Source organism: Thamnophis elegans, chromosome 6, assembly GCF_009769535.1.
Source record: "Thamnophis elegans isolate rThaEle1 chromosome 6, rThaEle1.pri, whole genome shotgun sequence".
NCBI lineage: Eukaryota > Metazoa > Chordata > Lepidosauria > Squamata > Colubridae > Thamnophis > Thamnophis elegans.
This window is the reverse complement of record NC_045546.1, coordinates 5,836,424-5,979,893: the sequence shown is the minus strand read 5'-3', so window position 1 is coordinate 5,979,893 and position 143,470 is coordinate 5,836,424. Positions and strand designations below refer to the sequence as shown.

General features: G+C 43.3%; 3 protein-coding genes and 2 long non-coding RNA genes across 7 annotated transcripts; 2 read left to right on the top strand and 3 right to left on the bottom strand.

Moving 5' to 3' along the window:
• Window positions 1-549: 549 nt before the first annotated feature.
• PCF11 (PCF11 cleavage and polyadenylation factor subunit) lies at window positions 550-25,518 on the bottom strand. Of its 2 annotated transcripts, XM_032219844.1 has the most exons (16): window positions 24,857-25,516; window positions 19,698-19,823; window positions 18,189-18,377; window positions 17,745-17,954; window positions 15,259-16,325; window positions 14,909-15,098; window positions 14,374-14,818; window positions 12,496-14,219; window positions 11,293-11,395; window positions 9,550-9,669; window positions 8,767-8,875; window positions 7,208-7,391; window positions 4,061-4,216; window positions 2,561-2,653; window positions 2,179-2,214; window positions 550-1,605 (listed from the first exon to the last, which is right to left on the bottom strand). In XM_032219844.1, exons 1-16 carry the CDS (start codon window positions 25,106-25,108, stop codon window positions 1,390-1,392), a joined length of 5,220 nt encoding a protein of 1,739 aa, XP_032075735.1. In that variant the 5' UTR covers window positions 25,109-25,516; the 3' UTR covers window positions 550-1,389. The 2 variants fall into 2 exon arrangements, with proteins under 2 accessions (XP_032075735.1, XP_032075736.1); XM_032219845.1 differs by lacking the exons at window positions 550-1,605; window positions 2,179-2,214; window positions 2,561-2,653; window positions 4,061-4,216; window positions 8,767-8,875 and having other exon boundaries at window positions 7,271-7,391; window positions 24,857-25,518.
• Window positions 25,519-25,648: 130 nt separating this feature from the next.
• Window positions 25,649-34,069, top strand: LOC116510335. The gene is made up of 4 exons (XR_004255630.1): window positions 25,649-25,827; window positions 29,533-29,636; window positions 31,178-31,260; window positions 33,666-34,069. It is a non-coding gene; the product is annotated as an uncharacterized LOC116510335 (long non-coding RNA).
• Window positions 34,070-35,823: 1,754 nt separating this feature from the next.
• Window positions 35,824-44,752, bottom strand: LOC116509960. The gene is made up of 4 exons (XR_004255582.1): window positions 44,356-44,752; window positions 44,049-44,215; window positions 37,996-38,125; window positions 35,824-37,307 (listed from the first exon to the last, which is right to left on the bottom strand). It is a non-coding gene; the product is annotated as an uncharacterized LOC116509960 (long non-coding RNA).
• Window positions 44,753-57,502: 12,750 nt separating this feature from the next.
• On the top strand, window positions 57,503-109,456 carry LOC116510241 (ras-related protein Rab-30). 2 transcript variants are annotated; one of them, XM_032219711.1, is made up of 5 exons: window positions 57,503-57,679; window positions 95,096-95,196; window positions 99,698-99,781; window positions 105,806-105,989; window positions 107,191-109,456. In XM_032219711.1, the coding sequence occupies exons 2-5, from the start codon at window positions 95,104-95,106 to the stop codon at window positions 107,439-107,441; spliced, it is 612 nt and encodes a 203-aa protein (XP_032075602.1). In that variant the 5' UTR covers window positions 57,503-57,679; window positions 95,096-95,103; the 3' UTR covers window positions 107,442-109,456. The 2 variants fall into 2 exon arrangements, with proteins under 2 accessions (XP_032075602.1, XP_032075601.1); XM_032219710.1 differs by lacking the exon at window positions 57,503-57,679 and having other exon boundaries at window positions 94,934-95,196.
• Window positions 109,457-112,133: 2,677 nt separating this feature from the next.
• Window positions 112,134-123,572, bottom strand: LOC116509946 (DNA damage-induced apoptosis suppressor protein-like). Its single transcript, XM_032219257.1, has 6 exons — window positions 123,529-123,572; window positions 120,788-120,909; window positions 120,535-120,660; window positions 118,920-119,081; window positions 116,157-116,274; window positions 112,134-114,608 (listed from the first exon to the last, which is right to left on the bottom strand). Exons 3-6 carry the CDS (start codon window positions 120,642-120,644, stop codon window positions 112,671-112,673), a joined length of 2,328 nt encoding a protein of 775 aa, XP_032075148.1. The 5' UTR covers window positions 120,645-120,660; window positions 120,788-120,909; window positions 123,529-123,572; the 3' UTR covers window positions 112,134-112,670.
• Between the last annotated feature and the right edge of the window lie 19,898 nt (window positions 123,573-143,470).

Here is a 143,470-nt window from a genome sequence, read left to right as displayed (position 1 = left end):
GCCCTGTTTCTAGCATGCCACGCCCCAGTGCCAGTCCATGGGCGAAGAGGGGTTGGGTGCCTTTGCATTGGAAAACTAGATATACTTGGCCTAAAGGATTGGAGGCAACACGTTAGCTGAATTCCACTACTTGAGGGGCTGTGCCAGGGAAGAGGGGGGTCAACGTATTCTCCATATCACCAGAGGGCAGGTCAAGAAGCAATAAGAGGCAGATCCAACGTGGAAATAAGGAGGAATTTCCTGACAGTGAGAACAATTCATCTATGGAATAAGGTGAATTAAACCTTAAGCTCCTAAATTGGCTCCATCAGTTAAGAAAGGTATAGTTTTATTTAGGGGCTTAAATTGTGGCAGGGATCGGACGAGACTTCGGAGGTCCCTTCGAGCCCTGATTCTATGAATAACATTCAACCAACAAACATACAAGTGCACCCCCCCCCCATCCGATTCATTTAACTTCCAAGGTCCCCAAATTTGTAATGCGTACGTGAGTTTTAGCAAGTTGGATGTCCCCAAACCCACCCAAGAAATAAAGACTCCAAACAGGTATATGCTTCATTCTAATTTATTACACGAAATAAATATTAACATTTCTTGGCAATCTCTTCTACTATTTAGAGCCAATAAATTCAACAAAAAAAAAAAGTTTAAACCATGTTGCAAACGAGCAATCTTACATTTGTTCCTCTAAAATGAAAAAAAAAAGGAAGGAAGGACTAAGCTTTTTGTGTACTGAGAAGTTGAAATTATGAGAATCTAGCTTGGATGTAAGGTGTGGGTAAGTAGCCAAAGGGAACTATGTTATATTTGTTATGTAAACCTACTTTTCTTTTTAAATGCCTAATGTGAATGCTTAAGAAAAGCCATTCAATGTTTGCAAAAGAACTTTCTTCAGACAGTAATTTTCTCCTTATAAATTTTACAGCAAAAGAAATCTTCCTTGTTTATGTCTGCAAGAATCCTAGTTAAGCACAAGCCTTGGGTAGGAGCGAGAGTTTGGCTGCCGTTAAAACACCCCCAAGGTTAAGTGTGGTGTTGTTGTTTAATTGGATGGTGTGCATAAACATTACACTCCGTAGATAGCAAAAATATCTTTTATTTATAATTTACAATTTTCCACAAATGAACAAAAAATGTACATTTTTTTCCCCTTACATATACAGTCTTATTCCTGTTAAATTTGTACGCCATCTACAGAACTTCCACACGATAGACACCTGACACGGTGCAGGCAATAAGAAATTCAAATACAAAAATGTATTTATTAACCAAGTCAGTAGCTGGGGCCCTGCCCCAGGCCAACATTTTATTCATATAAAAATTATTTGCATTCGAGAGTCAGTAGGACACAGTAAGCATTTCTCTGTAATTTAAAAAAAAACCCACAGTTTAAACCGATTCAACCTTTAGAGGCTCTGTTTTAATTTCAGCAGATTCAGGTATATTCCCCTCCGTGCAATCCGTAGCTTTTTCTTCTGGTTCTTCTTTGACTTTGGGGCTGTTACAGGAGTCCTGTCCCTCTTGTTTGACAATATTCAACATAATATTTAGTGGGTTCTCCACAGGAGTCTTGCTTGGAGATGGGGTGGAATCAAATGATGAAGTCTGCAAGTCAAAATTAACGTCATATTTGGGATGAAGCTTGGAGGTTTTTGTTTTTTTTAAGGTGATAAAACAAAACAAAGCAAAACAGTGCTTTCACTACCTGGGCAGAATCTACCTGTTCATGAGCAGAGTAAAAGTTCTGTTAGAATACTAGGGATTTCATGCTTTCATGCAGAAAAGGAGACCTAGTCAACCATGGTTCACCAGATGGCAAGGGTTTAAAATTCATTCTTAAATCTTTGTGATTTTTAAGAATCATTTCTAAAAACCATCTTCAAAAGGTGGATTAGAGTCTCTGTATTTAGGATTTTCATAATGGGGAGTGCCTACTGTCAACCAGCTGTCTTTATGGTTAATTCAGCACACTTAACATCCAGATATTATTCATATATTCTTCAATGTCAATCACCCCTAGATATAATCCTCAACAGCAAGAAATATTTAGTCTGACCTGGAAAATATTGCTGCCTCTTACTGCTGTAGTGAAATACGCTCAGTAAGGATTAGTGATTCAAATAACAGCTTTTGCAGTCTCAACATATAAGCCTGCAGAAAATGAAAGCGAATGTTTACCTTTTGATAATCTTCGTAACACGATGGATGGTAGATCTACAAAAGGAAAGGAAGCAGATCTTAGTTTACAAATATACAAAATGGCACACAAAGTATATTGCAAAACTATTTCTCTTTCTGCAAGGGCATCTCTCTCTCTTTCCTATTTCTATAATAATAGGAAGTTATCGCTGTTATTCTTCCTTTGCTGATATTTCATTCCATTTGATTCAATTTTCTTTGGACCTGTGGCAAATCTCACTGAAATAGACTGATGGAAGGCAGCCAGAAGGGAATATTTTCAGGGATACCAATTCTTCAAATTTATAGAAATGACGATAGCATATCAAGCCAAAACAGACATTTTTAAGCAGACTGCGTACACGAAGAGATGCAACGTTACCTTTTCTTCTACACGAATTGCATTTTTTAAGTGCCATTCCTCCTCTTCCTCATCCCAATATTGTTCGAACTGCTCCTGGCAGATTTCACAGCTCTGAAAGCAATTAAATATAGTTATGCTTACAAAGCGTCATTTATATTTTCAGATGAGTAGCAGAACAATTTCATTTTCCACCTAAGACTAGTTGGCCCGTGGCAAATGCAGAAATTTGTAGGCGGGCATTACTATCGCAACTAGACAACCTCTAACCTGTTGAGTCATTGTTTCAGATATATTTCCTTATGTAACTCATGTAGCCCACACCCCCTTTTTGACTTTTACACCTTCCACACTTGTGCACACCCTCCTAGGGCAATCTGCCACAGCCAGCTTGCCACAAGACTTACTACTCAAGCAAGCAACCTTCCCTGCTAGTTTCCTGCTTGTAACCTTCTCTGACAGTTTTTCCATTGCCCATGCTCCCTGCTAGCTTCCCACAAGCAAAGACTTTGCTTGTGGGAAGCTGGTAGCAAACAATGGAAAGGATTGCAACTGACTTCTGTCAGGGAGTGCTGGAAATGACAATAAACACTACAGCTGACAGTGGCAGCGCTAAAGCGGCAGCAGAAGCACAGTGGTGCTGAAGCAGCCACAACTTTCCCAAATTTTGTCCCCAGGATGCCAGGAGTAATGCATCCTGGCATTCTGTAAATTAACCCATTTGAAGTATGTTGGTTCAGAAATGGATGCTGTATAATGCATCATGGCACTCAAGTGAAGGTTACAAACAGACACCAGAGTTTAAATTTATAGATAGATACATCATTTGGGAAATCCATTGTCATCTCCTAATGCTGATCATAAAATACTGCTACCACAAAGTTCTAAAATATGAAGTCCAAAGGTAAACAGTGAACAAAAAACATTTATTTTTAAAAAAACATTTCTTATTGTAAATATTGTAAACATCTATGAATGTGGTTTTTCATAGTAGGCCTTTTTAAAAATTGTACAAATGTAAAACCCACATGGATCTATTTTTATATATTCCAAGTGCTAGTAAAATGTTAAGTCCCAAACTAGGGATTGCAGTATAATTAAAGGTAAAGGTTCCCCTCACACATATGTGCTAGTCGTTCCGGAATCTAGGCGGTGGTGCTCATCTCCATTTCAAAGCCGAAGAGCCAGCGCTGTTCAAAGATTTCTCTGTGGTCATGTGACCGGCATGACTAAACTCTTGGTGGGAAGGAAACACTGTTACACTGTTACTTCCCACCTATTTTTCTACTTGCATTTTTTACATGCTTTCAAACTGCTGGGTTGGCAGAAGTTGGGACAAGTAAGGGGAACTCGCTCCATTACACGGTGCTAGGGATTCGAACCGCTGAACTGCTGACCTTTCTGATTGACAAGCTCAGCGTCTTAGCCACTGAGCCAACGCGTCCCTTAATTATATAGTATAATTATGCCGGTTTAAAAACTTCAGTGACATGAAGCCAGTTTTAACATAGCAATGCCTACCTCATCCACTCCAGCTGGGCCTGCAGGGACACTCTGAAACTCCTTCTCCTTAGCAGCTTCTTGAGTTTTTAATACAACTTCTTCATGTACTTTTTCAAAGAACTGGCTCTTTGCACGCTCCTCTAAATCGGCTATTTCTTCAAACTCGATCCAATCCTAGAGAAGAACATTGAAAAATGTTTAACTCATTTTCCAATGGTTTTAAATGGCAGCATGAGTTTATTTCTCTGTTGAATACATCTTTGTCTCTTGTTCCCGGTGACCAACAAGCACTTCATGATCCTATTTCGGCAACAGGATCAAGTTTGTGGAGTCTTTTTATCCTGGAAAAAACAGACCTCTTGACATGCTGCTCTTCAATCCATCCGAATTCTTCAGCAGTATAGGAAACGTGTGTTTGATTCAATGAGCCAAGTGGAACACGTTACACCCAGTGATGTATAGGTACTCCTTGTTTACCAACTGCTCTTCAGTGACCATTCAAAGTTATGGCGACACCGAAAAATACGTTTTGACTGATCCTCAAAGTTGTGTTCTTGTGTTTTGGTCACTTAGCAATCAGAATACATTTATAACAACCACAACATGTTCACCAGCTACCAACAAGCTAAGTCATTTAAGGAAGCGGATAGAAACATGCCAGTTGTGGTCATGAATCATCAAGCTTAATGACCACGGGTGATTTGCTTTACGACACAACCAGAACTGATGTTGTAAGCTGGCACGGCCATATGATGTTTCATTTAATGATCATGTTGCTTATCAACAGAGGTAACAGCCCTAATTTTATGTATTATTATTAAATTTATTCGCTGCCCATCTGACCAAATGCTGTTGGCAAGTGAGTCCTCGACTTACAATAGTTCATTTAGTGACTGTTCAAAGTTAGAACATCACCGAAAAAAATGACACAACCGTTGCAACATCCCCACAGTCACGTGATTAAAATTCAGACTGCTGACAACTTTCTCACATTTATAACAGTTGCAGTGTCCTGGAGTTATGTGATCCCCTTTTGCGACCTTCTGACAAGCAAAGTCACTGGGGAAGCCAAATTCATTTAACAACTGTGTTGCTAACAACTTAACAACTGCAACGACTCACTTAACAATTGTGACGAGAGGTAGTAAAATGGGGCAAAACTCACTTTACAAATGTCTTGCTTAGCAACATAAATTTTGGGCTCAATTGTGATTGTAAGTTGAGGACTACCTGTAAAGTTTTAATCTTGTGTTTGATTGTCTACGGAGATTCGCAGTCATCTACATCATGGTTATCCCAAAGGTGGTTTTTCAAAAGGAGACCAGACTTTGTTTTTCCTTGAAAACATTTTGCTTCTCATCCAAGAAGCTTCTTCAGTTCTGACTTGAATGGTGGAGAATGGAAGATTTATACTCCAGTCAACTGGCGATTGTGTAAGAGTGCTAATGACCAGATGACTGCAAGGAAAATAAATCTTCCATTCCCCACCATTCAATTCAGAACTGAAGAAGCTTCTTGGATGAGAAGCAAAATGTTTTCAAGGAGAAACAAGAACCAGTCTCCTTTTGAAAAACTATCTTTGGGACTTGTTTTTGAGCCTTCCCTGAATCTTCTGAAAAGGGGCAAGAGGCTAGTGACTTCAAGCCACTCAGCTCTCACCCAACAAGCGCTACACACAAGAAAACTCTACCACCAAATATCTGTAAGCAAACATAAGACCAAGGTCCATGTGGGGCACAGCACCTAGGAAAAACGCTTAGATCAGGCATGCGGGGGGGTGAGATGCTTTGACTACCTAATGCCACTAAAACCTCAGCTTTCAACTTCTCAGTTTAGAATTTAACTGCTGCAGCTGCATATTCTTTTCTTCTAAACACAGTGGCAAGGCTAAACGGCATTATGTTTAGAGGCAGAGGCTGTGACCACATGTCACCAGCCTTGAATGGTAGTGGTTACAAAGAGAACACACCCTGGTTTATGTGAATCAATCAAAGGGCAAAGTATGTTAAGCCTATAAACTGGATTACTATCCAAAGACCTATTAAAACAATAGCAGCAAATGATCTTAAGTGATTCAAGCAAGCATTAAACTGTCACAGAGGTTACACTATTGAAAGGCTAGCGCTAAATATTCGCTCTCCTGAGAAAGCTTAGCAGTCAAAATACTGAATTTAAGACAAATTTGAAGGATTACACAATTTACCGTAATGTTTCCCGTTGGTTTCCAAAGTTATAGCCATGCAATCCATTGGAGAAAACCCAACAAAGTCTTGCATCATTTTAAAAATGATTGCAATATTAGAAATATACCTCTTCAAACAAAGGAATTACAAAATGTTGCTTTGTAAAGTGAGATGGGCATCATGTAAATGAAAGAAATAAACTAACATCACATCTCCCTGAAAAACAGCAAACTAAAGTTTTTCAGGTTTAAGGACAATTAAACGACAATTATCAGCATTTATCAAATTAACAATGGAGGAAAATCTATCTCATATTATTTTTTGTTGCTGCCTAGAAGTAATTCTCAAGTAATTTTAACTTTTAGGCATGTAGTCCTCAACTTATAGCAGTTCGCTGACCATTCGAAGTCACAACGGCACTGAAAAATTGAGCCATAACGTTTTTTTATACTTACAATCATTGCACAGCATGCCCAGGCTCACATGTTCAAAATTCAAACATTTGATAACTGACTCGTATTAATAATGGTGGCAGTGTCCTGGGGTCATGTGATCATCTTATGTGACCTTGTAAAGCAAAGTCAATGGGGAAGCAACTTAACAAAACTGTATTACTAACTTAACAAGTGCGGTGATTCCCTTAACAACTGTGGCAAGAAAGGTCATAAAACAGGGCAAAAGTCACTTAGCAAAAGTCTCACTTAGCAACTGAACTTTTGGGCTCAATTCTGGTCATGTTGAGAACTAGGTGTATTATTATTCCCTTTTCTCTCTCTCTCTCCTCCCTCCCTCTCCCGAGTTGTTTTAACTGAAGAAATGATCTATGATCCCCAATTATTGTCTTAATCTGTAAGAGGCTAGAAGATTCCTTTGTGTTATACTGATTTTGATGAAACCATTATGACCTCAGTCCTTTGGAAAAGATGAACCAAGAACACGGAATAAATATTCTCTGTGCCAAACAATGAAAACAGGTGCTTACAGTTAAGCTGTAGTACCATCTTCTGTGAGTGATTTTCCTGCTAACATCCTTTTCTGTACGGTTCTGGCGATAGTGCCAATCCAGATGGTCTGCATACACATCTGTCTGGGAAGTTGTAAACCTCATTCCGCAAGAGTAACACTGAATGCCGGTGTAGAGCCTGTTTATAATGCTATCGTAACGTCTGAAAACAAGAGAGAAACGTCAAGTTAGAAAACTTAGTGTAGAAGATTTTCTATCATAGAAATATATTAGGTGTAATTTATGGAATTTATAACATGAAACACATATGGGTTATGTGTCAAATTAAGATCTGATATTATGACATTACATACTGTTGCTGTTATTATTTGATTGTTTGGCAAGTACATCTTTATATCTTAAGTTTTATTATCTTCATTCTATTGTTAAACTAAAAGAGCGTATTTTATCATGTAATTGTATCAATCCTGAAAAGAGTTGGAAGCAACCTTATTTATTTTGCTGTTTTACTTTTTAAGCTTTAAACTTTCCCTGTTGTTAGGCTCCCCCACCTTTGCTCTTTTGTTATGCTTTTAAAAAAATTAGCCTTTTATTTTTGGAAATTTAATTATATTCTTTTTTAAAGAAATAGTTAGAAAACCTATTATCTGATTTGTGGCCACTACCTGAAATGGAAACTTGTGAAATCCAAACACATATTATATAGCATGGAAATATAGGCCAATTTTATTTTCAAGGTGGAAGATAGTTAAACTACAGAGGGATTTGTTTGTTAAGTGTGGCTGCATAAGTGATTGGCACAATTCTAATTGAAAACATACCAGAGATGCCAATGAATTGTGCAAATCAGACTCTAAATCTTCTGCAGATCAATCAAAAATATATGAAAAGTAATTTTATTGCATGTTTATTGGAAATTCAAAAGCTTTTAATTATGGTGTGTATTGCCCAAATATGCAGTGATGAACACACTAAGAATGACATATGCTGGAAATAAACCATATATCACAATAAATAGAAGATTAATGTTACTAAACAGAGGTTAAAAAACTGATGTATGATATCTGCTTTGAAGATAAATGTATAAGAAATGCTTAAGAGTTGGGTTATTTGGGAATTTCAGTTTAGGTATATTTTTGCATGTGTATATTTATGTGTAATTTTCTAAAAACAGAACAGCTAGATAAACGTATGTATCTTAATTCATGTATGAAAGATGTTAAAAGGAATTTGTTCAGTGGCAAGAACATAAACTTTCTCTTTTATCAGGTTTTTGAGTTCACTTTATCATTTTTCTCATCACTTTTTTGAATTCAAACTGATTATATAAAGACACCGTGTTAAAGAAATCCACTGCAAACCTTTGGACCTTTAATCTAGAATAATTAATGCATAATTGAATAGGTGTTTTCAGTATTTAAAGTAAATCTTGAATTTATATACAGCTACCACAATTTGTTTACCCCCAGGACTCAGGTGCCTGATTTTGTTTTAAAATTTTACAATTCATTTGGAATAACTTATTTAAACTACACAATTGAATATAATCCCCTCTTCATCCCATTAAATGCACATACTGTTTTAGTTCTTCTATCCCAAAATTAGTTAGGTCTGGAATATCCTCATTCTGATCTTGATCATCCTCTTCTTCCTCTGGAGGTGGTTGAGTTGAAACTTCACTGACTTCTAAATAAATGAGATGTATTTTCAAATACTGGGATATAACCTTTGCTTCCTCAATTGTAACAGTGTTAAAAAAAATTAAAGTAACTTTATCTGTAAGATCAACATTGATCTCAGGTACAGTGTTCAGGGGTAGTGATTATGATCTATTTCTTTCAATATCTAACTTTTATCTCCTGGTTTAATTTTCTTTATACATATGTACAAAAAGTATTAGTTGGAAGCACAGTACACATATTTGTGCATTCGGACATATACACACTATTTTCAACTGATAGGCTTAAAAACTAAGTTCTTATACATGATAGATCCATTTTCAACTGGTTAATTTCTGCCCAGAGAAAAGAAAACCAAATTATTTCTAATGCTTCATATTGAATGGTGGCCATAAACATTCATTACTTGGTACAATAGGTTCAGAATGCCAAGAGTGAAATGGATAGTACCTACATTAAATGATAGATAGATAGATAGATAGATAGATAGATAGATAGATAGATAGATAGATAGATAGATAGATAGATAGACAGACAGACAGACAGACAGACAGACAGACAGACAGACAGACAGACAGACAGATAGATTAGATAAGATAAATTAGACAAGATGGTCAGACAAGACAGGATATTTATTAGGATACAAAGAATATTCTATACTAATGACAAAAGGATACTTACGTGATGAAGATGAATCAGGCTGTAAAGATTTAAGGATTCCTGTAGAGAGTAGTTTTGAAAATAACTCATTCACATCAAGTTGTCCAAGGTGATTATCAGGGTAGGAAAGTGGGATGTTTCCTAGAAATGAGTGCAAATGTGAACATTTGTAAGATATTACTCTCAAAATTCAATTTAGAATTAAAATATCTTAAGTAGTTATTGTCAAAGGTTAAGCAAACAAATCATTATTAATTATCCCTTTCTCCATTTTAAATTTTGGTTCCTCATAAAAGAGCTTGAGGATCATTTTAACCACCTTCCCATTTCAATTTCTACAATGACCTTGGGTGTATTAATGCAGAAGTAGCATTTGAGAATCTATCTAACAAACCATATAGAAAACTATGATTAAAAAAATGCTGAACTAGTTTCATGTGCTCAAAAATGCTCAGAACTTATTCTTCAAAAAAGGAGGTCATCAGTAGATATGGCTTCCTTCTTTTAAAGGGGAACTTGAAAGGCTAGAATTGTATTACGTAACAATTCTAAAAATTAAACATAAAAAAATCAATATGGATGCAAAAAGCTTTATAGTCAGGGATAACAATTATATCTATTATTATCAAAGAAGACATATTAAGCTATCAAAATAGACAAAAGCTTGATTATATCCCTGGTCGATGAAGTTTTTAATGTGTGTACTGTGATTTTTTATATATATATATCCTACTATATTTATATTTTTCAATATATAGTTTAAAATGTAGTTTCCTGAATACCATTTTTATGCAAATTAAATTCCTCTTCTAATGTTCTGGAAACCTTAGTTTTTAAATAAATCTCCACCACAATATATTTAATCAATTCAGGCCTAATAATTAATCCATGGTAACACAAATGTATATTTTTGTTTATTAGCATTGTAAACAAATGTGATTCTGGTCAGACAATAAAAATCTCTTTAAAAAACTATTTTAAAATGTAAATTTTGTGTACTAAAATCAAATGTATTAGTTATATTCTCAAGAGCGTGGGAGAAATAAGTTATAATTTTACAAATCATTTTATGGCAGACATTATTTTATTTTTAAAAGGCTTGATTCTGCTTGGTAAACATTTGAAAATTCAAATCAGATTCTATGCAGCTATTTTTAATGCTTCTTGTTTCTTTCTGCCAGTTCTTAAATTCAAATTTTGCAGTCCAATGAAACTTTGAACAGCTAATATCCAGCACTCAAAGGATTCATTACTTCATTTCATGTGCCACTACTTACAAGCATTGCCTATTTATTCCTGCTTTCTTCAAGCTTCAGAATTAAGTTAAAATTCCTTTTGCTATCACAGGTCACAATACAACAAACTAGCGCAAGTTACAACTGTTCTCAGTCACTGCTGAATGTATGGGAGAGGGAGATATTATTTTATGTTGAACAATGAAAATTTCAGACTCCAAATGGGTACAGATCATATGCAGTTAGCAACTATAATTTGAACTCTGGATTTCATATTCCTTCTATCTTACGGAAGAAAATATCTGTAGATAAATATCTCATCTATAAGCAGATCATACATACCAATGTTACCTTAATGACCTTATGATACCAAACTGAATTAAATTAAAATTTCAGGCAGTTGTACCAAGCCTTACTCCTGAACACTTCTTTCAAGTTTAATATAGACAAAGTATTCCCACATTAAGTTTAGAATAAAGCAGTATTTCAGTAAAACAACTGCCCTCCCCCAAAATAAATAAATGCTAACCTGGCTGATTTTGAACAAAACCTCCAGGGTTTTGTCCATGGACTGGCAATAGTGGCTGCCCTTGATTGAAAGGCTGGCCAGAAGATACTGGCATAACAGGAACCTGTGAAAATACATAACACTGATCAAAGGGCTTTTTTCCCCCTCTCAAGGACAAAAATAAATTTCAGTCGTGTACAGAACATAAAACCATTTAAAGAAATGAAATCAGCAATATTAACAATAGCAACCTCCAAGTTTCCCGGCTTTGCGGATCGGGGGAGGGGGAGGGGAGAGGATGGTTCCATGTCAGTGGTGAGTGCATGTGCACATGCGCAGCTCCATTTGCGCATGCCCACCACGTCTGCAGCCAGGTTGTAAACAGGCCACGGCCCGGTAGAGGACTATGGGCCAGGGGTTGGGGACCGCTGCTTTACAGCACTCTCTGAACAGTTTACAATGTCAGCATATTGCCCCCAACCATGTTATAAATATCAAATCAAATGTTAAACATCAGTCTTAAATTCCTTTTGTGCCATCCATATAAGCTAACCACCAACAAATTTTGCTTCGGTTTTCCCAAAAGAAGACTGATGACCATTATTTTCTTCAACTGATAAAGTCATTATTTATAATCTTTGCTTAGCCAATAATTATCTACAGTATGAAACCAGGGGATTACATTAGTTTTACTGATGTAATTTTGCAGACATGGAAAGTGCAAAAAACAGCTTAGGAATACAAATAAATATATCTTTTTCTGCTGATGAAATCATTTCAGACATTCTATGTCAGAAATTAATATTGAAGATTCAGACCTTTTCATGGCATCAATCAACTTCAATGACAATTTAGGATTCACTTCATTATACTATTTTAAGGCTTTATTGGTGTGAAGTATTTCTTAATCCCTTGCCAGTTTGGTTACTGATTAAGGCATAAGGCTAGAAACCAGGAAATTGTGAGTTATAGTCCCAGCTTGGGCGCAAAGCTGGCTGGGTGACTTTGGGCCGGTCACTCCCTCTCAGCCCTAGGACGGAAACAATGGCAAGACACTTCCAAAATTTTGCCAAGAAAACTGCAAGGATTTGTCCAGCCAGTTACTAGTCAAAGCACCCCACCCGCCCCACAAAAATCAAATAAAAATCAATAATTTGCTGCAACTGAAGATACAGACGAGGTTTCTGAAAAAATGTACAACAGAAACACTGTTAAGATTCTTACCTGCTGTGGTGGCTGAACGTTTCCAACTGCCAAATTATTAAAATTTCTGAACTGAGGGCCCTGAAGATTCTTGTCATCATAAAAAGGTCCTGGGGCCCTGTTAATTGCATTAGGAAAGTGCTGTGCTGCAGAAACAGGTGGGCCACTGAAGTTTGGTCCTTGGGGGTTATCAAATATTTGGTCAGGTCTCTGGAACTGCAGTCCTTGTGATGCCCCATTATAAGGTGGCTGGTTGGGAGCTTCATTATAAGGGCCGGTTTGTCCATAGGGTGCTGCCTCTAATCTTGAGCCAGGATGGTTAGCTACGTTTTCAATTCTTGGGCCTTGGTGTCCGAGGAGGAGGTCATATCGTGTGGCTGGGTGTTGAGGCTCGTCAAACCGCTGAAGCATTGTGTCAAACCGAGGTTGGACCTGCTGGCCAGGTGGGCCATCGAATCGAGGTGGCGTCTGAGCAGGGCCAATTTCAAACCTTGAACCAGGTTGTACGTGCAATCCGTCCAGTCTTTGTAAAATTGATGGCTGGCCAGGCTGACCATCAAATCTTGACGGACAGCCATCAAACCTTGTCTGGTTAATAGGCCCTTCAAATCTAAGTCCACCTCCAGTCTGAACGGACGGTGTCTCGAACCTGGGAGAAATTCCCAGCTGTCCATGTGGCCCCAGAGGCTGATTGTGAGGCCCCTCAAACCTAGAGCCAAGGGGTTGACCGTGTGGCCCTACAGGTTGCCCATGAGGGCCCTCAAATCTCAGACCACTCGCAGGCTGCCCATGTGGACCAATGGGCTGCCCATGTGGCCCGTCAAATGGCATATTACTTCCTGGTTGTCCCAGGGACCCCACCGGTTGCATATGTGGGGCTTCTAATCTTAGGCCGGATCCTTGTTGGCCATGAGGCCCTACAGGCTGTCCATGTGGCCCCTCAAATCTCATTCCACTACCTGGTGGACCATGAGGTCCTACTGACCGGTCATGGGGTCCTTCAAATCTTATGGCATTTGAAGGTTGGCCGTGAGGCCCTTCGAACCTCAATCCACCCGAAGGCTGGCCATCAAATCTGATATTATTTGATGGCTGATCATGCATGCCTTCAAACCTCATTCCAGCAGAAGACTGGCTGTGAGGCCCCTCGAACCGAATACCAGCCGTTGCATGACTGTGAGGTCCCTCGAACCTCATTCCACTCGAGGGCTGGCCATGGGTCCCTTCAAATCTCATTCCACCCACAGGTTGGCCTGAAGGCCCCTCAAATCGTAAACCTCCCCCTGGTTGTCCTATCGGACCCTCAAACCGTATAGCACTTCCTGTACTAACTTGCCCCGAGGGTCCATCAAACCTTAAGGGACCACTCCCAAGCTGTGCTGGTGGCCCATCAAACAGGTGAGAATTTTTTCCTCCAGACTGTCCTTGGGGCCCTTCAAACAGAGAAGCCGGCTGACCTAGAGATCCTTCAAACCTTAAATTGGTCTGTGCTGGTGGCCCTTCAATTCGAGGAGCTGCATTAGCTGGCCCTTCAAAATGACCCGGTTGTCCATCTCCACTGGCCCTGATGCCAGGATGTCTAGGAGAACCTTCAAAATGAGCTCTCTCCTCAATCAATGAACTGAATCTCTGCTTCCCATCAGAGACCCCAAATCGTGATCCTGAAAGGTCGGTGAACGGCTTCTCTGTATCTTCGTATCTCGCTCGCTTGAAAATGTCATTCATCCTCTGCTCTTCCCGAAGACCTTTAAGGAAAATAAGACAACAATTACAAAGTTTATTCACCAAAACCATTACGTAAAGTTCACGCACACTTCTATGGGGAAAAAAATGCAAACATTCGGTTATGTAGCTCAAACACGTATTGATTTTGCTTCGCTAATATAAATGCTTTTGTACCTTTCGAGGCACTTGGCTCATCGTGTCTTCTCCTGACATCATGTGGAGAGTTATCAGAGTAGGGTCTGCTCCCACCAACAGGAGAATGTCGTCTTGATCTTTCGCCAAACTGAGTGCCGCATTTGTTTTTTGTTTGGTCACATTCTATTCCAGAAAGAAATCCGTCAGGTAAGTGATAGTCTAATATTTCTTCAGCATCTATCATATTGAGTCTTGGAAACGAATGTTGAACTTGCGTTCGTTTTAGCTTAGCTTTGTGTTCATGGTATATCAAATCCGATTCAGATAACAAAGGCTTCTTTTTGGAAATCCCCTTTTCGCCTGATGTATTATCCCACTCGCATCTATGCTTCCCTTCCTGATACTGGAAAAGTTGGCGAATCTTATGGCACAGGACGAGGAATTCGTCCTGTGTTATTTCCCCAGATGTGAGACGTTCACTTGCCTGCAAGTCGAAAGAAAGAAAAAATAAAGAGTTAATCCACAATGCTTATAGAAAAAAAAGTAAATCAGCAAGAACAAATTCACATATTACCTTTTTAAGTATCTCTCTCTTGTTTGCCAAGGTCAGTTCTTTGGGTATTTGCAAATTAGCATCTACGCTTAATCGATGTTGCTGTTTCGGGGTGCGGGGTGAAGGAACTCCTTTATTACTTGCCCAAGTATCCCTGTGCCTTTGATGAGGAGATTTACCAAGTCCTTGGTGCTCTTCGGTAAGTTGAGGGCTGAAAGCAATAGAAACGACATGTTATTTCGCATAACATCTCCATCCACAGCAACTAAAAATTATCTTATATCTTTTGTTTTGCAAGGACAATTTATTTCAGCAGTAATTTTAGATTTCACTTAGTGATAATCCATTGTGGCTCATACACATCAACTTACTTTTTATTTTCCTCCCAGCCAGATTTCCACCTTTTGCTCGATTTGGAACCTTGCCAATTCTCCAGATTTTCTTTGGGTTCTGAATTTGACTTGGAAGAATGTTGGTTCATTCCTTCTTGCGGTCGGTCTTCGTGGATTTTCTTCGGCCTCCGGGAATCTCTCACTTCCTGCTTGATATTCCTCTTGTTCGAGCTTCTGTCATCCCGTGCCCCTGACCCAAAGTCCTCTAGATGGGACTGTTTGGGCCCAGATTGTCGTGGTTTCCCGGTCTTAGATCCAGTTGGAGAGAGGCTCCTGAGCCTTCTTTTAGGGGACCTTCTTTCTCTTCGTTTTGGAGAATGTGCAGACGGTGATCGAGATCTGGGAGAACGTGACCTTTTCCTAGTGCTTGACCTTCCTGGTTTTCCACTCTGTTTCTCTGACTCTTCTGTATTGGGATCTTGCTTTTGTACAATGCCATTAATTACTTTATTTCTACCCCCAACGGATCTATGCTCCTCTTTGTCTTTCCTCTCCAGGCATCTTCTTTTCTCTTTGATGTCATCATCTTTGCCATCTGGTTTCTCCAGGAGATGCTTTTTTAACCTGGGGTCTCTCTTGTTGATTTCAGACACTCTGGGATTCTCACATTCTTGGTTCCTGGTTTCTTTAGGGTGAAGCAGCTTGTTTTGCAACGGAGAGGGTGATTTCAACTTTGCATCCATTTGATCAAACTCTTTCTTCTGCAGTTTCTCGTTCTGTTTTAATTTTTCCGGCTTTGTGGCATTTTGCTTTTCACTTTGTGGAGTTTTGCTAGTCTTCGGGTCAGGCTGACTGACTGCATTCATCAGGAAGTCCTTCCTATGAGTCTGATCTTTCAAATGAGACGAGTGCTGACTCGTTCTGTTAAGACGAGGATCTCTATTGGGTATTTTGGCATCCTGGAGTGGGGGCAAATGGTTTTTCTCCGGTGGCAGACAAGCTGGATGGGGAGCTTTAACCGGCATGTGAGGTGGCTGCGGCACATGTTGTTTTAAAGGTCCTTGGCCCAGATTAGATCCACTTTGCTGAACACTGAGGGAAACAGCCTGAAATAAGGAGGAAGAGGGGAGGGGAAATATTTCAGACACCATTTCATTTCTCATAGCTGTTCAACAATGTGCATGTTTTTGCTTAATGAGCTACCATGTTTAACAACTCTTCAAAATTATGATAGTGCTGAAAAAGAAATTTTATGAACTGGTTCTTGCATTTATGACTGCTCCAGTATCCCCATAGTCACATGATCAAAATTTAAGATGTTTCGCAACTGGAAGATGTCTACACCCATCAGAGTGATCTGTGGTCACACAATCTCTATTTGCACATTTCACTGCTGGCTTCTGATAAAAGCAGAGTCAATGGAGAAGCTAGCAGTAAAATTGCAAGTTGTAGTCACATGTCTCACTTAATGACCACATTGATTAGCAATGGAATTGCCTGTCTGGTCATTAAGTGAGGAGTTTCTGTAACACAATTTGAGCTGCATAAAGAAATTACTTTCATGTATCAACCAATTCCTGTAAAATATATATTGTAGATACCAAAATAAACAGGTTTTGGATCAATTTTCTTTTCATACCTGTCAATATGTTAAAACCTATTAAAATGTTTTCAATATCTAGTGGTGGTAAATGATGTAAGTACAGTTGAAACCAAAACAATGGTACCTTGGTAGTCAATTGCTTTTGAAACTCATCAAATTTGAAACTCAATGCATTTTGATACAAAAAGTTATCCTGTATTCATTTGTTTGGCATTCAACACACAAGCTAAAACTTGTCATTGTCGGCTACCTTGTGACACACTAGATTATTCCTTATGGGTAGAAATCTTGCTTGGTACTCATCACACCTCCCAGAACCAAATTATAAACTCTGCAATCCAGTCATTTATGTAGCTTATGATACAATATGAACATTATTCAAAATCTCAAACCTAAGACCCATCAGCAGCACAGTATAAACCATGTTATACATTTTTTTAATTTAGCAAGAAAAATATACCAAGATTCTGCCTTGTGTGTTTCTTTTCTAATACAATTTACATTCCTCATAGTCAGTCTCTATCATGTTAAACCTGCAGTTCAAAACTACTATTTTCATCGACAAAGTGAACATTGATGATCACATCTAAAGCACTGGGCTTCAATAATTGTGGAAGATGCTAAAATACTTAAGTGCAATTTACATATCAAGTGTGATATGTACAAGAACACTTTCGCAGTAAGCAGACATTTTATCTGTTATAAATTCTGATCGTTGTCCACCTTGTTAGCATGTTGGAATAACAGTTATGATCTGTAGTATAGTAATGATTGATCAATAGGAAAGAAATACATTTTACTTGAAGTTCTAGTAGTTTAAAGAAAAAGATTTTGCAAGGACCATGAGGCTAAACTGACTTTCTTAGGAACCCCCCAAAAAATCCATTCCTGAAACATCAGCGTTACCAGTCATCTTACTCACCAGCTGTGCTTTTGTCTGTTCTAATTCAAGTTCTAATTTCTTCTGTTGAAGTTCTAACAACTGTTTTTGCTTTGCCAGCAGCTGTTGTCTTATCAGCTGCTCTTGCGTTAAATTCTTTTGTATTTCAGGAACAATTGGAGTGGAGGACACCGCAGAACAGGACACAGGAAGAGAACAGACAGTAGAGCTAGGTGCGGCAGGTTCCTCAGGCTACCGAGAAAATGGTAATAAAATACATGATTCTTACTTATGAAGAAAGAAAATAACCGACCATTATTCAGTTTTGTAATTTCGTTTATTTTTACGAATAAATCAGAATGTGTTTTGGGCATATCATACAATATAAAAAGGGATAGTGATAGTTTTTTGCCTTAACTATTAAATATTAATTCATGGTGTGCAAAAGTCAAACCATAGTTAAAAACATTAGTTTCAGCAACTTACCGATTTACTTAAAAACTTAGGATTCACGTGGATGCTAGATGTATTCACATTAGGGGGTAACGGCTTAACAGGCCAAGCAGGGTCAACTGAATTCACTCGAACATCAAGAGCATAGAGAATCTTCAGAGGGAAAATTTCATCCCACGTGGAACGCAATTTAAATAAACTTTTCCTAGTATTTTCATCCACCTAAGAACAATAGAACAATTCTATGGCTTGTTAAGTCCATATAACATGTTATCCATCTTTCTAAAATTCAAGATCACGCAAGTGTTCTAATTTATACCCTATTCGTTTGTGTTTGCAAGTTCCAGTGAAAAGTGGAGAATTCAAGTGGGCACAACTGAAACAAGTACTGCACTCTGCTGATGTGCTAATTTGCAGACAGTACAATAAAGATTTCAGCAGTCAAGTGTCTCTTTCATCTTCCACGTAAGACTTATAGTGGTATAGCAGTTACATCTTATTTTTAGAATGTTTCCACTACCAACTGGAACTAGACAGCTCAGGAGCGAGTTCTCAGCATTATTGGATAAAATCTTATTTGTATTATTAAAGTATATTCCAGCAATATAACAAAAAACAGGCACATTCATCAATTCCTTAGGTTTTTTTCAGGATGTTGAGTCCCCATTATCCAGAGGCAGCATGTCCACTGCTGAGTTTGCATGAAGGAAATTGTTGTTTGAAGAGCGCCAGGTTGAAGAGGCTGCAGTTCCACTTAAGGCAAAACTTTTTTGTATGTCAATATGCAAAAAAAAACAAAAAAAAACCCAGCTCTGAAAAGCTCAGTAAAAAAGTGAAATATTTTCCATTGCCTAAATCTTTATACGGTCACACAGAAATATGACTGCTGTTATTCTGAAAGTCAGCAGAGCAAAATTAAACTGATTTAAGATTAAACTCATTTAATGTTTGAGCAACTCAAAAATTTTAGCCTCTTTCAACCAAACCATACTGAAATGGAAAATGTTGTTTCAATTTCCTTTAACATTCACAGCAATGTACATTTGTAAAGGAAAATTCTGCCTTTGGTAGTTATCTTTAAAATTTATCAAGCAAACTAATCAAAAAATACTGTCCATGATCAATTGTTATAAATTAGGTCAGGTATGAAAAATTAAAATGGCTTGAGATTGGAGAGAAAAGTTGATCAAAGTAAGATTTTATATATAGATCCTGCTAAGCAGGCTCAAAATAAATAAAACTCTAAATTATTGTATAATTAACACAAACAAGAGGATGCATATAGTTGGTTACTCATTCTTCTGTGAAACTAAAAACACATAAAAAATCTAATGAGCTGCATTTTACTGTCCCTTCTACTGATTCACAAAAAGCCTAACACATGATATGATGGCATTTAGTTGTTCTCTCATGCAAATTTTCTTACAGAGGATACATCCCTTATGTTCCACCCTTAAAACTGCAAAAAAACAAGACAATGTGCCATGTCTTTATTTATGCAACAGCAATTTTAAAGCTTTAGAGAAACACATTTATGTATACCTTTTCAAACACATTAACAAATGTTGAAACTAGGTTTTTAGTAAATGCAGCAAGATATTCTCGTCCAACATTCTTGACAATGGAGTCCATTAGGTACATAACAGGAAGTTTCTCATTAGAAGGAGCCTGGAGTAATAAGAAGAAAACTGAGACGTTTAGTTGTAACAAAATAAAATTAAAATATTTCTAAATGAAGGAATTACCAATCCCAAATCACCATACCTCTGGTAGGTAACAAATCCGAACCAAAGTAAAATACAATTTACCAATTTTAGAACTAGCTATTAGAAGAATCAGTAGATACCAGTGCAACTATTATTTGGTAGGTCGGGATTTTTTTAAGGGGATTGTGAGTGGCAGAAAGTACTGGCCCATGATGCAAAATTAACTACTGGGGGTCTTTATATAAGCCACTTCGCATTCTATTAGACTAAACTTTGAGGGAACACACAGTAGTTTCTGTTGGGATCTCTATAAAATGGGACATGGATCAATTAACTAGATTTCATAAAATGAAGGGGAGAATTCTCAGTGGACAGAAAGTTGAATACCAGTGTTGTTAGGTGAGCCACGCTTCACTTGCTGTCATCCAAAGGCAAGCAATACCAATTCTAGACAGTTGAAGGAACGGCAGTCAGACACTCTCAAAATTATATGCAAGCCATATAGCTGGAACCGAAAAAATATAAATCCACAATGGAGTTATGTTGTTGAACTTATAAATAACTGGAACCAAAGACTGGCACAGAAGACAATCTTCAATGTCTGGTCACTCCTCAATGGCCAAGGAGTCAAGATGGATTTTTTCCCCCTCTGTACATAAGGCACGCCCGGAGTTCATGTAGTACGAACTGTTGTTGAAAATGAATTTCCAAAGAAAGTGGAAGCCTTCGTTTCAAAATGAGTGTTAATGTCTCATCCACATTAAGGGCCACAAACTTCCAAAAAGTATCAGCATGTATAAACTTGTTGAGGGTAATTGCTTCTCACACACATTGACTTTTTACACAGGAATAGTTTAATTCCCATTTAACACCCATCAATTCTCAAAATTTGCAGGCAGTGTAACATTCCACTGCTCAAATATGTTTGGCTGTCCTTGAAGCAAGAGTCTTTTTCTTGTAACTAGTGTCTTTCCCTTTAATATAGTTCAAATTGTGAAGATATTTATAGAAAATGCAAACGCATAGGCAGTTTTCAAATTTTGAAAAATCTAAACCACATCTTATCTTCTTCACTTTCAAATGTGTAGGGTTTTTTTCCCTCAAAACAAGTTATTCAAACCCTTACATAAAACATTTGTTTGAAATCTGCTCAAGAGGGAAGGAGATCAGCAACTCTTTAACCACAAACACACAGGGCTTTTATAGACAGCATTTAAGGAAAAGATAAATGTAGAGAAAGGAATGCCCAAACAGGTAAGGCATGAATATCAGTACTGGTCAATTATCAATTCCCTAATAGTTGGACTTGAAAATAATTTATTAGGTGCAATCTGCAAACTGCTAAGATTGAATTTGGATTGTTACAACAGAGCTTGCAAAGTATTAAGCCTCTTGAACACTTCAGTACTCTGCTCTTAAACCCCATCTGCAGACTGTGAAGGATAGCTGTCAAAAATATAGCTAGCCTTTAAAATCTTATTCCCAAAAAAGTGTGTGCACTTCCCTTTTAAGCAATAAAAATATTTCAAGGGTTAGAAAAGGTCCTATTGTATTCACAAAGCTGTGAAAACTATGTGTGAAATTATGAAACAAAGAGGCAAATATTTCCTAGAATCAGTTTTAAATATTGGAAAGCAATCCTAACTTTAAATGAGTGGAATGCCACGTTCTGAGAACCAGGATTTACAATTGCAATAGTTAATTCATGAACAGAAACGCATTGTGAAATACTGGAAACCCCAAGTCAGATTTTCAAGAAGTCGTGGAAGATGAGAAAGTCATCTCAAAATCACCAAGAAAGTGGAGATAAAATTTAAAAAGCTTATTTTTAGAAAAACCATGTCCAGAGTTCTCAACAGAATGCTTGGTGCACTCCTTCAAACCAGATGAATTGGGTGTTGCATATATGTGGATCTGTGTTTTTCTTAATATTTTCCTAAAAATTTAATTTTCCTCAAGACTTTTTTTCCTGTAAACCACACCACAGAAAAGTTAACACTTTTATAACAGATTCTGCACTACACCCGGTAAATAAAAAGACAAATACATATTTTATATATTTTATTTACATTTTTAATACCACACACATTTCAAAATCATTTATTAAAAAGGTAGGCAAACCACTCTGCATTACACTAAATAGAAATTGTCTCCAGACAATATTTTCTTTCAAAAGTGGTTTTCAGAGAACTCAAATCTCGTTTCATCCTGGTGGCTAAAGACAGCTATGCAAATCCAATTAGAAATACAGGTTTTAGGTATTTTTAAATACACTCAAGGGGATATCTATGAAACCACCCCCCATTAACCCCAAAAGCCAAATAACAGAACTGGAATTTATGTGTTATGAACTTCTGGAGAGATCAAAAACGTTAAAAATAAGTAGGGAATATTTCTAGAGAGCTGAAACTAACCAATATGCACTGTAAACAATCGCCCTTTATCCTGTGTTTCCATTTTATTATAACTTAATATCCCAGATTAAAAAAACCCAACATACTGGCAGAAGCTGAGGAAAATGGGCAAGGAAGAAGAAACAGCAAGAGAACAGAAATGTTTAATTATAATGGTGATGTGCTACCCTTCTGCTACTTAAATGACTAATATACTCCAGGAAAAAAGATACTGCACCATAAGGGTGGCATTAATCAGAAAACTTCTGAGCCTACATGAACCCTAGACTTTCTTTTTGCATCATATGCTTCTCGGGCGCCATGTTGGGATTAAACAGGCTGCTGTGGCTCCCGCAGGCACAGCTGAACATTTCTTTCCATGCCTTAATGAACGTGCTGCTCTAACAAGGAATGGATCATGCATACACAGACCCTTAGCCTGTCATGCATCTGTTACTAAAAACATTCTGGGAGCATAAAGATCCTCCTTCGCCTATAATTTATTCTACAGAAAATAATGAAATCCAACTTCTCTTAACCAAACTCCCTTTTTGGGTCTTATGTATTAAGGCTAGTTGTCCCTGAAATGATTTTATCCTTTTAAAAACATGTAGCTAAGCTAATTAGATATACGTAGGCTAGAAGACTTAAAACGGCATGTTTCAAGCACAGTAACTGCTGCATAGACTCAGCTAGGCGGCCATGTTGTATATGGAATTTATGCAAGCTTAAAAATCCCTCACAAAATTCGGGGGGGGGGGGGGGGAATCAGTCCCTTTCCTGAATTGGGCAGATTTACTCACCATGCTCACCCCTTAATCTAATTGTTAGGGAGGGGGGGGAAAGGGTTCCTGCCAACTATGGCCTAGTCTCATTTTCCACCTTAACCTTTCCTCATGCTGCCATTCTCCATTTCTTTTCCTCTTCCACAACATTGTTCTGTCAAACATGGTTCCTACCTTTGTTTTTAACAAAATAACTTTTTAAAAAAAAAAATCCGTTGCCTTTACCTCACTTTTATCTAAATTGTATTTCATAGTTATCTGAAAGGAAGCAGTTAGGATGGGTTTATCTGTCCCTGACACTGCTGCACTGCCATGTGTGAGGGTGTATGGCAGCTCTAGATTCTTCCCCCCAGCTGTTCTCAGATCATCAGCATGCCCCCCCCTTATTCTTGACCATCTACAGTGATTACACTCCAGACACCACCACCATCCATGTCTGTCTGAAAAATATAAATATACTATCTATATGACATGGGGGCCCACTCTTTCTCAATAACTTGACCTACTTTTCTTTTCCAGATATGGCTGGGAAAATGTTTTGCTTGCATTGAGGGCAATTCTGAGCTTTCTGAGGAAAGAAACCCAAGGAAGGAGGTTCAGAGGCTGCCTGCCTGGGTTGTGTGTGCCTCCCCATGTGACATTCCTAACAAAACTATTCATTTCCCCTTTCAACTGTTTAGGGCTTCCTCTTTTCTACCCCTCCTCTGCTTAACAGCAACAGGCCTTAGACTTATATATCGCTTCACAGCCCTCTCTGAGGGTTTCTACCATGTCAGCATCTCATCCTCAACAATCTGGGTCCTCATTTTACCCACCTCGGGAAGATGGAAGGCCGAGTCAATCCTAACTAGGTCCCCTCCTTCCAAAATATAGGTAGTCCTCCGACTTACAACCAACGTTCCTGTTGCTAAGCAAGACATTCATTAAGTGACTTTTTGCCCCATTTCACGACCTTTCTTGCCACAGTTGTCAAGTGAATCGCTGAGGTTGATAAATTAGTTAACCCGGTTAAGTCAAACTGGCTTCCCCCCAAATGACCCAGGACGCTGTGATAAACCAGTTGCTGAGCGTGTCCCAAATGGTGGCTGTGTGACCACATGGGGATGCTGCAACAGCCGTTTTTTTCTCCCTGCCCCCCTCGTCCGCACTGTTGTCACCTTGAAGAATCACTAAATGAAGTGCTGTAAGTCGAGGACTACCTGTACAACTCTCTTTTGGGGGTACCTAGTGGGCTCTATCCTTACACAGTAGTTCCCAATATGGGAACCACAGGGGGCCAATTTGAACCTTGTTTAAATTTAATGGCCTTTTAGGCTTCCTCTGCATAAGTAGACTTCACTTTTTGAGTAAAGAAAGAACTATATTTCATTTGGGGTGGGTGGGATCAGGATACTTAGGTGTGGCATGGGCAAAGAAAGGACTAAACGAGGTGTTGCAAGTCGAGGACTACCTGTACCACTCTCTTTTGGGGCTACCTCAATCCTAAAGCCTCAATCCTGACCTCTGCCTGGCCCTTCCCCCACATACCCTCCCCCCCCCAGCCACCTATTTCTTCTCCCTTTTTGAAGTGTGACCTTTTCTCTGAATCCCCCACTCACACCTAGGCGGGGGCCCGTCTGTCCGTCCCCCCCACTAATCCTATGGCTCAAAAAAACTACACGTGGTTGGGGGAGGATAGAGAAAAGGGGGGTTGGGAGAGAGGAGAAAGACCTGCTGCCCTAGAGATAGGAAGGGGGGAGAGGCTGGGGGTTGGGTATTTGGGGGAGGGGGGAGTTTAAATAGAGAGAGCGTATTCGGCGTAGAGTATTTATAAAAACCTTGGCGATTTGCGCCTCGATCAGCGAGACGATGTCCTTGGCGAAGGGCACGTTCTCCTCGGCCAGGATGGTCAGCATGTTGATGTGCGGCTTGCTGTTGAACGTCAGGTCTTCCAGCGACGACTGGTAGTCGCGGCAGGCGTCGTCGCTGTTGCCGCCACCACCGGTGGTGGTGGTGGAGCTGCTGCCGCCGCCGCCACCGGCCCCTTCGGACGACGACGCCGTCGTGGCGGCGGCGCCGCCGCCCGACATTCTTCCCACACACACACTCACACACACTCAGAGAGAAAGGCCTGACAGGCCGCGGGGTACGGCCGACCGATTCCCCTCCTCTGCCGAGGAGGGCAGGTCAAAGCAAGCCTTTTTTTCCTTTAAATTTCCCTTCGCCGATGAGGAGGAGGAGGTGGTGGAGGTGGTGATAATGACCGACGCCGCCGCCGCTGCTGATCCCACCCGGCTTCTTCTAGCTCATCCTCCGCTGTTCGTTTTTCTCCTCAGGTCGTCGTCGTCGTAACCGCCTCCTCCTTCTATTTCTCCTCAGCCGCCGCCGCCGTTGGCCTCGATCAACCGCCTTTTTTTTTTTCCTCCCTCAGAAACGGACGCACAAAATGGCGGCGGCGACGACAACTGCGGCTCGCGAACGCCTTCTGTCCTCCGGCTTCAACCGCTGCGTCATCCGAAATGGTTCCGAAAAGGGGAGGGGCAGGGGCGGGGCGCTTGGGAAGAGCGCCTTTTGTTCGCTGGCCGCCAAGCCATTGGCTGCGCGCGGGAGGTGAGGGCAACCTCCGCCGCGCTCTGATAGGGCTACCCCGCCGTTCGTCTACTCCCACCCACCCCCACCCCAACCTGCGCGCGATCTCCTCGGAGCTTTTTATTGAACGGCGCCGCTCCTCGAGGCGATTGGCCGGCTCGCCTCGGTAGAACCCGCCTTTCTTTATTTCTTCAGCCGTTGGGGTTGGCTCTTCTCGAAGGTAACCCGGACTCCTTGTCGCGTGACGTTGGCGGGGAGGGGGGAAAGGGAGGAGTTGCGGTTGCCTTTCTCTTCTCCCTCCCCCCCTTCCTTCGTAACGTCTTTTAAAGCGTTCAAAGACTGTCCGCGAGACCTCGCTTCCTATTGGCCCCGTTCGTTGGGCTCAACTGTTGCTATGGGAATTTACTGGTCTTTTTGGGGCCTACCTAAAAGTCACACGGCCAGTCAGGCGGCGGCCTTGCGTTACATTCTTTTTCACGCTCTCGATAGCCGCCGGATAGTAAAAATTGCCAATAAATATTGTTAATAATCCCTCAAGCCCTGCTGTACAGCAAAAGGCTGGCATGTGTTGAGACTTTGCTGGTGCAGCTTGTAAAAATATGTTATATATATATATATATATATATATATATATATATATATATATATATATATATATATATATATATATATATATATATATATATAATCAATTTATCTATAGATAGATTATAGATACACAAACACATATATATACATACGCACACATTTAAAAAAAGAAATCCCTCAGATTTGGGCTCTTCTCCACTAGAAAGCAACCGGGGAGTGGCTTCCTTATGTTGCAGGGATTTCAATTTTTATACTGCAAACAGGCCTAAAATAGGTTTTCCAGAACTCCTGATTAGCCTTTCAGATCCTTGATGGCAGTTTAATTGGGGGAAAAAATAATCCCACTGATTTATTACATGGATGCTCTGCTCTAAGCGCGTTCATACTACCACTCTGAGAAATCCCTTGAAAATTCAGAAAAGAAACATTTTCCTCAGGGATAGCTTTTCTCCCCTATCTTCGAGCCATCTATGTAATAAAACCTCTAGGATTATCTGCTGCTAGATACCTATTTAAAATTAAGTCAAAACAAGCTCTTAATAACCTTCCAGAAGTCCACAAGGAATTATATTGGAAATGATCCATGTGACTATTATTTAATGAGGTCTAAACGAGGAGATGAATTTCTTCTATTATTATTATTATTATTATTATTATTATTATTATTATTATTATTATTATACAATTGTATCACAGCGGCCAGTTGTTTCGCCGGATTTGGCATTGGTTACTAGTCGGGCCCCACCCAGGGGCCTAGGACGTCGTAACATATTTTCATAATATGCATGCAGTTCGTAATATGCGTGCAGTTATTATTATTATTATTATTATTATTATTATTATTATTTCAATTTTGTTTGTTATACATAAAATTTCCATATCTACAATGGCAGTGTACTGTCTGGGTACAATCTCATTTTAAGTACAAGTAACAGGCATCATACTTAATAATAACTATAACTATTATTCTTAAAGTCTATTCACCGTAATCTTCACTTCTCCTTACTAAACATTTTCCATTATTTAATCAAACACTCTGTTCAGTTTTATCTATAATTGGTTAATGATATCAAACATTATAAACATATGAACATCACCTTTGTAACCATTATCCTCTAATTCTGTTAATCAATGTTTACTTAACCTGGTTATTCAATATTCATTATTTAATTACACATTTATTTTATCTTTATTTACATATCCTCTTTTATTCTAAGTTTTTAACTTCTGTTTCTGCTTTCTATCCTCCTATAGAGGAGATGAATTTCTTAAAGCCTAGGGTTTAAATTAGTAATTTATTTATTCATTTCATTTCATTTATTTGGGATTTATAGGCCGCCCTTTTCCCTGAGGGGACTCAGGGCGGCTTACATTCATAGGACAAGGGGGGTGCAATACAGAGACATAAACAATATGTGAATAAAATTCAATTTCTATGCCACCCATCTCACTATTGGGTTTCAAAAACCCCAAAAGTTAAAATTAAGAATTAAATAGTGCAAACCAAAGGAGTGGATGGTATGATTCTTTTGCTATCGTTTTGATTTTCTAACTTGCAAAGTTTTTCAAAAGGAAACTGGATTTTTGTTTTTTCTTGAAGGCATTTTGCTTCTCATTCAAGAAGCTTCTTTGGTTCTTCAGTCAGAACTGAAAAAAAGGGAAATGTTCTCAAGTGAAAACAAAGTCCAGCTGCCTTTTGAAAAAGCACCTTTGGGGTGACTCAATTTGGCTCCTGATGATGGGGAACTCCCTTGAACCTCTCTGCATTGCACTCAAAACTATAGAGCAAACTGTTTTTGCACCCAAACTTCCCTTTCCTGGAAGGAAAATTTTCATTTCTAAGCCACAATGCTATATGAATTTGAAAAGAATGAGATCCCTTCAAATGAAGCTCCTGGTGGCTTTGTGGATAGTTCCATGTTATTTTTTGGGGTATTGCTGGGAAAGTCATTTGCAACAGCCTCCTTCAAATTTGCTGTTTCAACACCTCAGCTGCTGCATTCTAAACTTCATTATTAGCATTTCAATAAAGATGGTATTAGCATTTTAGCAAGACACCCAGGCCTCCTCCTGAACTTTAGGAAACCACATTTTTGCTTTGAGCCCAAACCATTTCCTTTGATATGCAAAAACTAGCCCTTTTGGTGACCATCAATCAAATAACGGCTGCATTCTAAAGTCTTTGTGGGTTGCAAGTGTTAAAAGAAATAAATCTGGACAAGAAAAGTGGAGATGGTATTTGTGAGGGTATTTTTTTCTCACATCATTTATTGTTTGATTGTTGTTTTCTCACACCTTACCAAATGTATCTTTTGTTTCTATATCCTATACCATCTTGCCTTAATAAAATGTTCTTCGCTTTGTCTGAAGTACTTGTGGTTCATTTTGTTGGAGTATCTTAGAACGGTCATTAAACAAATGATTGTAAGTTGTGGACTGTCCTGTAGCTGGACTCAAACAACTTGCAACCTGGTGAGTAAACTTGGTTCTCTTTGAGATGATGCAGCACTTCATGTCCATGCCTTAGCAAATTTCCTAAAATTCAACAGATAGGACCGCAGGGGGGAAAAAACAAACAATTGCACCAGCCTGTAGAAAATATGTATGAACCCCTTACATCCTGGACATAAACTGTTTCAACTCCTCCTCTTAAGATCGCCACTATATGGCATTGCATGCCAACACAACTAGACACAAGGAGAATTTTTTTCCCTCATGCTATCATCTCTCTGCTAAACACTTAATTCCCACAGCATTGTCTTAAGGATATTTACCCATGTAGTTATTATTATCCTTCTCATCTTTCCTATTACTGTCTCTTGTTGATGTCTTTATCTCTTTGTTTTTTGTACATACACTTCTTATATTTTTGTTGTTTTTACACATACTGACAGTTTATGCACCGAAGACAAATTCCTTGTGTCACTTGGCCAATATATAATCTCTTCTGTTACAAACTTCCTTAATAATAACTCCAGTTTTCCTGGCATCACCCAGATTTCAGAATTGTCCCAGCTATAAATCATCAACTCCTCAAGTTAGCCATTTCTGGGTTTTAGGATAAAAGCAGAAAAGATTGTCTATCAATTTAATGATAAACTCACACTCTACATACACAGTGAACAGAAACATGACACCCCATGTTGTCCAGTCCAGGTTTAACAGCTGGACAGTTTTCTCTTTTTCCTTTTGGCAGATACTTTGAGAAATTGCAGCGCTTTTTAGGATGTTTACTTATAGGTTTTTAATAAGTCTTTATTATATGTTTATATGCTTATTATACATTTCCTTTTTTATATGTTTACTTATTTGTTTTTGTCTTGATCTGATCTTCCAGGCAGCTGGTATGTTCAAAACAATTCACCCATCAGTTGAAACAGAGAATAAAAAATTGGCTTTTACAACCGGCAAGGATGCTCAAGGCAGAAATTTGTGGGCGTGGTGAGATGGAATTGAAATGTATACCTAATTTCAGATTTTCCCCTCGGTGGCGATTCTTGCTTGAACAATAAAAAGAGTGGAGAAAATTGCTGAGTTTTGCTTTTTTTTTTTTTTTTTGGTCACAATGTTCTTTCTTAAATGAGTTCAGAAAGGGCTGCTTTTCAGCTCTCCAGACACAGAGCTATAATGATAGCTTTTGTTTGTTTGTGTGTGCACAATGCGCCGTATATACGGTTAAATGCTCCACTAAAGACTGTTTTTCAAGAGGCAGATCCATTTGAAGCTCTACCTAAATGCCAGTATAAGCTGTTTGTCCAGTTCTACACACACACACACACACACACACACACACACACACACGTTAATTGTCATGCATTCTGAGATGTTTGCATTTTGCAGTATCATTTCAAACCGGTGACAACTTATTTTATGTATTTATTTTCTTTATAAAATGTAGAGAATGCTTTAGCATGAGAATATGCCAAACACCATGCAAGTAACAATGTTATAAATTATGTTTATCCTTTTTATTACTTTTTAAGTAACTCAAACTAGTGTAGATGTTCCTATTTTGCTCCTATTTTGTCACAACAACCAGTGAGGTGGGTTTGACTGTGAGAGCGATTGGCCCACAGTTTCATGCCTAAGGCAGGACTAGAACTCTGAGTCTTCTGGTGATTGGCTCAAAGTCATCCAGCCATAGTTCAAGCCTAGATGGTTTTAATGGTGGACAGGACCACATGCTTTGAAGATCTTGAAGAAAAAGGGCAGAGATGCTGAGAGAGCCTGAGCTTTATACCCCTCTCTTGGGACCTGCCTTGGAGCTTCCTGTTCCTGTGTAAGAATTTTTTTCTGATTGGTGGTCCAGACTGCCAGTGTAAGGGCCTCTTCGTTTAATAATTAAGAAAGAAACCACTAACTCCATGTTTCAGAATTAAGTGTACTTTTACTAATTACAAACGATGAGAAGGAAAGCAAAGCTGAGTCTGAGTAAAAAGGCGCGAAAGCAATAGATATCATATATGATTCAATCCCCTCCCCTTGGCACCCGTTTATAGTCCAATCATAATTCACCCAACTGTCAGGTAGGAGATGTCTTCAAAAATCATCATCAGGTTGGAATGCTGGACAGTTGGCCTTGGCGGGAAACTCCTTCTATATGCGCAGAGAGACGGTCAGAATAACTCCTAATAACAATCCTCCAGTACATAATGATTCCCCACCCAAATACCATGCCCCCCCCTCCCCGTTTCAATGGCAGCCGAAAAGCAGCAGGGGACAGGGATCTTAGCTAACTTTGTAGGCTGTTTGTCTTTTGAGCCCCAAGCTTGGTTAACTCTTCTGGGTGATGATATAATGAAAGGGCTTTGGACAATTCCTACCATGGCTCTGCCTGAAGGAGGTAAATCTTTGTTATGTAGAATAGACTAGCTCAGGCCTTAATGACCCATTGACAAAGGTGGGGGAGATGACTTACTCCTCCCTTTTGGGGGAAAATATTCTGCTCTTTTAATATTTCCTAAAATATTTCATTTGTCTAGGACATTCCTACAGAATCAAGAGTCAACAGCCTTTTCCTCTTGAGGGCTGCAGTCAACATATCAATGGCTAATTGAAGACTCGGGTATTTCTTGCCTTATCTGTCAATCACTAACACTTCCATAAGCAACCACTTTCCTCCTACTTCAGGAACTGGGGCAGACGGACACCACAACTCAGTTCCAAGCCCTTCTGGCCCTCAGTTTTGGAACACAGAACAAAACCACACCCTGAAAGAATACACGTAGTCCTTCACTTTCAACCATTTGAAGCTGAAATGCGACGGAAAACAAACGGCTTTTTATCTCTGGAGGTTTTCTGTCATCCAGGTCATGGTTGTCCCAAAGGTGCTTTTTCAAGACGCAAATGGACTTTGTTTTTTTTATTTGAAGACATTTTGATTCTCACCCAATAAGCTTCCTCAACTCTGATTTCCATTCCCCACCATCTCATCAGAGCTGAAGAAGCTTCTTGGATGAGAAGCAAAACATCTTCAAAGAAAAAAACAGAAAGTCCAGTTGCCTCTTGAAAAAAGCACCTTTGGGAAAAATGGCTTTTTAAATTTGCATCCTGCCTTTATTATAACCGGCTGGGTAATTAGGAGTCTGTGAATTCTAGTTCCACTTTAGGCAGGAAAGCTGGGTGGGTGACTTTGGACCAATTAGTGAGTTTTAGTCCCGTCTTAGCCATGAAAACTGGTTGGTGACTTTGGGCCAATCCCTCGCTCTCAGTTCAACCTATCTCACAGGGTTCTTCTTGTCGGGAAAACGAGGAGGAAGGAATATTAGCTACGTTTGCCCGCTTGAATTAGTATAAAGATAATAAAAGTGGAATATAAATAAACAAAAATGGATTCTGGTTCTGCTTTGCAAAATCTATAGATGGCTCATTCTGAGAATACTGTCGATTGAGCCTTGTGAACAAAAATAAGCAAATAGGGAAACCGGGCTAAGAAACTGAAAGCATCTGAGATGGTATAGATAGGTTCTCCTGTTTGAGCAAGGGGCTGGACTAGAAGACCTCCAAGATCCCTTCCAGATTCTACTCGATTCTATTCGACTTGATTCTGCATGCTATTCTATTATACATGCTACTCTATTCTATTCCATCCCATCCTAATCTATTGATTTCTTATTCTATTCTTTCCTATTCTATTCTATATGCTATTCTATTCTATTCTTTCTTATTCTGTTCTACATGTTATTCTACATGCTATACTATTCTATATGCTATTCTAGTCTATTCTTTCCTATTCTATTTTACATGCTATTCTATTCTATATGCTATTCTTCCACCTCATTCTGATTTCTTATTCTATTCAATTCTTTCCTATTCTATTCTATTCTATATGCTATTCTATTCTATATGCTATTCTATTCTATTCTTTCTTATTCTGTTCTACATGTTATTCTACATGCTATACTATTCTATATGCTATTCTAGTCTATCCTTTCCTATTCTATTTTACATGCTATTCTATTCTACATGCTATTCTATTCCATCCCACCTCATTCTGATTTCTTTTTTTTTCTTTTTCTTTTTTTAAAATATATTTTATTCATTTTCACATTCCATTTTACAATCACTTATATACAGGGTATTTGCTATAAGAAAAAAAAATAAAAAAATAAAAAAATTAAAAAAAATAAAAAAAGAAAACACAACTCATCATTCACAACCCCACCTGACACTTCCATCCTCCATACACCCCATCTACCCCCTCCAACTTTCCTTTCCACCCTCTAACGCTCCCCTCCTACTTCCCTTTCCCCTCAAACCTTCCTTCTCCCCTTACTCCCAACACGCCCTCCTTACATTCCCCTTACTCCTTCCTTACTCCTCCCTCCTCTTTCCCTCTACCTCCCTCCTTGGTGTATTCCTTTATTCAAGTGTTGTTTATTATAATCTGATAAAAAGTAAAATAAACCAAGGGAAAAAAAAATATAAAGAAAGAAAAGAGAAAAAAAAGGAAAAAAAAAAACAAGAACAACCGTATATAAGTGCATTCTTGTTCTTATTGAGACTATGTTAACACCCACCCACCCACCCCCCATAAATCCCCATCCCTACTCCTCCCGACTTCCCAGGGCCCACACCTGGCACTGACTTCTATCTAAAGTATCTTATGTTCATACGGATTAAAAATAAAAGTAATATATTAAGGAAAAAAAAATCATTCTGATTTCTTATTCTATTCAATTCTTTCCTATTCTATTCTATTCTATTCTACATGCTATTCTATTCCATCCCACCTCATTCTGATTTCTTATTCTATTCTATTCTTTCCTATTTTATTCTATTCTACATGCTATTCTAGTCTATATGCTATGCTATGCTATTCCATTCCATTACTATTCTTCTCCAAGGTGAAAACCTGGATCTATATATGACCCATCCCTCCAACCACCTGCCTTCTAATGGCTCGTATCTTCCTGCTGACTGAGCAAGCAGATCGTCTCCCTTGTCTCACCCTGTAATTTTTCTCAACAGGTTTTGCCTGTCAGCCAGCATTCAGAGACTCTTTGCAAAACCTCTCTTGCACTTGACTCATGGCTGAGAAGTCATCTCTTCTGCTGACATACTTCCTCGCTTTTCATTTAACGCCTGGTCAAAAGAGCTGAAGTTTCCGAGCTTCTGGAGACTGTTTTTCCCCTACAGCCCCCCTCCCCTGCCCAGCTGTTCCGATGTGAAATCGAGGGCATCACCACAGCAAGAAGGCAGAAGTAAGAACCTTTCCCTTTAAAATGGTTCACATTTCTGTTTTTGTCATTAACAGCCTCCGATCTTCAGGGCAGAATAAAGCCCAGCGGTGGTTTCCTGTTTTAAACTTCCTTCCTCTCTCATTTGATGCTATAAATATAAATATATATATAACTAGCTGATAACCTGGTGCTGCCCAGATATTATTTATCCCAACCCTCCTTCCATGAACGTCGCCGCAATTTCTAATGTTGGGTTTTCCCCCTTACCAGAGGGAGGCCCTTTGTGTACTGTGAAGCCATTACCATGGCAACTCCACAGCACTGTACAGTAGAAGCCATTTTAAGACAGTATGGTAGAAGTCCTTTTAAGGCACAAAAGGCTGTTAACAGAGTACACACCCCAAGGGGTGTTAAGGGTGTCTTACCCCCACAGTATTTGTTTCCAGGGGTAAGTTACCTGTGTACCAAGTTTGGTTGAAATTGCTTGAGGTGCTCCAGAGTTATGCCGGAACATATATACATACATACAGCCTTTTTAAAAAGAAGATAGATAGATGATAGATAGGTAGGTGGGTGGGTGGGTGGGTGGATAGATAGATAGATAGATAGATAGATAGATAGATAGATAGATAGATAGATAGATAGATAGATAGATAGATGATAGATAGATATGATAAATAAGTTAGATAGATAGATATGATAAATAAGATAGATAGATAGATGATAGATAGATATGATAAATAAGTTAGATAGATAGATATGATAAATAAGATAGATAGATAGATAGATAGATAGATAGATAGATAGATAGATAGATAGATGATAGATAGATAGATAGATAATTGAGGATGGGTAACCTTCTGAGGCCCCTGAGGCTGGTTGTTTCCTTGCAGACATTTCATAACCCAACTAGATAACATCATCAGTACACCTAGTTCCTTCTTAACTACCTTAGGGATCTTTTAGCCAAAATTCTTGCCTTTTTTCTACCCTGCACCGATGATGTCACCTAGTTGGGTAATGAAAAGTCTGCAAAAACTTCACCAAGCTCAGAGAGCACCAAAGTCCCCTCTTTTCAACCTCGAGTTACAAATATTCATTTCCATCAAATCTTTAGAGAGTTGGAGGCTCTGTTGACTTGGGGCCAAGCTAAATACGGAAGCTATGATAGGGTACAGGTGGTCCTCGACTTAGAACAGTTAATTTAGTGACCATTCACTAAATGGGGGGGGGGAGGACTTACGACCTTTTTTCCACACTTACGACTGTTGCAGCATCCCCCAGGATCACGTGATCAAAATTCAGACACTTGGCAACTGATTCCTATTTATAACGGATCACACGATCCCCTTTTACGACCTTCTGACCAGCAAAGTCAATGGGGAAGTCAGATTCACTTAACAACTGCGTTACCAGTTTAACAACTGCAGGGATTCACTTAACAGCTGTGGCAAGAAAGGTTGTTAACGTGGGGCAAGTCACTTCGCAGCTGTCTCGCTTAGCATCAAAAATGTTGGGCTCAATTGAGGTCGCAAGTTGAGGACTACCCGTATTAATACCCATTTTCTATTGTGTTATCAGGAAGGGGAGAGGAAGTGGGGGGGAGGAGAGGAAAAGTTGATTTTTTTAAAGAATGCTTTTATTTCTTTAAATTGCTCGGAAGTGATTTTAGGAGTTCCTCTGTCTAGCAGTTCAAAAGCATGTAGAAAATGCAAGTAGAAAAATAGGAACCAGGTGAGGGGAACCTTTACCTTTTGGTCATTGAACAAATCTGCCTCCCCCCACCCCCCAATTGACCTTGCGCACTGAACTGGCAGTAATGCTGACAGCAACCTACCCCTGAATAGAAGTTGGAAGGGACTTTGGAGGTCTTCTAGTCCAACCCCCTGCTTAAGCAGGAAACCCTATAGCATTTCAGACAAATGGTTATCCAACATCTTCTTAAAAACTTCCAGTGGTGGAGCATTCACAACTTCTGGAGGCAAGTTGTTCCACTGATTAACTGTTCTGTCAGGAAGTGTTCTTATCATTGTATTTTGGGTTTTTTTTTGTTCTGTTGTAATGCTGCCCAAAAGTTGTTTGAAAGCAAAATAAATGGTATATAAATTTTATACTGTAAATAAATAAAATTTAAGAGTGACTGTGGGTCTGTGTGGTGGATGCTCTCCTAATGCCTCTTTTCCAAATGCTCCTGAATTGGTAGTGGTGGGGGGCTTTGGGAAAGTAAGCTGCTCTGCTACTTCTAGTACCTGGAAGAAAAAACAAACTTTTAATAAAAGTACTGTGGGAAGTACACCCCAAAAGGACAGTGCCAGGAACCACCAAAGCAGTGCCAAAAGATTTAAGCCAGCCCTTCCCCTTTAAGAAAACCAAGAAGCATCAGCTGAAAGGAAAACTCAGAGAAGCAGTGCTAAGCTTAGGCTGTTAAAAAAGTAACAAAGCTGAACACAGAAACACTTAAGTAGAGCCATTAAGATAAGGGGAATCAGGCTAAAAATAAACTTTCCAAGGTAAACCGAAACTCCTTTTTTTCCTGTGCCTGACAGGATTAAACCCCAAGGACAGGAAAAACAAAAGACCTGGGACCAAAATTAACCCAATAAAACAGTGGGGGGGGGGAACCCAGGGCAATCAGAAACACATTAAAACCCACCAAACCTGCAGAAGCTTCAAAGGGGAATTAAGCATAAAAGGCTCAGATTCCCAAGGTGCTTGCAAGCCAGGAATTCTAGAGTGTGTCACTTTTTGCTTCTTGCCTCCCTACATTAAAAGAATTCCACTTTCTGGCAGCTGGCTTCTGCATCCATTTCTTCTCAGCATCGTCTGTCGTGTGTCCCAACTGGGAACGAACCAGGAAAATTCCTTCCAACAGTACCAAAGGCAATATTTGCAGGAGAAAAAAAAAACAGAATGGCATGAGAAAATCTAAGCACTCCACATCTGTTTAATCCTGCCTCCACGATCTTTTCCCATCTCCCTGTTGGATTTTCGGGAGTCCCACTGTCCTTGTTGCTAATGGGAAATCTGTTAATAAAAGAACACCCAGCCAATTACAATTGTTTATATTAGAAGGCCTCCAAACCTGGCAACTTTAAGACTAGTGGACTTCAACTCCCAGAATGCCTCAACCAGCCACTCATTTCTCAGGATGCTCAAGGATGAGAAGAGCAGGTTAGCCAGCTGCCTCGATATAATCTTGCATTTAGAAACACCGCAAAGCCGTTTGTTTCACATCTCCAATATTCTCTAACCGAAGACACCAGCTAAATATTAATATTTGTGCTTTATTTCTATGCCACCATCAACCGTTGGGAATCCTGTTTTTTTTTTCCAATTCCCTGGTGATCTCATTAAATCATCCACAGGGGGACGCGAGTGCTCTCACCTCAAACTTTAGGATTATTTTCGTTCAGAAAGACTTGGAGAAACCCTGGAAAAAATAATGCTATTAGTTATACGTAATACTTGACTTATGACCACAATGAAGCTCAAAATGATGGCCACTAAGCGAGACAGGTGTTAAGTGAGTTTTGCCCCATTTTACCACCTTTCTTGCCACAAAAATTCACCTACAGTAATGGCCAAAATTGTGGAAACCTTTTGGGAAAAGTGTACTTTTGAGGTTCGATGGCTAATAACACCACTTTTTTTGGAGTAGTTTTTGGAGCAGGCCTGTATGTGCTGTAGTGTGTCAACATTTACTCACACTTGCAATTATGCATTCTGTGTCAAACGGGGGGCAAAATTTTATAAAATAAAATGGTAATAGTAGAGTAATAAACCTGTAAGTATTTAAAAAATAAAAATAAAATTGTTAGTCTTGTCCTTCTCACGATGCCATAGAATCTACCTTTTGTGGGAAATTGTCCAGCTTTTCAGCATAACACCCTCCAGAAACTTAAAAGTACACATTCTTGTTTGCAGCAAGCACATCTGTACTATTAGCACATCTCTACTATTACCATAAGTATTCTTTACGCATTTATCTTTAAATATATTCAACCACCAAGGGAACAGCACCCCATCTCATCTTACCACGGGCTTAATATTAAACCATCTATTAAACATTCAATTTATTCTTTCAAATGTTTGACTTGAAATCACGCTAAATAACTTACCTTCAACCCTATATATATCCATGCAAAATGCCCCATAATTTAAGCCTCTTCCCTTTAGTTTGATGCTTTCTTTAAGTCAAGAAGCATCTAATAAAAGTTTGCTTCTCATAGTCATGCATTTTTCAGTGACCTGCGGAGGAATAAAATGAATACGTTCCTCAAAACAAACAAACTAGTCGTCTGCATTCACGTTTACCATTTTTTCTTTTGCATATAACAATAACAGCATCATTCCTATCCTAGACACAGATGCAGGTTTCAAACATGCATCAAACACATCTGCAAATTAGTGGCCATATATCGAGCCAAAATAAAATGAATTATTTATGGTTTTAGGGCAACGTGTGAAAAGCCAACCAACCAGGCATGCTTCATATCTTATAATTTGTTAAAATATTCATGGCTGGGAGAGACCTGGGAACAAGGTCAGCCAATGAATAGGCATAGCAACCAAGTCAGCCAATAGCAGCTTAAGCAGATCTGAGTCTGTGCAGAGAATGGAAATAGAAACTTAAGTAAGAAGTCTGGGTGTCGCTTAGCTATATTAAGCAATCTGCTGCTCTGAGAAGTAACTCAGCAGTCTGTCTGGGCTTGTCTGCTGAAATGAAGCTAGTTGCTTGCTTGCCTGTAACTCTCCTGCCTTGTGTTCACTTGGAAGAACCACCTGTTTGTATTGTACATTTATTCATCTATTCTTATGTATATAAAAAAGTTAATGAATCCAGCTGAACCAGTTACTTGCGTGTGCTTTCTGGATTTGAATTTGTGCAACAAACTCTGACATAATTTACTTAAGCATGTTGTTGAATTAACCACGGCTGGCTGTTTGCCATTAAGCCATAAACTATGACCTACAAATCAGAGCAGGTGGGCTTGGCTTAGTTTACTACAACTAACCAAGTCTGGTTATGGATTAACCCAGTACTGGAAAACCACCACTGACAGATTTGGGATTACTCTCTGTGCAACGCACGACATAGACCAACATTAGTAGATGTAACATTGCAGCTTGCACACAATCCTATCTGTACCATGGATTGAGCTAGGAATGGGAGGTGGTACTTACCTGTACCGTTTAATGATATAAAATACCACAGCCTACTCCACAAGGGTGTGGTGAAGATATGTGCAGGACGTGGGAGAACCTTGCATGCCACCATAAGCTCTTGGAAGACAGTTGTTAAGAGAGTTGCGTGTCATTTTGCCAATCTTTTTGCAACCGTTGTTAAGTGAATTACTGCAGCTCTTAAGTGAATCAAGTGCTCCTGAAGACAAAGCTTTGCCAGAAGCTGGCTAGGAGGTTGCGAAGGGTGATCACATGATCCTTGGGGAGGAGGTGGCATTGCAACCCTCTTAAATTAATGCCAGTTTTCAAGTGCCCAAATTTTGATCAGGCGATTGCAGGAATGCTGCGAGGGTTGTTACGTGTGAGGCTCCATTCAGATTGTAAATTGAGGACTAGCTAATATACTTGTTAGGAATATAATTCTAACAGTTGAGTTGGCAATATATAAATCATGTAACAATGCTATACCTGTTTCTTTAAATCATGCTGTAACATGTGATTGATTGCTGTTTTTCCTCAATCGGCCATAAGAAGGAGCCAGAATGACTGTTAGTTCTCTGTTCATTAGATGCTGGGCTGATCTGAGTGCCGTGAGCTATTGTAAGTTTTGCAACTGCTAGCAAACTTTGAGTTCTGAACTGATTATATGATACTGGACTATGTTATTTGGATTATCTCTTAACTGAAAGACATTGATGACTGACTGAATTATCTGTGTATGACTTGGACTGTTTGATGGACTCTGAAAAGAGCCGAGGTGGCGCAGTGGGTAGAGTGCAGTACTGCAGGCCACTTCAGCTGACTGCTAGTTCAGCAGTTCAGCGGTTCAAATCTCACCGGCTCAGGGTTGACTCAGCCTTCCATCCTTCCGAGGTGGGTAAAATGAGGACCCAGACTGTGGGGGCGATATGCTGACTCTGTAAACCGCTTAGAGAGGGCTGAAAGCCCTATGAAGCGGTATATAAGTCTAACTGCTATTGCTATTGCTAAACCTCTATTTCCACAAAAGTAAAAGCCTATTTAAACTGCAGGGTCTCTGTATGCTGGTTTGTGTGTTCTCCAACTCTCACAAGGCTTCTCTGAACGTACTTGCTCTCCCAACGGGGAGCTTACCCAACAATACTGTTGCAACCCCAGATAGATGCAGCCAAGATGTGGATGGATTTTAAGCCACGAACTAGCCACTCACATTTCAGCTCAGGCAGTCTTCGGTTATGACAATTGAGCCCAACATTTTTGTTGCTAAGCGAGACAGTTAAGTGGATTTTGTCCCATTTTACAATCTTCCCTGCCTCTGTTGTTACATGAACCACTGCAGGTAAGTTAGTCCCATGATTGTTAAGTTGAACCTGGCCTCCATGTTGACTTCGGTTGTTTAGTAGGTCACAAAAGGAGATGATGACATGACATTGCAACCATCATAAATATGAGTTACTTGCGGAGGGGGTTAATTTTCATCACGTGACCCTAGAGAATGCTGCAACGTTCGTGTGAAAAGCAATCCTGAGCCACTTTTTTCCCCAGAGCCTCATCACATCAAATGGTCACTAAATGGTCACTGTTGTAAGATGAGGACAACTTCGAGTTACCTCCTTCATTGGGTCACAAAAAATCCAGAAATTGAAATCCACAAACTATGCCAGTGATGGCAAACCTTTTTTAGAAGGTTTGCTTGAAGCCTGGGGAGGGTGAAAACGTCCTACCCCGGCTCTCTGGAAGGCCGAAAACCAGCTGGCTGGTACGCACATGTGTGCTGGAGCTGAAAGCTCACATGCCAGCAAATATGGCTCAGCATGCCATCTGTGGCACGCGTGCCATAGGTTCACCATCACGGCCATAGATAGTCAGTGTGATTCACAAGGGAAGGAAAGCTGCATGGTTCTGAATTGATCCTAAATAGCCAAGCCAGCCACGACCCTGCGAGGTTGGAAGTGCTTGCAGTCATCTTCCGACGAACAAATAAAAAACTTCGTGAGACAGCCAGTACTTACAGCATCTCCCCTCGGGGCTGCATGCTTTGGAGGTATGAAAATGCAACCCCAATGAAAATTGAGGTCGTTTCCAGCTCACAGTCCGAAAAAAAGCATCTTCTAAAATAAGATGGCACAACAGGTTTTTCCAGTAATCAGTGTTCCTTCTGTGCAGGCACGACAGTGCAGGCGGCAGTTATTAAAATACGATGAAAATGTTTTAGCAAATATCTATCTATCTATCTATCTATCTATCTATCTATCTATCTATCTATCTATCTATCTATCTATCTATCTATCTATCTATCTTTGCATCACAAAAGCTCACAAGAGATTTTGGTCCTTCTGATCCAAAAAAGATGGGGGGGGGGCGCGTCGTGGCTGATCAATTCCTTACATTTCATGGCCTTCTGCTCCTATGCTAAAACCCAACAATTTACAGTGGGCGAGGACCCGTTTCGAGAAACAAAACCCGTGTGGTGGCATAGAATCAAAATCACGTGAAGTCTCAGTACCCGCTTTATAAAGCCTTAGTGAGGCCACACCTGGAATACCGCATCCAGTTTTGGTCACCGCATTCCAAGAAAAGGTTGAGACTTTGGAAAAAGTGCAAAGAAGAGCAACGAAGATGATTAAAGGCCTAAAGACTAAAACATATGAAGAACGCTTGGAGGATTTGGGTATGGCTTGTCTAGAGAAAAGGACTAGCGGGGGAGATGATAGCAGAATTCTAGTATTTGAGGGGCTGCCACAAAATAGAGGGGGTCAAGTTATTTTCCAAAGCACCAGAAGGCAGGACGAGAAACAATGGATGGAAATCCATCAAGGAGAGAAATAGCCAGGAATTAAGGAGAAACTTCCTAACAGTGAGAACAATTAACTTCAGAATTCGTGGGTGCTTCATCACTGGAGGCTTTTAAGAAGAGTGGACAGCCATTTGTCTGAAATGATGTAGGGTCTCCTCCTTGGGCCGGGGGTTGGACTAGATGACCTACAAGGTCCCTTCTAGTGGTGGGTTTCAAAATTTTTTAGAACCTCTTCTGTAGGTATGCCCTGCTTTGTGGGAGTGGCTTGCCAGCCATGTGACCAAGTGGGAGTGGCTCATCAGTCATGTGAGTGGGTGGGCGTGGCCAACTTGTAAAATGTGGTGAAACTCGCTTAACAACGCTCTTTCTTAGCAACCAAAATGTTGGCTCAGAAACTCTGACACTTGAAGCACGCAAGTCTTAAAGCTGTCAAGTTAGAAGACCCTTGCACCCCTAACCCTTTAGAAAAAAAGCCCCAGGGGTGTTCAAACTTGACAGCTTTAAGACTTTAAGGTTTAGGTAGGACTCTTAGAGGTGGGTGGGGCGATTGGTGAGCCAGCCAATCAGTGAGTGGCGGGCAGGCAAGCGTGGTGCGGACGTGCGGGGGGAGGGAGCTGGAACCGGTTCTAAATGGAACGGCAGGGACGTGCAGTCACTGGAGGCGGGGCCTCACCAGTCTCATGAGGAAAAGGAAAGAATTCTTAAAATAATTAAAAAGACCAAGGTAGTTGCTGCCAGACTCCAATTCACAGTGACTCTGAGTCTGCTAAGAGCCAAGGTGGCGCAGTGGTTAAATGCAGCACTGCAGGCTACTGCTAGATCAGCAGGTCAGCGGTTCAAATCTCACCGGCTCAGGGTTGACTCAGCCTTCCATCCTTCCGAGGTGGGTAAAATGAGGACCCAGATTGTTGGGGGCAATATGCTGACTCTCTGTAAACCGCTTAGAGAGGCCTGAAAGGCCTATGAAGCGGTATATAAGTCTACTGCTATTGCTGCTATTGCTTAGTGCTAACTGTAGGGGGAGGAGAGAGAACTATGGGCCTCCTTTGCATAAGGAATTTCTTGCCTTTTAAGAGTTAAGCAAGGGTTAAAAAGCGAAAAATTCCTTATGCAAATTAGGCACGTGATTCTCTCGCCTCCTCCTGAAGAGGGCACTCCGTTTAGAGGCTTTTTTTAGAGGTTAGAACTGGCAGGAACCCACCCCTGGTCCCTTCCAACTCAATCTGTTAAAGGCCTGCCTAAACAATATCTTGGTGGTGGTGGAGAGAATTGCAACCAAGTTTTGAATGCGAAAGCCCAGGTTCTCCTCTATTTAAAAAAAAAAAAAAAAATCACCCTGTCCTTACCGCCACCTCCTCCATGTAATTTTGAGACTATATGACGAATTCAAATTTTGCAATCTCCCTAGTCTGCATTAATCCAATTTCCAGAGGTGGTAGAGCGAGTTTGTGGCAAACAGGGGAGAACTGGGTGACACCACAAAGGTGAACCAGTTTATCGGCTTCTGCCACTGTTGTAGCATACCGGTAAGCTTTTTATCAGATCTCATATGCACATCACCACAGCTTGTATAAAGAGACCGCAGTAGCTTTGTTTTTCATTCTGCAGCGGTCTGGTTTTAAGAATTACTTTAGCCTTTGTCAACATGGAAGCTTTGCCAAGCAGCTTCACTGCAAGGAGGGAGGGAATCCATTTCTCAGAGATCTGGAGTCTCTCGAGATCTGCCCGTCTGGATTATTTTAAACTGATTGTTTACCGGATGAAACGTGAGTCACCTTGGCTAATGACTCTCATGTGTTTACTTTAAATTTATGAGTCAAGCCACCGGGCGATTTGAGTCAGACAGGAATTCAATCCCAGCAGTGATCAGCTCCGATCTGTAATCTGGCCTTTCGGACAGACCTAATGAGAAAGACACGGGGGATGTTTCAAAAAGAAAACACAAGGCTTACGCAGATCTTATGGATCATAATGTCGGTGTATGAAGGGGGGAGAAAGAGTCCGTTAAAGGCGAAGGATCCATGTAGCCCGTATGACTAAACACCAAAGGCGCACGGAACGCTGTTACGGTCCCACCAAAGGTGGTCCTTATTTTTTCTACCTGCATTTTTTTACGTGCTTTCGAACTGCTAGCTTGGCAGAAGCTGGGGCAAATAAGAGGAGCTCGCTCCATTAGGCGGCGCTAGGGATTCAAACTGCGAAACTGCTGACCTTTCTGATCGACAAGCGCAGCCTCTTTAGCCACTGAGCCACCGTGTCCCCTGAGAAGAGTCCGTTAAGGTTGTTGAAAAGCACAGGGAGAAAGAAGGTAAGAGTGCTTTGGAATATTTGGCAAAACAAGTGGCGGCTTTCCATTTGGAAAATACAATTTGGAGCAGCTGCAAAAAAAAGAGAGGAAAAAAGCTGTATCGTTAACACAAAATGCAACACACACACACACACACACACACAAGAAGTGGACAGCACTTTTAAAAGGGCTCAAACCCTGCAAATGAAGCAACCACATTAGTATACTTACACACATCAGCTTTCCTGATCCCGTTCCCAAGGCGAGTCCAGAAATTTTGTGCACTAAAAAACAGAGCTCTATTGCAAACGTCTTTGTTTTTTTTGGAGTTACATAACCCACTTGCACAAAATGAGAGTGGTTGAATTCACACATAATCACAAACCACTCCATGTTTCAGCCTGGCCATTACCCAACAGTATAGTACCAATTGTGCTTGTGACCTGGACTGTGAATAGCAAGCTATAAAACCCGGCTTAAGTAAATGTCACCTAAGCAACAGCTGATTTTTTTGTGAAAAACTATTAAAAAGTAAACTGTACTTCAGGCTGAATTCCGTTCTTGGGGACCCAGATGGACTTATCTGTAAATCCCCCGGATTCCTGCCCTTTTTAACAGTGAAATTCAAAGTTACAAACACCACCGCTCCCACCAACACCGATAGGCAAATCAGTAGCACACAAAGAGAGCAAACCCAACCTTCTAGTGCTGATGATGTTACCAAGCTGGGTAGTGAAATGTCTGCAAGAAAATGACCAAGCTCAGAGAAAACCAAACTACATAGATCACTTTTTAAGCAAGCCTGTTCTTTCTTATAGCTGAAAGGATCAGGTTTGTAGGGAGCAAAAAAAATAAAAAAAATAAATTAACATTTGGACATATGCATGCAATCCATGTTGGTTGCATAAAAAAAAAAAGCATTGAAGGAAGTTGCTGGGAAATTTGCCAGGACTTTACCCAGGTAGGTGCAAGCTTCCAGCTATGTTCCAGTTTACCTGCCCTGTCAAAGCCCACCCCTCCCGAGTGGCCCTAATTGAACTGAGTCACAGCAGTAATTCCAGAGGTTGTGGGTCCTCCAAGACTGGAAGTTTTAAAGAAGCGACTGGGCAAACATTTGTCTGAAAATGTGTAGTTTCTTGCCTGAGCTGGACGGTTGCAGTAGAACAGGAGTCCCCAACCCACAATCCGTGTGTCAGGACCAGTCGGAAACCAGGCCACAAAAAATAAGCGAAGCCCCATTTGTGGGATGCAGGCAGCACACAAAACCACTCTTCCCGTCCGTGGGAAAATTTTCTGTCCATGAAACCAGTGGTGGGATTCACTTAGGTTTACCACAGTTTTGCAACTGTGAGCGTGTGTATGCGCCTTCCACGCATGTGTTTTGCTCGCGTGTGTAGCATTGCACAAATGTGCATGGCATCAAAAATGAGGCTACATAGGATGTTTTGGAGCCAGAGCGGGCCCACCCAGTTTACCGCTAACGGTTCAGATGAATTGGTCCAAACCGGCTGAATACCACCTCTGCACAGGACCAGTCCCTGGTGAACCAAAAGGTTGGGGGCCGCCGCTGGACTAGAAGACCTTCAAGGTCCCTTCCAACTCTTGTTATTCAGATTCAGCTAATGCCATGTTCCTCTTCGTAATGCCTGGGCTCTATTAACACCTACAAACTCAACCCCACGCAAAAAAAACCTCCTGGTAGCTAATCTCACATGGTTGTAGATTTCAGAACAGAATAGCAGAGTTGGAAGGGGGTCTTGGAGGTCTTCTAGTCCAACCCCCGGCTTAGGCAGAAATCCCTACACCATTTTAGATAAATGGATATCCAATATCTTCTTAAAAACGTCCAGTGTTGGAATTCACAACTTCTGGAGGCAAGTTGTTCCACTGCTTGTTCTGTCAGGAAATTTCTTAGTTCTAGGTTGCTTCTCTCCTTGATTAGTTTCCATCCATTGCTTCTTGTTCTGCCCTCAGGGGCTTTGGAGAATAGTTTAACTCCCTCTTCTTTGTGGCAGCCCCTGAGATAGTGGAAGACTGCTATCATGTCACCTCAGTCCATCTTTCCATTAAAGTAGACATACCCAGTTCCTGCAACCATTCTTCATGTTTTAGCCTCCAGTCCCCCAATCATCCTTTTTGCTCTTCTCTGCTCTCTTTCTAATCTCCACATCTTGTTTACAACAGCCAAAAAGGGATGCAGTATTCCAAGGCATTATTAAATGGTATTAACCCTTCACGTGATCTTGATTCTATCCCTCTGTTTATGCCAGTGTTTCTCAACCTTGGCAACTTGAAGATGTCCGGACTTCAACTTCCAGAATTCCCCAGCCAGCATTCGGACATCTTCAAGTTGCCAAGGTTGAGAAACACTGGTTTATGCAGCCTAGAACTGTGTTGGCTTTTTTTGGCAGCTGTTGCACATGGCTGGCTCCTATTTAAATGGTTGTTTAAAAGATTCACCAGGGAACTGCCCACGTGAGCCTGTTGCAAGGATAACACCGCCCTCTAGATTTAATTCTTCCCCCAATTCTTGCATTCCTGGAAAATCAGGTCGAGATACTGTATTGTGCGTTGCTGACCCGGAAACCTGCAAAAAAGATTCACCGTTAAGCTGGCCTCTGAACACATTTGGGTGGAGGCCTCTCCTTGGTGTTTGTTCTTTCTCCACATTTTAAAGGAGGGGGGAAGAATTATTACACCATTCAAAACTCTTCAGGCTTGCAATTTTTACAGCCACATCTCCTCTGCTCACCTCACTCAGGTGCAGCAACTCCCAAGATGGAAACCTAGAAATCTAGGGCCGTTTCCTACACGAACCCTGTCAGCAATGAAACATTTTACATTTGGCCTGCTCAGAAACTGATTGTATAGCTCATGTTCTCTGTGTTGTTTGTTGTTGAGGTCTGCTTCCCGTCATCAGCTCAATGGGCATTGTGATTTCACAACCGCCCTGCTGCGCCTTGGCTTGCCGTGATGTGTTTCTTGGTATTTGAGCCTTTCTAGGACATTTCTACACCTACACCCCAAACTAGACAGTGTGTTGACTCGTCCTGTTCCGAAATCAATTCTCACACGCTCCATGGCCCACATTTTGCACCAGGGAAAGCTTTTGAAAGACATTTGCTAACTTTTGCTGCTTGTCTTGTGCGACTATGGGCTCCGTAAGGAAAAGTTGTTATTTGGGTGGGAGTATTTTACTGGCGTGATTCTGTTTTTCTCTTTTGACCAAAAAGCTCAGGATTTGCACTACTGCTACCACCGAACCTGTAGGGAGAAATGAAAAATGAAAGCATTTTTGTTTCCTTTCAAGTAACTTCCTGCACAAAAAAATGAAGTGAAAATATAGTATTTTGAATCAACGCAGAAGTGGCTGAACTGAAAGTTACTTCTTCCCTCTCCCTCCCATTTCCTGCATAGGCCCCCTTTTCCACCCTCCAAAATAATCTTCCACGAGCACAAAATGACTTACCTCCACTTACATTTGCAAGAGAAAATGCCCTAGGTAAACTGAGAGACAAACCAGTAACGCAATTCCCGATGGTACAGATATATTCCAAGGTTCAAGATAAACTTTCTGGCTTTCTTCAAACACCGGGCAGCAGAGAAATGATCCATTGCTGGGGTTTCTGGAGAAATGGCAAGCAAGGAACACCAGCTAGCAGAGAAACCTGCACTGTGCTTAATTGGCATGCAAATGCCAACAATTGTTGGGCTTCTTTTAACACTGGTCTCAGCTCTTCACATCTACAAACACACCCATAATGCTGTTTACCATTCTTATCTCCCAAGCTGACACTTGCCGATTCAGCAGCATTATTAACCCTAAAGAAACTTATAGAATAAGAGTTAGAAGGGACCTTGGAGGTCTTCTAATCCAACCACCTGCTCAGGCAGGAAACCCTATACCCATGAGGGTGAGCCTATGGCACACACGCTAGAAGTGGCACACAGAGCCATCTCTCTGGGTAATGCCAGTCATCGCCCATTGCTCTTATGGGTTCCAGAGTGCACGCACCTGAAAATGCTGGAAACTGGAAGAGCAAATGGCTGGTGAACATGCACATGCTGGAAACCAGCTCAGATTCCTGGCATGCACATGCTTTTTCAGTGCTCCCATGCAAGCACACCAGGAAGCTGCTCTTCTGATTTTTGGCACTGCCTTGTGTGCACACGCTCCTGTTTCTGCACTCGGTGCTGAAAATGTTCGCCAGCACTGTCCCATACCATTTCAGACAAACTTGCAGTTTTTGAGCATTCACAACTTCAAGAGGCAAGTCATTCCACTGCCACTGATGGAATAATCAACTTGTGTTAAGCCTTCAAATCTAACACCAGGTGGCTCCACTGATACTTCCAGAGTGTTTTCTTAGCTACATCCTTCCCAAGCCAGCTCGATTTCTGGATGGCCTCACATCCAAAGGTTAGCCTTGTTTTCTTGACATTAGCCGTATTTGCCAGTTATCATAGTTGTGGTCAAAGGTACTTTCATTAAATGGACTTCCAGTGAAGGATGTTTAATTATTTGCAGCATGAATATCAGACCGAGCAGCAAGGGTGCGCAGATGGAAAATGATTTGGCAAACTGGGGCAGCTGACTTCAATTGCAAGCCTCTTCATTGGAGGGACACATGAAGTTTCTGTTCTTTGAACCTGGCTCACACTAGTCTAGTTAAAACAGGTTCTACAAAATGTGGGGAGGTCATGCTAGTTTAACAACTGGTCCACTGATCGCATGTTGGTTTTAACAAAACTTACCTTCCACGTTACTTCTGGGGAGTAACACAGCTGAGACACAGCAATCCACTCTGCTTGCTGCACAAATCAGCTGAGAGGATATAGGTAAGTAAATCATTCCCAGCTGATCGTTGGAGTTACCAGTTCAGCTGAACCATCCAAATGGGCTGAATTCCACCCCTATACAAACCTGATATATTATGGTGTAGCAGAAATGCACTTTTGTATGAATTTTCACAAAATAAACACAGGTGGTGTAATGGTTAATATTGCAGGCGGATTCTGCTCACTGCCAGTTCAATCCTGACGAACTCAAGTTTGGCTTGTGTATTCCATCCTTCCGAGGTTGGTAAAAGGAGGACCAAAATTTCTGGGGGCAATATGCTGAACCGCTTAAGAGGGTTTAACCCGTAAAGCACTGTGAAGTGGTATAGAAGTCTAAGTGCTATCACTATCACTACTTATAAAGAATATTAGTCCTTTTGACTTTTTTTAGCTACCATTTCATGTGCTGGAAAAAAAAATCCTTTACAGCTGGTTCTTGCATTTATGGCATCATCCCCACAGCCACATGAACGCAACTTGCATGGTTCAAGTAGCGAGCATCCCTGGGGCCAGCACTTGTGAATTTCTCAGCAGACTTCTGATAAACAAAATCCATTGTTCTTCGGGCAGTCCCTCTCTCAGCCCAACTTACCTCACAGGATTGTTATTGTTGTAGAGAAAATAGCATTCCTCGCAGACTTATTTGTAAAAAAAACTAATGCAGGACACAAGTTAGTTAAATGTTTCCAGTGATAAAACAGATAAAACTGCACGGATTAAAATGTGCAGCAATTAAGGGAAGCTCGTTAGAAATCCAGCCTTGGCAGTTTGGTGACACCGAACACGTCCAGTTCTTGGTCAATTCCAAATTTTGAAGACAGGTCAGATGATTTTGGAAAGAGCTCACATTGCAGATGTGCAACCAATCATATGCTGGTTTACCTCAAGTAGCATTTGGCTCTTAAGGCATTTACACACACACAAACACAACTCATGTACTCAAAATGGACTGATTCATGTGTATGTATATATGTATATGTATGCACAGAAGGATGGACAGACAGCATATGTATATATGTATATGCATGTACATGTAGGGCCATATATTTATTTTCTTTTGGGAATGGGCACCAGAATTTCATTTTTAATGTGCACCGGTGTGTTCACAGACTAAAGTGACAATAAAGGTTCTCTTATCTCAGTGGGTGTTTGGTGTCCAAATAAAAACTGGTTTTGACATCACTGCACATCAGGGAACGTTATGTATGCGTTGTTTGGAGACGGCTGTATACCTGTTGCATTTATGTCAGCAAATGTGTAACATCGTTCGCTAGGGGGCGCTCAAACAGCAACGCATGGAACAGGAAGTTGGGAGCATCTCCGCACAACATCCAGTTGGGATTCGGGAGTAATTGGCCACTCTGAAATCTAAACTTACTCGTCCATCAATCCCTTTTGCAGTGCAGGTATGCAAATGACGGCTATGCAGTTGCAGGAAACTCTGAATAAAGCTTAACGTGGAATGCACACAATACCCCGTGATGGCCCAGTGGTTAGAATGCGGTATTGCAGGCTAACTCACTGTCAGGAGTTCGATCCTGACAGGCTCAAGATTGAGTCAGCCTTCCCTCCTTCCCAGGTTGGTAAAATGAGGATGCAGATTGTCGGGGGGCAATACCGCTTAGAGAAGGCTGTGAAGCGGTACATAAGTCTTACGTGCTGTTGCTACTGGGGTAATCCCAGCTTTATCTATCACTGCAGACAACAAATTGATTGCCCTCCATCTTCACTGAAGCAAATCCAACCGTTGCTTTTTCAAATACTTACCATTCTCACCTAGGAAGGGAATGGGAGAGGCTCAAAGCGAGATTTAATTAGCAGAGGAACATAATGTTCTTTTCACCCAGAGAGGAACACGATAACCCAGTCAGACACCTAAGACCTACATTAAAAAAAAATATTTTTTTTTGGTCAAGAGCCAAGCCCGACACTATCTAGAAAAGCACGTGGAATAAACATACTCCACGTGCCATCTGTAGAAAGGAGAGGTTCAAAAATATGATTTGCTCCCTCTCATCATGCTTATTTACACTGTGATCTCATCTCAACCTACTGGATCCAAGGCTGAGAAGCCTAAATTTCACCCCTTCTGGATTCATCGTTCAGGAACAGTGGATTAATCCCAGCTGGAACAAACTACGGATTGTGACTGTCCCAGAGAGAAGGTGCTACAGAAGCCGCGTTTCACATCCGTTGCTCTCATAGCTCCTGAAAAGAGATTGTAAATCTGCACATTTAGTAGGGTACACTCACATCTTATTCCTGAAGAAATGTACGGACGTTTCCCCCTCTAAAATGTTCCAAATCCCATTCTCCTCTTTCCTGCCCCAATATTTCAAACCATCCAAGTGCTACAAACATAGTTTGTGACTAGCAATTCTGGTTACTTTTGCGAGCTTGCTTTTGGGGCAAAAGGACGAATGGAAGTAATTGTGGTGGCACAGTGGTTAGAACACAATCATCATCGTCTTCATTTAACCTCATAATCCCCTGCGGGGCGGAGTCAGGGCAACTGAATGGAGCTAGCAGGGTGTTTCAATGGCCAGATGCCCTCCCCGTCGCCAATGAGGAGTTTTGTTCAGCAGATATATTCTCAGTGTGCCCAGAGAGAGAAACATCTGCCTCTACCTGGGATCGAACTGAAAACCTCCTGATTGTGAGATGAGAGCTCTATCTCTAGGCCACCACACCACTCCAATGATTAGAATGCAGTATTGCAGGCTAACCCTTCCCACAGCCTGGAATTTAATCCTGATGGGACTCAAGGTTGACTCAACCTTCCATCTTTCTGGGGTCGGTAAAACGAGGACCCAGATTGTAGGGGGCAAGATGCTGATTCTCTAAATTGCTTAGAGAGGGCTGCAAAGCACTATGAAGCGGAATGTAAGTCTAAGTGTTATTGCTAATTTAAAAAAATGTGCATGGGATAACCTGTTTCTCCACCTGAGCAACTTTTAAGACACAGGGACTTCAACTCCCAGAATTCATGGCTGGCTGGGGAATCCTGGGAATTGATATCCACACATCTCAAAATTTGCTGAGGTGGAGAAACACTGGTATATAAAAAAACGGAGCATATTATCCCATCTTGTTTCTCTCGGTATGAATCTTACCTGCCACCTTCCCAAACTGATCTGGAAGAAACGAAAAGTTTTCAAGGGCCTTTGGAGGAATTTCCCGAGAAGGTGGTTAGGTTAAGGATCACGTTGCTTCACACGCCAAGCCAGAGGAAATCCTCCCATCATTGCCTCACTTGAAGCCAAAAAAATCCCCACAAAAAACATTGTTTAAATACTTGTAGAAGGCGTGAAGGGGCTTTTCCTAATCTGGCATCCCTCCAGACTGATTAGAATTGCCACCCCAGAATTTGGAGCCAGTGTAGAATTGGATTACATTGTGGAAAAAATGGATTAAGGTCTTGGAAAAGTGCCAATATTTAGCCAATTTTCAGGAGGGGGAAAAAAAAAGAGGCTACAGGTAGTCCTCAATTTACAACCACAGTTGAGCCCAAAATTTCTGTCGTTGAGCGAGACATATGTTAAGAATGTTTTGACCCACTTTACGAACTTTCTTGCCACAGTTGTTAAGCGAATCGCTATGGGGTTTAAGTTAGCAACCCGGTTGTTAAGTGAATCACGCTCCCCACTGAATTTTGATCCTAGGGATGCTGCAAAGGTCGTAACTGTGAAAAACTGTCGCTTAAGTCACATTTTTCGATGCCATCATAGCTTTGGTCACTAAATGAACAGTTGTAAGTCAAAGACTATCTGTATTTTATCCAGAAGCAGTTTTCTACATTCAGGGTCGCAAAAGACATAGTGGATGCATTCAGAGAGCTTGACTACAACAGAGAAATGACTATGTGGTCTACAGCTGCACTAATTTTGCCTGTGATTCAAGAGGTGCCTTCAAAATATTAGGAAAAGCCACATTGGATAGAATCGATCTAGCGCAGTGATGGTGAACCTGTGGCGGCAGGGACTTCTCTACGGGCACGCGAGCCATCGCCCTCGGTCAGCCGCGCATTTGCCTTCCACCGGTCAGCTGGGTTTTGGGTCTCTGCCGTGCATACGTGGGGGTGGGGCGCGTGCGGGAGATGTGCATGCTTGTGTGGGGGCAGAGCGCACAGGGGGGGGGCGCACGAATGCATGTGTGGGGGGGGGCACAGGGTGTGTGTGTCACGCACACATTGCATTATAGGTGTGTGTCAGTGGTGGGTTGCAGGTGCTACGCCCCAGTAAGGGCATACCAGAGCCTGCCCGGAGCACCAGATACTGTTCCGGTACTCCCGAGGGCCCACCCGCCTACCCGAGCTCCTTACCGGTCTTTTAAGTTTTCGGGGCTTCTGTGTACGGTGCATATAGCACCTGTGTGATATTCCACTGAGCAGCTGGAGTGTTGCGGAGGCGGTAAGACGCATGCGGACGCTGCGCGCGTCCATGTGGACGCTGCTCAGCCCATTCCAACCAGGATCCAGAACCCACCACTGGTGTGTGTGCACGCACTTGGCACCAAAAAGATTAGCCATCAGTGATCTAGGGTTTAACTCATTCTAGCTTAGGAAAACTCCAAAATAAAATTGAAGCTTATACTTTACAATTTTAGGTATCTACAACTTTTTTCCCCCTTTTACACATCAAGCAGAAGAACAATCTTTATCTTTCCCATATAACCTGGAAAGTTACTATCTTGTTTAGTATAAGGATTTCAGGTAAGTTTAAATACTCCAAAGAGAAAATGTAAAAAAAAAAAAAATGATAATCTCCAAAACGATGAACACCCTGCAAGGGGAAGTGTAAAAAAAATGCAGATTAAAATTAAGCCATTTTAAAGTCTTTTTTAAAATAGATTATGTTAAAAATATTCTAGGTAATCAAAATGGATTTGCAGTCTGAATAAAAACGGAACCTACAGTATTTTGAGTTTCCACTTACTTTTCTGCAATGTAAGTCCTTGCGATTTGAGACTTCCAGATAATATTTGTTAAGGAAGTATTAAACAAGTTTGTCAATATTTAGTAAACTTTCTTTGGAATACGCGCCATGCTAGGTTTTACGAAGGCAGTTGTGCAGGGCTAGGAAAAAGATTGTTAACAGCCTTTCTCATAGATTTTTTTTTCAAATTCCCAGCCAGGGAAGGTTGCAGGATATTTCTCCTGCTTGATCTCCTGATCAAGTAACCTAACAATCACCAAAAGCTACAGACCCTCACCTCTCTCCAGGCCTTCCGTTAAAACCTGGCTGTGTCGGCAGGCCTGGGGTTGATGAGTTCCCTTCCCCTCTCGATTTGTGTGTCTGTTGGTTATTTTTAAATGCTTGTATTTAAAATGCTTGTATTTGTAGTTTTTGTGTTTCCCTTCCCCCCTTTGGGTTTGTGCGCCGCCCTGAGTCCCGCTGGGAATAGGGCGGAATATAAATAAAACGAAACCTAAACCTAAACCTACAGTCAGTCAACTTATGACCATAATGGATCTTGCCCTATCACATTCATATATGCTCATGAAAGGGGTCACCCTCCTACCAATCCCATTTCACCTCTTCTTCTTTTTTTTGCGGCAGCTGTAAAACACACACCGTGGCCAGTAAGTGAAGCAAGTCTGCTATGGGCTGGTTTTGTTGAAAGCTGGGAAATAAATGCTGGTTTTTGGCAAAACTTTTGATAGTGTGAAACACGGGAGCAGGTAATAAAAAAAAAAAAAACCCAAACCCTTTCAATGGTCATAAATGCAGGCTGATTGCCAATACCCACCGTCTGTTCATATGTCACTAAGCAACAGGTCCTAAATCAAAGACTATCAGTATATCTCAGCTAGTGCCATAAATAGATTATAATCCTGTATGCAGGTAAAACTCTTATGGAGTTTTATAAGAATTTAATCCAGCAAACACACATGAGTTCTTGATTTTTCCCACTCACTGTTGTTCTTCGACAATTAAAAATCCGTTTTGATTTATTTTAATCCCTGCCAAATCCAAAGCATTTCACTAGTCTTGCTGCTTTTCTTATTTATTCCAAGCTTGGCCTTGAATAAATGCAATACTTTTTTTGGGACATTCTCATTATAATTAACTGCAGTACTGCAGGCCACTTTAGCTGACTGTGATCTGCAGTTCAGCGGTTCAAATCTCACCGGCTCAAGGTCGACTCAGCCTTCCATCCTTCCGAGGTGGGTGAAATGAGGACCCAGACTGTGGGGGCAAGTTGCTGACTCAATTTGCTAAAAAATCTGTAAACCGCTTAGAGAGGGCTGAAAGCCCTATAAAGCGGTATATGTCTAATAAATAAATAAAATAAATAAACTAGCCGTTAACCCGGCGTTGCCCAGGTATTTATTTATAGGGGGAAGATGTCCAGACCAAATGTAATTTCTAATGTTGGGTTTTCCCCCTTACCAGAAGGAGCCTCCTTGTGGAGTACTGTGAAGCCGTTACCATGGCAACTCCACTGCGCTTCACAGAAGACATTTTACAGTACAGTAGAAGCCGTTTTAAGGCACAACAGGCTGTACCTTAATAGAACACCCCCCCAAGGGGTGTTAGGGGTGTCTTACCCCCACAGTATTTGTTTCCAGAGAGTAAGTCATCTGTATATCATGTTTGGTTGAAATTGCTCGAGGCGTTCCAGAGTTATGCTGGAACATACACAAATACATTAAAAAAGTTATTGAGGACAATTTTGGTCTTGGCTTTGCGGGCATTTCCAAAGTCTGGTTGAGATAGGGTGGGCGTATAAATTGATCAATTCATTTATAAATTGATTATAAATAAAATAAATACAAAATAAAGCCATGAAAACCTGGATGTTCTCCCAGGAGCCCATAAATGAATTTTTTCTATATCACGGCTACGATAAGACTGGGTTAGATTACCCCGGTTGCTATTATTATTATTTTTGAGTTTTACTGGAAGTCTTTGACTTACGACCACAAATGAGCCCAACATTTCTGTGGCTAAGTGAGACAGGGAGCTTTGTCCCATTTTACGTGACTTTTCTTGCCATATTAAGTGAATTCCTGCAAATTTTAACACCGAGACAGTTGTTAAAATGGAGTCTTGTCCCATTTTACGACCTTTTTCCCCACAGGAGTTAAGTGAATCACTGCCGTCGTTAAGTTAGCACAGGGTTGTTAAGCGAATCTGGCTTCTCCATTGACTTTGCTTGCCAGGTCACAAAAAGGGACATGGCGGAACGTCGTAAATATGAACCAGTTGCCAAGTTGTCCTCATCTTAATATGACAGAATGCTGCAACCGTCGTTAAGTGTGAAAAATGGTCACCAGTCCCTTTTTTCTGTGCCACTGTAACGTCGGCCACTAAACCGAGGACTACCTGCATGCAATGCTTACCATCCAGAATTGGGGCCATAAATGTCCGTCATAATTTTTTTAAAAAAAATCTTTTTTAAAGATGCCCTCCTCAGCACAACCTCTTTATCACAACCACTCAGCGAGGTAGGCTCAGAAATATCCCCCCTCCCTTTTTTTTAGGCATGGCAGCTGCTAGAGAAGCAATAACTCCAGATCCCATCATCCACAGCTCCCCCTTTTTTTTTCGCCTCAGAGAAGCCTTGCGATGAAGGGCGCGGGCGCCGGGACTCGAACGCGCAACCTTTAGAACTGCAAAAGAGCGCGAGGGAATCGCTAGGCTACGGCTAACGTTCGACCAATAGATGCGCGTGGAACTCCTAAAAAAACAGAACGAGGCGGAGGGAAAGACCCGCATCCGGGTCTTTCCGCAAGGTTGCCATAGCAACGCGCCGGCCCTTTCCCAACCCCGCGCGCGCCTCTTTTTGCAGGGGGGAGGAGGCCGAGAGAGAGCGAGCACTTATTACGAAACGCGACTGAAATACTTTTGGCCCTCGGACCCGCCGCCGGGAGGACAAGAGCGCCTTCCCCCCCACCCCCTCCTTGGGGAGAAGAAGCCCGTTATTACAACCCACCCCTTTTCCTCCTTCCACCGACCTACGAAGCGCGGCTCCCCGACGGCCTCTTCTCCGCTTTTTCAATGGACTTCCCAGCCGCGAAGCTCTTACTACGTTACCGTCGCCCTCCGCCACGACTCGGGCTAATATGGCCGCTCGCCTTCTCGGAGCAAGAAGCCTCTCCCTCCCGCCGGTCGGGCGTCTCGGTGGTTCCCTTCTCTCTCTTGGAGGCTGCGCGCCGCGGGGCTTGACGGGCGCTGTAGTTCTCGCCGCGCTCGAGGAACAGTAATAGCAGGCTTTGGAAACTCCCTTTCCCATGATGCCACGCGGCGAAGACGCGCCCGCCCAAAAGGCAGCCAATGAAAAGCCTCCCCGAGCCAGTTCCCCCCCTCCCCGCTCGGAACCTTCAGAAGGATGATGTAATGGCAAAGCGGGCGAAAGGGCGGAGCGCTCCTCCTCCTGCGCTGCAATTCATTGTGCCGTATAAACCCAGCCAGGGCAGGGAGGGCACAGCCGCTAACTCTCCCCAGCGAAAGGGGGCGGGAGTGGGTGGGTTGGCGGGGAGGGGTAAAAGAAAGGGGGGTGGGGGCAGAGACCAATTTAAAAAAAAGGAGAAAAAAAAAGCCCCAATCCCGAATCCAGAGTTTGGCAGCCTTAAAGGAAGCTGCTGCTGCTTGCAAGCTTGGCCCCCTCCCCCCCCCCCAAATGTCCCAGTGACTTTGCTTTCAAAGCTGGATTTTCCTCCGTTTTCTATTCTTTGGCAAAGGGGGCAGAGGGAGCGACAGTCCCCAACCAGGTGAGTCCCGTCGCTTGCTTTCTATAGATATATAGATATATAAATGCATGGGTGGGTTATATCTATCTAATCTCTATCTCTTTTACTCTTTCTTTTTCTCTTCCTTTCTCTTTCTATCTTTTTCTCTTTCTATCCTTTCTCTTTCTATTTTTTCTTTCTTTCTATATCTATTTATTTGTCTGTCTATCTGCCTGCATGTCTGTTTTATCTGTCTCTATAGCTACATCATCTATATCCTCTATATCTATATATCTTTCTTTCTATTTCCATCTTTCTATATCTTTCTCTTTCTTTTTCAATCTTTCTCCTATCTTTTTCTCCTATCTATCTATCTATCTATCCATCCATCCATCCATCCATCCATCCATCCATCCATCCATCCATCCATCCATCCATCCATCTATCTATCTATCTATCTATCTATCTATCTATCATCTTTATTGGGGCTGCTGTGTCTTTCCCGGCTCTCCTTTCTGGGGTGTTTTAAAATTTAAAAATCAGCTTGGGCTGTCTTGAGCTTGTGAAACCTAACCTTCTGTGCAACAGTGGATGCTTTGTCTCCTGTGGTTTTTTTTTTAGGGGGGGGAAGAGAGGAGATGCAGCATCACCCCGAAGTTTGAAAATTGGTAGGGATATTCGGGATTGGTCTCCCCTTTCTTGGATGTGAGAGCAATGCCCCTTTCTGAGCTACTTAGCTTGGGAGTTTATCCAAGGATAGATTGCCCTTCCTTCCTTCCTTCCTTCCTTCCTCCCTCCTTCCCTCCCTCCCTCCCTCCCTCCCTCCCTTCTTCTCCCTTCCTTTCTTTCCATCCGTCCTTCCTTCCTCCCTGTCTTCCTTCCTTGCTACTACTCTCCCTCCCTTCCTCTCCTTCCTTCCTCTTTCCTTCCTCCCTCTCTCTCTGTCTTCCTTGCTACTATCCTCTCATCCTCCTTTCCTCTCCCTTTCCTTTCCTCTCCTTCCTTTCCTCCTCCCTCCTCCATTTCTCTCCTTCCTTCCTTCTTCTCTGTCTTCCTTGCTACTATCCTCTCTCCCTCCCTCCCTCCCTTCTCCCTTCCTTCCAAATGCATACCCTGCAGAAAAGGGACGGCTGCAGAAAACGCATTTCTTCTCAGCTCCCCTCCCTCTTTCTTTTCCCCTTCCAGATGTTGGGGTGGGAGTCTCAGGGCCTGCTGGAAGAACGGGTGGCGGTATCAATTGGTGTTGCCAGGTGGGAATATGGGAGGGGGGGAAGGGAGGAGAGAGAAAATGACACGTTGGATGATTTGGGGGGGGGCAATGGGTGTGAATTGATGACACCTTATAAAACCGGCTCCTGGTCCTTTCCCCATCCTTTCATTGCTGGTTGCTTTGATGTCGAAATGCAGAAGATTGCCGTGTTTTCTCCCTTCTGTCCTTTTTCAAAGGTGACAGACGTGACATTTTTAAAAAAAAATAAAAATAAGCCAGCTTCATCACATGAGTTTATCTACTCTGGAGTAAATCCCAGTAAGTTCTGGGGATCCTTAAAAAAAAAAGCCAGCCTTTTTAAACTGTCTTGCAATGGAGTCCGCCTTTGCTCTCTGCCCATAAATGCCCAACACAACCTCACAGCTGGGTGTCAAGGGGGGACTACTACAGTTGTAAAGGAAGAGTAGTTAGCCCATAAAGAGGCCCCCTTGCAAAAAAATGGTGGGATTTGGCTTTGCTCTGGAGATAAAATCCGACTTGGAACTTGGCGCTTTTTCTACTTTCAGCGGTTTTAAAAAGGTTGTAATCTTAACAGGAGAAATTACAGAGGATTAAAAGATTCCTGCTTCAGAGGCTTTGTAGAGGTTTGAAGAAATAATAATAATAATAATAATAATAATAATAATAATAATAATAATAATACTTTATTTGTCAGTGCACAGCATGTGTACAATGAGATTGGTTGAGCTCCCTCAGTGCACAAATGGTCAGAAAGCTCTTCCTTCCTCCCTCTGTTTTTGCAAATTTTCTTCTTCAACCCTCTGACTTTGATTAGTTTCAAATGGATCCCAGTCAAGTCATAAACGAAGGAGGTTTGCTGTGATAACAGTGGGTGGGTCCTTTATTTTTTGGGGGGGGTAAAAGGACATGCAATGCAGTTGGCCACCAGCTGAAATGATGACTTTGAAGAGAGACAGTCTGAGGAGGGAGAAGAGCAAACACGAAGAGAGTGAAGAATGGGTTGATCTTGGCTTCTTCAAAAACGGCCTGCAGAAATTCTCAGTCAGATCTTTTCAGTCTGTTCGAAAGAGGTTTCGTCCCCCCCGCCCCTCCCCAAAGTTGGCAGCTGTGACCCACTCTTTGTTTAGTTGCAAGGAACTGCTTTGAATTCGCCACAACTTCTAAACATTGCAGTGTTTCCCACAGTGTGAGGTCATGAGGCGTCTGTGGTGCTCAGCAATCCTGGCCTGACAATAGCATCAACCTTGTCCTTTAGAATAGAATAGAATAACAGAGTTGGAAGGGACCTTGGAGGCCTTCTAGTCCAACCCCCTGCCTAGGCAGGAAACCCTACACCACTTCAGATAAATGGCTATCCAACGTCTTCTTAAAAGCTTCCAGTGTTGGAGCATTCACAACTTCTGGAGGCAAGTTGTTCCACTGATTAATTGTTCTAACTGTCAGGAAATTCCTCCTCAGTTCTAAGTTGCTTCTCTCCCTGATTAGTTTCCACCCATTGCTTCTTGTCCTGCCCTCAAGTCCCTTGGAGAATAGCTTGACTCCCTCTTCTTTGTGGCAACCCCTGAGATATTGGAAGACTGCTATCATGTCTCCCCTGGTCCTTCTTTTCATCAAACTAGACATACCCAGTTCCAGCAACTGTTATTCATATGTTTTAGCCTCCAGTCCCCTAATCATCTTTGTTGCTCTTCTCTGCACTCTTTCTAGAGTCTCCACATCTTTTCTACATCGTGGAGACCAAAACTGGATGCCGTATTCCAAGTGTGGCCTTACCAAGGCCTTATAAAGTGGTATTAACCCTTCACGTGATCTTGATTCTATCCCTCTGTTGATGCAGCCTAGAACTGTGTTGACTTTTTTGGCAGCCCTATAGGATAGGACTGGATGGCGTTTTTTGTTGTTGTTGTTGTTGATTACAAAGTCGTGTCCGACCCATGGACAACATTTCTCCAGGTCAGGGATGGCTAACCTTTTTGTCTTCACGTGCCAGAAGCTCATGTGTGCATGCGACAGTGAGCGTGTGTGTGCTCACACCCGTCATGTGATGCACGTGCGACCTCCCTGTGTGCCCCGCCCCACTGCAATAGCAATAGCAGTTAGACTTATATACCGCTTCATAGGGCTTTCAGCCCTCTCTAAGCGGTTTACAGAGTCAGCATATTGCCCCCAACAACAATCCGGGTCCTCATTTCACCCACCTCGGAAGGATGGAAGGCTGAGTCAACCTTGAGCCGGTGAGATTAGAACCGCTGAACTGCAGATAACAGTCAGTTGAAGTGACCTGCAGTACTGCACCCTGACCACTGCGCCACCTCGGTTCTATATATTGCACATGAACGTGCAATCCCCTCCTGCTCCCCCCCCGCACGTGCGTCCATGATCCCTCCCCCATGCGCCATTTTTGGTTCCACCACAAATCCGCGGTAGACTAAAGCGCGCTCGACGAAAGCGCATACGTGACGTCATCACAGCGCGACGAAAACGGCACGCTGTGAGCGGTAAATTTAAAATTAACGTGAAAACCTTACCCTAACCCCCCCAAACCTAACCCTAAACCTAACCCTAAGCCTAACCCTTAACGTAACCCTAAACCTAACCCTAAACCTAACCCTTAACCTAACCCTAACCCTTAACCTAACCCTAACCCTAACCCTAACGCTTAACGTAACCCTAAACCTAACCCTTAACCTAACCCTAAACCTAACCCTTACCTTTATGTGAATCGGCTTGCTTTAATTTTATTTTAATTTTAATTTAATTTATTTTTAATTTTATTTGTCGCGCTGCTCATGACGTCACATACATGCTTTGATCGGGCGCGCTTTAGTGGACCGCGGTTTTGACGGGTCCCGCCATTTTTGGCCTAGCAGGCCTCCCTGAATTCTCCTGGGACCAAAAAATGGACCACAGGGACCCCTGTGCTCACCCCTTCCCCCCCTGCATGCGCACACAACACCCACCCCACGAATGTGCGCATGTCTCCCACATGTGTGGCAGAGACCCAAAAATCAGCTGGCTGGTGGGAGGTATCCCACAAGGGTCTGCCATCACAGCTCCAGGCCTTCCTGTCCTCTATCATCCTCCAGAGTCCATTTAAGCTCATGCCTTCTGCTTCTGTGACTCCATCCAGCCACGTCCTTCTCTGCCTTCCCCTTTTTCTCTTGCCCTCAATCGTTCCCAGCATGAGGCTCTTCTCCAGGGAGTCCTTCCTTCTCATTAGGTGGCCAAAGTCTTTGAGATTCCTCTTCAGGATCTGGCCTTCTAAAGAGCAGTCAGGGTTGATCTCCTCTAGGACTGACCGGTTGGATGGCCTTGCAGTCCAAGGGACTCAATGCAGGAGTCTTCTTCTCCAGCACCAGAGTTCAAAGGCCTCCATTCTTTGGCCCTCAGCCTTCATTATGGTCCGTGTGGGGATAACCCCCCCTCCCCCTCCATGCCCGGACACTGCAACCATCATAAATACGAGCCTGTGGCCTACTCTCTGAATTTTGATTGTGTTGACCATGGGGATGCTGCAACGGTCGTAAGTGTGAAAAATGGTCGTGAGACACTTTTTCAGAGCCATTGTAACTTTGGTCACTAAATGAACTGTTGTAAGTCGAGGACTAGCTGTATTCACTTTCGGCTCGGCCTGATTTGGTGTTCAGCATTGAGCGGCGGTGACGCAGTGGTTAGAGTGCGGTACTGCAGGCTACCTCTGCTGACTGTCGGCTGCCTGCAATTTGGCAGTTCGAATCTCACCCGGCTCAAGGTTGGCTCAGTCTTCCATCCTTCCGAGGTTGGTAAAATGAGGACCCAGATTGTTGGGGGCAATACGCTAACTCTGTAAACTGCTTAGAGAGGGCTGTAAAGCACTGTAAAGCGGTATATGTGCTATTTTTGCCTCTGTCTGTCTCTCATCCATCCATCCATCATCAAGAGCTGTGGCAGCGCAGTGGTTGGAATGCAGTATTGCAAGCTAACTCTGCCCACTGCCAGGAGTTCGATCGTGACCAGTTCAAGGTTAACTCAGCCTTCCAAGGTGGGTAAAAGAAGCGCTGGCAGAGACCATACCAAGGGAGATGGGCCTGTGTTCTAATCCAGCTTTCAGGATTCTTCTTCTAATATGTCTGATTCACAGGGAAGAAACTTTTGCCAAACCTTTGCCTCTTAAAACAAAACCCCAAGTTGTTTTTTTTACTTTAATTAGCTTGATACCCGTGCTTTGCAGTGAAACTCTGTGATCGGGCTATGTAGGAGAAATTCAGTTCACAATCCGTTGGCTCAGTGGTGGTCGGTGATTGAAACACTTAAGGGAATATCGCTCCTGCCACCTTGAGTCTGGAAGCAGTTCCATAGGTGGAAGACATAGATATTTTGGTGAGGTACCGATGTTTAGTACTGTAAGGAGCCTCAGACCGCTCCTGAGTGAAGGAGTGGAACGTCTGCCAGTTTGAACTGAGGTAACGGAATGTGAGGCAACTGGCAGTTGGAACAGAGTTCTTTTCTGGTGGGGAGAAGGAGTAGAATGTTCAACTCCTTAGCATCAGAGCGTGTTAAGATAAGACACCTGGCAGTTGGAACAGAGTTCTTTTCAGGTGGGGAGGGGGAGTAGAATGTTCAACTCCTTAGCATCAGAGCGTGTTAATATAAGACACCTGGCAGTTGGAACAGAGTTCTTTTCAGGTGGGGAGGGGGAGTAGAACTCCTTAACATCACAGTGTGTTAATTACTGTATAAGAAATACTAATGATTTGATGGTCATTTTGGGAAACCCTTTCTTAGCAAGCACCAAGAAGCCAAGAGGAACATACCTGCCAAATTTGAAGTTTGTAGGCTTTACGGTTCTGGAGATTTTGTGATGAGTGAGTGGTATTTGCCTTTTATATATACTGATAAAGAGAGACAGGGGGGAAAAAAATTAGAAAGTTGGTTGGGCCGGCGAAGTTCCTTTCATTCTTTGGGCTAACACTGCGGCTTTTCATCCTTCCAGTGAAGCCCCTTCTGGTGAGAAGCCAAAGTTGGAATTTGTTTCACTGGAAACCAATGAAGCTTTTCCCACTTTGTCTTTAGGATCAACGCCCAGGAAGCTGGGAGGTCTTCTCCCCATAACTACTTTGAAAAGAAGGGTGGGGGAATGATTCAGCAAGAATGGGGAGGCGAGCAGACGGTTTTATTAACCTGCCTTCTGCCCCATATCTTGCTATGCAATTCAAGGCTGAAGCGAAAACTCTGGAAAAACAGAATAACAGAGGTATTAATAACAGAGTTGGAAGGGACCTTGGAGGTCTTCTAGTCCAACTGTTAGGAGACCTTATATCAGTGATGGCGAACCTTTTTTGGCTCGTGTGCCAAAAGCAGGGGGAGCTCGGGGGGGGAGGGATCGTACACTGGTGTGCCACACCCATAATACTCTGTGCGCGACCATATGAATGTGTGTGAGACACCTCCCCCCTGCACAAGCATGTGTGCGCGACATCTGCTCCCCTCCCACTTTTGGCGACCCAGAGGCTTTCTATGAGCCTGGGGAGGGCAAAAAGGGTCTCTCCTCCTCCCCGGAGGCGCTCCGGAGGGCGACTAATGGCCCTACGAGCAGACCGGAAGTTCCAGTTTTCGCATTGGGTTGTTTTTCAGCCCGCTTCAGTGGTTAGAATGCAGTATTGCAGGCTAATTCAGTCCCCTGCCAGGAGTTCGATCCTGACCGGCTCCAGGTTGACTCGGCCTTCCATCCTTCTGAGGTCGGTAAAATGAGGACTCAGGTTGTTGGGGGGGGCAAATAGGCTGACTCTGTAAACCGCTTAGAGAGGGCCGTAAAGCACTGCGCAGCGGCATATAAGTCTAAAGTGCTATGGCTATTCTTTAGAGTCGTTTACATTGAGCAGGCTTTACTCGGGTGCGCCGAAATGCATCGGACAGCAGGGTGTTGCGTAATCTGCAGTCTGAGGGATTTTTGGCATCGGTGCCTTCGCTGTGTGTGGATATCTGGAATTGAATCCATGGGCCCCAAACGCCAGATCCATTCCAGCTGCTGTTTCTTGTTAGGACCGCAAAGATTTATTTGAATTCATCTCTTGTGTAACCGACATTGTTTTGTCCCTTGGCAAACTTCTCGTTCGTGTGTGTGTGTGTGTGTGTGTGTGAGATTGCACGACACGAGAGCTGGCTGAACAATGACATCCCCTTTTCTTTGAGTTGTCCAAATTTGTAAACACGGCCAGAGTGGCTAATCTGCTGTTAACATGCGGCTTGATATTTTTTGATCTTGTATGTGCCGTTCAGAGATGGGTTTCACGTAAATTTTACCACCGGTTTCGCCGCGCACTGAAAATGTGAGCACATGCGGTTTGCACGCATGTACAGGTGGGCCCTACTGGTTTGTGAGAACCGGTTCGAACCGGCTGAATACCATCACTGGTGCCGTTTTTGTGTGCCAAAAAGCGCCTTTCGTTGTAATGAGATCGGATCTCTTTATTCCCCCCTTATTTTCTTTTTAAAAAGAACAATAAAGCCTCAGTCCCGAGTCTTCCCTAGAATTATTATTTTTTTTCCTTCTGAAGCTTGGATTTTTATTTTTATTCTTATTTTTTGATTTCTCCCTCTTGGCTTAAAAAGGAGAAAAATTGGGGAACGTGGCTTCCAGACGGCATTGGGGGACGTCCCTTGACAAATTGACAAAATGTGAATATGAGAAAAGTATGCAAAGACTTTAGGAAAAAGGGTGTGTTTTGAGTGTCGGATCCAAACATAATGGAACAGATGTTGGTGGTGGACTTGTTTAATGTTGTTTCTGTTTTTGCAGTCTTCTGGGCGGGTTTCCTGTTGTAACTTCACCCTCTTTCTTAGACCTTAAGGATAGCATTGTGCTATGTTGTTGACAAAGAAAGTTGTGTACTTTCATGAACTTATTTTGGTTATATGCCACTAAATTCTGCTTTCATCTTCTTCTTCTTCTTCTTCTTCTTCTTCTTCTTCTTCTTCTTCTTCTTCTTCTTCTTCTTCTCCTCCTCCTCCTCCTCCTCCTCCTCCTCCTCCTCCTCCTTCTCCTCCTCCTCCTCCTGCTCCTCCTGCTCCTGCTCCTCCTCCTTCTCCTCCTCCTCCTTCTCCTTCTTCGTCCTTCTTCTTCTTTTTTTTCTTCTTCTTCTTTTTCTTCTTCTTCTTCTTCTTCTCCTTCTCCTCCTTCTCTTCTTCTTCTTCTTCTCCTCCTCCTTCTCCTCCTCCTCCTCTTCTCCTTCTTCTCCTCCTTCTTCTCCTCCTTCTCCTTCTCCTCCTCCTCCTCCTCCTCTTCTCCTTCTTCTCCTCTTCTTCTCCTCCTCCCCTCCTCCTCCTTCTCCTCCTCCTCCCTCTCCTCCTCCTCCTTCTCCTCCTTCTCTTCTTCTTCTTCTTCTTCTTCTCCTCCTCCTCCTCCTCCTCCTCCTCCTCCTTCTTCTTTATAAATATATAAATATGTTTATGTATATGAATAAATATACGTATGTATGTATGTATGTATGTGTTGCATTTGTGCTGATAAATAAATAAAGGGAGAGTAGTATAGATCTATTTCAAGCTATTTAGCTCTCATCAGCTAGCCATTCCCTTACTGGGATTCGATTGATGAGAGCTAAATAGCTTGAAATAGATCTATACTACTCTCCCTTTATTTATTTATCAGCACAAATGCAACACAAATGTAATAAAGGCAACATAAAACAAAATGGCTTTCTGCCTGGTTGGCTCCTAGGGTGAGGCGAAAGACAGAAAAAGGGAAGCAGTATGCTCCCTCCCATATTTGGGCATACAAGGGGTTGTGACACAATACATATATATGTATGTATGTATATATGTTCCAGCATAATTCTGGAGCGCCTCCAGCAATTTCAACCAAACTTATTACACAGAAGATTTAACCTCTGGAAACAAATACTGGGGGAGTGTGTGTGTGTGTGTGTCTGTGTGTGTGTTTTCCAGCATAACTCTGGAATGCTTGGCCCATTAAGGAGACCGAGTGCAGCATCCTAGAGCGGCAATTGTTTGTGATGTCATAGGAGGGAGAAGGGAGAGCCTTGGCCGTTAAGGAGACCGAGTGCAGTGTCCTAGAGCGGCAATTGTTTGTGAAGTCAGTTCCTTCCCAGCTTCCTCTAGAAAGCCAGCCGTGACGTTCACCTTCCAGTGGATCAATAAGGAAGTGCCTGATGGATTTGGGGCAAAGTGCCAGGATCGTAGGCAAGACGGGAAAGAGGAGCGCATGAGAGGGGGTAGTGAGAGGGCAGGGATGATGGGCATGGGAGTAGCCGAAGAAAGGCAACTCTCAGTAGCTACCTGTCAAACGCTTCGACATCTATATATAACTGGACAATGCTGGGTTATCAACTAGTTTCACAAAGATAAGATGAGATTGAGCTATCAGATAACTGCTTTATAGGTCGTCCTCAACATACGACCGCAATTGAGCCCAAAATATATATTTCAAAGTTATGAAATTGGTTAAGCGAGTTTTGTCCCATTTTACAACTTTTCTTGCCGCAGTTGCTCAGTGGATGGACGTTAAATGAGTTGTTAAATTAGTAAGACAGTTGTTAAGCGAATCTAATTTCCCCACAGACGTTGCCTGTCAGAAGGTCGCCGGGACACACTGCCATCGTCATAAATGCGAGTCAAGCATCCAAATGTAAATCCCGCGACCCTGGGGATGCTGCAACGGTCGTAAGGGTGAAAAATGGTCATAGGTCTCTTGGTTTACAATAGTTCATTTAATGGCCGTTCAAAGTCAGAACACCGTTGAAAAAAGTGAGCTATGACCGTTTTTCACACTTACGACCATTGCACGTCCCCACGATCACGTGATCAAAATTCAGATGCTTGGCAACTGGTTCATACCTATGATGGTTGCTGTGTCCCGGGGTCACGCAATCCCTTTTTGCCACCTTTCGACAAGCAAAATCAACGGGGAAGCCAGATTCACTTTACAACCGGGTGTCTAACTTATCAATTGCAGTGATTCTCTTAACAACGGTGGCTGAGAAGGGTCGTAAAACGGGGCAAAAGTCACTTCACAACTGCCTTGCTTGTCAGCAGAAATTTTGGCCTCAATTGTGATCAGTTGGGGATCTACCTGTATAAGATCTCCTGCTTGAACAGGGGGTTGGACTAGAGGACCTCCGAGGCCTCTTCCAACTCTTGTTATTCTGCAGAATGTACAGCTGGGTTTCAAGCTTGTTTATTTCAGGGGCATAGTGGAAAAGTCGAGCTTTAGGTAACGTCTATTCCAGCACAAATCAGCATGAGTTCCTACAATTAGGGGGTTGGCATCGCTTCAGGAACCGGTCTGTGGTTTAAGAAACTGTCTGTAGAGCATTTCATGATGAGGATGATGATAATTAGCCTGAACAATGGGCAGCTGCAAGACAATGGTTATTCAGGCATGTGAATCTGGCTCTACCCCCTTGTGAGAACCTGGCTGGGAAAGTAGCAACAGCAACACCACTTATATACCGCTTATAGTGCTTTATAGCCCCCTCTAAGTGGGGGACCCCCAACAATCTGGGTCCTTGTTTTACCGACCCCAGAAAGATGGAAGGCTGCGTCAATCTTGAGCTGGTTAGAATTGAACCCCTGGCAGTTGGCAGAGTTAGCCTGAAATGCTGCACCCTAACCACTGCACTACCATGGTTCCTTCCTTCCCTAATCCCTCCCTCCCTCCCTCCCTTTGCAATAGCATTTAGGCTTATATACCACTTCATGATGCTTTACAGACCTCTCTAAGCAGTTTCCAGAGCCAGCCTCTTGCCCCCAACAATCTGGCTCCTCCTTTTACCGACCTCGGAAGGATGGAAGGCTGAGTCAACCTTGAGCCGGTCAGGATTGAACCCTTGGCAGTGGGCTGAGTTGGCCTGCAATACTGCATTTTAACCACTGCACCATCACGGCTCCTTCCTTCCTTCCCTCTATCCTTCCTTCTTCCTTCCTTCCTTCCTTTCATTCTTCGTTCCATCCATCCTTCCTTCCATGGTTCCTTTGTTCCTTCCTTCCTTCCTTCCTTCCTTCCTTCCTTCCTTCCTTCCTTCCTTCCTTCCTTCCTTCCTTCCTTCTTCCTTCCTTCCTTCCTTCCTTCTTTCCAACAATTTGAGTCCTCATTTGACCAACCTCAAAAGGATGGAATACGTGAGTCAACCTTGAGCCAGTCAGGATCGAACTGCTGGCAGTGAGCAGAATTAGCTTGCAATGCTGCATTGTAACCAGGGCGCTGCCACAGTAGCAAACGGCCATTGCCCAATTCTAGGAGGCTGCAAACGTTGTAAATGCAAGTAGTACTAGACTTACAACCGTCCATTTAACGATCATTCAAAGTTACGACAGCACTGAAAAAAAATGACAATGGGTTTTTCAAAGCTACGGCCTTTCTAGCATCCCCATGATCACGTGATCAAAATTCAGATGCTTGGCAACCGGTTCGTACTTAGGACTGTGGCTGTTTCCCAGGGTCATGTGATCATCTTTTGACAAGCAAAGTCAACGAGGAAGCCTGACTCACTTAAAAACCAGGTTTCTAACTTTCTTTTTTTATTTAGAATCTTTTTTTATTATTTTCAAAACAAACACAACACATAAAATCTTCCTTCTTTTACATACTGTAGAAAGTGTATCAGTTGGTTACAAAAGGTTTTCGTGCATCTCTTCCACAGTCATCAAGCATAATTCATATTAACTTAAGTATTTTAACTCAGATATTTATACATGTTACCCTTATACCTCCATTTTTAATTGACTATAATTATTTAAACGTCCTTCATCATAAAATATACCGAAATTTAATACATAACCACATACTGGCATTTCATTTACTATTTCTAAAATCCTCCAATAACACTGAATCCTTATGTCCTATTCTAGCTAAACATCCATAATATTTAATAACAGACTTTTCTAATCCTCCTTTCCAAATCGCTGTTGGCAATTTTCATCTAGTTTCCGTGTGTGGGTGTGTATATGTGTATATGTGTATATGTATATATGTATATATGTATATATGTATATATGTATATATGTATATATGTATATATGTATATATGTATATATATGCGTATATGTGTATATGTGTATATGTATATATGTATATATGTATATATGTATATATGTATATATGTATATATATATATATATAAATATATAAATATACATACACACACACACACACACACACATACATACATACATACATACATAATAGGTTGTCATCATTATCCTTCCTTTATTTGACTATATCCTGAATCATAGCAGCAGCAGCAGCAGCAGCAGCAATAGCAGTAGTAGACTTATATACCTTATATACCTTTCAGGCCTCTCTAAGCGGTTTACAGAGAGTCAGCATATTGCCCCCAACAATCTGGGTCCTCATTTTACCCACCTCGGAAGGATGGAAGGCTGAGTCAACCCTGAGCCGGTGAGATTTGAACCGCTGAACTGCTGATCTAGCAGTAGCCTGCAGTGCTGCATTTAACCACTGCGCCACCTGGCTCTCTAACATTTTACCCCTAATAATCAAAACTTAACTGTATCTAACTCAATTCTTTTTTATTAACTTTTGTATATAATCCAAAAGGATTTCTAATCTTCCTTTCATGGGTACCATTCAATATTCATATCCAATTATTACTTATCATAACACTACACATTGTATACATTATTATCATTATCAATTATTTATTTCACTACATCTATTGTTACTACATTTCACTAAGCTTAACTAGTTTTAAGTTAGATTCTTCCATCTATCAACCTGTATCTTTCCAATAACAAAACGATCTTATATCTCCTGCCATAGTATTTTAACTCCGATATTTATACATGTTACCCTTATACCTCCATTTTTATTTGACTGTAATTGTTTAAACGTCCATCATGAAATTCTAACTTTCTGACTTGCAAACTTTCTAACCTTATCTCTGTGACCTTCAGTGGGTTTCAACAGAGTAAATCAACAGGACCAATCTCTGCCCTTCGTATAGGTTTTCTTTCCCTGGGCTTTTTCTCCAGGTGCCTTTTAGAAACAAAACACACACACACAACACCCCCACCCCCACCCCCAAAAGCAAAACAGGGGTCCTTATCATACTTGGAGTTCTCTCATCAAACTTTGCCCTGTTTTCTGTTAGAGCTATTGGAAGAAATGTCCATCTGGGTTCAGATCCAAGCGGGGAGAAAGCAGGGATGGGTTTCAGGCGGTTTGCGGCGGTCCCCGCGAACCGGTTGGTCGGCGAACTCGGAAGTAAGTAACTACCGGGAACGGCGAAGGGCCCACCCACCCGCCCGCACTCCTTACCTGGTTTTGACGAGTTCTACGCTTCCACGCATGCGCAGGACGCATACAGCGCCTGCGTGATCCTCCAGGAGCAGCTGGAGCATCGCACAGACGCTAGTACGCATGCGTGCACTGCGCGCGTGCACGAGGACGCCGCCGGCCCCGTTCCAACCGAACCGGTTGGAACGGGGTGAGAAACCCACCCCTGGGAGAAAGACACTTGGAAACATGGTGGCTGTTGGGAAAGATGGTTTTAATGGTGGGTAGGACCACCTGGCTTGAAGATGTAATTAAAAAAAAAGATGAAATAAAAAAAGGGGGCAGAGATGCTGAGAGTGCCTGGGTTTCATACCCTCTCTGGGCTTTTGAATCTGAGCTTGCATTCTGATTGGTTGTCAGGCTCCCCTGGGGCCGTGCAGGGGCAACTCTGTAGTCTGCCCTGAGTCCCAGGCTTGGTTGACTCTTGCCGGGTGATGTAATCTTCCCAGGTTCCATGTGGTGAGATGGATAGAGGGCGGATCCTACTTTTGTTGGGTCTTGAGTGAGGGCATTTGCCTATGAATAGACCCTAAGACCGATAAGATCGCACAGGATGGGCCTTCTCCAGGTGCCATCAGCTGGACAATGCCGACTAGCAACACCTAGGAGTAGGGCCTTCTCTGTTGCCGCTCCAGCCCTATGGAATGAGCTACCCCCAGAGATCCGGACCCTACCCACTCTCATGGCCTTCTGAAAAGCTTTCAAAACCTGGCTATTCCGGCAGGCCTGGGGCTGTTGACCTCTGGATTGAGGTCCAGCCCCGCTTAGATTGGGTGCATATTGTGTCTCTTTTAAAATTTTTTTTTTTTTTTAAAGATTTTATTGGTAAAAAGAAAATACAACATCCATAACTTGTAACAAACAATACAACTACATTTCGAGATATTCCCATACTATCAAATCATTATAAACATCAAAGGTTAGGTATCTTTCCCTCCCTCTTTTCTTCCCTCCCCCCCTTACTTCCTTCTCCCCTGCCTTCCCTCCTTTCTTTTCTCCTTTCCTCCTTTCCTTCCCCGTCCTTTCTCTCCCTCGGTCCCCCCCTCCTTCTCACATACCTTTCCTCCTTCCCTGCCTCTTTCCCTCCTCCTTCCTTTTAATCTCCCTCCTTTCCTCCCTCCTTCCCTCCTTCCTTTCAACTCTCCTTCTCTCTTTCTTTCCCTCCCTCTTTCCCTCTTTACTACCCTCTTCTCTTCCCTCCCTCCTTCCTTCCTTCCTAGGAAAGGCAGAAGAAGGGGGGAAGGATAAAGAGGAGGAAGAGAAAGAAGAGAAGGGAAAGAAGGTGGGAAGAAAGAAGGAGAGGAGAAAGAGGGAAAACTGGGGAAGGAAGGAGGGAGGGAAGAGAAGAGGGTAGTAAAGAGGGAAAGAGGGAGGGAAAGAAAGAGAGAAGGAGAGTTGAAAGGAAGGAGGGAAGGAGGGAGGAAAGGAGGGAGATTAAAAGGAAGGAGGAGTGTCTCTTTTAAATTTGTTGTGTTTTATTTGTTTTTAATCTTTCTTAATTTTTGTTTCTGTAAGCCGCCCGGAGTCCTCCGGGATTGGGCAGCCTATAAATTTAATAAACAGTAAAGAGTAAACAGTAGCTATCTCTTTATCTCTTGATTGCGGATATCTGCTGTGGACTATTGAGGAAGGGCTATTAAGAGTGAGTCTGTTTCCTGCCTAAAAACATGTTTCTCCATTTCTCATCCAGGGAAAATATAATATTCTGCCTTTTTAATATTTCCTAGAATATTCCATTTTTCTAGGAGAGGGGTGGGGGGCTACCTTCCTACAGAGGACAACCACAAAGTTTTCCTAGCTGGCTGAGTTTTTGTTTTTTATTTTTTACTCTCACTCAGAAAAGCCATCAGTGGGGCCTGGGAAATCTTTATTATTATTATTATTTAAATCAGGAAATGACGATCGATTCCACGTCACGCCTGCTGGTTATGTAGGAGCCAGGAAATCAAAAGAGCTGCCTTGCTTGCATTCAGGAGGCTCAATCTACTTCTACAAACTGGGCAAATTAAAAACCTGTAGACTTCCGGTGGAAGAAATGTCCATTTTGGGTTCAGTTCCAAGTGGGGGAAAAAAAGACACTGGAAACATGGAGGCTGCTTGGAAAGATGGTTTAATGGTGGTGGGCAGGACCCACATGGTTTGAGGTCCTGGGCCATGCAGGGGCAACCCTCTAGGCTGTCCTGAGTCCCAAGCTTGGTTGACTCTTGCTGGGTGATGATGTAATGAAAGCTTCTTTGGGCAATTCCTCCTATGGCTTTGCCTGAAGGAGGTAGATCTTTGTTATGTAGAGTAGACTGGCCCAGGCCTTAATGGCCCATTGACAAAGGTGTGTGTGAGTTTCTGCCCCCCTTTTAGTGGGAAATATTCTGCCCTTTTAATAACTCCTAAAATATCTAATTTTCCTAGGAGAGGGGCGGGTGCTAACTTCCTACACTTCCACTTCCAGAATGGCTGGCCTGAGGAATTCTGGGAGTTGAAGTCCCTAAAGGCGGCGGGGGGGGGGGGCCTAGTTTTTCAGCCCTGCTTTTGCAGTCTCTGCCTTCGGGTTTGATTGCAGTTGGAAGCAGCTAGGAAAGAAAAGTCTCTCTCTCTTTCCGCTTTTCCGTTTTGGTGGAGATGTGGCTTCCGCGTTCTTATCCCCAAGTCCCAAAGATTTCGCTCTAATTTATGCAGCCTTGCAGATTGAAAAGCAGCGCATGGAAATTTCCAGTTGTAAATCGCTGCACCGTTTAGTTCTTTAGAATAGCTCATTAAGAATTGGGAGCCATTTGAAGGAAAGGGGGGAGGGGGCAAATTGTCCAGATAAAACACAGACAGACGACAGACAGACAGACAGACAGACAGACACACACACACACAGAGCACACACTTCTCCCTCTCCCCCTTTCATGACACAGTCTGTTCCATTTCGACCCTGGGAAAATGCCCAGTTGGCTCAGGACAGGCAGTGCTGTTCTCGAGACAAATCTTTTAAAAGTTTGGTGTTTTTTTTTTTTTTTTTAAAAGGCTTTGGCGTCGCAGTTTAGCTGCTGCAGAAAGCTTCATGTAGCACAACTTTGTGGAATGTCATTTGGGGGTGGGGTGGGGGAACCGGCCGGCTGCCCCCCCTCGAGTTGGATACAGCGTTAAAGAGAGCAGAACAACCAAGTTTGCGACACACACACACACACACACACACACACACACAAAAGCACACACAAAACTGAGTTATTGAGCAGAGAAAGGGTAGGAGAAAAGCTTATGTAACAGGGAGCCACTGAATGAGAACAGATGCCTCAAGATACCAAGGCCCAATAGCACCATTGGAGTAGCAACAGTGCTTATATATTGCTTCACGGTGCTTTAAGGCCCTCTCTAAGCAGTTTACAAAGTCATCCTCTTGCACACAACAGTTTGGGTCCTCATTGTACCCACCTCGGAAGGATGGAAGGCTGAGTCAACCCTCAGCCAGTCAGGATCGAACTCTTGGCAGTAGGTGGAGTTTGTCTGCAATATTCCATTCTAACGAGCGTGCCACCGTAGCTTCCTTCCTTCTAGCACCTAGACTTATATACAGCTTCACAGTGCTTTACAGCCCTCTCTAAGCGGCTTACAGAGTCAGTGTGTTACTCCCCGACAATCTGGGTCCTCATTTTCCCGACCTCGGAAGGTCGGAAGGCTGAGTCAACCTTGATAAGGTTAGGATCGAACTCCTGGCATTTGGCAGAGTTTGTCAGCAATTCTGTATTCTAACTAGTGCACCACCATGGTTTCCTTCCTTCCTTCCTTCCTTCCTTCCTTCCTTCCTTCCCTCCCTCCCTCCCTCCCCCCCCCTCCTTCCTTCCTTCCTTCCTTCCTTCCTTCTTGCACCTAGACATATACCTTTTTACAATGCTTTACAGCCTTCTCTAAGCGGTTTACAGAGTCAGTATTTTGCCCCCAACAATCTGGGTCTTCATTTTACCGACCTCGGAAGGATGGAAGGCTGAGTCAACCTTGAGCCAGTCAGGATCGAATATCTCCCTTCCCCTCCCTTCCTCCTTCCCTCCCTCCCTCCCTCCCTCCCTTCCACACCTAGACTTATAATCTGCGCTAGAGTGGCATCTCTAAGCAGTTTACAAAGTCAGCATTTCCCCCCCATCAATCTGGGTCCTCATTTTACCCTCCCTCCCTCCCTTCCTCCTTCCCTCCCTCCCTCCCTCCCTTCCTTCCACACCTAGACTTATAATCTGCGCTACAGTGGCCTCTCTAAGCAGTTTACAGAGCCAGCCTCTTGCCCCCAACAATCTGGGTCCTCATTTTACCGACCTCGGAAGGACGGAAAGCTGAGTCAACCTTGAGACAGTCGGGATCGAACTGCTGACTGGCGGTGGGCAGAATTAGCCTCATATACTGCATTTCCACCACGGTAGCCGATGTTGAGCTCGCACGACGGTGGCCAATAAGATGGTAAAAAAAGGGGGAGAAGAACTTAACCAAGGTTTTGCTTAACGATGGAAATTTTGTGCTCAATTTTGATCGTAAGCCGAGGACTTCCTGTATTGTGTGCTAAAACTACGGTGTGTTTAATAGAATTCTGTGGAGAGCGAGAAATGGAGGAGGGGGGAATTACCCCAAAGACTTTTTGTCCTTAAGGAGGGATGTTTGCCTGTTGCCGAGTTTGCAGAGACAAGGAAATCATGCTCTGCATTTTGATGAAAGGGCCGGAGTCTCCTTTCTCTCTCTCTTTTTATTTTATTTTGAAGCCAAAGGCATAGCAGGACCGGAGGCATTGAGCACAGGGAGCTCCCAGCCTCAAATTCGTGGCGGTCCTGTTTCTGCTTCCGAGCCTATCCCAACTTTTCAGGGCTCTTAATGAGTAGCATAGCATAGCATAGCATTTAAATAGGAGCCAGCTGTGTGCAGCAGCTGCCAAAAAAGCCAACACAGTTCTAGGCTGCATCAACAGAGGGATAAAATCAAGATCATGTGAAATGTTAATACTACTTTATAAGGCCTTGGTAAGGCCACACTTGGAATACGGCATTCAGTTTTGGTTGCCGCATTCCAAGAAAACGATGTAGAAAAGATCGATGAGACTTAGAAAGAGTGCAGAGAAGAGCAACAAAGAGGATTAGGGGACTGGAGACTAAAACCTATGAAGAACGGTTGCAGGAACTGGCTATGTCTACTTTAATGAAAAGAAGGACTAGGGGAGACATGATAGCAGTCTTCCAATATCTCAGGGGTTGCCACAAAGAAGAGGGAGTCAAGTTATTCTCCAAAGCACCTGAGGGAAGAACAAGAAGCAATGGGTGGAAACTAATCAAGAAGAGAAGCAACTTAGAACTGAGGAGAAATTTCCTGACAGTGAGAACAATTAATCAGTGGAACAGCTTCCCTCCAGAAGTTGTGAATGCCTCAACACTGCAAGTCTTTAAGAAGATGTTGGATAGCCATTTGTCTGAAACAGTATGGGGTTTCCTGCCTAGGCAGGGGGCTGGACTAGAAGATCTCCAAGGTCCCTTCCAACTCTGCTATTGTATTATTGAATAGCACAGCACAGCATAAAATAACAGAGTCGGAAAGGGACCTTGGAGGTCTTCTAGTCCAGCCCCCTGCCTAGGCAGGAGACCCTATGACATTCCAGTCTCTTTTTTAAAACCTCCAGTGTAACAACTTCTGGAGGCGAGTTGTTCCACTGGTTAATTGTTCTCACTCTCAGGAAATTTCTCCTTAGTTCTAAGTTGCTTCTCTCCTCTTTCTTGTCTCCTACATATATTTTTTTATTTCAAAGCAGGACCAAAGCAGGGAATGAAAACAGATTTTTTTTTTTTGTTAAAAAAAATCCAGCTTGGTTTGCAACCTTATTTGACTTCCTGGACACACAGTTATTTCTTTGCATGCGTGTGCAAACTGCCATTGGAGTAGCAATAATCATTTATTAAAAGGTTTATCATGCTATCAGCTGTTGGAAAGTAAACAACCTTTATCTCTACTCGTCCTTGGGCAACCTTGAGCGGTGAGCAAAAATATGCTTTGATTTCCCCTGCTTTGCCAACATTGGAACTGCGAGGAGAGAGCACATCATAAAATAGAGATATTGGGTGGCATTTGTTGACAGTACAGATACTTGTGTTTCCCCGAAAATAAGACAGGGATTTATTTTCTTTTGACCCCTGAAATAAGCGCTTGGCCTTATTTTTGGGGAGGTCTTATTATGTTTGAGGTGCAGGAGGCGGCGAGCGTGGTCACCTCATGGCTGCTGCTGTGTTGCAATATTTTCATGGAGGGCTTATTTTGAGGGGAGGGCTTATTTTAGTGCATGCTCTCAAAAGCCCGATGGGGGGGGGGGAAGGGAGGTGGGGTGTTAGGGGGAAGGGGGGATATATAGTATGTGTTAGATTTTATAGTAACACGATTGCACTTGTATACTGTTGCTCTTTAATTTCACTGTAAAAATAGGAGAAACTGAATATATTAATAGATAGTAGAAATACACTGAAGGGAGGAGTAGAGGGATAGAAGAAAGAGGGGTAGAGAGGGTGGGAGAGAGGATGGGAGGGAGGGGGAGAAGGAAGGGAGGGAGTGTATCGGGAGAGAGGAGTGGTAGAGGGGGAGGGGAAGTAGGGTAGAGGGGAAGGAGGGAAGATGGAAAGTTGGAGGGGGGCGAAAGAAAGGGTGTATGGAGGGTCGAAGAGGTACATTGGGTTTCTATTTTTGGTGGTATTGTTGACAAGAGGAATGGCTGTGTTTATTGTTTAATGTTATATGGCCCCGGTTATGCACAGTATATATGTGACTGTACGAAATGAAAATGGAAAAAAATAAAAACACATTTACTGTAAAAAAAAAAAAGCCTGATGGGGCTTATTATCCAGGGAGGTCTTATTTTCAGGGAGACGGTATATCAGTGATGGCGAACCTTTTTCTTACAGTGTGCCAAAATTGTGCATGCCTATTGCGCATGCCAACACCAATTAAATCCTCCCCACCCACCTGTGCATGCATGAGTAACCCCCCCCTCCCCGCGCATGTGTGCATGACCCCTCCCTATGCTCCGGAGGCTTTTCTTAAGCCCGGGGAGGGCGAAAACAGCCTCCTCCGGCCCTCCAGAAGGGCGAAAAATCAGCTGGCTGGTGCGTGCATGCGCGCTGGAGCTGATGGGTGGCGTGCCAGCAAATATGGCTCCACATTCCACCTGTGGCATGCGTGCCACAGGTTTGCCATCATGAGGGGGGGGGGATATCTTTTAATTTTGCTGACAGAGGGCACTGGGGTTTTGCTGTTATCCTTTTCCAGAGGTTTCGCCTATAAGGTTTCCTGGTGGTCTCCTTTCCACTCCAAGATGGTTCAGATTCACCTAGGTGCGGCCTTTTCAATCTGCAGCAATTTATAAACGATAGACAGACAGACAGACACACACACACACACAGAGCTTTTTAATGCAGGCAGGCCTCAGCTGAATGGCCACAGCTGAGCCCAAAATCTCTGTTGCTAAGCAGGATGCTTGTTGAGTGAATTTTGCCCCATTTTGATGACCTTTCTTTCCACCCTCGTTAAGTGAATCACTGCAGTTATTAACGTCAGTTGCATGGTTGTGTTAAGTGAACCTGGCTTCCCGGTTGACTTTGCTCGTGACCTTGGGACACCGTGACCGTCGTAAATATGAGTCAGTTGCCATTTTGATCACGTGACTATGGGGATGCTGCGAGGATCGTAAGTGTGAAAAACAACTCACTTTTTCAGTGCCATTGTAATTATGGTCATTAATTTTTTTGGGGGGGGGTGTTGTTTAATCATCCCCTAATTCATTGTGCGGTGGAATCGGGGCAACTGAATGGAGCTGAGTCTTTACTGGCCAGATGCCCTTCCCATCACCAATGCAGAGTTCGCAGCAGATATATTCCCATTGTGCCCAATTGTGAGAGAGAAATATCTGCCTCTACCTAGGATCGAACTCACAGCTTCCTGATTGTGAAGCCAGAGCTCCACCGCTAAGGCCACTGCATTACTTCTAACTATGGTCATTAAATGGATGGTTGTAAGTCAAGGACTACCTATCAGTGAATTGCTCAGGTTGTGAAATGCCAATGTCTTCCACCAGGGGGTGATGTTCCCTAGGAAAGATGATAAGGAGAGTATTACATAACCCAAAAGTTTCAGATTGGCCCAGGGTTTGTAATAAAACAGTGGTAGTCAACCTGGTCCCTACCGCCCACTAGTGGACGTTCCAGCTTTCATGATGGGCGGTACGGGTTTTGTCTGATATTGAAGCACTGGATTTTTAAAAATTTAATTGACTTCCCTACTTTATAAATCACCATTACTGTGGAACTGGTGGGCGGTTAGAAAATTTTACTACTAACGGAGATACAAAAGTGGGCGGTAGGTATAAAAACGTTGACTATCCTTGGTATAAAAGAACAAGGAGGTTTCTCCATGCAACATAATCGTCATTAAATCCAAGTTTGCAACTTGGTTTATGCCTAGGCAAACTACACTGAGTTGGTGCCAGTGGTAGTTTCGCCCACACTTAATTATGGTTTGTTGTATCCATAACCTATTGAATGTGTTTGCATTCATCTATTACAACATTGATATTTCAGGAGATAATAATAATCGAAAAAGTAATTGATAGGAGGACAAAAATGCAAAATCCTCCCTCTCCCTGCATTTCTTTTCCTCCCTCCCTCCCTTCCTTCCTGCCTACCCTCCCTCCCTCTTTCCTTCCTTCCTGCCTGCCTGCCTTCCCTCTCCTCCTTCCTTTCCTTCTCTCCCTCTCCCTCCTTTCCTCTCCTTCCTTCCTTCCCTCTCCTTCCTTCCTTCCCTCTCCTTCCTTCCCTCCCTCTTTCCCTCTCTTCCTTCCTTCCTTCCCTCCTTCCCTCTCCTCCTTCCTTCCCTCCTTCCCTCTCCTCCTTCCTTCCTTTCTTCCCTCTCCTTCCTTCCCTCCCTCTTTCCCTCTCTTCCTTCCTTCCTTCCCTCCTTCCCTCTCCTCCTTCCTTTCTTCCCTCCTTCTCCCTCCTTCGCTCTCCTCCGTCCTTCCTTTCTTCCCTCTCCTTCCTTCCTTCCCTCTTTCCCTCTCTTCCTTCCTTCTCCCTCCTTCCCTCTCCTCCTTCCTTTCTTCCCTCCTTCTCCCTCCTTCCCTCTCCTCCTTCCTTCCTTTCTTCCCTCTCCTTCCTTCCCTCCCTCTTTCCCTCTCTTCCTTCCTTCCTTCCCTCCTTCCCTCTCCTCCTTCCTTTCTTCCCTCCTTCTCCCTCCTTCCCTCTCCTCCTTCCTTCCTTTCTCCCTCTCCTTCCTTCCCTCCCTCTTTCCCTCTCTTCCTTCCTTCCTTCCCTCCTTCCTCTCCTCCTTCCTTTCTTCCCTCCTTCTCCCTCCTTCCCTCTCCTCCTTCCTTCCTTTCTTCCCTCTCCTTCCTTCCCTCCCTCTTTCCCTCTCTTCCTTCCTTCCTTCCCTCCTTCCCTCTCTTCCTTCCTTCCTTCCCTCCTTCCCTCTCCTCCTTCCGTCCCTCTCCTCCTTCCTTCCTTCCTTCCTTCCTTCCTTCCTTCCTCTTTCTTTCTCTTCCTTCCTTCCTTCCCTCCTTCCCTCTCCTTCCTTCCTTTCTTCCCTCCTTCTCCCTCCTTCGCTCTCCTCCGTCCTTCCTTTCTTCCCTCTCCTTCCTTCCCTCCCTCTTTCCCTCTCTTCCTTCCTTCCCTCCTTCCCTCTCCTCCTTCCTTTCTTCCCTCCTTCTCCCTCCTTCCCTCCTCCCTCTCCCTGCATTTCTTTTCCTCCCTCCCTCCCTTCCTTCCTGCCTACCCTCCCTCCCTCTCCTCCTTCCTTTCTTCCCTCCTTCTCCCTCCTTCCCTCTCCTCCTTCCTTCCTTTCTTCCCTCTCCTTCCTTCCCTCCCTCTTTCCCTCTCTTCCTTCCTTCCTTCCCTCTTTCCCTCTCTTCCTTCCTTCTCCCTCCTTCCCTCTCCTCCTTCCTTTCTTCCCTCCTTCTCCCTCCTTCGCTCTCCTCCGTCCTTCCTTTCTTCCCTCCTCCTTCCTTCCCTCCCTCTTTCCCTCTCTTCCTTCCTTCCCTCCTTCCCTCTCCTCCTTCCTTTCTTCCCTCCTTCTCCCTCCTTCCCTCTCCTCCTTCCTTCCTTTCTTCCCTCTCCTTCCTTCCCTCCCTCTTTCCCTCTCTTCCTTCCTTCCTTCCCTCCTTCCCTCTCCTCCTTCCTTTCTTCCCTCCTTCTCCCTCCTTCCCTCTCCTCCTTCCTTCCTTTCTTCCCTCTCCTTCCTTCCCTCCCTCTTTCCCTCTCTTCCTTCCTTCCTTCCCTCCTTCCCTCTCCTCCTTCCTTTCTTCCCTCCTTCTCCCTCCTTCGCTCTCCTCCGTCCTTCCTTTCTTCCCTCTCCTTCCTTCCCTCCCTCTTTCCCTCTCTTCCTTCCTTCCTTCCCTCCTTCCCTCTCCTCCTTCCTTTCTTCCCTCCTTCTCCCTCCTTCCCTCTCCTCCTTCCTTCCTTTCTTCCCTCTCCTTCCTTCCCTCCCTCTTTCCCTCTCTTCCTTCCTTCCTTCCCTCCTTCGCTCTCCTCCTTCCTTCCTTTCTTCCCTCTCCTTCCTTCCCTCCCTCTTTCCCTCTCTTCCTTCCTTCCTTCCCTCCTTCCCTCTCCTCCTTCCTTTCTTCCCTCCTTCTCCCTCCTTCCCTCTCCTCCTTCCTTCCTTTCTTCCCTCTCCTTCCTTCCCTCCCTCTTTCCCTCTCTTCCTTCCTTCCTTCCCTCCTTCCCTCTCCTCCTTCCTTTCTTCCCTCCCTCTCCCTCCTTCCCTCTCTCCCTCTCCTCCTTCCTGCCTGCCTGCTTTCCCTCCCTCCATCTCACCCCTCCTTCTCTCCTTCCTTCCCTCTCTCCTTCTCCTCCTTCCTTCTTCCCTGCCTTCCCTCCATCCCACCCTGTTTCCTCCCTCCCTTCCCTTTTCTCTTCCTCCCTCCCTCCCTTGCTTCCTTCCTTTCCAGAACTTAAAAGTTGCTGATATTGAGAAACCCCTAAAACCAGGGAAAGGGTTTTGATCGCAGAGCTGCAATCGTCAGCCATCATAACCACCATTACCAATCTGTGAATCTCACAGCACCCCATCACACTCCTGCTCAGCCTTTCCACCTGCGTTAAGAAAAAAGATCTTTCCTATAAACCTCCGTTTTGCCTTTAAAAAACCCAAAGAAAATCTCAGTGGCCAAACCTTAATTTTTTTCTCATTAAGCCTCCATTTCAAAATCAATTCCTAAAAGTGCCCTCTAATTAACTGGTCTCCGGAAATGGATTTTGGATTTTAGGCCAGTTTAAAACTCAAAAGGCAGAAAAGACGACGGGGGATATTTCTCCTTGTGTGAGAATAAAATGAAACCCAATGTGTTTTTCTACCTTGGAGCTCCGCCCTTCTGCTTTCTTTGCAAACATAAACAGATTTTATTAAAGCAACAAATCAAAAGCAGCGTTTAATCAGGTAAGGTATCTTTAAGCAGGCAACAGCTCCAGAAATTACCCCAATAAATATTGCAAACATTTTGGAGCAGGGGTGAAATGCTATCGGTTCGGGCTAGTGTGCTCGAACCAGTAGTAAAAAAAATTGCTAAAAAAACAAAAAGAAAAAGTTCTGATGATCAGCTGTGCAACAATCAGCTGTGCCATGTGATCATAGGAACTTTAAAGAATTTTTTTTTGCATTTTTTACTACCCGTTCGAGTGAATAGATAGTAAAAAATGCTTAAAAAAGTAAAAAGGTTCCCATGATCCGGGCGGAACAGCTGATTGTCAGAACTTTTAAAAACTTTTTAAAAACATTTAGCGTTTTTTTTTTTGCTACCAGTTCGGGGGAATAGATAGTAAAAAAATGCTTACATTTTTTAAAAAAGTTCCAACAATCAGCTGTGCGATGCGATTGTGGGAAGTTTTTTTAAAAAAACTTTTTTTTTTTGCATTTTTTATTACCGGTTCGGGCGAATAGATAGTAAAAAATGCTTAAAAAGAAAAAAAAAGTTCCGACGATCACGCGGACAGCTGATTGTCAGAACTGTTAAAAACTTTAAAAAAAACATTTTTTAGCATTTTTTTTTACTACCAGTTCGGGGGAATAGGTAGTAAAAAAATGCTAAAAAAAAGTTTAACAGTTCCGATGATCCGCTGTGCGACAATCGGCTGCGCTGTGTGATTTATATTTGCTAGAAAGCAGGAAATCCTGCTTCCTAGCGAATGTAAATCGCACGTCTCAACTGTCCTCCCCCCCCGTTTTACTTTTCCTTTGCAGACTCAGAAAAGGCTTATTAGCGCCTGCAGTGCGCATGCGTGCAAATGCGCATGCGTGCAAATGCGCATGCATGCACGAAGCGAACCGGTAGCAGACTTCAGAGCATTTCACCCTTGTTTTTCATTCCCCTACAGAAGGTTTCAGAGGAAGAAAGGAAATATCTAGAGATAAAATGAGTGGATATAATCAAACAGTATTTTTTAAATTTTTATTTCATTTCTCTTTGCAGGATTTCAATCATATGACTCTGTGCTCTGTGCACATGAGCAAACAACTTTTTTTCCTAAGCCCAGTTAGACACAGCAGAGCAAACCAATGTTACCGTAGATCAGAGTTTCTCAACCTTGGGCAATTTAAGCTGTGTGGACTTCAACTCCCAGAATTCCCCAGCCCAGCATGGCTGCTGTAAATAATATGTAGATCTCTCCCCACCTCAATCTTTATCTGTGTGATTGCAGAAGGACAATGTCAGGGGCCACCTCATGCTTGCTTGTGCTTCGCTGAGATGCAATGATGGTCTGCCATGAACTAGGGAGAAAGGGGGATGAAGGGGGAGCATACTTGGGAAAGCGAAAGTAGTGGCTGTGTCTTCTCCAAATGCTGCTTCAAGGTTGCCCAACTGGAAGAAATTGGGAGAAGCAGATCAGAGCACATTGAACTGACTGTTAGGAAAACAGCTTTGCAGGGTTTTAACTGGTCACCGTATGGTGGGGAATGAAAGATAGGAAAGGAACATAGGAATTTTGGCGGCTGAATCTCAGCTCTGATTATGCATTAATGCGATCTATCATCTATCTATCTATCTATCTATCTATCTATCTATCTATCTATCTATCATCTGTCTGTCTGTCTGTCTGTCTATCTATCTTATCTATCTATGGTCTATCTATCATCTATCATCTTATCTATCTGTCTATCTGTCTATCTGTCTATCTGTCTATCTATCATTATCTATCTGTCTGTCTGTCTATCTGTCTATCATCTATCTATCTAATCTATCGTCTATCATCTATCTATCTATCTATCTCTATCTATCTATCTATCTATCTATCTATCTATCTATCTATCTTATCTATCTATGGTCTATCATCTATCTATATCTCATCTTACCTATCTGTCTGTCTATCTGTCTATCATCTATCTGTCTATCTGTCTATCTGTCTGTCTATCATCTATCTAATCTATCGTCTGTCATCTATCTATCTATATAGCTACCTAGCTACCAGGGGTGGGTTTCAAAAATTGTTCGAACCACCTCTGTGGGCGTGGCCTCCTTTGTGGGAGTGGCTTGCTGCCCATGTGACCGGATGGGAGTGGCTTGCCGCCCATGTGACCGGATGGGAGTGGCTTGCCGCCCATGTGACCGGATGGGAGTGGCTTGCCGCCCATGTGACCGGATGGGAGTGGCTTGCCGCCCATGTGACCGGATGGGAGTGGCTTGCCACCCATGTGACCGGATGGGAGTGGCTTGCCGCCCATGTGACCGGATGGGAGTGTCCAAGACGATGTTATTACTAGATATTACTAATTACTAGATATTATTAATATTACTAGATCATTATTAATGCATAGATAACTGTGGGACATTACACACCCACCCACACCCACAAACTATGACAGTGCTAGGAAAACACCAAAAAAATAAAAATCCCCCCCCCCCAAAAAAAAAAAGACTGCCAATGAAACCAGTTTTTTTTCCCTAAGCCTAAGAACAGGAAAGACAAAGTCACTGGAATAAAAACCATCAAGGCAATGTGGAAAATTATAAAGGACAGGCACTCACAGAACCATCAACCACCTCAGAATTACCTAAACAAGTAAGGTGACCAGATTTTCAGATTGGTAAAGAGGGACACCATTGACCGGGGGGGGGGGGGAGCTAGGCCGCAGCAGTTACTGCCAGCCCGCGACCTCGCTAGGGACGTCTGGTCACCTTAATTATATACATCCTCTCTCTCTCTATCCATCCATCCATCTGTCTGTCTATCTGCCTATCTAGTTATGGTATCCCTCTCCCTCTTTCCCCCTCTCTTTCTCCATCCATCTATCTGCTTGCCTACCTATCTCTCTCTCTTTCTCTCTATCCATCCGTCTATCTGCCTGCCTATCTGTCTATCTAGTTATGGTCTCTCTCTCTCTCTCCCTCTCCCTCCCTCATTATCATCTATCTCAGTGTTTCTCCACCTTTTTATAAAAATATATTTTTTAATTTTTTTTGTTACATAGACGACACATACCCACAACAATAAAAACAAAACAAAACAAAAAGAAAAAAACCCATCATCACATATAGCATGTCATTTGGTTACAAGTGTTTTAACATTTATCATTCTTATACATTTATTATTTCATTTAATAGGTTATAATATACAGTTTGGGTTGCTTTGTTTACCATCCCTTCCTCCTGTTATAACACCACCTTATTTTCCCTTTCTTTTCTCCCTCCCTTCTCTACTTTCCTCCTTCTTCCTCTCCTTCCCCTTCCTTCTTCCCTTACCTTTCTCCTACTCCTGCTCTTCCTCTTCCCCTTTCTACCCTCTCTCCCCCTCTTTCTCTCCTTTCCATCCTCCTCTCCTTACCTCTTTCTTCTTTCCCCCATCTTCCTTTCATTCTCTCCTCCTTTCTCCCTTTCTCCCAACTCCCTTTCTGGGAGTTGAAGTCCACACACTTTCAAGTCTCCAAGGTGGAGAAAGACTGATCTATCTAATTAATATAATTATTTCTCCCTCTCTTTTTCACTCTCTTTCCAGCGCATACACGCAAATGCATAGGGCAGCCCACCTCACACACAGGTAACTCCGGGCGGCTTACGGGAAGAGGACAGCTCACCCACGTGGGGGGGGGGGCAGGATTTCGCCAAGAAAAGTTAACTTTCCTACGAAAGGGGCTGGCAGCCTCTCAGCTCTTCCCGGCCGGGAAGACCTCCCCCCACTTCCACTCCTGCGACCCTCCTCCCGCCTCCTCGGAGCTTCAAGCAAGCTAACTGGGAAGGCCGGGAAAGAAGAAGAAACGGCAGCGCGAGGTCAGCGGTCCTTGGGGGTGCGGCGGAAGCCCTGCAAAAGTGCTCCTTTCCCGGCTCGGCTGCCATTGCTGCTGCTGCAGGCGGAAGGGGAGGAGGAGGAGGAAGAAAATTAAGCAGCGGGGCGGTCCCTGCAGCCGCCGACGCGGGAAAGGTGCGCTTTGACAGGGCTTCCACAGCCCTGCCAAAGCGCTCCTTTCCCGGCTCGGCTGCCATTGCTGCTGCTGCGGGCGGAAGGGGAGGAGGAGGAGGAAGAAAATTAAGCGGCGGGGCGGTCCCTGCAGCCGCCGACGCGGGAAAGGTGCGCTTTGACAGGGCTTCCACAGCCCTGCCAAAGCGCTCCTTTCCCGGCTCGGCTGCCATTGCTGCTGCTGCGGGCGGAAGGGGAGGAGGAGGAGGAAGAAAATTAAGCGGCGGGGCGGTCCCTGCAGCCGCCGACGCGGGAAAGGTGCGCTTTGACAGGGCTTCCACAGCCCTGCCAAAGCGCTCCTTTCCCGGCTCGGCTGCCATTGCTGCTGCTGCGGGCGGAAGGGGAGGAGGAGGAGGAAGAAAATTAAGCGGCGGGGCGGTCCCTGCAGCCGCCGACGCGGGAAAGGTGCACTTTGACAGGGCTTCCACAGCCCTGCCAAAGCGCTCCTTTCCCGGCTCGGCTGCCGTTGCTGCTGCTGCGGGCGGAAGGGGAGGAGGAGAAGGAAGAAAATTAAGCGGCGGGGCGGTCCCTGCAGCCGCCGACGCGGGAAAGGTGCGCTTTGACAGGGCTTCCACAGCCCTGCAAAAGCGCTCCTTTCCCGGCTCGGCTGCCGTTGCTGCTGCTGCGGGCGGAAGGGGAGGAGGAGGAGGAAGAAAATTAAGCGGCGGGGCGGTCCCTGCAGCCGCCGACGCGGGAAAGGTGCGCTTTGACAGGGCTTCCACAGCCCTGCAAAAGCGCTCCTTTCCCGGCTCGGCTGCCATTGCTGCTGCTGCGGGCGGAAGGGGAGGAGGAGGAGGAAGAAAATTAAGCGGCGGGGCGGTCCCTGCAGCCGCCGACGCGGGAAAGGTGCACTTTGACAGGGCTTCCACAGCCCTGCAAAAGTGCTCCTTTCCCGGCTCGGCTGCCATTGCTGCTGCTGCAGGCGGAAGGGGAGGAGGAGGAGGAAGAAAATTAAGCGGCGGGGCGGTCCCTTAAGCCGTCAACGCGGGAAAGGTGCGCTTTGACAGGGCTTCCACAGCCCTGCCAAAGTGCTCCTTTCCCGGCTCGGCTGCCATTGCTGCTGCTGCGGGCGGAAGGGGAGGAGGAGGAGGAAGAAAATTAAGCGGGGGGGTGGTCCCTGCAGCCGCCGAGGCGGGAAAGCTGCGCTTTGACAGGGCTTCCTCTCCGGAGAGGCGTTTTTTAAAAAGAAAAACCCTGCAGGCACCCAGCAACAGGGGCTAGGAGCTAGGAACCCGGAAGTTAATTACTTCCGGGTTCACTGACGAACCGGATCGCAAGAACCGGTGCGAACCGGTAGGAACCCACCCCTGCTAGCTACCTAGAACTCTCTACCCCATCTATCTATCTATCTATCTATCTATCTATCTATCTACCTATCTATCTATCTATCTATCTATCTATCTATCTATGATCTATCTATCTATCTATCATCTATCATCTATCTGTCTGTCTGTCTGTCTGTCTGTCTGTCTATCATCTATCTATCATCTATCTATCTTATCTATCTATCTATCTATCTATCTATCTATCTATCGTCTATCTATCTATCATCTGTCTGTCTGTCTGTCTATATCTTATCTAATCTATCTATCTATCTATCTATCTATCTATGGTCTATATCATCTGTCTATCTATCTATCTATCTATCTATCTATCTATCTATCTATCTATCTATCTATCTATCTATCTTCTACGCAATGCAACCCAACGCACAGTGTTGGAACAGAAGTGAAGGAAAAAGAGAAAATTCCTTGCAAGAAAAGGTGCCCTTTTGCTTGAAAAGACTGGCATAGTAGAGGGAAGACAAGAAGGATAATGCAATGAGGGAAGGAAGAAAGGAAGGAAGGATAATGAGATAAGGGAAGGGAAAGGAAAACGTATGGAGGAGGAGGAAGGATAATACGATAAAGGATGAGCAAGGGCAGGGAAAGAAAATGTATGGGTTGGAGCAAGAGAGGGAAGGTAGGAAGGAAGGAAATGTTGGATGGTCAGAACCCACAAACTGATTCTCCCTGTGCCAAATGTCTTAACTGTGGTTTACCCTAAGCCTGGCACCATGCCCCATTGCAAACCAGCCTTCTGTTTCATCTACTCCACACAATTCTTGTGATGGGAAGATGCAAGCACCCTGCTACGCCAACCTCTCCCTCTCCTCTCCTCCCTCCCTCCTCCCCTCTCTCAAAAAAAGCTAGGATAATGTACACTAACTCAAAATCAAAACGAGCTGCTCAATTTGCAAACCGGAAAGCTGTAGTCCACAGGGGTCATTCTGGGCGTTGAAGCCCCCGTGTTTTCAAGCTGCCATAGTTGAGCCAAGCACCAGCCTAGGCAATGCCTGCAGAATCTTCCTTAACTAGAATAGAATAGAATTTTATTATTTGTATGCCGCCCTTCTCCGGGAGAACTCAGGGCGGCGAACAATTCAAGGGGGAAAAAGGGGAACATAAAAAAACAAAATACAAATAATAAAAGTAAACAACAGTCGCACAACCATACATGTCGAGAGGGGAGGGAACTCATCACCCCCTGGCCTGCCGGCAAAGCCAGGTTTTGACGGCTTTTCGGAAGGCCTGGAGAGAGGTGAGGGTCCGAATCCCTGCGGGGAGTTCATTCCAGAGGGTCGGAGCTGCCACAGAGAAGGCCCTCCCCCGGGTAATAGCCAGGTGGCATTGGCTGGTAGACGGAACCCTGAGGAGGCCAACCCTGTGAGATCTAATGGGTCTGTGGGAGGTAATTGGCAGCAGGCAGTCTCTCAAGTACCCAGGTCCAATACCATGAAGGGCTTTATAAGTTACGACTAGCACCTTGAAGCATATCCAGAGACTGATCGGTAACCAGTGCAGTTCGCGGAGGATAGGTGTAACGTGGGTGTACCGAGGTGCACCCACAATCGCTCGCGCGGCTGCATTCTGGACGAGTTGAAGTCTCCGAATACTCTTCAAGGGCTGCCCCATGTAGAGCGCATTGCAGTAGTCCAGTCTTGAGGTCACGAGGGCGTGAGTGACTGTTGCGAGCGCCTCCCGGTCCAGGTAGGGACGCAACTGGTGCACCAGGCGAACCTGGGCAACTAGTAAAGAAACGGTTTTGAGAAGGGCTGTATACGAATCCTGCTGAGGCGGAGGGATTCTCTGTCTGGATGATGCCGAAGGAGCTTGTAGGGTGAGATCATTATTTATGTCCCTCTATCATCTGATGAGGCTAAGTAGCTTTTCTTCCGACAAGCAGTTGGAGATAAACACTAAAAGGAATGCATTACTGATAGCAAAGTATTCTGCTGCACAATAGCATGCCTTCGATGCAGAATTTGGAATGGGATAGGATAGGAGGATTATAGGAGTAGAATAGAAGTAGAATAGAGTAGGATGGAATGGAATTGGAATGGGATGGGATAGGATCAGGGGTGAAATTCAGCAGGTTCGGGAGAACCGGTAGCGGAAATTTTGAGTAGTTTGGAGAACTAGCAAATACCACCTCTGGCTGGCCCCAGAGTGGGGTGGGAATTAAGAATTTGCAACGGCCTTCCCCAGGAGTGGGGAGGGAATGGGGATTTTGCAGGATCCTTCCCCTCCACACCCACCGAGCCACGCCTATAGAACCGGTGGTAAAAAAAAAAATTGAATTTCACCACTGGATAGGATAAGATAGGATGGAATGGGATAGGGTAGGGTAGAGAATAGAATAGAGAATAATTTAGAATTAGAATTAGGAGAATTAGAATAGGGTAGGATGGAACTGGATAGGGTAGGGTAGAGAATAGAATAGAAATAGAATAGAATAATTTAGAATTAGGAGAATTAGAATAGGGTAGGATGGAATGGGATAGGGTAGAGAATAGAATAGGTTTAGGTTTATTCGATTTATATGCCGCCCTTCTCCCAAGGACTCAGGGCGGCGTACAACATTAAAAGAAACACATAATACAAAAGTTAAAAAAAATTAAATAGAATATCCCAAACCCAATTAAAATTGACAATGACATTTTTTAAAAAAGAATTCAAATTAAAATTAACAATAATCAATAATTTGTTTTGTTTTGTTCAGGCCAGGCTGGCTTGCTGGAAAAGCCAACTTTTTAGAATAGAATAGAAATAGAATAGAATAATTTAGAATTAGAATTAGGAGAATTAGAATAGGGTAGGATGGAATGGGATAGGGTAGGGTAGAGAATAGAAATAGAATAGAATAATTTAGAATTAGAATTAGGAGAATTAGAATAGGGTAGGATGGAATGGGATAGGGTAGGGTAGAGTAGAAAATAGAATATATTAGAATTAGCAGTAGAATTAGAATAGGAGTGGGATGGGATGGGGTGGATTGGAATAGAATAGAATAGAATAGAATAACAGAGTTGGAAGGGACCTTGGAGGTCTTCTAATCCAAACCCCTGCTCAGGCAGGAAACCCTATACCATTTCAGACAAATTTAAATAGTAAGCCAAATGAATGTGTGTGGATGTGCTTCTATAAGTCCTTGACTTACAACTGTTTGTTTAGTGACTATCCAAGGTTACTGAAAAAAGTGACTTATTGACCATTTTTCACAACTGAAAACATTCCCCATGGTCACGCGATCAGAAATTCAGACGTTTGGCAACAGACTCATCGTTATGACGGTTGCAGTGTCCAGGGGTCATGGGACCCCACTTTTTGCGGCCGTCTAACGAGCAAAGGCAATGGGGAAGCCGGATTCACTTAACAACGGTGTTACTAACTTACCAACTGCAGTGATCCACTTAACAACGGCTTCCAGAAAGGTCATAAGATGGGGCAAAATTCACTCAACGGTCTCGCTTAGCAATGTAAATTGTGGTCCTAAACCCAGGACTACCTCCTGTACACACATTTGCTCCTATTCCAAAAGGAAAGAACAAGTTTCTGGTCCTTATGACCTCTGGAAGACTTATTGTGGGGGCGGGGGGAGGGGGCGCTTCAGTTCTCCTAGCCGAGTTTTGTACATTTCAACTACCTTGTTCTGGCATTCCAGATATATCTGCAGCAACCAGATAATCCGAGTAAATATTTACTATGTAGAGAGAACATTTCATGCCCTTGTCCCTTCCAGTACGTGTCTGGCTTTCTCTCCGTCTTCAGTTTCCCATAGATTAGCAAACAGCCATCTGAATTTTTTTCCTTCCTAATTTTTTTGCACGGACACATATACACGCAACCCCCCCCCCCAAAAAACATGGATTTTTCCCCTCTGTGGCACGCTGGTCACATGGAAGTCCTATCGGCCGAGAGAAAAAGGCTAGAAGGTCAGGTTCTCAAACATCTTGGGAATTTCAGCTCTTGCGAGATTTCAGTGCTTCCAGGATTTCTAAGCCAGAGGTGGTATTGGGCCAGTTCGGACCGGTTCATCCTAATCGGTTGTGGAAATCGTGGGTGGGCCGTCTCTATGCCGTCCCTTTTAGGCACGTTTTTCATGACAAATCACATGTGCGGAAAGCTGAGCGTGCGCGCTCACATTTCCAAACGGGTAGGGAAGGGTGGCTCAGTGGCTAAGACGCTGAGCTTGTCGATCAGAAAGGTCGGCAGCTTGGCGGCTCGAATCCCTAGCGCCGCATAATGGAGTGAGCTCCCGTTACTTGTCCCAGCTTCTGCCAACCTAGCAGTTCGAAAGCACGTAAAAAATGCAAGTAGTAAAATAGGAACCACTTTTGGTGGGAAGGTAACAGCATTCCATGTGCCTTCGGCATTTAGTCATGCCGGCCACATGGCCACGGAGACGTCTTAGGACAGCGCTGGCTCTTCGGCTTTGAAACGGAGATGAGCACTGCCCTCTAGAGTCGGGAACGACTAGCACATATGTTCGGGGGAACTTTTATCTTTTAGGGAAGGTAAGTTAATACCACCTTTGTTCTAAGCTATTATTTTTCTCCACTACTGGATGTGTAGAATAGCTGGCAGAACTGATTAGGATTTTGTGAGTGTTGAAAATCTTTGGTGGGTCTCCAACCCATTGGAGAGAGCAGTCGATGCTCTCGATGTTTGTTATAAAGAAAGCCATAAAAAACATGGAGAGTGGGATCTTCTATAACTCAAAAGTCCAGTTAATTTCTTGGAGTGATTTGTAATGGCCTTTTCCCAGTATATTTTTCTTGTCCTGCTGGTTTAACCCACAGCTATGTTTCCTGCTAAACTCTTATTTATTTTTTATTTAGTTATTTAGTTTGTCAAATATGTACAAGATAAGAGATATACAAATAAACATGCATATGAACTAAGGAAATGAGTACAAATATATGGGGAGAGTGGGACAGAGACGGTAGGCACGCTGGTGCGCTTATGCACGCCCCCTTTACGGACCTCTTAGGAATGGGGTGAGGTCCACGGTAGACAGTTTGAGGTTGAAACTAGGTGGGGAGGGGGTTGAGGATGTAACAACAGAGTCGGGTAGAGCATTCCAGGCGTTGACCACTCTGTTGCTGAAGTCGTATTTTCTGCAATTGTTTAGAGCAATTTACCTTGAGTTTGTATCGATTGTTGCCCATGTATTATTGAGGTTGAAGCTGAAGTAGTCGTTGACAGATAGGATGTTGTAGCAGACAATTTAGTGTACTATGCTTAGGTCAGATCAGATGGCATAGTTCCAGGTTGTCCAAGCCCAAAATTTCGAGCCTGGTGGCATAAGGGGTGGCGCAGTGGTTAGAGTACAGCACTGCAGGCTACTTCAGCTGACTGCGGTCCTGCAGTTCGGCTGTTCAAATCTCACCGGCTCAAGGTTGACTCAGCCGTCCATCCTTCCGAGGTGGGTAAAATGAGGACCCGGATTGTTGGGGGCGATATGTTGACTCTGTAAACCGCTTAGAGAGGGCTGAAAGCCCTATGAAGCGGTATATAAGTCTAACTGCTATTGCTATTGCTATTGTTGTGAGCAGAGGAGTGGAGGACTCTTCTCGTGAAACACCTCTGGAGCCGCTCAATCATATTAATGTCCGATATACAGTGTAGATTCCAGGCAGACGAGCTGTATTCGAGAATGGGTCTGGCAAAGGTTTTTCACACCAACCACACCTGTTCTTGGGTTTTTCAGACTGCCAAGGGGTGGACTTCGCTTTCCATCATCCCCAGCCAATACTTTAACTACAGTTGTTCAGGCAGCAGCTTTTCTCGTGACTCAAGGCCTCACTGTCTTGGGTGGAAAGTTGGGGCAGATGGAAATCCAATTCCTGTTTCGAGAGGGAACCTGAATGAAGGTTACTTTCAGGAAAGTTGAGATTTCTGAGACAGCTAGCATTGTTTCAACTTCTACCCTCAAAATGGCGCTATAGGGCACTGCACACCAGAACAACTAGACACAAGGATGCCATCATTCTGCTAAAAAAACTACTGTCAGACTGTTTACTAAGATTATTAATATTATTCTTCTCATCTTTCCTATTACCTATTTCCTTTTCTACTTATGATTATAACTTTGTTGCTTGCATCTTTATGGTTTATATTGTTTAATTTAGCTTCCTAGTACGATTAATGTTGATTCTATCACTAAGTGTTGTCTCTTATGATTTATGATGTATTTTTATGATGACTATGATCATAGTTTATAGCTTTTATGTACATTGTTTGCCCGTGTATTATTGCGGTTGAAGAAATCGTTGACAGGTAGGACGTTGTAGCTGACAATTTTGTGTACTACGCTTAGGTCAGACCATAAGCGGTGCAGTTCCAGGTTGTCCAAGCCCAAAATTTCGAGCCTGGTAGTGTAAGAGGAGGAGTTATGAGTAGAGGAGTGGAGGACTCTTCTCGTGAAATACCTCTGGATCCGCTCGATCTTATTAATGTCCGATAAACAGTGTCGATTCCAGGCGGATGAGAATTCCTATGGCCCCTCCCATAGGAAACCAAAGAGGAGCGAAAGGGGAGGTTTTTTTTGCAGGAAACAATTTGTTCGTTCATTCATTTGTTTCAGGAGTGTGAAGATCTGTCCGTGAATCTCAGAGACTCTCTGCCCAGTCTTTCCTTGCACTGCTTGGAAAATATTTACATGGCAGCTCTCCAAGCCAGAGAAGGTCTGTGACCGTAAATCCTCCCTCGAAAGACTTTGCTGGATGTGAAATTAATAAAAGGGTTTTTTTTCTCGGGACAAGGAGTTTGCTTCATGCTCTTGGGAATCCTCGGTCAGAACAGGATGCGAGGATGTAGCAACTGTGCCTCCCCCCCCCCCCAAAAAAAACTGCCGTAAAATCAGGTGCAACTCACTCAATGGCCTCCTTTGCTTAACAAAGGAAATTCTGGTTCCAATTGCCGTCGTACGTTGAGGATTGGCAGTTCTAGCATACATTTCAATAAATATTGTGGTGTTGGAAGAAAGAGCCAATACGCAGGGACCTTTGTCCTGCACAGTTGAAGGAGCAAAGTCTGTTTTGTCATCAGAAAAGTCACTGGATCTGCCACCTAATCGTTTTGCTTCTAATCCTCTGCTAACATTTTCTAGATTCTCCGATATATACTGTATCTCCTCCTGGATCGATTCATTTATCTCTCCTTTTTTTTTTTCCTTTTTCCTTGCAGTTTGGTAAATGAGTATGGAAGATTATGACTTTCTCTTCAAGATAGTTTTAATCGGGAACGCTGGTGTGGGGAAGACCTGCTTAGTACGACGGTTTACACAGGTAAGAAGGGGTTAAATGGATATGGGAGCCTCGTCGGTATTTTTGCATAGCGGGGGAGAAAAGGGCTGGATATGATAGGATCTCTCCCCCCCCTCCCCAATTCGCTCTAGAGCTCCGTATCCGATTTGAGCCATTTGCTTTTGATGGGAGATGATACATTTCATTTCATTGTTTTACCTGATTTTGTTTTTATTTCATTTATTATTTTTGTTTTATTTCCTGTCTCTCCTTGCATGCTCAAATGCAAAAAGGGGAAAAGAAATACACAGGTACAGTATAGGTGGTACCTGGCTCAACAGTAGTAACGGTGAGAGGGATCTTGGGGTCCTAGTGGACAACCATTTAAATATGAGCCAGCCGTGTGCAGCAGCTGCCAAAAAAGCCAACACAGTTCTAGGCTGCATCAACAGAGGGATAGAATCAAGATCACGTGAAGTGTTAATACCACTTTATAAGGCCTTGGTAAGGCCAGACTTGGAATACGGCATTCAGTTTTGATCACCACGATGTAAAAAAGATGTGGAAACTCTAGAAAGAGTGCAGAGAAAAGCCACAAAGATGATTAGGGGACTGGAGACTAAAACATATTAAGAACAGTTGCAGGAACTGAGTATGTCTAGTTTAATGAAAAGAAGGACCAGGGGAGACATGATAGCGGTCTTCCAATATTCCAGGGGTTGCCACAAAGAAGAGGGAGTCAAACTATTCTCCAAGGCACCTGAGAGTAGAACAAGAAGCAATGGGTGGAAACTAATCAAGGAGAGAAGCAACTTAGAACTGAGGAGAAATTTCCTGACAGTTAGAACAATTAATCAGTGGAACAGCTTCCCTCCAGAAGTTGTGAATGCCCCAACACTGCAAGTCTTTAAGAAGATGTTGGATAGTCATTTGTCTGGAACGGTATAGGGTTTCCTGCCTAGGAAGGGGTTATTATTATTATTATTATTAAGTTTATTTATATGCCGCCCTTTTCCCTGGGGGGATTCAGCGCGGCTTACAACTCAAAAAAAGGGGGGGGGGAAACAAACATTTAACACATAGGACAGTACGTCATTAAAAACACAACATTCATACCATTCGGGTGGGTTACAGTCTTTAGCCCCAGGCCTGACGGGATAGCCAGATTTTGAGGGCTGTGCGGAAGGTCTGGAGGGTGGTGAGGGTGCGAATCTCCACGGGGAGATCGTTCCATAGGGTCGGAGCTGCCACCGAGAAGGCTCTCCTCCGCGTGGTTGCCAGTCGACATTGACCGGCAGATGGGACTCGGAGGAGGCCTAATCTATGGGATCTAATAGGTCGAGTGGAGGTGATTGGCAGTAGGCAGTCTCTCAAGTACCCAGATCCACTACCATGAAGGGCTTTATGGGTGACAAGTAGCACCTTGAAGCGTACCCGGAGATCGACAGGTAGCCAGTGCAGCTCGCGGAGGATAGGTGTTATGTGGGTGAAGCGAGGTGCACCCACAATCACTCGCGCGGCCGCATTCTGGACTAGCTGAAGTCGCCGAATACTCTTCAAGGGCAGCCCCATGTAGAGCACATTGCAGTACTCCAGCCTAGGGGTCACAAGGGCACGAGTGACTGTTGTGAGAGCCTCCCGGTTCAGGTAGGGGCGCAACTGGTGCACCAGGCGAACCTGGGCAAATGCCCCCCTGGTCACAGCTGACAAATGGTGTTCAAAAGTCAGCTGTGGGTCCAGGAGGACTCCCAAGTTGCGGACCCTGTCTGAGGGGCGTAGTGTTTGACCCCCCAGCCTGAGAGATGGAATACTTGCCAAATTAGTGGGAGAGAAACACAACAGCCACTCGGTCTTATCTGGGTTGAGCACGAGTTTGTTAGCCCTCATCCAGTCCCTAACAGCTTCAAGGCCCTGGTTCATCACGTCCACCGCTTCATTGAGTTGGCACGGGGCGGACAGATACAACTGAGTATCGTCCGCATACTGGTGGTATTTTATCCCGTGCCGCCGAATGATCTCGCCCAGCAGTTTCATGTAGATGTTGAAAAGTAGGGGGGACAAGACCGAACCCTGCGGCACCCCATATGTTAGGGGCCTAGGGGTCGATCTCTGCCCCCAACTAACACCGACTGCGACCTGTCCGAGAGGTAAGAGGAGAACCACCGCAAAACAGTGCCTCCCACCCCCACCTCCCGCAGTCGTCGCAGAAGGATACCATGGTCGATGGTATCAAAAGCCACTGAGAGGTCAAGGAGAACCAGGATGGAGGCGTAGCCTCCGTCCCTGGCTCTCCAGAGGTCATCGGTCAATGCGACCAAAGCGGTTTCTGTGCTGTAGCCAGGCCTGAAGCCGGACTGGAATGGGTTGGACTAGAAGACCTCCAAGGTCTCTTCCAACTCTGTTATTGTATTATTGTATTTATTCTTTTGTTTTTAGTTTGTTTGTCTAGCTCTCTGCCAACAAAATTGGAACCCGGAAAAGGGGGGGGGGACTGCGTGCAACTCCCCCTGCATGACCCCCATTTTCGGTCATGACGGCCTCCTGCAGCCCTCTGCTAGTGAAAATGGAGCCCCGTTTTCACTGGCAGAGGGATGTAGGAAGCTGTGGTAAAGAGGGTGCCCTGATGTGGGGGGGGGGGCTGGTGGCAGAGATATGGGCGTACCGGTGCCTGCTGGGAACCTCAGGTACCCTTCCGGTGCTCCTTACCTGTATTTGAGCCAATAGGGGCTTACGCACACGGAGCGTACGGCGCCTGCGCGAAGCTCTGCCGAGCACCTGGAGCGTTGCGGGCGGTAAATATGCATGCGCGCGTGCAATGTGGTGGAGGTTTGGCTCCGTTGCAACGGGATCCGGAACCCATCACTGTCTCTTGTCTACCACATCAAAACAACACTTCAGTAGCAAATAATCATTGTTTTATTTGTCGTGTGCCTGTAAGCCAGCCGCCACGCAAAGCAATATACATCCCAGCATCAATAATTAATTCAGTTGCTTGCTCAAATCCATTTGAAGTTCGCCGCTGAAATACAGAGGCTCCATTCCCCCCGGATGTCTCGTAATGTTGAAAGCGATCCTTAAAACCCGTACGGAAACAAACAACGAGGCATTTCTGCAGGGAGAATTAATACTTAAACCAGCTTCGCACAGCCTCCTGCAGACAAAGTGGGCTTCAGGGCCTTTCAAAATGTTGATAGATCGGGCTCCAGGTATACAATAGTTCTGGGAAACTCCGGTGCCAACTGTCTGAAACGAGACGGGAGGAAAAAAGCTTTCGATTATGACCTGGCTATTTTAAGGCCAGTGTTAAAACTGAAGCTTGGCCTGGCCGAAGCCATCTTGGAGCTTCGGTGTTGGAGCTGAGGGATATGGAGGGCGGATTAGAGATTATCTGGGGTTTTGTAGCCAAAACAAAATACTTTCTCTTGGGAACCAAGGACATCTCTCACACCTGGCCCGAGGAAGGAGGAGTAAGGTCACCAGGCAACCAGGCAACGTCTTGATTGGCCCATGTGACAGATTGTTTGGAGTTGAGGGAAAACTGTTACTTCTAATTAGGTGAAAACTGTGGGAACCTTCAGGGTCGGTTTTCACCAGATCTGTGCCAATATGATATAGCCAATAAAGCTATGCTTTGAGGAATTCATCTGCCTTGGAGTTTTTGCTTGTTGTGGGGTTTATTACTTGAAACCTTGACAGCCAGTTGGTTTCTACTACGTGAATGACATGAACATACAAATGTGAGCAAGTTTTAGAACTTTGATCTGATTTTTCTTTTTTTTAATTCCCTCCCCCCTTTCTCCCCAACACAATCTACATGTAGTTCTCGACTTACGGCCACAATCAAGCCCCCAAATTTCTGTTGATAAGTGAGAGTCTCCCCCCCGCCCTTTGGTTCAGGTCACATCGTCCAATTAGATGCCCAGGTGTTGTTATGGGAAAACTCTGGCAGACACCTGCTGAAGTGTCCTTGGTTCCCATCTGGATTTCACATTCCGAGCTCTTCCTCCCTTCGAAGCCTGACATAGACTGGGTTGTTGGTTGATGCCAGCCAAGTGTCCATGTTTTGATCACACGACCATGCAGATGTTTCAATCAGGGGTGGGTTACTGCCGCGCATGTGTACATTTGCTCATAAATAAGTCTGCACATGCACAAAACATTTAAAAAGGAAAAATAAATTAAATTTGTGCAATGAAAATTGCACAAAAATCAAGACGGCCGCCCCGTAGGAGAACCGTTTCGGGGGCGTGGCAGGCCTGGGTCGCTGCCGGTTCCAGGCTGCCAAGCCACTACCAGTTCAGCCGAACCAGTCCAAACCGGTAGGAACCCACCACTGGTTCTAATGGATGTAAGTGGGAGGATAAGTTGCAAGTCACTTTTTTTGGAGTGCCATTGCTAAACTTCTAACCGTTGCTAAATGAATGGTTTGTAAGTCAAGGACTGTCTGTGTTGGGCTAATCCAAGTTTGAAATAACGTCGTGCAAAACGATCGCTAGAGCTGAAACTGTAGCCTGAATAATTTTTATTTTCTTTCTTTGTTAAGGGACTTTTCCCACCAGGCCAGGGAGCCACCATTGGGGTTGACTTTATGATTAAGACGGTGGAGATAAATGGTGAGAAAGTAAAGGTAAGTCTTCGTTTAACTTTCCTGCCTCAGCTGGGAATCTGTTCGTGTCACAAAAGTGTGTGTTGCAACTGAGGACAACTTAAAGGAAGCATGGTAGGCTTCCTATGTGGAACTTAAGTCTTCAGTCCAGTCTCTTCTTAAAAATCTCCAGTGTTGGAGCGTTTAAAACTTCTGGAGGCAAGTCGTGATTAATTGTTCTGCCAGGAAACTTCTCCTTAGTTCCAGGTTGCTTCTCTCCTTCATTAGTTTCCACCCATTGCTTCTTGTCCTGTCCTCAGGTGCTTTGGAGAGTAGTTTGATTTCCTCTTCTTTGTGGCAGCCCCTAAAATATTGGAACACCGGAGGGAGGGAGGGAGGGAGGGAGGGAGGGAGGGAGGGAGGAAGAAAAGATAGAGAGGAATGAAAGGAAGGAAGGAAGGAAGGAAGGAAAGAAAGAAAGAAAGAAAGAGGCAGGCAGGAAGAAAGAAAAGATAGAGAGGAATGAAAGGAAGGAAGAAAAGGAAGAAAGAAAGAAAGAAAGAAAGAAAGAAAAAAGGCAGACAGATAGGAAGAAAAGAAATGTGGGATGATCATTCGCAACAGAGAGGCCCAGGAAGGAAGGCTGGAAAGAAGGAAGGGAGGGAGGGGGGAAGAAAAGATAGAGAGGAATGAAAGGAAGGAAGGAAAGAAAAAGAAGAAAGAAAGAAAGAAAGAAGAAAGAAAGAAAAAAAGGCAGACAGGCAGGAAGAAAGAAAAGATAGAGAGGAATGAAAGAAAGGAAGAAAAGGAAGAAAGAAAGAAAGAAAGAAAAAGAAAGAAAGAAAGAAAGAAAGAAAGAGGCAGACAGGTAGGAAGAAAGGAAATGTGGGATGATCAGTTGCAACAGAGAGGCCCAGAAAGGAAGGATGGGAGGGAGGGAGGGAGGCTGGAAGGAAGGAAATGTGGGATGATCAGTTGCAACAGAGAGGCCCAGGAAGGATGGGGGAGGAAGGGCAGAAGGAAGAAAGGAAATGTGGGATGATCAGTTGCAAGAGAGAGGCGAAGGAAGGAAGGAAGAGAAAGAAAAAGAAAGGAAGAAAGAAAGAAAGAGAAAGGAAGAGGAAGTGATGGAGATTGTTGCTTTATTCTCTTTGCCCTTTCAAGCCGATTATTTTAGGAACTTTGCCATTTTCAAAACCGATCTTCAGAAAAATGTTTATTTCTCTCTTCATCGTCTCTCTTTCCTTTGGTCTTGTGTCCTTTAGAATATAAGCAAGGGCGAGGGTAAGTTTCATTTCTTCCAGCTCATGCCAGCTGCTGTGATAATTTTTGGAGCTTCACCAAAGGAGCCAATTCTTTCCATCCTAAAGTGTGTCCCCCCGTCCCCCACATGTCCCAAAGCATCTGGAAGGGACCTGTTTCGGATAGGCTCCCTTAAGCAGAAGACCCATTAACTTTAGCTGTCTTCCTAATGGTCTCAGCCAGGCTTGGCTCGGCCTGGAGTTTAGCATCTGTGGTTGTTTTCCTTCAGTAGGAATCTAGTTGCTTTTAAGTTGTTTTTGGTTCTTCTGCTAAAGCCAAGGGCTGCATTTCACCAGCAAAGCTGAAATAACAGTCTCTTTGCTCAGGCAGAATTGCTGAAAGGGCATTAAAAAAACATTTATGTGGTTTGAATTCCAAGTTAATGGAATTGCGCAATCACATTCTGTGTTATTGTTGTGGCCCACCAGCGGCCAGCAAAGCTGGCAGCAGATTCGGACAGTGAGGAGGTTGGGGAGGAACCTGGGCCAGTCCTGGAGTCTGGGGAAGGCTCTGATGAGGGCTCTGTGTCGGAGGCAGAGAGGGTGCCAGGGCCATATGCCAGTTATCAGCTGCCTTTGGAGTCAGACATCAGTGAGGCAGAAGAACAGCTGGAGCCTGTTCCCAGTGTGCGCATGCACAGAATTGCCAGACGAAGGGAACAGCTGAAGAACAGGGGTTGACTTGGGAGTAAGGCCGCAGGTGGACGATGAATGGTCCCTCCCAGAGGAAATCAAAGAGGAGCTAAACAGGAGTGGAGTTTGCAGGAGACAATTAGTTCATTTAATTGGTTCGTGACTCTCTGAGACTCCTTCCCAAGTTTTGCAGAGATCGGCCTGGCAGCTCTCCAAGCCAGAGAAGGTCTGTGACTGTAAATCCTCCCTTGAAAGACTTTGCCGGATGTGAATGAGCAGAATTCAGAGACAATTAATAAAAGGGGTTTTTGTCGGGATCAGGAGTTTGCTTCATGCTCTTGGGAAGCCTCGGTCAGAACAATTAGAAAAGAGAGCCAGTTTCGTCTATAGGGGTTAAAGCATGAGAGTCGTGAGTTCAAATCCAGCCTTAGCCAGGAAAGCCAGCTGGATGACTTTTGGGCCAGTTTTTCTCTCTCTGTCAGTCCTCACAGGGTGATGGTTGTGGGAAAAATAGGAGGAAGGAGTACTGTATTGTGTGTGTGTGTGTGTGTGTGTGTGTGTGTGTGTGTGTGTGTGTTCGGCACTTTGAGTTATTTCTGGGAGTTGAAGTCCACATGTCTTAAAGGGGCCAAAGTTTGTCATGTTGGCTCAGGAATTCTGGGAGTTCAAGTCCACAAGTCATAAAGGGACCATAGTTGTCCACCCCTGGATTAAAAGATAAGGATAAATTATTAGTTTGCTGCATACTGAGCTTGGATATCATGTATTAGTAGTCAGCCTGTCTACTGCTCCATTGATTTAGTCTACAGTCTGGTGTAATGTAAAGCCATGATAAGATATGCAGGGATGTTCTGTAAAACAGCAAATACTGCAATTTTAATACAGGTACATTTGATGGAAGGCTAATGGCCAGAGAACAACAGTTATTGTTTAAAAGGAAAGGCAATCTTTTGCTCGCTTGGGGAAAAAAAAATAGTTTGCACGCATGGTATACATTACTTTAAGTGACTCTCCGGAACAAAACTTCCCTTTAAATAGGTTTTTTGGGGGGTTGTAAAAAGTTTTTTTTTTATTTTTCCTTGCAAATTGATTCTTAGATATACATTCTTATAATTGCTATTTAACAATTGTCAATTCATATGATTTTTCCACCTGTATATTTACATTTTGATATTTTCTTTTTCCCCCTCCCCTTAATTTAATCATGGGTTGTCTGGGATATTTATTTCATATTTTGTTCCTTTTTCTTTCTATTTATATCTTTTTTCAAGCCACTCATAAAATCGCCCCCATGTCCTGTAGTACACTTGATTCTTCTTTGTCCTCTCAATGTCAACCTGTTCATTTCTACACAGTCTAATATCTTCCTTATTACCTCCCCTTCCGATGGATTCTGTCTGCTTTCCAATTTTGTGCAAATACAATTCTAGCTGCTCTCGTTATTTGTACAATCAAATATAAATCTTCTTTACTATATTTCTCGGTTCACCCACAAAACCGCGCCCGACTAAACCGCGCCCGACTAAACTGCGTCACTGATGTCATCAACAGGGCGACAACAGCGCGGAGACAGAAGCATGCTGTAAACCCTAAACCTAAAATTAACCCCTAAATCTAAACCTAACCCCCCCTAAACCTAATTCTAAACCTAAACCTAACCCTTAACCTAACCCTAAACCTAATCCTAACCCTTAACCTAACCCTAAACCTAACCCTTAACCTAATCCTAACCCTTAACCTAATCCTAAACCTAAACCTAACCCTAAACCTAACCCTAAACCTAACCGTAACCCTTAACCTAACCCTAAACCTAACCCTAAAGCTAACCCAAAACCTAACCCTTACCTTAAGTTGAATCGGCTTGCTTTCTCCGCGCTGGCTGTTGTCGCCCTGTTGATGACATCAGCGACATGGTTTAATGGGGCGCGGTTTAGTCGAGTCACGATATTTCTCTAGTAGAATACCCAATAAAAATACCCCTGGCTTAAATTCGATGGGTTGATGTATCATTGTCTCTAAACATGTTTATATTTTAACCCAACAGCTACACATCCACCACATATGATAATATGTTCCTGGCAATTGGTGACATTTCCAACATTTAGCCGATTTATCCTTAAACATTTTTGCTAATCTTTCAGGTGTCATGTGCCATCTATGAAACATTTTATATAAATTCTCTTTGTACGCTGTCGCCATTGTCAATTTATAGTTCCTTTCCCATAGTTGTTGCCATTTTTCTAGTTCTATTGTGTATCCAATGTTTTTTGCCCATCTTATCATTGTTTCTTGAACCGCTTCCAAATTTATTCTAAGTAGATAACTGTACAGTTTTTAATCATTTTTCATCCGTTCCATGAGTATCCTTGAAGTATACAAGACAAAACAATAGCAGAGTTGGAAGGGACCTTGGAGGTCTTCTAGTCCAGCCCCCTGCCTAGGCAGGAAACCCTATACCGTTTCAGACAAATGGCTATCCAACATCTTCTTGGATGAGCCGAGGTGGCGCAGTGGTTAGAGTGCAGCACTGCAGCCACTTCAGCTGACTGTTATCTGCAGTTTGGCTGTTCAAATCTCACCGGCTCAGGGTTCACTCAGCCTTCCATCCTTCCGAGGTGGGTGAAATGAGGACCCAGACTGTGGGGGCGATATGCTGACTCTGTAAACTGCTTAGAGAGGGCTGAAAGCCCTATGAAGCGGTATATAAGTCTAACTGCTATTGCTATTCTTAAAGACTTCCAGTGTTGGGGCATTCACAACTTCTGGAGGCAACTTCTCTTCCGCTGATTAATTGTTCTAACTGTCAGGAAATTTCTCCTTAGTTCTAAGTTGCTTCTCTCTCCTTGATTAGTTTCCACCCATTGCTTCTTGTTCTGCCCTCAGGTGCTTTGGAGAATAGTTTGACTCCCTCTTCTTTGTGGCAACCCCTGAGATATTAGAACATTGCTATCATGTCTCCCCTAGTCTTTCATCCTATTCTTGCATATGCGGGGGGAGGGGCGCAAGCGGGAGACACACACACACATGTGGGTAGGACGCATGTGCAGGGGAGCATTCGCCTTGCATTTTGGGGCTTCGTGCAGCGCCATGAATTTCCTGAATTCATTGTATACTTAAACTTTTCTCTTTCCAACGAAATGAAAATCAAGCTGTTAAAATTCTGTCAAACAAACAACAGGCAAAATCAGCATTAGTGCCCAATTAAAAAAAAAAGAAAGATGCCAGATGAAAAGATGCTGAGTTCACCCAGCTAAAACTTTTGGAAAACGCCATTAGATGTTTTGGTGGGAATATACATTCGCTGTGAGGTCCTTTGTGATCTCTGAGCTTTTTTTTTTTTGGCAGACGTTTCATTACCGGACTGGGTAACGTCATCAGTGCTAACTCTACTCCCTTCTAGCCCTGATGATGTTACCTAGTTGGGTAATGAAACATCCGCCCCCCCAAAAACACACGATCAAGCTCAGAGAGCACCAAGGACTCCTCCTTTCTACCATGAACTACAAATATTCTCCTTTATCAATGCATTTCCCGTTCCTTTGCTTTTTTATATTTTATACTTTCAAAATTTTAAAAAGTTTTTGTAACGTTCCCGTGGTTCGTCCATGAGGCCAATGTTGAGAAAAGACAGAAGACAACCTTTCTCGGGATGGAGCGACCCAGATTGGGGGTCTGAGAGCCCCTTTTATTGAGATAGGACAAAGGCAGGAGGAGCAATAGCATGTGGTTAAAAACAGCCTGTAAAAGTACAATTTCTAATCTACTGCTCAGTCTATATATGGTCAAATCCTGGACGTCAATGGTAGGGCACATCTCAGAATGTTATGTTATGCACTATCAGGATGTTATGGCGTTCTAGGAGTTTGTTTTCTCCTGTGTGGTTCAGCGTGACTCTGCAAGCCCTAGTATGAAGTGGACAATGGGTGACACACACCTACACAAGGAACTATATTACAACAAGTTTCGAAAGAAATAGAACTTGATATGGATGGGAACACCTGGAGGATCTGTGGGATACGTGAAGACGTGAGGTTTTATTGGGGTCAGTGCTAACACGTTCTATTTTTTTTTCTTTTCCCCCAACCCTTCGTTTCCCTTCCCTTCTTTTCCCTGTTGTGGGGAAAAACAAAAGCTGCAGATTTGGGACACGGCGGGACAAGAAAGATTTCGTTCCATCACGCAGAGCTATTATCGCAGTGCCAACGCGTTAATCCTGACCTACGACATCACCTGTGAAGAGTCCTTCCGGTGCCTCTCTGAGTGGCTGCGGGAAATCGAGCAATATGCCAGCAATAAGGTCATCACCGTCCTAGTTGGTAAGAGGCATTGGCCTGTTGATCCAATACCAGGGATCAGTCAGGTGCAACCGATCAGGAAGCAAGGCGGTTCAAATGACTTCAGGTTTACTGCTTGCTAACGCGCTCAACAAGAATCCGAACTACTAACAGTCAAAGCTAATTAGCGGTAGATAAAAGTGAATGGAATTTGAGGTGGGTTGGATTTAGATCTCTTGTTGAACACAAAGGGACTCTAAACTGATGGTGTCCTCGACACCTCCTTCAGCCTGGTCATCTCCTACATCTTGCCAGATTAAAGCAACAACCTGCATAAGCATTAGATGTTCTCTGTGAAGGGCTAGGGAGGGTCCATCTTCACCCTTTTCCTGCATACCAAATATTCCAAGCTTCCTCTTTACTCTCAGGGAGAAAGTCCCTCCCTCCTGCGATTCTGGACCATGCTTGGGAAACCCAAATCTTTTTTTTCCCCAGCTCCCCCCACCTCCCCCTTGTATACCGTATTTTGCAGAGTATAAGACGCACTGGAGTATGAGACGCACCAAGATTTTGAAAAGGCAATTTAAAAAAAAAATTTTTTTTTTGCACTCTGCAAAACTCCCCAAAATACCCCATTTTTCATGAAAACTGGCCCAGTTTTTTTTCAAAATAAGGGCATGAATAGCCTTTAGGAGGCTTGTAGAGTGCTCCTGGGGGGTGGGGGGCCAAAAATGAGTAAAAGCGGCGCATTTTTTGTGAAAACGGGTCTGTTTTTTGTCAAAAAAGGGCATAGATAGCCTTCAGGAGGCTTATAGAGTGCTCCTGGGGGCCGGGGGGGGGGAAATTGAGCAAAAAACGGCCCGTTTTTCACTCACTTCTGCCCTCTCCAGTCTCCAGGAGGTCTCTGAAAATCTCCTACAGGCTCTGCACGGCCATTTTGGTGAAGGGGCAGGGTTACGGGAGGCAAAAAATGCTGTATTCAGTGTATAAGACGCACCCAGATTTTCAGCCTCTTTCTTGAGGGAAAAAGGTGCATCTTATACTCAGAAAAATACGGTAGTTGATATTCAGCTCAATAAGAATCTCTACTCTTTGTTGGCTTCATGACTTTCTCAATCCCGCTTAATTTCTTCCCCTTCCAATTTGGTTTAATTTACTCTTTGCAGATCCTTTGTTCAGTTGTTGGCTTCAAGACTTTCTCAATCCCGCCTAATTTCTTCCCCCTCCTGCTTGTTTTCTTTAGGAAACAAGATTGATTTATCCGATAAGCGAGAAGTCTCCCAACAGAGAGCCGAAGAGTTTTCCCGAGCCCAGGATATGTACTATCTGGAGACCTCGGCAAAAGAATCCGATAACGTGGAAAAACTCTTTTTGGACTTGGCTTGTCGGCTGATCAGCGAAGCAAGGCAGAACACCCTGCTGAACAATGTGGAGTCTCCCTTGCCGGGCGAAGGAAAAAGTATCAGTTATTTGACTTGTTGCAATTTTAACTGATCCGCGTTTGAACCCCAAGAGTTATGACTGCTCCTTTTACGGGCCTCTCTCCGGAGGCAAAGGCTGCTATGACCTGGTCTGACTGGTGGAGATACTCAGGCACCCGATCATGAAGCATGCCAAGCTGGCCATTTGTCTGCAGGGTCAGTCTAGAATATAATCCCTCCCCCCCCCCCTTTTCTTTTTAACACATGTCCCATCCCGGAGCCCCCAAAATTTGGAGATTAAAGATTCAAAAAGATGCTAGGTAGCGGCTGGTGTTCACTTCTTGGAAGCACCTGGGATCCTTTCCCTTGGAAATTCAGGATGAATTGTGCCTGCCTTTTACATCTTTACAAGGAAAACGAGAGGCGCGTTAGAAAATGGCTGCGGGTTGCCAGCTAAGTTGACAACGCTTGTATATAAACCAGGACCCGGAGTGCCATTTTGTACGGCACAAACTCCACCGAGTGTGCGTGTTGCGTGCGTGTGTGATTTTTGTTTTTTTTAACCCTAAGTATTAATGCATCTGTGTTCTGGGATTTTGGTAAATGCGGAAGTTAAAAAAAAACCGGGATAGGCTGGTCGTTTGCAATCAGCAGGTCTTGAGATTGGACGGCTGCCCTTTCGGTTCTTGTACTCCCGAAGCTAAATTTCCTCTGGGGTCAGCTTACTCTCTTCTCCACAGATAGATGCGTCCTTGTAAAGGGATGGATCCTAAATACAGCTGTCTTTTGGTTAGTTCATGCCTGCAGGCCACAGCTCGTTCCGAGGATAAGAGACCAACGACACAAATTTAAGAGTTGGCCGCTAGTTATCCCTGCACCTCTGATCAAATAAGAGTTCCAAAACTTTCTCTCAGCTCAGCATTTTGCCATACGGTGGGGCTTCCAAACCCACTTCGTTTCTTGCAGAAAGGAGCTCTTAAAAATTTATACGTAACCCTCCACCGGTCTTGGATTTTAGCCAAAATAGCTTCTTTGTGAGAAATGCTGGATCCGGGAAATCTGGATTTCAGATGCGGTTGAGAGAATGTTGCAGCACAGAGGCTGGGGGCTATACCTATGCACAATTGTCACTCGTGGGGAGTACTTCGTTGTTGATGCATTTGAGGAATGGGGCATGGATGGTCCTGTGTTTGTCCTGGGAAGTTCTTAGAAGTCCCTCTTGAAATGAGCTGCTCAACGTAGCAGGTAGACCTCATGGCTGAATCCTGCTTTTATAACTGGACCACTAGCACCAGTTCTGGAGTTTGCTCTCTTGTTGGAAAAAGGCGTGTACAATTTCAAAAAAGTTTTTTTTTTTAAAAAAAAAATACGGTTGAGGGGGTGGGGAAAAAATAGCGTGTTCTAAATCTTTTAGGCGGCTTTATCGAGGCTGCGATCCTCTTGCAGAGTACGTAGCTCTCTAAAGCTAATTTTAAAAGGCAGAAACGCAAGCCCGCTTCCCACAGTCACTTGGGAGATTCGTTTGTTTGTTGTACTTGGGATTTCACTATGCACGGGCCCTTGTGCGCGTACACCAAGAACGGTGTGTAAGCAATACCCTTGAACCAAAGCCTCGCTGCTGCTGGAAGGACGATACGCACAGAAGTCTCGCGCGCGCAAGCTGACAAATTCAGCACTCCCAACGTCGAATTGCAAGGAGTCAACGCAAATTTCCTCCCTTATCGGTGCTTCATTCCTTGCATTCCTTGAAGGGAGACAAACTGACTTGTCTGGAACGCAATGGGCTCACGACAGGTTATTAAGATTAGCATGTCACGGCTGGCTGTTCTATACTGAGCATCACTTAATTTGGGTAATTGGGAACAAGCAAATGAGATTTTGGTATCCAGTGCAGAGGAGGTTCTATACCACATCAGCCTCCAGTAAAAGCAGTCGTATCGTCAATTCAAGAGGGCCAGCTGGTACAGGATATTTGGGGGGGGGGGATTCAATTGTGCTCAAACTGTGACTGATGTCCCCTTTTGCATTAAAATAAAGCTGCTAAAATTTTAGCCTTTTTGAGAATAAAGCTGACATTTTAAAAGCGTTGCTTTTTTTGCCCTTCTTTCTTTCTTTCTTGCGGTTTACTTTTCTTTTTCAAAGTCCAACATTACTGTTCTAAAAATCACAAGAATTTATCCATCCTTGCAGATGTAGGACACAGCTTCCAATGTTCATTTAAAGTTTAACGAATTTTTTTGAATTTATTTGTTATTTATAGGCCGCCCTTTTCCCTGAGGGTACTCAGGGCGGCTTACAGTTCATGGGAAGGGTGGTGCAAGATAAAACATAAGACAGTGCGTAAATAAAAAATAAAACAATAAAACACAACTTTCATTCAGCATTCGGGTGGGGCGGATTAGAATCTTATCCCCAGGCCTGACGGGATAGCCAATTCTTAAGGGCTGTGCGGAAGGTCTGGACGGTGGTGAGGGTGCGAATCTCCACGGGGAGATCGTTCCAAAGGGTCGGAGCTGCTACTGAGAAGGCTCTCCTCCGCGTAGTCGCCAGTCGGCACTGACTGGCGGATGGAACTCGGAGGAGGCCTAATCTGTGCGATCTAATCGGTCGAAGGGAGGTAATCGGCAGGAGGCGGTCTCTCAAGTACTCAGATCCACTACCATGAAGAGATTTATGGGTGGTAAGTAGCACCTTGAAGCGCACCTTGAAACGAAAGTGGGAACTCTCTATTCTGTCCAGGTAGTCCTCGACTTAACAACCATAATGGAACCCAAATTTCCCTTGCTATTCAAAACAATCGTTCAGTGAGTTTTGCCCCATTTTTATGACCTTTCCTGCCACTGCGGTGAATCACACCGCAGTGAGCTAGTAACACTATTAAGGGAACATGGCTTCCTCGTTTTGCTTTGCTTGTCAGGTTGCAAAGGGGGATCACATGAGCAGACACTGCAACCGTCATAAAGTACATGCCAGTTGCCAAGCCGCTGAATTTTGATCACGTGACCACGCGGCTGCAGCAATGATTGTGGGAAAAGCGGTTATAGGTTACTTTTTTCATGTGCTGATGTTGTTTTGAGGAGTCACTAAATCAGAGGTGGGTTCCTACTGGTTTGGACCGATTCTTCCGAAGCGGTAGTGCTGCCTTCAAACAGAGAGTGAACTGGTTCTCTTGGTTTTTTAAAAAGTGGGCCCGCACACCCACCCCGGGTTATACCGTATTTTTCAGAGTATATGACGCACCTTTCCCCCCCCCAAATCAATCTTGTTTCCTAAAGAAAATAAACAGGAGGGGGAAGAAATTAGGCGGGATTGAGAAAGTCATGAAGCCAACAACTGAACAAAGAGTAGTGATTCTTATTGAGTTGAATATCAACTACCGTATTTTTCGGAGTATAAGACGCACCCTTTTCCCTCAAAAAAAAAGGCTGAAAATCTGGATGTGTCTTATACACTGAATACAGCATTTTTGGCCTCCCAAAACCCCACCCCTTCACCAAAATGGCCACGCATAACTTTTAGGAGGCTTCCAGAGTGCTCCTGGAAGCTAGGGAGGGCAGAAATGAGCAAAAAACAGGCTGTTTTTTGCTCAATTTTCTCCCTCCCCAGCCCCCAGGAGCACTCTATAAGCCGCCTAAAAGCTATCCATGCACTTTTTTGACAAAAAACGCCTGTTTTTGCAAAAAATGGGCCACTTTTTGCTCGTTCCCCCCCCCCCAACCCCCAGGAGCATTCTACAAGCATAATGCCGTTTCTTTGAACAAACGGTTTTTGGGAGGTTTGCAGAGTGCAAAACCTTTTTTAAAATTTGCCTATTCAAAACCTTGGTGCGTCTTATACTCCGATGCATCTTATACTCCGAAAAATACGGTATCTTTATTCCAGCTTCTGAAGCCCAGCTTATCCAGAGCAGCAGCAGCAGCTGTTTTCTTTTTTTCCCTGACCAATTTTTGTTCAATTGCACACATGCTCAGCGAACCGGTAGTAAACTGGTTAGGAACCCATCACTACACTAAATGAATAGTTGTTAAGTCAAGGACTACCTGAATATAAAGTTAGGGTTAAAATATGACTTGCAGTGTTGAGGGAAAGATGGTGGGTAGCAGACTTACTTGATCTGAAACTTCTTCCAAGTTGTGAACCAAAACAGCCAATGCAATCCTAAATTGCATTAACAGAAGGATACAACCACAATCAAGTGAGGTACTAATACCATTCTATAAAGCCTTACTAAGAATACTTAGTTAGCATACTGCATCCTGTTTTGGTGACGACACTATAAAAAAAGATGTTGAGACTCTACAAAAAGTATAGAGAAGAGCAACCAAGATGATTAGGGAACTGGAGACTAAAACATATGAAGAATGGTTACAGGAACTGGGCATGGCTAGACTAGTGAAGAGAAGGACCGGGGGAGACATGATAGCAGCCTTCCAATATTTGAGGGGCTGCCACAGAGAGGAGGAGGTCAAGCTATTCTCCAAAGCACCTGAAGGCCAGACAAGGAGCAATGGATGGAAACTGATCAAGGAGAGATTCAACCTGGAAATAAGGAGGAATTTTCTGACAGGGAGAACAATCAACCGATGGAACAGAAGTTGCCTTCAGAAGTTGTGGGAGCTTCATCACTGGAGGCTTTCAAGAAGAGATTGTCAGAAATGGCGTAGGGTCTCCTGCTTGGGCAGGGGGTTGGACTAGATGACCTACAAGGTCCCTTCCAACTCTTAATCTGTAATCCTGAATGTCTACACCACCTCTCCGTAGAGTTATTACTTTATTTTATTTACAGTTCTTATATACAGCCATAGGACTTCCAGCAATTCACAATATCAAAATTTATAACAATAGACAAATGCAACTAGTTCTTATTTAACCATGCTGGTTGGAACAAGACAGTCTGTCATCAAGCGACACAGTTTTAAGTCAAACAATGTCTTCATGTTGCTCAGTGATGACAGTTCCAGCAATCCTGGTTGCCATTGTTAAACAATGGGTGGGCCATTGAGTGAGGATCTCACCTGATGGTGGTAGCATCTGACTTCCTGCTGGCTTCCCCAATGACTTTGCTTATGGAAGCTGGCACAGAAGATCACAAATCATGATCACATAAAGCGAAGGGACGCTGTGACATCTCTTTAAGTACAAGACCTGGTCATAACTACCATTCATTCAGAAGCCACCATAAATTCAAATGGTTGCTGAATGAGCGGTCGTTAAACAAGAAGCACCTGTACATCAAAGAGATGAAACTGTAACTCAACTGTCTCCTCATCCAAGGAACGAACAAGAGGTTTTGCAAACAAGCTCAGTTTAAATCATCATCTCTCGTGATGGCGGCCTCCATGTTGGGCAGCTGCTCGTGATCGGAGAAGAGTTCAGAAGACCAGTCTGCGACATCAGGCACGGGAGAAGTTGTAGGAAGCAGTTTTGGTCGTCTGAAGTCTACCAAAGGTGGTTTGTCAGGCGATTCGTTGACTGGAGGGCCAAGCATCGTTCTCTGTTGACACATAAGCTGTCCTCCAATATCAGCTTCTTCCAGTTGCTGCTTTTTAGGAAGAAATCCGACCTTTGCTAAGTTGGAAAGATTTCTTGGACTCCAGGTTCCTCCTTGAATTGCAGAAAGAGGAAAATCCTCTATAACTCGGCCATCACCGTGAAGCCTGATGAAGCTCTTCCTTCTCTTCCTTCTCCACGATTTTACATCCTGACCTTGGATTTCCCCTGAAGGAGGACTCCATTCTTGGCCAACATCTTCAGACAGCAATTCTTGCGCCGAGAGGTGACTCAGAGGCCCACATGGATTGTCCGCGCCAGCTTCTGCGTTGCTTGACCTTTCGGAGGGCGAGAACCTGCTGACGAGTTGTTTCACCAAAGAGTTTTTAGAGGGGAGCCTGGGCTTTTTACACCTAGCCTTGTCCCAAGGCAATTTATTCGGGGGTAGTTGGCTTCGAAGGGATCCTTTCCCTCCAGGGAGGCTGTCTGGATGACAAGGCCTTGCGAGGGCATCGGGAGTGAAGTCCAGGGTACCAACAGGGCTACATTCAGACTTGAACCCTGCGCTGGCAATCGGAGTACTTGTTTTGGGGGTCGAGACATCCATGGTATCATATAACGATAACCCATAATGAGAAGTAGTCCCGCTAGCATTTCCCTTCCCTTCCCTTGGCATGAATTCTGATTTTATACAGGTTGGGGTGAGCGTGCCAGTTCGCGGCGTGATTACCTGGGGCCTGTGTAATGTTGCTGGAGTGCTTTTCGTCGATCCCCCGATGCTAATATCAAAAAGATCTGCTGAAGCATCAAAACTAGCCTCGGGGCAACTGGAACCCGCCTGCGGGAAACAGTAGACATCCCTTCCTCTCCAAGAACAGTCTGGTTCTTCTGCGAGCAACTCGTTCTCTTTGTCTTCGCCTGATTTTTCACCGAGAACCGAGGCAGGACGCCACTCTGGACCATTTGAGAGAGCGGCAGTGGAGCTGCCGTTGTCAAGCCTGGCAAGAAATTCAGTCAAGCCTTTGGAGGAGGCTTCTGGAGCAGTTGCACCTACTGCAGCAAGGTGTTCCTTAGGTCTCTGGTGGGGCAAAAGGTGCCGTGGATTTGCTAGCCCATAGCTGGACTGGATGCTGATTTTGCAGGAAGGATCTTTCCGCTCCGATGCGAAGGGGCTTTCTAATATATCACCATCTTTTCCTTTTGTGGAACGTCTACTAGGGGTGAGACTCTGCGAAGAAGGATACAAACAAGACTTCTGACCTTTGTGTACATCTCCATTATCTTGCGTCACGTTTCGGCCTTTGAAATTATAAACCAATTGGTTGTGTGACATGATAGATCCATCTTCGCCTTTTGGCTTCTCCGAGCTGGCCTCGCGTGTACCTAAAGCTGTGTCTTCTGATGAGGTGGACGACCAGGTTAGCCCGAATGAGTAAGGCCAGAGGTTGAAAAAGCCATTTCTGTGACTTGATTGAGTCACATCCAAATCGCCGGAGAGATGGAGGCTCCTTAACTCTCCGCTTGGGTGATCAGATGCCGGGACATGATCCGGAGGCCGTAAAGCCCCGTGACTCTGCTTCAACTGACAACTTCGCTGCTGCTCGATATAGTGGATAACGGTGTAGCCCACAAGCCCAGGGTGGGGTAGGAACATCTCACGGGCGGTGAGAGCTTTGGTGCGTCTCTCCCTTTGGCGGCCATTTTGCAATAAGGGCTTGTCAGAAGGGACAACGCAGGGCATGTCGGAACTCTGCAAAGAAATGAAAATCAGTTGTTTGTTGATGAAATTAAATGTCAGGCCCGGACCGTCTTCCTCTGCTCACCCACCTGACAAGGGAGAACTCAGAAACCTGTTCTATCACGTTGTCCATATCAGCCAATTTCAAACCAGTTACTTGAAACAGGCTAGTTTAAACTAGGCACAGGAAACCTTAGTCACAGTTCTAGATCCAGACTAAGAGGAAGCTAGCTCTATCAACTATCTATCTATCTATCTATCTATCTATCTATCTATCTATCTATCTATCTATCTATCTATCTATCATCTATATCTGTCTATCTATCATCTATCTATCATCTATCTATCATCTATCTTATCTATCTATCTATCTATCTATCTATCTATCTATCTATCTATCTATCTATTTATCATCTATCAATCTATCATCTATCAATCTATCATCTATCTATCTATCTAGCCATCATCTAGCTAGCTATATAGCTACCTAGATACCTAGAACTCTCTCCCCCCTATCTATCTATCTATCTATCTATCTATCTATCTATCTATCTATCTATCTATCTATCTATCTATCTATCTATCTATCTATCTATCATCTATCTATCTATCTATCATCAATCTATCAATCTATCAATCTATCAATCTATCTATCTATCTATCTATCTATCTATCTATCTATCTATCTATCATCTCCCTCTCCTTCTCTCCATCCATCCTTCTCTCCAACCCTCTCTATCCCTCCCTCTCTCCATCCATCCATTCCCTTCTCCATCCATCCCTCTCAGTCCATCCATCCATCCAACAATCCATCCCTCCTCTCCATTCATTTCCCTCTGTATCCATCCCTCTCTCTATCCATCCATCCATCCATCCATCCATCCCTCTATTCATCCATCCATTTGGAAAATTTATATTCCTTGCAGACAGCTGGTCACTTGCATCCTCATTGAGACCACTTGGAAGTTTATCGGTGTCCTCAGGGTCACCTGAGTGCTGCAGTCTGCAATTTTTCCTTCTGGAAATCCATTTCTTCACACTATTTAAAGGGTGTTCACCCCAAATTCTATAGCTAAAAGTCCAGTTGCCTCCTGAAGAAGCACCTTTGAGACAACCCTGACCTGGATGACTGAGAATCTCTACAGATGTTTAGCTATACAATTTGTATATTTGGGATGAACACCTTTGGAATGGTGTGGGAGTAGGGAAACTCCAAATGCTTCAAGGACCCTCTAAAATGATGCAAATGACAAGCTGGCTACAAGGAATATAAATCCTTCCAATTCCCTACTATCCTGTCAGAGCCGAAGAAGCTTCTTGGATGAGAAGCGAAACGTCTTCAAAAGAAAAAACAAGAAAGTCCAGTTGCCTCCTGAAAAAAGCACCTTTGGGACTATTGGAACTGTTATTTCAGGCTGTTAAATGCCAATTATGAGGATGCTCATAATTTACAGAGGAAACCTGACCAGGCACGCACAGAAGGTTGCCTAACAAAGCAAATTATCCGTCATGCTTAAATTGCATGTTTCCTAAAAGATTTATTCCGAGAAGAACCGTCACCTTAATCCTGAAGACAAACTTTTTCCCAACAAAGCAAGTTTCAACGGCATGAGATACGGCACCAAACACGGCATCGTTTTCGTCCTCTCCTGCTTCGCGGTTCAATTCTTTGATGTACCTTGACAGAGAATAATTCAATGTCTAATTTAATAGCACTCCCACAACACTTGTTAAAAGTTATAACTCAGGAAGGAAAGCAAACAAATAGAAATGTTTCATATTCCTTGTGAACATTTCTTACAAGCTCTTTAAAAAGCCCAGCCCAAGTTGCTGAATTCAGAATTTCAAGGCACACAATAAACAAGCAACATATTTCTGCTTTCTGACCCAATTCCTCTTTTGCTGATAATCATTTATCTGCGTAAGTTATAAATCTTTCCGGATAGTGTAACTGTCTGCTGATGTATTTTTTTCAACTGGTTCTTCATACATCAGATTCTTCCAGAAAACCTTAGGTATCTCTAATGCGTGGTTAGAATCATGGAAATCATGTTGTCAATTACACATTGCCTTCCCAACTGACAGTTGTTTTCAGATATTGTTGTGGCCTGCCAGTGGCCAGCAGAGCTGGTAGCAGATTCGGACAGTGAGGAGGTTGGGGAGGAACATGGGCCAGTTCTGGAAGCTGGAGAAGTCTCTGATGAGGGCTCTGCATTGGAGGCAGAGAGGGGGTCGAGGCCTTCTTGACAGTTCTCAGCTGCCTTCAGAGCTAGACAGCAGTGAGGCGGAGGAACAGCTAGAGCCTGTTCCCAGTGTGGTATGCGCAGAGCTGCCAAAGGAAAAGAACAGCTCAGAAATCAGGGTCGAGTTGGGAGTAAGGTCACAGGTGGATGGTGATGGGCCTCTCCCATAGGAAATAAAAGAGGGGTGAAAGGGGAGGGGGCTTTTGCAGGAAACAATTTGTTCGTTCAATCATTAGATTCGTTTCAGGAGTGCGAGGATCTGTCCATGAATCTCAAGAGACTCTGTGCCAAGTCTTCCCTTGCAAAGCACCTCATTTGGGGCTCCTTCTGGCAAAGGGGAAAATCCAACATTAGAATAGAACAGAATGGAATAGCAGAGTTGGAAGGGACCTTGGAGGTCTTCTAGTCCAATCCTCTGCTTAGGCAGGAAATCCTACACCACTTCAGACAAATGGTTCTCCAACATCTTCTTAAAGACTTCCAGTGTTGGAGCATCCACAACTTCTGGAGGCAAGTTGTTCCACTGATTAATTGTTCTCACTGTCAGGAAATTTCTCCTCAGTTCTAAGTTGCTTCTCTCCTTGATTAGTTTCCACCCATTGCTTCTTGTACGGTACCTCAGGTGCTTTGGAGAATAGCTTGACTCCCTCTTCTTTGTGGCAACCCCTGAGATATTAGAAGACTGCTATCAAGTCTCCACTAGTCCTTCTTTTCATTAAACTAGACATGCCCAGTTCCTGCAACTGTTCTTCATATGTTTTAGTCTCCAGTCGCCTAATTCTCTTTGTTGCTCTTCTCTGCACTTTCTAGAGTTTCCACATCTTTTTTACATCATGGCAACCAAAACTGAATGCCGTATTCCAAGTGTGGTCTTACCAAGGCATTATACAGTGGTATTAATCCTTCACGTGATCTTGATTCTATCCCTCTGTTTATGCAGCCTAGAACTATGTTGGCTTTTTTGGCAGCAGCTGCAGACTGCTGACTCATATTTAAATGGTTGTCCACTAGGACTCCAAGATCCCTCTCACAGTTACTACTATCGAGTGAAGTACCACCTATACTGTACCTGTGCATTTCATTTTTGTTGCCTAAATGTAGAACCTTACTCTTTTCACCATTTAATTTCATTTTATTAGATAGTGCCCAATGTTCAAGTTTGTCAAGATCCTTCTGTATCTTAAGCCTGTCTTCTGGAGTGTTGGCTATTCCTGCCAACTTGGTATCATCTGCAAATTTGATGAGTTCCCCATTTATTCCCTCGTCCAAATCATTGATGAAGATGTTGAAGAGTACTGGGCCTAAAACAGAGCCTTGGGGTACTCCACTGCATACTTCCCTCCATGTAGATGCAGTTCCATTGAGGACTACACGTTGAGTACAGTTGGTCAGCGAGTTACGAATCCATCTGGTGGTGATGCTGTCTAACCCACATTTTTCTACTTTATCTAGTAGTAGGCTATGATCTACTTTATCAAATGCCTTACTGAAGGCCAAGTAAATTATATTGATGGCATTCCTCCGGTCCACTAATTTTGTCACTTTGTCAAAGGAAATTACGTTTGATCTGGACATTTCTCCCCTATAAATAAATATATAATATTATATAACATATAATAAATAAATAACACGCAATGCTGTGTTATCAGCTAGTTTAAAATAAATTAGACGACCTTACACTATTGGGGGAAAAATATTTACCTTACCTACTCATTTTCAGTACAGATAATCCAACAGCTATATTTTCTTTTAATATAGAGAATTGGGGTTAATGAAGATATTCCAGTGTTCTTATAAAGAGAAGAGAAAGGTGAGGGATAATTTCCCAGAGGTTAATCATGAATTCAGGGAAATGTGAACTTGAAGAATTTTTAGACTCGAGAACATTTCTCCATTTCACACACTGGCCCTGCCACAAATGTTATAGCTTTGCGAAATTAATTGCCATTATTAATATATACCAGCTTGGTATCCAGGCAGCAAACTGAACAGCAACTGTTCTGAGAGATATAATTAAATCACTCAAATAGATGGAAGGAGCAGACTCGTGCTTCTCTACCCAGTAATTCTTTTTTTTTACCTTTGCAAGTCTTTTGCTGTAACTCCAAAATAGGTATCTAAACAGCTTCCAAATACGGTGACCTCAAAAACATCATGGGTGTCGGCTACCTCCAGCGAAAGTCGGTATCTGTAGTTTGCTTCTTTGGTGTTGCCCGAACAACCACACTTCTGGCAATTGTATCTGACAAAAGAAAGACAATGAAGGGATTTATATATTAGAATAGAATAACGGTTGGATGAGACCTTGGAGGTCTTCTTGTCCAAACCCCTGCTTAGGCAAGAAATCCTACATCACTTCAGACAAATGGTTGTCTAATCTCTTCTTAAAAACTTACAGTGTTGGACCATTCACAATTTCTGGAGACAAGTCCTTCCACTGATTAATTGTTCTCACTGTCAGGAAATTTGTCCTCGGTTCTAAGTTGCTTCTCTACTTGATTAGTTTCTAATAACTTTCCTTCCTGCCCTGCCCTCTGGAAAATAGCTTGACCCCCTCCTATCTGTGGCAGCCCCTCAAATATTGGAACGCTGCTATCATGTCTCCCCTGGGTCCTTCTTTTCTTCAAACTAGACATATCCAATTCCAGCAACCGTTCTTCATATGTTTTAGCCTCCAGTCCCCTAATCCTCTTTGTTGCTCTTTTCTGTGCTCTTTCTAGAGTCTCCACATCTTTTCTACATCGTGGCGACCAAAACTGAATGCCATATTCCAAGTGTGGCCTTACCAAGGCCTTATAAAGTGGTATTAACCCTTCACGTGATCTTGATTCTGTCCCTCTGTTGATGCAGCCTAGAACTGTGTTGGCTTTTTTGGCAGCTGCTGCACACGGCTGGCTCCTATTTAAACGGTTGTCCACTAGTCCAAGATCCCTCTCACAGTTGCTACTATTGAGCAAGGTACCACCTATACTGTATCTGTATATTTTTGTTGCCTAAATGTAAAACCTTACTTTTTTCACCACTGAATTTCATTTTGTTAGATAGCGCTCAATGTTCAAGTCTGTCAAGATCCTTCTGTATCATGGAAAGCCTCACTACTGCAGGAGGCCTTAGGCTAGTCTCGCACCTACCACAACTTAAGCCTCTAAACAGAAACAAACCTTGGTTCCATTTTTTGAGAAAGGTGGAGTTTATTAGAGGTTGAGTATATCGCAGTATTGATCCCGGGCAATTGTCATAAACATGAACCAGGTGCCAAATGTCCAAATTTTGATCACAGGACCACGCGGATGCTGCATTAAGTGTGAATAATGGTCACATTTTTTCCAGTGCTGTTGTAAACTTTGGTGGTTAAACAAATGACTGGTGTCAACTCAAGGCCCGGGGGACGGATCCGGCCCGCAGAGTGCTTAGATCTGGCCCCATGGGACCGCTCTGGAAACAGCAAAGGACCAGCCCACAATACCTCTGCCAGCAAAAACGGAGTGGATCTCCCCAGCTCCGTTTTCATTGGCAGAGGATCGCAGGAGGCCGCCATTGACCCGAGTGGTGTTGAGCTGGCCACGCCCACCCTGGCCACGCCCACCCCTCCCTCCCAAGGTCAAACCCAACCTTGACGCGTCCCTCAATGAAATCGCGCTTGACACCCCTGGTATAAGTGGAGGACTAACTGTAATTCTTGAGAGGGAGCATACCGTTTGAATTGCAGGGATATTTTGGAAAAGCAACTGTGACATGATGGATACACAAAGCTGCGGTTCTGGATGGAAATCACAGAGGCAACCAGGAAGTGTCCGCCATTCATGTGCTTTCACAATTATCTATTGGGGGGAGAAATAAGTTTTAGTTAACCCTGACTGTGTTACCTTCACTCTCCTTGTGCAACAATATTAACCTTGTTAAGCCAAGGAGCTCCGGGAAAAAAGACAAAATGAATGGATAGCTCACCAGAAATTGCCAGATGGAAATGTGTTCTACCCCCTTTCGTCCTAGATAATGGGGGCGAGGGAAGTTGGTTCCAACATAGCTGGAGACCACCAAGATGAAGACATCCAGTTTAAATCCGTCCACTGGAAGAGAAGAAAGAAGTCTGATTTCCTGAAGGGATAGAAATAGGAAAGAATAGAATAGGAAAGGATAGGATAAGATAGGATATGAAAGACTAGAATAGAACAGCACAGCAAAGAATAGAATTCTTTATTGGCCAAGTGTGATTGGACACACAAGGAATTTGTCTTAGGTGCAGAAGCTTTCAGTGTACATAAAAGCTATAAACTATTATCATAGTCATCATAAAAATACATCATAAATCATAAGAGACAACACTTAAGTGATAGAATCAACATAAATCGTACTAGGAAACTAAATTAAACAATATAAACCATAAAGATGCAAGCAACAAAGTTATAATCGTAAGTAGAAAAGGAAATAGGTAATAGGAATGATGAGAAGAATAATATTAATAATCTTAGTAAACAGTCTGACAGTAGTTTTTTTAGCAGAATGATGGCATGGGGGAAAACCATCCTTGTGTCTAGTTGTTCTGGTGTGCAGTGCTCTATAGTGCCGTTTTGAGGGTAGAAGTTGAAACAATTTAATGCTAGTTGTCTCAGAAATCTCAACTTTCCTGAAAGTAACCTTCATTCAGGTTCCCTCTCGAAACAGGAATTGGATTTCCATCTGCCCCAACTTTCTACCCAAGACAGTGAGGCCTTGAGTCACGAGAAAAGCTGCTGCCTGAACAACTGTAGTTAAAGTATTGGCTGGGGATGATGGAAAGCGAAGTCCACCCCTCGGCAGTCTGAAAAACCCAAGAACAGGTGTGGTTGGTGTGAAAAACCTTTGCCAGACCCATTCTTGAATACAGCTCATTTGCCTGGAATCCACACTGTATATTGGACATTAATACCATTGAGCGGCTCCAGAGGTATTTCACGAGAAGAGTCCTCCACTCCTCTGCTCACAACAGAATCCCTTATGCCATCAGGCTCGAAATTTTGGGCTTGGACAACCTGGAACTATGCCGTCTATGATCTGACCTAAGCATAGTACACTAAATCTGATCTCATAGTACACTAAATTGTCTGCTACAACATCCTATCTGTCAACAACTGCTTCAGCTTCAACTGCAATAATACACGGGCAACAATTGATACAAACTCAAGGTAAACCGCTCCAAACTCGATTGCAGAAAATATGACTTCAGCAAGAGAGTGGTCAACGCCTGGAATGCTCGACCTGACTTGGTTGTTACATCCTCAACCCCCCCCCCCCAGCTTCAACCTTAAACTGTCTACTGTGGATCTCACCCCATTCCTAAGAGGACTGTAAAGGGGGCGTGCATAAGTGCACTAGTGTGCTTACCGTTCCTGTCCTACTGTCCCCATTTATTTGTGCTCATTTCCTTGGTTCATGTCCATTTATACCGCATACAGATGGAAGGTTGAACAACTAGCATCGTGGTGTGACCGGAACAATCTGGAACTGAACACGCTCAAAACTGTAGAAATGGTGATAGACTTTAGGAGAAACCCTCCCATACTACCACCTCTTACAATACTAGACAACACAGTATCAACAGTAGAGACCTTCAAATTTCTAGGTTCTATCATATCTCAAGACCTAAAATGGACACCTGACATTAAAAACATCATCAAAAAAGCACAACAAAGGATGTTGTTTCTGCGCCAACTCAGAAAGCTCAAACTGCCCAAAGAGCTGCTGATTCTGTTCTACAGAGGAATTACTGAGTCTGTCATCTGCACCTCCATAACTGTCTGGTTTGGTTCTGCAACCCAACAAGACAGACACAGACTTTAGCGAATAATTAGAACCACAGAAAAAAAACAACGGCTACCAACTTGCCTTCCATTGATGACCTGTAAACTGCACGAGTCAAAAAGAGGGCTGAGAAAATCTTTACAGACCCCTCACAACCTGGACATAAATTGTTTCAACTTCTACCCTCAAAAAGGCGCTATAAGTCACTGCACCCCAAGACAACTAGATACAAGAACAGTTTTTTTTCTGCTAAACAAATAATTCCCTCCCCACTGTCAAACCATTCACCAAGTCTGCGTTACTATTACTATTAGTCTTCTCATCGTTCCTATCACCCATCTCCTCCCACTTATGACTGCAGGACTGTAACTTTGCTGTTTGTATCCTTCTGATTTATATTGATATTGATTGTTTCCTGATTGCTTATATGTACCCTATGACTATCATTAAGCATTGTACCTTATGATTCTTGGCGAATGTACTTTGTCTTTTTATGCACCCTGAGAGCATCTGCACCAAAGACAAATCCCTTGTGTGTCCAATCACACTCAGCCAATAAAGAATTCCATTCCATTCTATTCTTCTTCTGTTCTGTTCTAGACTTATACCTGTTATCTTGTACATGCTTGACCAACTAAATTGGGGGGGAAAAATTAGACCCCGCCTTTTGTATAATGGATCGAGGCAGCCTGCATTGTATTCCCTCCTGCTATTTTTAAAAATAACAACAACCCTGTGAGGTAGGCCGAGCTGAATGGAACTGGCCCAAAGTCACCCAGGGAGCTTTTATCGCTGAGGAGGAACTTCAACCTATTCCAAATTTAAAAAATAATAATAATTGTGGAGAATAATAATAATAATGGGGTAAATCAGACGGTTATCTCTGCGCCTGAGTAGCGGTAACACACCTTCCAACAAGTACGCGGCTGCTTCTTCCGGAACCGACTTCGAGATTCAGGACGGAAGTGACGACAACACTTTCTTTTCTCCCGCGCGCCAATCAGCGAGGACGAGGAGGAGAGCTGCTCCCCAATCTTTCTCCCCAGCCCCGCCCATTCTCTTGTTTCTAGCCAATCGGAGGGCTTCGCTGTTTCTACCTGCCGTGGCAACCACGAAGCCGGGGACGCCGGGGGCGGGGACGGGACGTGGAATATAAAAGCCACAGCCTACGCTTTTGCCTCAAGGCCGCAACCAATCGCAGAAAGCCTCCGAAGGCTTACCTGCCTTTCTGTCCCTTCTCCCACCTCCCTCTTGCTCTCTCTCCGCGAATCATCGAGTGGGGGGCGTGGCTTCTTTTCGAGAGGACCCGCTCATTCGTTCGTCTCGGGCTATGGGCGCGGCCAGACGGTTTTCGGCCCCGCCTCCTTCCCGGAATCCGGGTATAAAAAGGAGAGAAACGGCGGCAGTCTTGATTTCGGTCGCTTGCTGCACGGTTATGCGGGTGTTTGCAGGGCTGTGGGGCGGGTGGCTCTTCTGCCTCGCCTGGGTCGGCGTTTTCGGGCGCGCCCGGAGCATCTTCGCCCATCCTCGCCTCTACGCGGCCTCCCGTCCCGATTCCTCCCGGCTCGTGGGGCTGCGCGCTTACCGCACTTGCTATATCGCCCAGAAGGTAAGGAAGGAAGAGCCGGGCGGCTTCCTCTCGAGCCCTTTCGTCGCAAAACATCCTATATTTCTTCCTCAACCCTCTCCCCTCAGTTTCCCTTTTAATGGTGCCTGTCTCCAGTGGCGGTGAGTTCCTCATTCTAGAATAGAATATGGGAATGGAATAGGAATAGGACAGAATAGAATAGGAAAGAATACAGTAGGAAAGAATAGGATAGGAAAGAATAGAATAGGAAGGAATAGGATAGAAAGAATAGAATAGGAAGGAATAGGATAGGATAGGATAGAAAAGAATAGAATAGAAAAAATAGAATTGGAAAGGATAGGATAGGAAAGAATGGATAGAATAGGAAAAATAGAATAAATAGGAAAAAATAGAATAGAATAGGAAAGAATAGGATAGGAAAGAATAGGATAGAAAAAAATAGAATAGAATAGGAAAGAATAGAATAGGAAAGAATAGAATAGGAAAGAATGGATGGAATAGAAAAAATAGAATAGGAAAGAATAGAACAGAATAGGAAAGGATAGGATAGGAAAGGATAGAAAAGAATAGAATACAATACAATTATTTATTGGCCAAGTGTGATTGGACACCCAAGGCATTTGTCTTTGGTGCAGATGCTCTCAGTGTATATAAGGAGAATAAAATACATTCATCGAGAATAAAAAGAGAAGCCATCAAAAGCAATCAACCAAATGAACAGAAGTTGTGGGAGCTTCATCCCTGGAAGCTTTCAAGAAGAGACTGGACTGCCGTCTGTCAGAAATGGTGTAGGGTCTCCTGCTTGGGCAGGGGGTTGGGCTAGATGACCTACAAAGGTCCCTTTCCAACTCTCTGAATCTGAAAAGTGGACTGGCGAGCAAGCCAATAAAAAGTGGTCTGAATTTAATGCCGTGATAACTTTAACCGTGGTTTGCTGGATTCCTAGTAGCACATCCTGGATCCTACACAGTTTAGCAGGCCTTACCCATCGACATGCCCAGGACTACAGTGCATTTGACTCTGAGGTTGTGGGAAGACAGCAGAGGAGAATTTGCTGCAGGATGGAGGGATCCTAAATCAGGGTTGCTCAACCTTGGCCATTCTAAGTTATGTCTGTGATGGCCAACCTATGGCATGTGTGCCACAGGTGGCATGCAGTGCCCTCTCTATGGGCACAGGAGCCGTCACTACAGTTCAACTTTGCCACACATGCACATGTGCCTCCTGCTGGTCAGCTGGTTGTCGGGTCTCTGCCAAGCATGCCCCTGCATGTACATGCATGCGCATACACACACAGCTCCCTGTATGTGTCCGTCCCCCCCGTGCATGCATGGCAGAGACCCGATGACCAGCTGACCAGTGGGAGGCAGCTGCATGTGCATGCAGGGTGCATGCAGGGGGGGGGCTGTGCGTGTGTGGGAGGGCATGGCGGGTGTGTGCATGCATTGCATTTTGGGGGTTCGGGCACTTTAGGCACTCAGTCCGGAAAAGATTAGCCATCACTGAGTTATGTGGACTTTAATTCCCAGAATTCTTCAATCGATGCACAGCCAGTATACTGGCTGGGGAATTCTGGGAGTTGAAGTCCACACATCTCCCATGTTGTTGGAGTTGAGAAATGCTAGATTAGTGCATAATGTCAACCTGTCTTGTCTTGATGGATTAGGATGGCTGTTTTGAAAGGAACGGGGCTTGGGAAAGAGAAGAATGGATTGGGGAGAAAGTTTGCAAGATTGTGGAAAAAATATTGCAAATAGGCGGTCCTTGGATGGCAGTCTGTGTATTAATTATTCTGACTTAAATGCTTTTCTGATGTCTTTGGAAAGTTTGGAAAGTTTGATGCTAAACATCAGGCTTATCAATGAAATAAGCCACTATCATTTGATATAGTCCTTGATTTACAATCACAATTGAGCCCAAAATTTCTGTTGGTAAGCAAGAGAGTTAAGCCATTTTTGTCCCACTTTATGACCTTTTCTTGCCACAGTTGTTGAGTGAGTCACTGAAATTAAGTTAAGTTACACGGTTGTTAAGTGAATCTGGAATTCGTCATAAATATGAATTGTTTGCCAAGGGTCTGAATTTTGGTCATGTGACCATGGGGATGCTGGAACGGTTGCGTGAAAAATGGTGATGAGTCTCTTTCAGTGGCATTAAACGGTCGCTAAACGAATAGTGTAGCCTTTCTTGTCATTGTGCATCGTCTATACAACAAAATTGGTTTTAGCCTCACTAGTGCAATCCATGTCAAAAAATACAAACAACATAAATAGCATAAAGAATAATCCCTGTGCAAGTAATTAAGGGGAAAAAAAGAAAGAAAAACTAGTCATAAGTTTCCACGTGTGTGTGGAGTGATTGTGGTTGTGTTTAAGAGTCTTAACAGCCCAAGGATAAAAACTATTTTTAAACCTATTTGTTCAACTGGCTACGCTTCTGCCCCATGATATAAGTGTGAAGAGACACTGACCGAGGTGTGAATCGTCTGTGATTGTAAGTCAAAGATTACTTGTAATAATTGGATGAGTAATGCTGACTTTTAAGGTGTGATTTTGAGAGTTTGCTGAGTTTTCAGAAGCTCAACTTCTATGCAAGATGTGTGTATGTATGTATATATATATATATGTGTGTGTGTGTGTGTGTGTGTATGTGTATATACACACAAGGATATGGCTAGCTGATGAGAGCTAAATAGCTTGAAATAGATCTATACTAGTCTTCCTTTATTTATTTATCAGCACAAATAAAAAAAACACACATATATATGTATGTATGTATGTATGTATGTGTGTGTGTGTGTTTATTTGTGCTGATAAATAAATAAAGGGAGAACGTCTTAGCCATCAAGCCACAGGGGTTGTGACACTAATATATACCTTCTTCCCTGGCTTCAGCTGATAAGGAAGAGACCTGTGGCTTGATGGCTAAGACGTTTGCCTAAGATGCAATACAGCACAGGTTCGAATCCCAGTAAGGGTATGGCTAGCTGATGAGAGCTAAATAGCTTGAAATAGATCTATACTAGTCTCCCTTTATTTATTTATCACCACAAATAAAAACACAAATATAACAAAGGCAACAGTAAAAATATTGGGTTTCTGTCGTGATGGACTCTTGTGACGAGCCGATTGACAGATGTTGGAAGCAGTTAGCTTCCTCCCATAATTGGGGCTTACCAGGGGTTGTGACACTAATATATATATATGTGTGTGTGTGTGTGTGTTTTGTATTTGTGCTGATAAAAAAATAAAGGGAGACTAGTATAGATCTATTTCAAGCTATTTAGCTCTCATCAGCTAGCCATACCCTTACTGGGATGAGAGCTAAATAGCTTGAAATAGCTGATGAGAGCTAAATAGCTTGAAATAGATCTATACTAGTCTCCCTTTATTTATTTATCAGCACAAATACAACACAAATGTAACAAAGGCAACAGTAAAAATATTGGGTTTCTGTCTGGATGGTCTCTTGTGACGAGCCGATGGACAGAGAAAGGAAGCAGTAGGTTTCCTCCCATATTTGGGTATACCAGGGGTTGTGACACTAAATACATATGTTAACTAACTTGCAGGCTTAAGACGCCAACCAAACTTCATATATATATGAAGTTTGGTTGGCGTCTTAAGCCTGCAAGTTAGTTAACATATGTTCCACTCTTGCTTCCTGGAATTCTTTCCAGCACAATTGTACTGGTGCTTTCAAGAAAAGACTGGAGTGTCTTCTGTTAGAAATGATGTAGGGCAGGGATGGTTAACCCTTTTGGTGGTGAGTGCCCACAGCACAATACCCCCAAAATGCAATGCAAGTGCCCCCCTGTGCATGCGCCCCACCCCCTTGCCCCCCCATGCCCATTTTTGGCTTCCAGATTGGTGCAGCAGATTTCCAGGCCCAAAATGTGGCGTGGGGCAGCCTGCACCAATCTGAAAGCCAAACTGGGGCATGGGGGAGTCGCGCGAGACCCCAAAATGCTATGCGAATGCCCCCCTGTGCATGCACGCACGTCCCCACATGGAGGCTAGAGAACTGAAGAACAGCTGCCCAGTGGGAGGTGCGCATGTATGCACGGTGGAGCTGGGTTGGGGGCGACAGCTGGAGTGCCCGCAGAGAGGGCTCTGCATACCACCTGTGGGCATGTGTGCTGTATGTTTGCCATCACAGATGTAGGCTCTTGTATTTGGTGGGCTGGGGGGTTGGACTAGAATCACTAGATGACCTACAAGGTCCCTTCCGACTCTGCTATTCTGTTCTGTTGCATTTCTCCTCAAAAGTGGCAATGTTACATTCATTTGTACAGTTAGAAGTGGAGACAGCTGTGTGACTCTCTGACTGGAATGTTAAACGGCTGTTTGTGCTTTCCCAATAGGTCTCTTAAGCAAGCTGGCGATGTGGCAAATAGGTTGAACATTATACTCTTGTCACAGGTGAATTTGCTTCCTGTTCAATTGGGACATCCTAAGCTAATGGAACAAAATGAAATTCAATGGTGAAAAAAGCAAGGCTCTACATGTAAGGCAAGGAAAACCAAATGCACAGGTACAGGATAGGTGGTACCTTGTTCAACAGTAGTAACTGTGAAAGGGATCTTGGGGTCCTAGTCGACAACCAATTAAATAGGAGCCAGCCATGTGCAGCAGCTGCCAAAAAAGCCAACACAGTTCTAGGCTGCATAAACAGAGGCATAGAATCAAGATCACGTGAAGGGTTAATAACAATTTATAAGGCCTTGCGAAGGCCACACTTGGAATACGGCATCCAGTTTTGGTCGCCACGATGTAGAAAAGATGTGGAGACTCTAGAAAGAGTGCAGAGAAGAGCAACAAAGAGGATTATGGGACCGGAGGCTAAAAGATATGAAGAACGGTTGCAGGAACTGGGTATGTCTAGTTTAATGAAAAGAAGGACCAGGGGAGACATGATAGCAGTCTTCCAATTATCTCAGGGGTTGCCACAAAGAAGAGGGAGTCAAGCTATTCTCCAAAGCACCTGAGGGCAGGTTAAGAAGCAATGGCTGGAAACTAATCAAGGAGAGAAGCAACCTGGGACTAAGGAGGAATTTCCTGACAGTTAAAACAATTAACCAGTGGAACTACTTGCCTCCAGAAGTTGTAAATGATCCAATACGTTAGTTTTAAAGAAGAGATTGGATAACCATTTGTCTGAAATGGTGTAGGGTTTCCTGCCTGAGCAGGGGGTTGGACTAGAAGACCTCCAAGGTCCCATCCAACGCTGTTATTCTGTCCTATCCTATCCTATCCATCCTATCCTATCCTATCCTATCCTACTCTTGTTCTGTTCTATCCTATCCTATCCTATCCTATTCTATTCTATTCTATTCTATTCTAATGTAAGAATTGGATCAGAATTAAGTTTGGGAACTTTCTGTAAAGTTACAAAGGATGCCAATCTTCCCCCAGATTCCTTGTTAGAAAATATTTTTTTAGTGTGGTGTAGAACAGCTCTTCCCAAGCTTTGCGGCATGGTGGCCCGGCTTGGTGGGGGGGCAGGGTTGGAGAGGGGTGGAAGGAGGGGAACCAGGCCGTGCGCATAGCAGGTCAGTGTACACACATAGGTGCAAGCAGCTTGACTTGTGCAAATTGACCTGTGCACATGTGTGCATGTACACTGGCTGACCACTCATACGGCTCAGTTCCAAATAGGCTATGTTCGGAGAGTGGGCCTTAGCCCACTATAGTCCTGGACACTTGGTTTAGAAAATCTTTATAATTTGCAAAAATTAGGAAAAGCAAGCAGCTTTTTCCCCCCTCGATGGGTGAATATAAACCCAGTTACATCTGTACCAGACAGAAGAGGCCATTCCCTTGGGTAGAAAGTTGAATGTCTGAACCGCTAGAAAATTCAATGCAATATAAATATATGAATATTGGAGAGCGAAGAATATGATGTTGCATCTCTGTGCATAAACATAAACGATCCTTTAACGACCCCGTAATCCCTTGCGGGGTGTAGTCTGGGCAACTGAATGGAGCTAGGAGAGTGTGTAACTGGCCAGATGCCCTTCCTGTCACCAATACGGAGTTTTGTTCAACAGATATATTCTCATTATGAGAATGAGAATTATCAGTGAGAGAAGTATCTGCCTCTACCTAGGATTGAACCTGCAGCCTCCTGATTGTGAGATGAGAGCTCACCTGCCTGGGCTCTAATCCGTCCATTGTTTTTGAGGCCAGGCGCATGCGTGGAAGTGGTGCGTGTGCCAAAAGCCGGTGGTAACAAAATGTGAAACCCAAGTGATTGGGACACTTTGGTTGTTCGAGAATTTCTGCACCTTGGCGTTGCTGGGAAATATTGACGTCTTGCCCTTCGGTCAGTTATATTCATGCCTAAGGAAGGACCGGAGTACCAATAAATTAGCATTATGACTGCTTTTCTTGATCCAGAGATAATATCAACAGCCAAGTACTGTTAGCCACTTTGCAGTTGAAGCGTGTGATCAAATTGACTGGCGACTAACGTGGCATTTGAGGTGTTACTTCTTAAAGCAGAAATGAAAAACAAAAAATGTTTATATATATAAACATTTTATGTTTATATATATATATATATGTTTATATATATATATATGTTTATATATATATATATATATATATGTTTATATATATATATGTTTATATATATATATATATATATATATATATATATATATATATATATATACACAAACACACACACATATACATATATATAAGTATATATAAACATGTATATATATACATGTTTATGTATATTCAACGTTTTTTGTTTTTCAGCACAAATGATATATTTATCATTATCATGAGTTATTTATTTATCAGCACAAATACAACACAAATGTAACAAAGGCAACAGTAAAAATATTGGGTTTCTGTCTGGATGGTCTCTTGTGACGAGCCGATAGACAGAGAATGGAAGCAGTAGACTTCCTCCCATATTTGGGCATACCAGGGGTTGTGACACTAAATACATACCTATTTCCCTGGCTCAGCTGATAAAGGAGGAGAACCTTGTGGCTTAGTGGTTAACACATCTGCCTAAGATGTAATACAGCACAGGTTCTAATCCCAGTAAGGGTATGGCTAGTTGATGAGAGCTAAATAGCTTGAAATAGATCTATACTAGTCTCCCTTTATTTATTTATCAGCACAAATACATATATATATTTGCACGTCCTAGCAGGCGGTTGGTATGACAGAATTTATTTCAGCCATGATAAATCTGTAATTGACATGGGGGGGGGGGCTGCAAATCAGTTGCATTTTAAGTGGCATAAAAGTTGACCCAGCTTTTGGCTTTGGGGAGTTGATGGTAAAATGAGTTGATGTAAACATTTAACAATACAGTACGATGTTGGCCATGTAAATAGTATACATGCGATTATATGTTGTGAAAATAGAAAAAAAAAACCTTTATATACCAAAAGTTGCTCCAGCCGTGCAAGCAATTTTTTTTTTTTTAAAAAGTTAGATCTAATCTGGTTATGATTCTTCTTATTTGCTGTCTTGTGACCATCTTGTTCTAATCAGAAATAAAAGAGGCTTCTGTCTTTAGGATGTGATGTGCCCTCCCTTTCCTCTGCCAACCTCAGATCTCTGAAAACTTGTGGAATTACACTCTTTGAAAATCTTGTATTTTTATAGCCCTGTGAACCGTCGCCAAGATTTCAGTGGGTTTTTTTTTCTTTGAAGACGTTTTCACTTCTCCTCCAAGAAGTTTCTTCAGCGCTGACTGGATGGTGGGGAATGGAAGGATTTAGACTCCTTGCAGACAGCTGATCATTTGCGTCCTTGTTTAGAGAGTCGTTGAGGCCACTTGGAGGTTTGTCTGTGTCCTCCGGGTCACCCGAGTGGTTCAAATGGGTGTGGCGCCTTCTTGGCTGCAGGATGCTTTCTGCCCCTGTGTCCCTTCAATTTTGAAGGTGACACAGATAAACCTCCAAGTGGCCTCAATGACTCTCTAAAAAGGATGCAAATGACCAGCTGTCTGCAAGGAGTCTAAATCTTTTCATTCCCCACCATCCAGACTGAGCTGAAGAAGCTTCTTGGATGAGAAGTGAAACAGCTTCAGAGAAAAGCAAGAAAATCCAGTTGCCCCTTGAAAAAAGCACCTTTGGGACAACCACGACCTGGGTGACGGAGAATCTCCATAGACAACCAACAGCTTGGATTGGACCTGGAAGCATACTGGCAACCATTGAAGCTTTGCACAACAATGGTGTTATGCATGGCACGCTAGAGGCATTCAAAACCCTGCCACTGCAACTTTGCCAATTGTAGCTTCTAAATAGTCTTCCAAGGGTTAGCCCCACGTAGAGACCACATTGCAGTAATCTAACCCAGAGATTACCAGGGTGTGAGTGAAGCTTCTCTGGCAGATATTTCCACAGCCAAGTGACCCAAATTGGGAAAAAATAAAACCACACTGGGGTGAAACAATAGCCTTTGAATAGCTGGGAAAGTGCGGAAGTTGTTGTTTGCATATTCCCAGTGAAATTTTATTTCTATGCACTTATCTGTAGGTCACACTGCAGATTTGACTTCTTTAAGGATGTCCGGATATGAAGAACTTCCTGTCCCATTTACAGTTTTTTTCCCCTTCAAGACACTGGCTTGGAGCATAAGAAAACTCCAGCAATTATGGTCTCATCCCGCTGTAAATATGTGTACATGTGTGTATGTGTGTGTGTTTGTGTGTGTGTGTGTGTGTATGTGTATGTATGTATGTATGTATATATGTTGTATTTGTGCTGATAAATAAATAAAGGGAGACTAGTATAGATCTATTTCAAGCTATTTAGCTCTCATCAGCTAGCCATACCCTTACTGGGATTTGAACCTGGGCATACCGGGGGGTTGTAAAAATCTAATAGATACCTTTCACCCTGGCTTCGCTGATAACGGATAAGAGCCTGTGGCCTAATGGCTAAGATGTCTGCCTAGTATGTAATATAGCCCAGGTTCAAATCCCAGTAAGGGTATGGCTAGCTGATGAGAGCTAAATAGCTTGAAATAGATCTATGCTAGTCTCCCTTTATTTATTTATCAGCACAAATAAAACACAAATATAACAAAGGCAACAGTAAAAATATTGGGTTTCTGCCTGGATGGTCTCTTGTGACGAGCCGAAGGACAGAGAATGGAAGTAGTGATCTTCCTCCCATATTTGGGCATACCAGGGGTTGTAAAAATGTAATAGGTATGTGTATATGTATATATGTGTGTGTGTGTGTGTGTGTGTGTGTGTATATACACACACATACACATACACATACATCTCTCTCTCTCTCTCTCTCTCTCTCTCTCTCTATCTCTATATATATATATATATATATATATATATATATATATATATATATATATATATATTTGTGTTGCATTTATGCTGATAAATAAATAATCAGCACAAATGCAAGACAAATGTAACAAAAAGGCAACATTAAAAATAATGGCTTTCTGTCTGGATGGTCTCTTGAGATAAGCCGATAGACAGAGAAAGGAAGCAGTATTTTCCCTCCCATATTTGGGCATATCAGGGGTTGTGACACAATATATATATACATAACATACATAAGTGCTTAGTGAGCAGTGTATTGTCTGGGTCAATTTGCTTATACATAATATTATTTACATACACATAGTAACAGAAGAATAGAATAGAATAAAATAACAGAGTTGGAAGGGACCTTGGAGGTCTTCTAGTCCAACCCCTTGCCTAGGCAGGAAACCCTATACCACTTCAGACAAATTGATATCCAACATCTTCTTAAAGACTTCCAGTGTTGGGGCATTCACAACTTCTGGAGGCAAATTGTTCCACTGATTAATTGTTGTCACTGTTAGGAAATTTCTCCTTAGTTCTAGGTTGCTTCTCTCCTTGATTAGTTTCCACCCATTGCTTCTTGTCCTGCCCTTGGGTGCTTAATAATAATCTTTTAATTTCTAACATTTACGTATGTGAAGTCACAGTAATATATTATGTGACAGTATACATTTTCCCAATTTCTAATTTCTACCTCTTTTTTTCATTAATAAGACAAATCCTACATTACAAAGTATTCTGTATCTATCCATCACCTCTTACCCCTTTTTAGTATTTCAACTCTTGTTGGCTTTTTAACCAATCTCACATACTCTTCCCTTGGGTTCTTATGTCTCCTTGTATCAATCATATTTAATCTAAATATTTTATTTGCCTCTACGTCTGTCTCATGTCTTCCCATTTCTAGAGCATCTGCCAACAACTCCATCACTTCTGTGGGATCTCCCTCTCTGTCCTCTTCCCCATAGTAAATTTCCTAATCTGGTCTCAATCGTCTTTTTATTCTGCCAGCCAAAAAAAGTCTTGGGAGAGGTAGTCTAATAATATACAATACAATACAATACAATAGCAGAGTTGGAAGGGACCTTGGAGGTCTTCTAGTCCAACCCCCTGCCTAGGCAGGAAACCCTATAAGGTTCCAGACAAATGGCTATCCAACATCTTCTTAAAGACTTCCAGTGTTGGGGCATTCACAATTTCTGGAGGCAAATTGTTCCACTAATTGTTCTCATTGTCAGGAAATTTCTCCTCAGTTCTAGGTAGCTTCTCTCCTTGATTAGTTTCCACCCATTGCTTCTTGTCCTGCCTTCAGGGGCTTTGGAGAATAACAGAACAGAATAAAAGAATAACAGAGTAGGAAGGGACCTTGGAGGTCTTCTAGTCCAACCCCCTGCCTAGGCAGGAAACCCTATACCACTTCAGACAAATGGCTATCCAACCTCTTCTTAAAGACTTCCAGTATCAGAGTATTCACAACCTCTGGAGGCGAGTTCTCCCATTGATTGATCTCACTGTCAGGAAATTTTTCCTCAGTTCTAAGTTGCTTCTCTCCTTGATTAGTTTCCACCCATTGGTTCTTCTCCTGCCTTCAGGTGCCTTGGAGAATAGTTTTGACTCCCTCTTCTTTGTAGCAACCCCTGAGATATTGGAAGACTGCTCTCATGTCTACCCTAGTCCTTCTTTTCATTTCATTAGTCCTTGACATATGACAACAATTCCAGCTGATAAACAAGACAGTAATAGCAATAGCAGCTATATTTGAATATCGCTCTATAGCACGGTATTACAAAATGGTTAAATGGGTTTTGGTCCATTTTAAGATCTTTCTTTGCCACACTTGTTAAGCGAATTATGCCGTCGTTAAACGAATCTGGATTCCCCCCCCCCCCATTGAATTTGCTTGTCGGAAACCAGCCCGGAAGGGACAGGGCAGCCATCATAAATACCTGTCGGTTGCTAAGCAACCAGATTTTGATCACGTGACCATGAGGATGCTGCCATCCTTGTGGTCACGTGGATGTTAAGTGTGAAAACTGGTCATAAGTCACTTTTTTTTTTCAGTGCCTAAATTTTAATGTTCGTTCTTGCTGGGGAATTCTTGGAATTGAAAAGCACAATCTTAAAATTGCTGAGGTTAGATAATACTGTGCTGATCTGTATTCAGAGGAGGAAGGAGCATGACTGGAGTGGAAGTGGGATAAATTATGTGTGGGCAGGTCGTTAGTGAAGTGGGTATAGAAGGAAGTATCTCCAGCAGGAACTGGTTCTAAAGCCAGAGGGAGGGTTGAGTTGTGATTTTCTGCAGAAAATCAGAAGCTTCAGATATCATCAGAATCAGACAGTAACCAGGATATGTTTAGCGTGTGTTTAAGTAGTGTGACTCCTCATCTTAGCTTGTGTGTGTGTGCGTAAAAACCTGTTTCTCACACTGAAGCAGCCTCTCTACTTTCCAGTTCAGAGTAACCTGTGAGAGCTAAATTTATTTATTTCTCTCTCTCTCTTTCTTTCTCTCTTTCTCTTTTCCTTCCTTCTTTCCTCTTTCTCTTTTCCTTCCTGCTTTCTTTCCTTTTTCTTTCTTTTTCTTTTTTTCTTTCTCTTTCTTCCTTCCTTTCTTTCTCTCTCTCTTTCCCTTTCTTCCTTCCACTTTCCTTCTGCCTTTCTCTCTCTCTTTTTTCTTTTCCTTCCTGCTTTCTTTCCTCTCTTTCTCTCTCTCTCCCTTCCTTCTTTCCTATTTCTCTCTTTTCCTTCCCGCCTTCTTTCCTCTTTCTTTCTTTTTCTTTTTTCTTTTCCTGCCTTCTTTCCTCTCTTTCTCTCTCTCTCCCTTCCTTCTTTCCTCTTTCTCTCTTTTCCTTCCCGCCTTCTTTCCTCTTTCTTTCTTTTTCTTTCCCTTCCTTCCTTCCTTCCTTCCTTCCTCTTTCTTTCTCTCTTTTTCCTTCCTTCCTTCCTTCCTTCCTTCCTTCCTTCCTCCCATTTTCCTTTTGCCTTTCTTTCTCTCTCTTTCTCTCTTTTTCTTCCTTCTTTTTTTCTTTCTTTCTGTATTTCTCTCTCCTTTCTTTCTTTCTTTCTTTCTTTCTTTCTTTTTCTTTCTACTTTTCAAAAGCCATTTTTTGAACCCACATAAACGTCTTAAAAGCAAATGCAGCCACACAGAGTGCAAAATAAATTGCCATTTAATCTACAGGAGGTTTGCACCGTTGGTATCATTCTGACAAACTTGAGAGCACTGGCAGCTTTGTGCTGCAAGGCAACACGCATCATTTTGTGTATGATGCTTGGAGTTGTATGCCAGCAAGATGGGTGGCTCTATAAATTCAATAAGTAGAATTTATTTGGTAGAATGGCCCAACTCCAAAAGTGGGAACTAATAGATCAGTGCTTTTATATTGGTAAATAAGACAAATGATTCATGACTTTGTTTAAAACACACATGATCCCTCAGCTAAATGCAGTATGTGCAGACTGCACATACTGCATAATTAAAAAAAGAAAAGAAAGTCAGATATTCATTAGTATGGCAAAATGTTGCTTCTGTATAATGCTAAATAAATGATAGACACAATTCAAAAGTAAAAGCAGAAGGAGGTCTGTTGCTCAAGCAAATTCTTCTTCCCCATATTGGAAAATAAAATCCATGCTGCCATGAACAGAGAATTAGTGAAGCTTTGATAGTCAAAAAGAAAACTTGATTGAACTTGATTCTTACTTACTCAGTTGCACAACTGTTTGTGAAACCTGCATGCATTTATCTTCAACCACTCCTTTGTAATGATCAGAGGTTTCCCTGTATAGTATGTGGGATCATCACCACACCCGAAAACTAAACATTTGGGCCACATGGTTTAGGCGGATCTATTCCTGAAACTCTGGTTTGCTAGATGGTTCTCTGGTGAGAGATGGACTGGATTTCTTCATTACCCAAGAAGTTCCCTTAGAATAAATCAGTGGCTTTCAGACATTGGCAAGGTTAAGATAGTGGCGACGTCAACTCCTAGAATATTTACAAAGTTGTGGCATCAGATACAGTTACAGTTCCTCGAGTTACAACCATAATTGAGCCCCAAATTTATGTGACTCAAGTGAAGCATTTTGCCCCGTTTTACAACTTTTCTTGCCACAGTGGTTAAGCGAATCATTGCATTTAACCATGTTGCAATGGTCGTAAGTATAGAAGCAACTCTGCTGAATTTATTACAGGCCGTCCTCAAATTACAACTTAGTGGCCGTCCAAAGTTGCAACGGCACTGAAAAAAAAAAAGCGGCCATTTTTCGCACTTAACAACCGTTGCAGCATCCCCACAGTCACGTGATCACAATTGGGACCCTTGGCAACTGGCATGTATTTATGACAGTTGGATTGTCCCAGGGCCATGCGCGTGCTAGAAACCAGAACAACAGCTGGCCGGCATACACATGCATGCCAGCCAGCTGGTCTTTGAGTTTATGCAGCTCAAGTGCGCACATACGCATGCCTGTTCTGGTTTGGGCACTCGGTGCCAAAAAGGTTCGCCAGCTAGTCTTCATGCGCGCCGGAGCCGCGGAAACTTTAAAGGCTGGTGTGCATGTGCCGGAGCCCTGGAAACACGAAGACTAGCTGGGCGGTGCGCGCATGCGCCCTTGGGCTTCAGTTTTCTCCGTAAATACCAGCTGGCCAGTATGCATGCACATGTCGGAGCTCCGGCAACCTGAAGACCAGCTGGGCAGTGCGCATGCCAGCTGGTCTTCACGCATTCCGGAGCGCCGAACACCAGGGACACATGCAACACGCCAGCCAGTGGTCTTCAGGTTTCCGGGACTCTGGCACATATGAAGATTAGCTGGCTGGCCCGCATGTGTGCGCCAGAAATCAGAAGAGCAGCTGGCGATGGTGCATGTGCCCACAGAGAGGGCTATGCGTGCCACCTCTGCCACGTGTGCCATAAGTTCGCCATCATGGACCTAAATGATGTTGGCCGTGATGTTTTGTGTGGTTAATTATGGAGTTAAATCTTCGGCCGTTACAGTAATTGTCTTCTAACCTTCCCACTCCTTTCGGTTTCCCTCTGTCTTAGCCTAGCCACACCTGTAAACTCTCGGCAGTTAACAAAAATAAAACAATTAGTGGGTGAAAGGTATGGAGTAGTTTCAGTAGCCGAATAACACCAATTGCACCAATTGCCAAGCACCGAAAATGCAATCAGGTTACAGCCATCAGAACTCCAGAATTAGGTCTAAATAGCTTTTTTTTTTCAAGGGCGAGGAAGGGGGGCTATGTTGTAACTTGGAGTTGACATTGAGGACTAGCTGTAGTGCAATTTGTTTTTGTAACAACTTTCCGGGTTAATTTTCCATGTTAGCTGTAATGGTGATAAACAAATTCATGCTTTAGGTTTTGAAAAAATGCCTGAATTCATCTGTCTCAAAATGTTGGGCTAAAATGGTATAGCTTCTGAAATGGTATCTGTCTGAGCAGGGGGCGAGACTAGAAGACCTCCAAGGTCCCTTCCAAATCCTATTCTATTCTATTTCATATTCTATTCTATATTCTATTCTATATTCCATCCCATCCCATCCTCTATTTTCTATATTATTCTATTTTCTATCCCATCCCATCCTATCCTATCCCATCTTCTATTTTCTATTCTTTTACATTCTATTTTCTATTCGATTTTCTATTCGATTTTCTATTCCATTCCACTCCACTCCACTCTATTCTAAAATATGATTCGTGACAGGTGTGCAAAGTTTGAAATAAAAGTTTTGTTTTTATGAAAAGAGTCATCTCACCCCCGGGAGCTCTTCCACATCACACTCTTGGATAAATTCAACATCCTTGATATAAATACTCCTTGTATCAAGGGGTAGATATGAACTGCAAAAGCCGAAACGTTATGTAAAGCATCTTGTAGCCCTTTGTGTTTGGAAGCGGTTAAATTATCTTATTGTTGTATTCGGTATGCTTTGTACAATAAATATGGCGTTACTTCAAAAGGCAGCAATGTTTGTTCTTTCTAGGTCTCTTCGGTTGACCCAGGAGATGTTCGGATATGTGCCAGAAGGTTTGCAGAGAAAGCAATAAAGTTAGTGTGGCTATAAGGACTGAATAGCTGCTGGGGTTTACGGTTCCTTGCACAGCCAGCCAGATCTTCAGCCTGGATTTGGCATTTTTGTCCTCCTATCGCAAACTCGATTTCATTGAGGGCTGCATCAGGGTAGTGTTTGACCTCAGGGGGCCAGGGTGGGCGTGGCCACCTCAACACCACTCATTTCCGGGACACACCTCCCAAGCTCCGTTTTTGGCTGTGACAGCCTCCAGCATTCTGCCAGCAGAAACAGCGTTCGGGAGGGCCACGTGTGGCGCTCCTGAGCTCCGTTTTCACTGGCTGAGTGCTGCAGGAGGCCGTCACAGCCAAAAACAGAGCTTGGGAGGGCTACACATGGTGCTCCTGATCTTCGTTTTCATTGACTGAACTCTGCAGGAGGCCGTGACAGCCAAAAACAGAGCTCGGGAGGGCCAAGCGTGGTGCTCCTGAGCTCCGTTTTCACTGGCTGAGCGCTGCAGGAGGCCATCACAGCCAAAAACGGAGCTCGGGAGGGCCATGTGCAGTGTTCCTGAGCTCTGTTTCCTTTGGTAGAGTACTGCAGGAGGCTGTTGCAGCCAAAAACGGAACTTGGGAGAGCCGCATATTGCCTTCCCAACCTCCGTCTTTGCTGGTAGAGGCACCGTGGGCTGGTCCTTCACTGTTTCCAGGCAGTCCCGTGGGCCAGATCTAAGCACCTTGCAGGATCCGGCTCACTGGCCTTGAGTGTGACATCCCTGTCCTATTGAGTCCTTTCCAAAGATCTGGGATAAGCAGATGTGGATTTTTGATGGTCTCAAAAGTGTCTTTAAAAGGAAGTTGGATGAGTTTTAGAACAATTCTTGCATGATAACAGAAGCCATCACTATTGTGTCAAGCGTGTTTTTCCCAAACTTCCAAAATTGTAGCAATAATGGCATTGCTAAAGATGGCGTTAGCGGCTCCTACATTACATTAGCACATAGTCCTCGCCTTACGGTCACAACTGAGCCAGGGAATTTATGTGGCTAAGCGAGAAAATTGGTTTTTCTTTATCGTGTTTGAAGACTTTTATTGTTAAGTGAAATCCACCATCGTTGTCAAATTAGTAATAATGGTCATTCAGTGAATCTGGCTTCCCCATTGACTTTGCTCGTTCCGAAAATCGCAAAAGATGGTTGCACAACCGTCACAAATATGAACCAGTTGTCAAACATCTGAATGTAAATCACGTGAAACCATGGATGCTGCAATGTGAAAAACGGTCATAAATCACTTTTTCCAGTGCCCGTTGTAACTGAACGGTCATTAAACAAACTGTTGTAAGTTGAGGACTACCTGTTCAGAGTAGCTTGCCCTGACAGTGTTGGTGGAGGTGCGTGATCATTCCTTGACGAGGATATTGTCTTAAGCTTGCTTGATTGTTATCTCCTGCTTAGTTCCTTGATGAAAGTATTGGTTTCTGCTTGATTGTTTGTCTGGTGTTAAGACAAACTGTTACTAAACAAACTGTTGTAAGCTGAGGATTTACCGTACCATCTATGTAATATGCATCTTTTTAAAGTTTAATATTGCCAAGCACGAATCAAATGGCAAATCTAGACAGCATCCTAAAAAGCAGAAACATCACCCTGCCAACAAAAGTGCTTATAGTCAAGGCGATGGTTTTGCCAGTTGCAGTGGATGGCTGTGAAAGTTGGACCATAAGGAAGGCTGAGGGCCAAAGAATGGAGGCCTTTGAACTCTGGTGCTGAAGAAGACTCCTGCATTGAGTCCCTTGGACTGCAAGGCCATCCAACCGGTCAGTCCTAGAGGAGATCAACCCTGACTGCTCTTTGGAAGGCCAGATCCTGAAGAGGAAACTCAATGGCTTTGGCCACCTAATGAGAAGGAAGAAGGACTCCCTGGAGAAGGGCCTCATGCTGGGAACGATGGAGGGCAAAAGAAGAAGGGGACGACAGAGAAGGAGGTGGCTAGATGGTCACAGAAGCAGTCAGCGTGAGCTTAAATGGACTCCAGAGGATGGTAGAGGACAGGAAGGTCTGGAGGAATGATGTCCATAGGGTCGTGATTGGCTGGACACGACTTTGCAACTAACAACAGCAACAACAACCAATCGAAGTGAAGGCAGTTTTCTGATGTTTTCCAGCCTTAATGCAAGAAACCGTAACGAGGGGCACCACTTTGATGATGATCTACACAAAAGACCATGGATTGAACTCTTTCGTACCATGTCTGAACTGAGCGGCGTGGGAGAGCAATCTTCCGGCAACATCTGTCTGCAGGGAAGTCTGCATTTGCACTTAAAATCCGAGAGTGACTCAAGAGAAGAGGAAGCTCACATCCGGGTGTCATTAAGAGACATCCATCCCTTAGTTCATCAGCACATCAGGATGAAAGGAGCTGGCGTTTAAAAATAGCCATGGCACCAACATGTCTGGCAAGAGAACGGTTTCCCGTTGCCATTGTTGGAAGAAATCTCCTTCTGGGTCCAGTTCCAAGTGGGGAAAAAGACACTGGATACCTGGCGGCTGTTTGGAAAGGTGGTTTTAATGGTGCAGAGGATCACATGCCTTGAAGATGTTGGGTGAAGGGGAAAAAAGGGAGGAGATGTTGAGAGTCTCTGGGTTTTATGCCCTCTCTGGGCTTTTGAATCTGAGCTTGTATTCTGATTGGTTGTCAGACTCCCATGGGGCCATGCAGGGGCAACTCTGTAGGCTGCCTTGAGTCCCAGGCTTGGTTGAGTCTTGCTGGGTGATGTAATCTTCCCAGGTGCCATGTGGTGAGATGGATAGAGCGCTGATTTTACCTTTGTTGGATCTTGGGTGAGGGCATTTGCCTATGAATAGACCTAGCTATCTCTTTGTTAGCAGATTTCTTTTATTATTTTTTTCCCTTCTACAACACCTTACAGTCATTACATCAACATTGTTATGTCATCATACCTGTACATGTATATAATATTTCGCTTCTATATTTACACATCTTATACACAGCTCTCTCTATATTTATATATATATTGTTTTTTGGCTTAATTAATTTTATTCTTGTTTTGCAGCCATTTGTATCAATTGTTCCAAATTTCATAATATTCCGACTCTTCTTTATCTTTTAATTTCAGTGTTAATTTGTCCATCTCTGCACAATCCAAAGTTTTTTTAATCACTAATTCATCCAAGGGGGTATTATTTTGTTTCCAGCATTGGGCAAATGCTATTCTAGCTGTAGTTAGCAGATGTGTTAATATGTACTTAATTTTCTTTGTATATTTCCCTTTGATTATTCCCAGTAGAAAGATTTCGCGTTTGTATTTCATCTGTTCTCCTGTAATTTCTTGCACCCATTTCCAAATTTTTGTCCAATATTTCTGTGTTTCTGGGCAGACCTAGCTGTCTCTTTATCTCTTAAGTGCAGGACATCTGCTGTGGACTATTGAGGAGGGGCTATTAAGAGTGAGTCTGTTTCCTGCCTAAAACATGTTTCCCCATTTCTCATCAAGGAAATATAATATTCTGCCTTTTTAATATTCCCTAGAATATTTCATTCTTCTTGGAGAGGGCTGGGTGCTAACGTCCTACACCTTGAAAGTTGGTTTGAAGGACTTTTCAGAAGAATAATTTGGGGGTCACAACTCAATTTTTGGGGTTGTGCAAGAATAAATAAAGATGAGATCCAGACAGCTGTGAGGAAAGGAGAAATATTTATTCCTAAAAGCAAAAAAAACCCCGACAGTTTGCTTTTAGGGGCAGGCAGCTGAGAAATGGGGGTACAGCAGCAAATTTTTATAGGGGGAGGGGCTTATCCGGGGTGTGGAAGTGTCGATGTGCTGATTCTAGGGTGACACTTGAAAGGCGTGTGCACGCACATATGTGTGGGTTTGTATTCATGTGAACCTGCAATTCCGCTGGGAGACCC

Coding starts and splice junctions, on each gene's coding strand:
- PCF11 (XM_032219844.1), bottom strand. CDS start 25,108: ATGTCGGGCGGCGGCGCCGCCGCCACGACGGCGTCGTCGTCCGAAGGG. Junction 16,326..17,744: donor AACAGACAAAAGCACAGCTG/GTGAGTAAGATG, acceptor TCCTTATTTCAG/GCTGTTTCCCTCAGTGTTCA. Junction 4,217..7,207: donor GATGGTACTACAGCTTAACT/GTAAGCACCTGT, acceptor GTTCTTCTCTAG/GATTGGATCGAGTTTGAAGA.
- LOC116510241 (XM_032219711.1), top strand. CDS start 95,104: ATGAGTATGGAAGATTATGACTTTCTCTTCAAGATAGTTTTAATCGGG. Junction 95,197..99,697: donor TAGTACGACGGTTTACACAG/GTAAGAAGGGGT, acceptor TTCTTTGTTAAG/GGACTTTTCCCACCAGGCCA. Junction 99,782..105,805: donor TAAATGGTGAGAAAGTAAAG/GTAAGTCTTCGT, acceptor GAAAAACAAAAG/CTGCAGATTTGGGACACGGC.
- LOC116509946 (XM_032219257.1), bottom strand. CDS start 120,644: ATGAATGGCGGACACTTCCTGGTTGCCTCTGTGATTTCCATCCAGAAC. Junction 116,275..118,919: donor ACAGCAAAAGACTTGCAAAG/GTAAAAAAAAAG, acceptor TTCTCTGTCAAG/GTACATCAAAGAATTGAACC. Junction 114,609..116,156: donor AGTTTGTCTTCAGGATTAAG/GTGACGGTTCTT, acceptor ATTTCTTTGCAG/AGTTCCGACATGCCCTGCGT.